The sequence below is a fragment of the Triticum aestivum genome, chromosome 7B (assembly GCF_018294505.1).
Source record: "Triticum aestivum cultivar Chinese Spring chromosome 7B, IWGSC CS RefSeq v2.1, whole genome shotgun sequence".
NCBI classification, from domain to species: Eukaryota; Viridiplantae; Streptophyta; class Magnoliopsida; order Poales; family Poaceae; genus Triticum; species Triticum aestivum.
Genome location: NC_057813.1, coordinates 637,776,210 through 637,920,388, shown reverse-complemented (window position 1 = coordinate 637,920,388; position 144,179 = coordinate 637,776,210). Strand labels below are relative to the sequence as shown.

Below are 144,179 nucleotides of genomic sequence, written 5' to 3'. Positions count from 1 at the left end.
GTTTATTGATCCAAGCGTTGAAACGCTTGTTCAGTGCCAAACGAGTACCGCACGGGTCAATTCAGCGCTAATTAAAAGCACTTACGCATGGCTTGATCGGTTTCATCTCATTCTCAACCCGCGTATAAAATCGGTTTAATCCCGTCTTGCAGCTCCACACACCCCCTACGTGGTCTCACGAAGGTCTGAGCCAACCAACCGAACGCGCGCAGCCTAGTACAAAGGCGTCGGTCGAAGAAAAATGGCGATGGCACGCGCCGTCCTGCTCGCCGCGCTCGTCCTCTGCGCCGCCGCCGCGCTGGCGCACGCCGGCCGCGTGATACAAGAGGAGGGGGAGCGGGGGTCCGGCCTCGAGGCGTCGTCGCCGTGGCTGCAGGCGCCGGCCGAGGCTCCGTCGCCGTATGCCGGTGGCGTAAAACTGAGCGCCGGAGGGTTCGGTGGCGGCTTCGTCGACTTGCTGTGGTACGTGTTCAAGTTGGCCAAGGACGCCATCGCCGCCGCTGTCGGATGGAAGGTCTAATGAAGCCGGCCGGCGTTCCTCCTCGCCGCATCGGGGTCGTGCTCTCCGGCAGCCTGGTGTGCCCCCTGGATAATAGTAACGGTGCACGCTTGTGCTGACCTCCTTGACTGATTGTTCGCTTGTGCACAATAAAGCACCCTCGTTCTAGTTTGCATGCTTTGTCTCTCCGGCGTCGTTGTCACTTGTTAGGGCCGATCATGAATAAGATGATTTTTCTTTTAACGTGCAAGAGAGAAAAAACAAAAACAAAATGACCCGCTTTAAAAGGAAAACTAGACCAAAAGTCACACACCGCACAATTGATTAGAGCAAAATCTCCACCACCATGATGACGTATGAATACAGATGCCTGATGAGAGAAAGTAGTTTGAGACATCTATGTTGGTTTTGTCTCCCTAACGCAAGCTACCACTACCGGGTCTCATCAAGTAATAGAAAATAGAGATTCTAGTACACATGCATCTCTACTATCCTACTCCAACTTTTTTATATTTCTACATCGAACCACATTTTTTCTACCCAAGCACTCGCCTCCTGTAGAGAATCCCGCTTCCCCATCTGAACCTATTTTCTCATGACATTCGATCCTACATGGCATCATCCTAGGACTATGCATTGGTCATTGCCCTAGGAGGATCATGTAACACTAGGCCACACTTTGTTCCCGAACTGGTTTCGCGTCAGCTCTGCTGCACTTTGTACGTTTTGAGCTTGAGATGTTGTTCCATCGTGTTGTTTCCTGAATTTCATTCTAGTAACCGAGACGTTACTTAGGTCAACTCTAACGCGGTCCACGAAAACTGATACGACCGAGTATATATCTGCGGACCGGAGTAGGGGCGGTCATTATCCTACCACATACACCAAATGCCCGTTTTTAGTTTTTTTTTCTAGAACCGAACTACTCAAAACAATCGAAGATAAAAAAACACAATTCTTAAGCAAATGAAAGGTAAATATTTTGATGCAAAAATGCTTAATAAAAATCTTACAACATAAACATAAAATACTTCAAGTTTGAATTCAACATAATCGGACACATGTTCTAGTTGTCCATATGAAACATCTAAAGATGCTCACGAGATCATTCTGCAACTGCTCATGAATTCCTTGAGGTCAAATTCGATGATGCATTTGGGTAAAATCCTCAAGTGTCGCCGAATTCTGCTATGGAAGTTGGATAGGACCACCCATGTTTTGAAAATCCAGACCATGACGAACTCCATCACCCTCGTCCTTCACAATCATGTTGTGCATGATCATACAAGTTGTCATCACCTTCTACAATGTCTCTGCATCCCATAGCTAGTTTAGCAGGTCCGCAAATAACTGTAAAGCAGACTTGAAGCACTCCAAATACGCTCTCCACATACTTTCTAGGTAGATTGTTCTTTTGGGGCAAAGTTACATTTTTTTGTTTACACTTAGGTCTTGGAGATGGTCTTGATGAAAGTTGTCCACGGAGGATAGATACTATCACAAAGATAGCACCCCATGTTGTACCCATGACCATTGATGGTATAGTTGCACTTAGGAGCTTTGCCCGCATATAACCTTGCAAATAATGAAAACCGCTGCAGCATGTTGATGTCATTGTGAGACCCATACACACCAAACAAAGTGTGTCAAATCCACCGGTCATCTGATGCAAATAGCTTCAAGAATGACAACAGACTCTTTGCAACGACCTTGGTATTCCCCTTGTTGAGCATATGTCTAGTTCTTCCATTTGTAGTGCATGCAATCCAGGGATCCAAGCATGGCCGCTTCTCCAATTGCCATGAGCATTGGTATGTCTACGGGGAGTTGGTTCTCTCAAGTACTCCGGTCTAGACACCTTCACAACCGCATTAGCAAATGTTACCATGGCTTCGAGCCATGTGCTTTCAGACACCTAGAGGTAATTGTCCCACAAATCTATGACTATGCGATAGACAAACATCCTAAATGCAGCAATGCACTTTTGGTAACCAAAGAATCAAATCGTTTCAAGCTTCCTTCTTGAGGGTGAAGTAATCATCATAGCCTGGACAACATGGTAGATGTGATCAAACACTTTCGCCGCATCCAAAAACGACGACAGAAATAGGAATCGAAGAGCGCATTTGGGGCAAAGTAGTCATCAACCAACAACAGATTCCCCACGCCCTATTTCGACTCAACACTCGATGTCCCTTTGTCGAACACTTGTAGTTGAGAACACGTTCCTCCACGGGCACAACGTCTGCAATAACCGCCCTCATCATCGCTATTTCATCCTCATATTCGCTCTCTTCATCCAAAAAAGATGACTCAATGAACTCGATGTAGAAGTACTCATCGTCTGAATCCGTCATGTTTGCTTCAAAGTAAAAAGAAAGAGATTATCAATTTTTTTGGCAATGGCATTTTGACCGAACACTTGTTGGGCATGGTGTACTCCATGGAGGGCGTCAACAAATAGTGAAGTATACCTGGGCATCTACCAGATCTGGGGTGGAATGGAAACATAGTCAAAGGCAGGAAGGCACTTGGGTGGAGATACGGAGGTCCGACACCCTAGGCGGCGGTTGGGGTGGATACAGCGGAGCTTGTTGGAAATATGCCCTAGAGGCAATAATAAAATGATTATTATTATATTTCCTTGTTCATGATAATTGTCTACTATTCATGCTATAATTGTATTGACCGGAAACCGTAATACATGTGTGAATACGTAGACCACAACATGTCCCTAGTGAGCCTCTAGTTGACTAGCTCGTTGATCAACGGCTGGTCATGGTTTCCTGACTATGGACATTGGATGTCATTGATAACGGGATCACATCATTAGGAGAATGATGTGATGGGCAAGACCCAATCCTAAGCATAGCACAAGATCGTGTAGTTCGTTTGCTAAATCTTTTCTAATGTCAAGTATCATTTCCTTAGACCATGAGATTGTGTAACTCCCGGATACCGTATGAGTGCTTTGGGTGTACCAAATGTCACAACGTAACTGGGTGACTATAAAGGTGCACTACAGGTATCTCCGAAAGTGTTTGTTGGGTTGGCACGAATTGAGACTGGGATTTGTCACTCCGTATGACGGAGAGGTATCTCTGGGCCCACTCGGTAATGCATCTTCATAATGAGCTCAATGTGACTAAGTAGTTAGTCATAGGATCATGCATTGCGCAACAAGTAAAGTGACTTGCCGGTAACGAGATTGAATGAGGTATTGGGATACCGATGATCGAATCTCGGGCAAGTAACGTACCGATTGACAAAGGGAATTGTATACGGGATTGCTTGAATCCTCGAAATCATGGTTCATCCGATGAGATCATCGTGGAACATGTGGGAGCCAACATGGGTATACAGATACCGCTGTTGGTTATTGGCCGGAGAGCTGTCTCGGTCATGTCTGCGTGATTCCCGAACCCATAGGGTCTACACACTTAAGGTTCGATGACACTATGGTTATAGGGAAGATTTGTATGTGATTACCTAATGTTGTTCGAAGTCCCGGATGAGATCCCGGACGTCACGAGGAGTTCAGGAATGGTCTGGAGGTGAAGATATATATATGGGAAGTCGTCATACGGTCAACAGAAGTATTCGGGGGTTTACCGGTATTGTACCGGGACCACCGGAGGGGTTCTGGGGGTCCACCGGGAGGGTCCACCTGCCCCGGAGGGCCTTATGGGCTGTATGTGGAAGGGAACCAGCCCCTAAGTGGGCTGGGCACCATCTCCCCCTAGGGCCCATGCGCCTAGGGTTGGGGAGGAACCCTAAGCCCCCTGTTGGTGTCAAAACCGGCGGATCTCGGGTAGGGGGTCCCGAACTGTGCGTCTAGGCGGATGGTAAAAGGAGACAAGGGACACGATGTTTTTACCCAGGTTCGGGCCCTCTCAATGGAGGTAAAACCCTACTCCTGCTTGATTAATATTGATGATATGGGTAGTACAAGAGTTGATCTACCACGAGATCAGAGAGGCTAAACCCTAGAAGCTAGCCTATGGTATGATTGTTATTCGTCCTACGGACTAAAACTCTCCGGTTTATATAGACACCGGAGAGGGCTAGGGTTACACAGAGTCGGTTATAATGGGAGGAGATCTTCATATCGAATCGCCAAGCTTGCCTTCCACGCCAAGGAAAGTCCTATCCAGACACGGGACGAAGTCTTCAATCTTGTATCTTCATAGTCCGGGAGTCCGGCCAAAGGTCATAGTCCGGCCATCCGGACACCCCCTAATCCAAGACTCCCTCAGTAGCCCCTGAACCAGGCTTCAATGACGACGAGTCCGGCGCGCAAATTGTCTTTGGCATTGCAAGGCGGGTTCCTCCTCCGAATACTTCATAGAAGATGTTGAACACAAGGATAGTGTCCGGCTCTGCAAAATAGTTTCCACATTCCACCGTAGAGAGAATAATATCGTACAAATCTAATCCGCTGACGTATTCCATAGTGTGACATCATGCCACAGCCAAGCCTTTATTCGAAGCGTTTTACTGTCCCACCTCAGTGTGTTTAGCGAGGCGATTTCCTTGGCACGTCTTGTCAAAGCAGAGATCGTGTCCCCTTATTCCGGGATTCTCATCAATACGGGTGTGGGTAACCCAACCACGCCATTAATCGCGGCGCTTGGGAGATAAGCGAGTTTTACTAGGCTGGTGGGGGCTCATAGTTTCGATCGCCCATATAAGGGGATAAGGATCCACCCTTTCCATTTACACCTTCTTCCTCCTTTGCTTATCCACTCCTGCGCACTCGAGCTCTAGCGCCCAAGTCCGCACTTCCTACCTCAACCTTCTCCAATCATGTCCGGAGCGGGAGGTAGATGGATGGCCTCCACTATCACGGAGGGGCACATCAAAAAGTTGAGGAAGGCCGGATACTTGTCTGACGACATCGCGCACCGGCTTCCAGATGAGGGGCAACTCATCCCCACCCCCGGGCCCCATGAGAGGGTCGTGTTCCTCCCCCATTTCCTCCATGGACTGGGCTTTCCTCTTCACCCGTTCGTCCGGGGGCTAATGTTCTACTATGGCCTGGACTTCCACGATCTGGCCCCGAACTTCATCCTCAACATCTCAGCGTTTATCGTCGTGTGTGAGGCCTTCCTCCGCATCCAGCCTCACTTTGGCCTATGGCTGAAGATCTTCAGCGTCAAGCCGAAGGTCGTGGGCGGCCGTCAAGCGGAGTGCGGGGGCGCCATGGTGGGCAAGATAGCCAACGTTACATGGCTCGAGGGCACCTTCGTAGAGACCATCAAAGGGTGGCAGTCGGGGTGGTTCTACATCACCAAGCCGCGTGACCCTGAATGGGCAGCGGCCCCCGAATTCCGATCTGGCATCCCCACATGGCTCACATCTTGGAAAGAGACGGGCCTGTTGTGGGGCAGTCTGGAAGAGGTGACCGGACTCCAAACCTGCGTCCGAGACCTGGTGAAGAAGAAGGTTAAACTTGTCAATGTAGTCCAGGTCATGCTCTTCCGCCGGATCCTCCCGTGTCAACAACGTGCTTTCAACTTGTGGGAGTTCGACCCGGCTCAGCACCAGACCTTGTCCAGGCTCTTTGACACCAAGCACAAGGACGCCTGGAAGGTGCTATTCAAGAGCTCCGAGGTCTCCCCTCCCGTCACCGAGGATCGTGGATTCTGCGCCAAGCGCCAAGCCACCGAAGTAAGCTTGCTTTTGGTCCTTCACGGGACACTTGATTTTCATAGTTTGAATTCATGTAGGATCTAAACTCCTGCTCCTTTGACAGGACTGGAAGAGGACGTCCGAACAGTTTGACTGTCCGGCCCCTTTGCCCGAAGGCCCAGCAGACGCCTACTTGACGAAGCTGCTGGTTCCGGCACCTCACGTGGTGCCGGAGAAGAAGGCCAAGAAGAAGGCCACGGGGACTCAAAAGAGTTCCCGACGCCTGGTGGTGTCGGATTCATCGCCCGACGACCCCGAAGCGCCCTCCGCCTCTGAAGACCAGGAGGAGGAATAAGAAGCCTCTCCCCCTCCAGCGGGGGGAGGAAAGAAAAGGAAGGCTGCCCCAACTGGGGAGGCGGGAGGGTCCAAGAAGGGGAAGACCCTTTTACCGGACTACGCCTCCGACGCCGAAGACGGCGGAGAGGAATGGCCATCCAAGGTCAATCCCCTGGCAAAATCGTAAGTATCCGGATACCAGAATAACTTATGGCGCTCCTCTATTGTACGGTACCTTCTGACGCCGAATTCAATCATGCAGTCCGCCCAAGGCTCAGCTCGGCGATTCGTCGAGCAGCTCCCTGGATTCGTCGGATGTGAATAGCGCTTCACTCCCGATGGCCTCCTCCCCTCACCCCACGGACGATGCCGAGGTGGAGTCCCAAAAGGGACTAAACCAGGAGGAGGTGGTCCTGGAGGCGCCGCAAGGCGACCTCCCGGACTCCAGGCCCAAAGGGGATGAAGCCCCAGAGGGATCTAAGTCCGGCCCTGGGCCAGACACCGCTCCGGAACCTTCAGTGGTTCCAGAGTCTGGCAGGCGGCACCTTCGCAAGAAGGGCAAGCCTACGACGCAGGCGGCCTCCGTCCAACCGGAGGCACCGGAAAATTTGCTGGAGGTGCTCAACAGCGCCTCCATCGATGAGGAGCACCGCACCGTTATGAGTGCGGTGATTCAGAAGGTTCAGTCCGCCAAGAGCGGGCTGACAGAAGCCTGTACCAGCCTGCTAACAGGCTTTGAGGTATGTTTTTAAAACATATAAAAATGTTACCGCATAGACAGTAGCCCCTGATGCTCAGTTTGGTGTTCGGAAAGAAAAGCCGGATTGGGGATCTAAAAAAGATATACGCAGGAGTCTAACATAAATATGTCAATATGGGAATGCAGGCTGCGCTGCTGACCTCTGCCGCACTGACTGCGGAGGTCAATGCATTGAAGCAGAGCCTCGAGCGATCCGAGAACGAGCTCGGCCGTGCCAAGAAGCAGCTCGAGGACAAGGAAGGTATGTAGTACCTTATGTAAATGTATATATAAATACCTGGTTGCAGATAATGACAGGACCGACGTGAATATTACAGGGGCCACAACTGAGGTGGCGACCCTGAAGGAAGAGCTGTCCAAGGCCGAAGACAATGCGGCCATGGAGCGTACCGAGCGAGAGAAACAAGAGGCGCGGGTGGCGGAAGTGCGGCAAGAGCTCGGTGCTCTCGTGAAGAAACATGAGAGTTTAGAGCGTGACTCGAAGACTCGAGAGTCCGAGCTTGCCTCGGCACTTGAAAGTGACAAGTCTGCCAAGGCCGAAGCCCAAAAAGCCCTCCAAGAGATTGAGGCGATGAAAAGGATTGCGACGGGTAAGGCATTCTTTATGCAAAGCAAGCACGTGAAAGTAAATTACCTGTTACTTACCCGCATCCGGAGCTCTCTAGGAGCGTTCGCAGATCTGCCCCGCAGTGTATCTGATGCCGCCGCATTCTACCGGGCCGAGGAAGGAAGCTCGACGGAGAAAGTGTTCTGGTCCCAGTATGCTGAGGCCGGACACCCGGTGCCCTTGAGCGACCAGCTGAAGCAGCTGGTCGAGCTTCATAAGGCAGCCGAACAGGCTATGAAGGGCCTGATAGGCCGGCTGTGGTCTGGTGAGGTCATGCCTTTGAGCTACTTTGGGCTGGTGCGGCGGCTGGTGGATGCCTGTCCATGGCTTGAAGTCATCAAGCGTTCCGTGTGTATCGAGGGCGCCCGTAGGGCTTTTGCCCGTGCTAAAGTGCACTGGGGCAAGCTGGATGCTGAGAAGCTGGTGAAGGATGGGCTACCGGAGGGGAAGGAGCATCGCAGGCCCGAGATGTATTATGAGGGCGTCCTGAAGGGTGCCCGTCTTGTAGCGAATGAATGTACCAGGGATGTAATTTTTGAGTAAACTCGCTCGTGTTTATCCTGTGCGCTGAAAACTTGTTCATATGCGCTAAGCAACGCTTTTTGAATTTAAAATATTACCTTCTGTGCGGCGTTTATGAAATCTGAGAGATGCAAGTCGTCGGCTTCTACCCCCATGCCACGAGTGCTGGGGTGTTCGGGATAAACCTGAGCGCTCTTGTTCCCATTCTTGGGTCCATCTAGGGAGGCGCTCAGCACAACGAACAAGGCCATCGGACTTATAATGCTTTATCACTCTCACTTAGCCATAGAATTCTATAATTTTAAATTTCGGCGAAGCCCCTAGTGTTCGGAAGACCAAGTTCGGGGCGCTATCCGCGCCTAGGCCGGATAAATCCGGCTCCTCGCTCTAAGCGGCATAAGTCTTTAGGGACTCGAAAAACCTCTCGAACAGCGACCGGTCTCTCGCACTATCATGACGGTCAGTTTTAGCTTTCTCTACTGAGGTGTTAACCCAGCTCAACTGGGGCACAATCGTAGTAGTTCTCCCAGCGCTACCTTAGCCGACATTGCGGAACGTAAGGTACCAAAACATGGGAGCCGGGCAAACCCAACTATTGACCCAAGACATGATTCGGAGCCGATGCATATAGTGCTATAAGTTTGGGGTGCCGCACTCATGAGAGTGTCCGGTCTTCCCACACCGTATTATGGGGTACTTAAGCCCCTGGTGTATTGGCCGTACCAAAGTGTACGGTTGCATAATGTCATGACTGAACATATTTGTATAAGAATAAATGAATACAATAACAGATAAGAGCTATGTATTGTTTATTAAAAAGGGGCTGCTATGAAAGCAGAACGATACAAATAGTGCGATAAGTAAGAGATGGGATTATTTGACATGTCCCCCTCCCGGGGCAAGCTGCGAAACTTTAAGTAAAACAGGTATTTAGCTCGTTATAGAGACCACCTGGACATTTGACGTGGCTTGTTGTCTCCCTGGCTGTTGCATTGTGTGTTCGGCGAGTGTATTGCCGGACAGGACTTCCGAATAGTTGGGTCCTAAAAGTATATAAAAAAAGAAACGAAAGAATAGGGAGCCCCTAGTGCGATTGAGCCGCATTCTGGGCGTGCCATGGTTGTGCCCCTCCCCTTATGCCCATCGTATTTCCAGAGCATAATTATGTACGCGTGGTACTGCTATTGCCATCTGGCAAGGGCTGGGGTTGGGGACGCACTGCTATGCTTGCTCGGAACGTGCCAGCCGATTTTGTTGTAGGTTACTTCGAGCGCGCTTGACGTTGTCCGGACGTTTAACAGCTGGATTGGAGAATTGCCTTGAGAGGCTACTTTGTACTTCCGCCGCCAGGGCCGCCGTGTGCTCCTCTATCCGGAGAGAGCGTTCGGTGTTTCCATTGACCGTCATGACTCCGCAAGGGCCTGACATCTTGAGCTTGAGATATGCGTAGTGCGGCACCGCATTGAATTTTGCGAATGCGGTTCGTCCGAGTAGGGCATGATAGCCACTGCGGAATGGGACTATGTCGAAGATTAACTCTTCGCTTCGGAAATTATCCGGGGATCCGAAGACCACTTCGAGTGTAACTGAGCCTGTACAGCTGGCCTTTACACCTGGTATGACGCCTTTAAAGGTCGTCTTTGTGGGTTTAATCCTTGAGGGATCTATACCCATTTTTCGCACTGTATCCTGATAAAGCAGGTTCAGGCTGCTGCCGCCGTCCATGAGGACTCTAGTGAGGTGAAATCCGTCAATGATTGGGTCTAGGACCAATGCGGCGAATCCGCCGTGACGAATGCTAGTGGGGTGGTCCCTTCGGTCAAAAGTGATCAGGCAGGAGGACCATGGGTTGAACTTTGGGGCGAATGGCTCCAACGCATAGACCTCCTTGAGAGCACGCTTCCGCTCCCTTTTGGGGATATGGGTTGCGTATATCATGTTCACCGTCCGCACTTGTGGGGGGAAGCCCTTCTGTCCTCTGTTGTTCGGCGGCCGGGGCTCCTCCTCGTCATCGCTATGCAGCCCCTTGTCTCTGTTTTCGGCACTTAACTTGCCTGCCTGCTTGAACACCCAACAATCCCTGTTGGTGTGATTGGCTGGTTGTTCGGGGGTGCCGTGTATCTGGCACAAGCAATCGAGTATCCGGTCTAAACTGGATGGGCCCGGAGGGTTTCTTTTGAATGGCTTCTTCCGCTAACCGGGTTTAGAGCCTCTGAATCCGGCATTAACTGCCGTATCCTCAGTATTATCACCGTTAATGCGGCGCTTGTGCTTGTTACGACGTAACTTGCCATTGTTGTCCTTGGTAACTGAGTTACTAGGGCTCTTGGTTATGTTATTGCTACGAGCTAGCGAGCTGTCTTCTCTCGCGCAAAAGCGGGTCATGAGTGTCGTGAGGGCTGCCATAGATTTCGGCTTTTCCTGTCCTAGGTGCCGGGCAAGCCATTCGTCTCGGATGTTGTGCCTGAAGGATGCAAGAGCCTCTGCGTCCGGACAGTCGACTATTTGATTTTTCTTGGTTAGGAACCGTGTCCAGAATTGTCTAGCCGATTCCTCTGGCTGCTGAATTATGTGGCTTAGGTCATCGACGTCTAGTGGTCGCACATAAGTGCCCTGGAAGTTGTCAAAGAATGCGGATTCCAGGTCCTCCCAGCAACTAATTGACTCTGCTGGCAGGCTGTTGAGCCAATGCCGAGCTGGTCCTTTAAGCTTGAGCGGGAGGTATTTGATGGCGTGTAGATCATTACCACGGGCCATGTGGATATGAAGGAGGTAATCCTCGATCCATACCGCAGGATCTGTTGTGCCATCGTATGATTCGATGTTTATGGGTTTAAAACCCTCGGGGATTTGACGATCCATTACTTCGTCTATGCAGCATAGTGGGTGTGCGGCGCCCCTGTACTTGGCTATATCGCGACGTAGCTCGGTCGAGCTTTGTCTGTTGTGTTCGGCCTAGCCGTATTTGTCATATCTGGTGTGACGGTTATCGTCACGTGACGTGGGGCGCCCACGCGATCCGTAGATCGATCTTGTTTGCCTTTCCTTATCCTCCAATATGTCTTGCATGTCTGGTATGTTTCCCCGTGCTCTTGTATTCTTTGAGCGGCGTCAGGGTGCGGCTTGAGTTGAGGGCTGTAAGGCCTCTTTGTCGCGGCCACGGGGTGGCCGATCGGCCGCATCATACGCTGGTGATGTAGGTTTAGTTGCTTCCTCCTCTAGTTGGGGTAGCAGCCTGCGCTTTGGGTAGCTCTTGGAGGGGCGTTCAAGTTTATACTCTTTAGCCGCCAGGACTTCAGTCCATCTGTCGGCTAGCAAATCTTGGTCAGCTCTAAGTTGTTGCTGTTTTTTCTTGAGGCTGCTTGCCATGGACATAAGCCTGCGTTTGAAATGCTCTTGTTCGACGGGATCCTCTGGCACGACAAATTCATCGTCGTCGAGGCTTGCCTCGTCTTCGGAGGGAGGCATATAATTGTCGTCCTCGACCTCCCTGTCTGTCGCTCTCTCATGAGGGATGGCTTCTCCGTCCTCCTGCGCTCAATCCTGCTGGAGGGGGCTGTCTTCGGCACTGTCCGTAGTGTTGTTGTCTCTAGTATCGGACTCGCCGTTTTTGCTTTGGCGGGATTTAGAGCGGCGCCGCTGACGTCGGCGCTTAGGTTGCTTCTTGGAGGGGTCACCCTCCATTTTTTCATTGCCATTCCCTGCTTTTGGGGTGTCCACCATGTATATGTCATATGACGAGGTGGCTTTCCAGTGCCGTATAGGTGCTGGTTCTTGGTCGTCTCCTTCATCGGCGTCCATACCGTCGATGTCTTCGGAGTCGAAGTCGAGCATGTCGGTTAAATCGTCGACAGTGGCTACGAAGTGGGTGGTGGGTGGGTTTCGAATTTCTTCGTCGTCCGCATCCCAACCATGCTGACCATAGTTTGGCCAGGGCTCTCCTGACAAAGAGAGAGACTTTAATGAATTCAGGATGTCGCCAAAGGGCGAGTGCTGAAAGACGTCCGCGGCAGTGAACTCCATGATTGGAGCCCAATTGGGTTCGATCGAAAGGGGTGCGGAAGATCCGGAGTCCGGGAAGGAGTCCGGCACCTTGGAGTCACATGCCTCACAAAGGACTAGGCTGGTATTCGGCTCGATCGCCGTAGAGATTGCGGCTCCAGGGGCGGTGTCCAACCGTCCGTCCCCTACTGGCGCGGTCGGCTCCGAGCTAAGGGTCGGAGCGGACACCTGAGCGGCGCTCTGGGCGCTGTCCGGCGGTAGAGCTAGATCATGCCCATCGTGACAGTGCGGTGTGCTCGGCCGTGGCTTGAATCTGTCGAAGATCAAGTCCCCGCGGATGTCCGCCGTGTAGTTTAAGCTTCCAAATCTGACCTGATGGCCAGGGGCGTATCTTTCGATCTTCTCTAGATGGCCAAGTGAATTGGCCCGTAGTGCGAAGCCGCCGAACAGGAAGATCTGTCCGGGGAGAAAAGTCTCACCCTGGACCGCGTCGTGGTTGATGATCGAAGAAGCCATCGGGCCTAAAGGTGACGACACAGAGGAACTCTCAATGAAAGCACCAATGTCGGTGTCAAAACCGGTGGATCTCGGGTAGGGGGTCCCGAACTGTGCGTCTAGACGGATGGTAACAGGAGACAAGGGACACGATGTTTTTACCCAGGTTCGGGCCCTCTCGATGGAGGTAAAACCCTACTCCTGCTTGATTAATATTGATGATATGGGTAGTACAAGAGTTGATCTACCGCGAGATCAGAGAGGCTAAACCCTAGAAGCTAGCCTATGGTATGATTGTTGTTCGTCCAACGGACTAAAACTCTCCGGTTTATATAGACACAGGAGAGGGCTAGGGTTACACAGAGTCGGTTACAATGGGAGGAGATCTTCATATCGAATTGCCAAGCTTGCCTTCCACGCCAAGGAAAGTCCTATCCGGACACGGGATGAAGTCTTCAATCTTGTATCTTCATAGTCCGGGAGTCTGGCCAAAGGTCATAGTCCGGCCATCCGGACACCCCCTAATCCAGGACTCCCTCACCCCCCTTTCTTGGGGGGCAAGCCCCCTCCCCCTTGGCCGCCGCCCCCCTCTAGATCTCATCTAGAGGGGCCGGCCCCCTTTCCCCTTCTCCCTATAAATAGAAGGGTGGAGGGAGGGCAGCAGCAGCACATCCAAGGCGCAGCCCTCCCCCTCCCCAACACCTCTCCTCCTCCGTGTGAGCTTGGCGAAGCCCTGTCGGAGAACTGCTGCTCCACCACCACGACGCTGTCGTGCTGCTACTGGAGCTATCTTCCTCAACCTCTCCCTCCTCCTTGCTGGATCAAGGCGCAGGAGACGTCACCGGGCTGCACGTGTGTTGAACGCGAAGGTGCCGTTGTTCGGCGCTTAGATCGAAATCCACCACGATCTGAATCGCTACGAGTACGACTCCTTCATCCGCGTTCTTGCAACGCTTCCGTTTCACGATCTTCAAGGGTATGAAGATGCACTCCCCTCTCTCTCGTTGCTAGTCTCTCCATAGATTGATCTTGGTGATGCGTAGATTTTTTTAATTTCTGCAACGATCCCCAACAGTGGCATCATGAGCTAGGTCTATGCGTAGTTTCTATGCACGAGTACAACACAAGTTGTTGTGGGCATCGATTTTGTCAATTTACTTGCCACTACTAGTCTTATCTTGATTCGGCGGCATCGTGGGATGAAGTGGCCCGGACCGACCTTACACGTATGCTTACGTGAGACAGGTTTCACCGACTGACATGCACTAGTTGCATAAGGTGGCTAGCCGGTGTCTATCTCTCCCACTTTAGTCGAATCAGATTCGATGAAAAGGGTCCTTATGAAGGGTAAATAGCATTTGGCATATCACGGTGTGGTTTTGGCGTAGGTAAGAAAGGTTGTTTCTAGAAACCTATAGCAGCCACGTGAAAAACTTGCAACAACAATTAGAGGACGTCTAACTTGTTTTTGCAGCATATGCCGTGTGATGTGATATGGCCAAAAAGGATGTGATGAATGAAATATATGGGATGTATGAGATTGATCATGTTTTTGTAATAGGAATCAAGACTTGCATGTCGATGAGTATGACAACCGGCAGGAGCCATAGGAGTTGTCTTAATTTATTGTATGACCTGTGTGTCATTGAATAACGCCATGTAATTACTTTACTTCATTGCTAAACCATTAGCCATAGCAGTAGAAGTAATAGTTGGCGAGACAACTTCATGGAGATCATTGATTGTTCCATGCTATTATATTACCTATTTTGGATGTCTATGGGCTTTATTTTACACATTTATATCATTTTTGGGACTAACCTACTAACCAGAGGCCCAGCCCGCATTGCTGTTTTTTTGCCTATTTCAGTATTTCGAAGAAAAGGAATATCAAACGGAGTCCAAACAGAATGAAACCTTCAGGAGCGTGATTTTTGTAACGAACGTGATCTTGAGGACTTGGAGTGCAAGCCAAGAAGCAGCCGAGGCGGCCACGAGATAGGAGGGCGCGCCCACCCCTCCTGGGCGTGCCCCCCTGTCTCGTGGGCCCCTCGGGCAGCCACCGACGTACTTCTTCCTCCTATATAAGCCTACATACCCCAAAAACATCCAGGGAGCCACCAAAGAAATATTTCCACCACCGTAACCTTCTGTATCCGCGAGATCCCATCCTGGAGCCGTCGCTAGCGTTTGGCCGGAGGGGGAATCCACCATGGAGGGCTTCTACATCAACACCATAGCCCCTCCAATGAGTTGTGAGTAGTTTACCATAGAGCTTCGGGTCCATAGTTACTAGCTAGATGGCTTCTTCTCTCTTTTTGGATCTCAATACAATGTTCTCCCCCTCTCTTGTGGAGATCTATTCGATGTAATCTCTTTTTGCGGTGTGTTTGTTGAGATCCGATGAATTGTGGGTTTATGATCAAGTTTATCTATGAATAATATTTGAATCTTCTCTGAATTCTTTTATGTATGATTGAGTTATCTTTGCAAGTCTCTTTGAATTATCGATTTGGTTTGGCCTACTAGATTGATCTTTCTTGCCATGGGAGAAGTGCTTAGCTTTGGGTTCAATCTTGCGGTGTCCTTACCCAGTGACAGAAAGGGTTGCAAGGCACGTATTGTATTGTTGTCATCGAGGATAAAAAGATGGGGTTTATATCATATTGCTTGAGTTTATCCCTCTGCATCATGTCATCTTTCTTAATGCGTTACTTTGTTCTTATGAACTTAATACTCTAGATGCATGCTGGATAGCGGTCGATGTGTGGAGTAATAGTAGTAGATGCAGGCAGGAGTCGGTCTACTTGTTACGAACGTGATGCCTATATACATGATCATGCCTAGATAATCTCATAATTATTCGCTTTTCTATCAATTGCTCGACAGTAATTTGTTCACCCATCGTAATACTTATGCTATCTTGAGAGAAGCCTCTAGTGAAACCTATGGCCCCCGGGTCTATCTTTTATCATATAAGTTTCCTATCTACTTTTATTTTCTGCATCTATATTATAAAATACCAAAAATATATTTATCTTATCATATTATCTCTATCAGATCTCACTTTCGCAAGTGGCCGTGAAGGGATTGACAACCCCTTTATCGCGTTGGTTGCGAGTTCTTTGTTTGTTTGTGTAGGTTCATGGGACTTGTGAGGAGCCTCCTACGGGATTGATACCTTGGTTCTCAAAAACTGAGGGAAATACTTACGTTACTGTGCTGCATCACCCTTTCCTCTTCAAGGAAAACCAACGCAAGCTCAAGACGTAGCAATCATGATGATGGAGATCATGGTGTCATGCCGGTGACGATGATGATCATGGCGCCCCGAAGATGGAGATCAAAAGGAGCAAAATGATATTGGCCATATCATGTCACTATTTGATTGCATGTGATGTTTATCAAGTTTTTGCATCTTATTTTCTTAGAACGATGGTAGCATAAATAAGATGATCCCTCATAAAATTTCAAGAAAGTGTTCCCCCTAACTGTGCACCGTTGCGAAAGTTCGTTGTTTCGAAGCACCACGTGATGATCGGGTGTGATAGATTCTAACATTCGCATACAACGGGTGTAAGCCAGATTTACACATGCAAAACACTTAGGTTGACTTGACGAGCCTAGCATGTATATACATGGCCTCGGAACACAAGAGACCAAAAGGTCGAACATGAGTCGTATAGAAGATACGATCAACATGAAGATGTTCACCGATGATGACTAGTTCATCTCACGTGATGATTAGACACGGCCTAGTTTACTCAGATCATGTATCACTTAGATGACTAGAGGGATGTCTATCTGAGTGGGAGTTCATTAGATAATTTGATTAGATGAACTTAATTATCATGAACTTAGCTAGTCTAATACCTTTGCAATATGTCTTGTAGATCAAATGGCCCACGCTAATGTGTCCCTCAACTTCAACGCGATCCTAGAGAAAACCAAGCTGAAAGACGATGGTGGCAACTAGACGGACTGGGTCCGGAACTTGAGGATCATCCTCATAGCTGCCAAGAGAGCATATGTCCTAGATGCACCGCTAGGTGAAGCACCCGTTTTCCCAGCAACTCAAGATGTTATGAATGCCTGGCAGTCGCGTAGTGATGATTACTCCCTGGTTCAGTGCGGCATGCTTTACAGCTTAGAACCGGGGCTCCAAAAGCGTTTTGAGTAGCACAGAGCATATGAGATGTTCCAAGAGCTGAAAATGGTTTTCCAAGCTCATGTCCGAGTCGAGAGATATGAAGTCTTCGAAAAGTTCTACAGTTGTAAGATGGAGGAGAATAGTTCTGTCAGCGAGCACATACTCAAAATGTCTGGGTTGCACAACCGCTTGTCTCAGCTGGGAGTTAATCTCCCGGATGACGCGGTCATTGACATAATCCTTCAGTTGCTCCCACCTAGCTATAAGAGCTTTGTGATGAATTACAATATGCAGGGGGTGGTGAAAACCATTCCTGAGGTATTTTCAATGCTGAAATCAGCGGAGGTGGAGATAAAAAAGAAACATCAAGCGTTGATGGTCAATAAAACCACTAGTTTCAAGAAAGGCAAGGGTAAGAAGAACTCCAAGAAGGACGGCAAGGGAGTTGCCACGCCTGGTAAGCCAGTTGCCGGGAAGAAGCCAAAGCATGGACCCAAACCTGAGACTGAGTGCTTTTATTGCAAGGGAAACGGTCACTGGAAGCGGAACTGCCCCAAATACTTAGCGGACAAGAAGGCCAGCAACACCAAAGGTATATGTGATATACACATGTTATTGATGTGTACCTTACCAGTACTCGTAGTAGCTCCTGGGTATTTGATACCGGTGCGGTTGTTCATATTTGTAACTCAAAACAGGAGCTGCGGAAAGCGGAGACTGGCGAAGGACGAGGTGACGATGCGCGTCGGGAATGGTTCCAAGGTCGATGTGACCGCCGTCGGCACGCTACCTCTACATTTACCTACGGGATTAGTTTTAAACCTCAATAATTGTTATTTAGTGCCAGCTTTGAGCATGAACATTGTATCTGGATCTTGTTTAATGCGAGATGGCTACTCATTTAAATCCGAGAATAATGGTTGTTCTATTTATATGAGAGATATGTTTTATGGTCATGCTCCGCTGGTCAATGGTTTATTCTTAATGAATCTTGAACGTGATGTTACACATATTCATAGTGTGAATACCAAAAGATGTAAGGTTGACAATGATAGTCCCACATACTTGTGGCACTGCCGCCTTGGTCACATTGGTGTCAAACGCATGAAGAAGCTCCTTGCAGATGGACATTTGGAGTCTCTTGATTACGAATCATTTTACACGTGCGAACCATGCCTCATGGGCAAAATGACCAAGACTCCGTTCTCCAGAACAATGGAGCGAGCAACCACCTTATTGGAAATCATACATACTGATGTGTGTGGTCCAATGAGCTTTGAGGCTCGCAGTGGCTATCATTATGTTCTCACCCGCACTGATGACTTTAGTAGATATGGGTATGTCTACTTAATGGAACACAAGTCTGAGACCTTTGAAAAGTTAAAAGAATTTCAGAGTGAGGTAGAGAATCAACGTGACAGAAAAATAAAATTCTTATGATCAGATCGTGGGGGAGAATATTTAAGTCACGAGTTTGGTACGCACTTAAGGAAATGTGGAATTGTTTCACAACTCACGCCGACTGGAACACCTCAGCGTAACAGTGTGTCCGAACGTCGTAATCGCACTCTATTGGATATGGTGCGATCTATGATGTCTCTTACCAATTTACCGCTATCATTTTGGGGATACGCTTTAGAGACAGCTACATTCACTTTAAATAGGGCACCGTATAAATCCGTTGAGATGACACCGTATGAATTATGGTTTGGGAAGAAACCTAAGCTGTCGTTTCTAAAAGTTTGGGGATGCGATGCTTATGTCAAGAAACTTCAACCTGAAAAGCTCGAACCCAAGTCGGAAAAATGTGTCTTCATAGGATACCCTAAGGAAACCATTGGGTATACCTTCTACCTCAAATCCGAAGGCAAGATCTTTGTTGCCAAGAACGGGTCCTTTCTAGAGAAAGAGTTTCTCTCGAAAGAAGTAAGTGGGAGGAAAGTAGAACTTGATGAAGTACTACCTCTTGAACCGGAAAGTTGCACAACTCAGGAAGATGTTCCTGTGGTGCCTGCACCAACTAGAGAGGAAGTTAATAATGATGATCAAGGTACTTCGGATCAAGTTGCTACTAAACTTTGTAGGTCCACAAGGACACGTTCCACACCAGAATGGTATGGCAACCCTGTCCTGGAAATCATGTTGTTAGACAACGGTGAACCTTCGAACTATGAAGAAGCAATGGCGGGCCCAGATTCCAACAAATGGCTTGAAGCCATGCAGTCCGAGATAGGATCCATGTATGAAAACAAAGTATGGACTTTGACAGACTTGCACGATGATCAGCGAGCGATAGAAAATAAATGGATCTTTAAGAAGAAGATGGACGCTAATGGTAATGTTACCATCTATAAAGCTCCGCTTGTTGCTAAGGGTTACCGACAAGTTCAAGGGGTTGACTACGACGAGACCTTCTCACCCGTAGCGAAGCTAAAGTCCGTCCGAATCATGTTAGCAATTGCCGCATTCTATGATTATGAGATATGCCAAATGGACGTCAAAACGACATTCCTTAACGGCTTTCTTAAGGAAGAATTGTATATGATGTAGCCGGAAGGTTTTATCGATCCTAAGAATGCTAACAAGGTATGCAAGCTCCAGCGCTCCATCTATGGGCTGGTGCAAGCATCTCGGAGTTGGAACATTCGCTTTGATGAAATGATCAAAGCATTTGGGTTTATGCAGACTTATGGAGAAGCCTGTGTTTACAAGAAAGTGAGTGCGAGCTCTGTAGCATTTCTCATATTATATGTGGATGACATACTATTGATGGGAAATGATATAGAACTTTTGGACAGCATAAAGGCCTACTTGAATAAGTGTTTTTCAATGAAGGACCTTGGAGAAGCTGCTTACATATTAGGCATCAAGATCTATAGAGATAGATCGAGACGCCTCATAGGTCTTCCACAAAGCACATACCTTGATAAGATATTGAAGAAGTTCAATATAGATTAGTCCAAGAAGGGGTTCTTGCCTGTATTGCAAGGTGTGAAATTGAGCTCGGCTCAATGCCCGATCACAGCAGAAGATAGAGAAAAGATGAGTGTCATCCCCTATGCCTCGGCCATAGGGTCTATTATGTATGCCATGCTGTGTATGAGACGTGATGTAAACCTTGCCATAAGTTTGGTAGCAAGGTACCAAAGTAATCCCGGCATGGAACACTGGACAACAGTCAAGAATATCCTGAAGTACCTGAAAAGGACTAAGGATATGTTTCTCATTTATGGAGGTGACGAAGAGCTCGTCGTGAAGGGTTACGTAGATGCTAGCTTAGACACAGATCTGGATGACTCCAAGTCACAAACTGGATTTGTGTATATTTTGAATGGTGGGGCAGTAAGCTGGTGCAGTAGCAAGCAAATCGTCATGGCGGGATCTACATGTGAAGCGGAGTACATGGTAGCCTCAGAGGCAGCACATGAAGCAATCTAGATGAAGGAGTTCATTACCGACCTAGGAGTTATTCCCAATGTGTCGGGCCCGATGACTCTCTTCTGTGATAACACTGGAGCTATTGCCCTTGCCAAGGAGCCCAAGTTTCACAACAAGACCAGGCACATCAAGCGTCGCTTCAACTCCATTCGTGAAAATGTTCAAGATGGAGACATAGATATTTGCAAAGTGCATACGGATCTGAATGTCGCAGATCCGTTGACAAAACCTCTTCCGTGAGAAAAACATGATCAACACCAGAACTCTATGGGTGTTCGATTCATCACAATGTAACTAGATTATTGACTCTAGTGCAAGTGGGAGACTGTTGGAAATATGCCCTAGAGGCAATAATAAAATGATTATTATTATATTTTCTTGTTCATGATAATCATCTACTATTCATGCTATAATTGTATTGACCAGAAACCGTAATACATGTGTGAATACGTAGACCACAACATGTCCCTAGTGAGCCTCCAGTTGACTAGCTCCTTGATCAACGGATGGTCATGGTTTCCTGACTATGGACATTGGATGTCATTGATAATGGGATCACATCATTTTGAGAATGATGTGATGGACAAGACCCAATCCTAAGCATATCACAAGATCGTGTAGTTCATTTGCTAAAGCTTTTCTAATGTCAAGTATCATTTCCTTAGACCATGAGATTGTGTAACTCCCGGATACCGTATGAGTGCTTTGGGTGTACCAAATGTCATAACGTAACTGGGTGACTATAAAGCTGCACTACATGTATCTCCGAAAGTGTTTGTTGGGTTGGCACGAATCGAGACTGGGATTTGTCACTCCGTATGACGGAGAGGTATCTCTGGGCCCACTAGGTAATGCATCATCATAATGAGCTCAATGTGACTAAGTAGTTAGTCATGGGATCATGCATTACGCAACGAGTAAAGTGACTTGCCGGTAACGAGATTGAATGAGGTATTGGGATACCGACGATCGAATCTCGGGCAAGTAACGTACCGATTGACAAAGGGAATTGTATACGGGATTGCTTGAATCCTCAACCACGTGGTTCATCCGATGAGATCATCGTGGAACATGTGGGAGCCAACATGGGTATCCAGATCCTGCTGTTGGTTGTTGGCCGGAGAGCTGTCTCGGTCATGTCTGCGTGATTCCCGAACCTGTAGGGTCTACAAACTTAAGGTTTGATGACGCTAGGGTTATAGGGAAGATTTGTATGTTATTACCGAATGTTGTTTGGAGTACTAGATGAGATCTCGGACATCACAAGGAGTTCCGAAATGGTCCAGAGGTGAAGATTTATATATGGGAAGTCGTCATACGGTCACCGGCAGTATTCGGGGGTTTACAGGTATTGTACTGGGACCACCGGAGGGGTTCCGGGGGTCCACCGGGAGGGTCCACCTGCCCCGGAGGGCCTTATGGGCTGTATGTTGAAGGGAACCAGCCCCTAAGTGGGCTGGGCACCATCCTCCTAGGGCCCATGCGCCTAGGGTTGGGGGGGAACCCTAAGGGAGGTGCCCCCTCCTTGCCTGGGGGGCAAGCCCCCTCCCCTTGGCCGCCCCCCCTCTAGATCTCATCTAGAGGGGCCGACCCCCTTTCCCCTTCTCCCTATAAATAGAGGGGTGGGGGTGGGCAGCAGCAACACATCCAAGGCACAGCCCTGGCCCTCCCCAACACCTCTCCTCCTCCGTGTGAGCTTTGCGAAGCCCTGCCGGAGAACTGCTGCTCCACCATCACCATGCCGTCGTGCTGCTGCTGGAGCTATCTTCCTCAACCTCTCCCTCCTCCTTACTGGATCAAGGCGCGGGAGACGTCACCGGGCTGCACGTGTGTTAAACGCGGAGGTGCCGTTGTTCGGCGCTTAGATTGGAATCCACCGCGATCTGAATTGCTACGAGTACGACTCCTTCATCCACGTTCTTGCAATGCTTTCGTTTCGCGATCTTCAAGGGTATGAAGATGCACTCCCCTCTCTCTCGTTGCTAGTCTCTCCATAGATTGATCTTGGTGATGCGTAGAATTTTTTTAATTTCTGCAACGATCCCCAACAGAGCTGTGGTCATCGACAAAGCGGATACACAACACAGTGGTCAGGGACGAAATGTGTCGTGGAATTGTCACGGTTGGGCGGAATTGAGAGACGCAACATAAGACATGGATTTAGATAGCTTCGAGCCCCGGGAAACATCATCCGGTAATAACCCTACATGCTGTTTGTGGCTAGGTCTCATTATGATCATGTGGGAGTCGCCGGTAAGCTGACTCTTTGTGTCTAGCACTATAGCTTGTTTCTTCTTCTTGCCTCTCCCTCTTGGGGTGCCCTGCCCCTCCTTATATAAGTTGAAGGGGCAGGTTACATGTAGAGTCCATCTCGAACTAAGACTTAAACTATTCTGACTTCTCATCACGGACTTCTCTCCATGGGCTTCTTTAACGTCTTGGGCTTCTTACAATCTGGCTTACAATCTGACTTACGGTCTGGCTTACGATCTGACTTACCATCTGGCTTACTGTCTGGCTTAGTATCTGACTTACCATCTGGCTTACCATCTGGCTTACCGTCTAGCTTAACATCTGTCGGCTTACATGACTGAGTCCGCCGGCTTACATGACTGTGTCCGCCGACTTATATGAATGTGTATGCCGGGTTACATGACTGTGTCTGCCGGGTTACATGACTGTGTCTGTCGGGTTACATGACTGTGTCTGCCGGCTTACATGACGTGTCTGCCAGCTTACACTGCTTAACTGTTCCCGCCGGCTTATAGTTTGCCGGGTCACCAATGAAACGTCAAATCCCAGCCGGGTCATATCTCCGGCCGGGTCACACCGCGGGGTACATCCCCGACAAAATGGGAAAAAGTGCTCTAGGTGGGGTATTTTGGGATGGACCGGGCGTGTCGAAATCCGATATGGTTGAGGTCCGAATGCCCGCAAACCTCCATATGTTTAGTGCCGGTTCATGGGATTTCAGACATTTGCATCGGTCCAGACATATTTGGTGAACGACGTTGGATGGCAAAAGATGTTTGGATAATCCGGTTTAGGCATTTATGAGCGGTTTGGTGGATTGCCTTGGAGCTGCCCTTAGACAACATGTTTGTTGACGATTATGCGATGAAAGAGCATATGTGCATTGCCGGTTTGGGCTCGCCAGAGCTATATCTCGCATGTAGTGGCTCTCCTCTCACGCCTGCACTGCTTCTTGATGGCCGACCCAGTAAGGGACGTGTTGTTGAGCGCCCCCCCCCCCCCTTCTTCCGGTTTCGTCGGTTGGTTTTCTTCCCCTTTTTATGTTTTTGTTTTCCTTCAATTTGCGTTGTTTCTTTCTTGGTTTTCTTTTGTTCTCTTTTTCTTCCTTTCTCAATTTTTCCCTTCTCTTTTTTCTTCTTCTTATATTAGTTTATAGAGGGAGTACATGTCTATTTTTTCATAGATATTGTATATTTCTTGTATATAGCAGGAACATTTTCTATATAGTTTAGCATCTTTTAAATACATGGGTAATACTTATCTTTTAAAATATATTTATTGATGTCTAATTTTTTTCTTTCACATTGTAAATTTTTCGTGTACACAACAAATAGTCGTTTATATATGTTTAACATTATTCAAGTACATGACTAATATTGTTTTTGAATATATTTATTAAAGTCGGATTTTTTTCTTACACATTGTATATTTTCCGTATAAACAAGGAATATTCTTTTTAGATATGTTTAAATTTTTTTAACTACAAGATAAAAAAATTGTTTCAAATATATGTTTGGTGTCTACTGCTTTTCATACATATTGTACATTTTTATACATATGAAACATGTTTTATACACATTTAATAATTTTCAAGTACATGTTTTTTTCTTTCTAAAACACATGTTTTTAATATTTTTTGAGTACATGCTAATTGTCTTTCAAATAAGTGTTGAAACATTTTTAAATGATACAAACATTTTTGTTAAACTATATGAACGTTTGAAATTCGTGAACTTTTTCAAGCTAAACTAACCCAAAAAAAACTGCTTTAACCTTTTCCTTAAATTCACAGGTCTTTACGCTGGTTTGAAATTTTGGAATGTATGAATTTTACAATATTTTCGAAAATATGGACAAAAGAAAAAACGAATGTAAAAAACAGAGAAGAAAACAAACTCACCTGGGCCGGCCCATAGCGATGGGGCGAGACATCCTTCCGGGTCTCGTTATAATAAGCTCAAACGGGCGCGGCTATATGGAAAGTCCACTCGGCGCTTGTAGACCCCTCGAGACGCTTCGAGAGACTGCGTGGTGGGGACAGACTCTGCAACCGCCTCTCCTACCCGCCGGTTCCGTCCCAACCTATAAATTTCTTCACAGGCGATCGATCTTGAAGTCTCGCGAACCTCCTCCTCCGTCAAGGTATGCGCACGCCACCGATTACCTCTCCCCCCCATCTCTGTCTGTTCATGTTGTGGGACTGATTTAGATGCATATGTGCGAGTGCGGTTGCCAAATCAGTCAACGCGATTAGATGACAGGCTCGTAGAAACAACATGGAAATATCAGTTGATCCGTGTGGATCGCTGTACCCATGTTCATGATTTTGTTTACATGCTGGTAGATTAAAGAAAAAAAACGAGTTTTGCTGGATTGCTGTCCCGTGATGGTTCATCTAGAGTTGTTGATTAGACTTTTACCGATTAGTGTTGGATCTGCCACTCTAGAATCTTGTTTTGGTTTTAAGTTGAGTCTCATTAGAGTGTTCATCCATCATTGGAGGGAATCTTGTTTTGGTTTTGCTCTTTCTGCTAATTTGGATTGACGTAGTACTGCATCTCTATGTTAGCCTTACAATAGATATGCTGTAGTCAAGCTGGCTTGTTTATTTGAACTGGAAATAGATCGTAACAGTTAGATTATTATCTTCCGATCCCCTTCGATGTACTTTCTCAGTTGCTCTGCTGATGTTATATCTGTCAACTCCAGATTTACTATTATTTGTAAGATTTAGATCATCTCACTTCACTGTTTCATCATTATGTTGATCTCTTCATATACTCCTCTATCAGGTTGGCTTATCTGCTTTGGAATTTCCAGCTATAAGAGCCTGCTTAACCTAAACTGGAATTATGTTAGTGCTTAATATATATGTATAAAACGGGGCGAAAGCCTATCTTAGCAAACTGGAATTAGGTCATATTATTGCCCCGCTGTTTGTCAGATTTACTACTCCCTCCAATCCATAATAAGTGTCGCAGCTTTGAACTAAGGTTGAACTAACCTTAGTTCAAAACTGCGACACCTATTTAGGATCGGAGGGAGTAGTAATCTATCAGAAATTTAGATGATCACGGTGTGTGTTTCTTTCTTTTGTTGATCTGGTCGTGTGTGCCTTCATCTTATCTGAAATTTACTGTCTCGTCACTTTGTTTATCTTGTTCATATACACCTATAACCAGGTTACTTATGTTTTTTTTGTTGCAATTTTGAACTACGCAGATGCAGATCTTTGTTAAGACCCTCACCGGCAAGACCATCACACTTGAGGTAGAGTCCTCTGACACGATCGACAATGTCAAGGCGAAGATCCAGGATAAGGAGGGTATCCCGCCGGACCAGCAGCGTCTCATCTTTGCTGGCAAGCAACTTGAGGACGGACGCACCCTTGCTGATTACAATATCCAGAAGGAATCCACCTTGCACCTGGTACTCCGTCTGCGTGGTGGCATGCAAATCTTTGTGAAGACCCTCACCGGCAAGACCATCACCCTGGAGGTGGAATCTTCGGACACCATTGACAACGTGAAGGCGAAGATCCAGGACAAGGAGGGCATCCCCCCGGACCAGCAGCGCCTGATCTTTGCCGGCAAGCAGCTTGAGGATGGTCGCACCCTTGCGGATTACAACATTCAGAAGGAGTCTACTCTCCACTTGGTGCTCCGCCTTCGTGGTGGCCAGTGAGTTCCTTGCGACCTTGGAAGTTTGATTCGCAAGTCTGTTATGCCTGGTGGCTTCTTCCCTTGTCTCTTCGGTTACTATGTGCAAGTCTATGTCATGTGTCGTTTGTGAAACTCTTTAGTCCTGTGCCTTATGGCAGTGTGATCTCTGTTATGAATTAAGTGAGACCTAAATCTTTTTAATACTAATCTGAATGCTCTTATATCCTGTTATAACACATTTTTGCTCACCGTGAATGTTCAGAACTTAGAACCTGTGGCGTTCCACTGCACTAGTCTGTTGTCTTGGTTGTTTGCTGGTCTTAGTCAAAACAATCTGATATTATACACTTGTGATTTCTTGTACTTTCATAGGTGCAGATTTTCCTGTTCCATCAATTCCAGCTATGTCAAAATCTGTCATTCTGTGATGTCGAAATCTGTCTAGATAACAGACTCTTCCTAAAAGAAGAAGAAAAACCTGCCGCTGCCCGCAGTGCAATATTGTGCACTTTTGCTGTCTAACTAACCAAACTGATCACATCGAAGGCGTACTCACCAGGTGTTTGTATACACTGCGAAGTGCTTGGGATCCAGTGTTCCACGGTAGTCAATCCTCTCGTTATACTGGTCCCTTCAATAGTTGATGAGATGAGAAAATGTTCCAGTGAGTTTTTTTTTGTTCACCATGATTGTTTTATCTCCTTCAATGATTGTTTTGCAGCAGTTTATAACCATGAGTATAGAACACATTAAAAGCTATGGCAACACCAGTTGTTTTTAGCAATGCAATTATTCAAAGTTCCAGTGTCACTACAAAACATGATGGTCAAGAAGCAGCAAAACATTATGGTCAAGAAGCAGCAAAACATTATATGCTGGCAACAAAAACACAATACTGATTAGGGGAAACATTGACAGCTTGATAACGATAGCTAGATGATACAAGTAGAACTTAATTTGGGACAATAATATTAGCTATTGCCACTGATTATTACTCCTCATTGCAATGCTTATACTTTATCATTGCAACGCTTATACTTCCATGGCAGCAGTTCAAGGTAGTGCGCACTTGATTGTCAGCCAGGAAGGAGTGTACCACAACGTTACTAGTTGCATGCGCCATTCTGGCAGCCGGTACCACAGTAATCCTTGCCAAGACCACAAGACCCATGGCTGCAACAATAGTTGTTGGTGCATGGTGCACCATTAGCCTTGTTGCCACACGGCTTGTCTGTGCTGCAAGCGCCGTTTTGGCAGCCAGCACCATAGAACTCCGGTCCTAGGCCACAGTAACCGTATTGGCTGCAGCAGAGGTTGTTGGGGCATAGCTTTGTCTAGGTGGCCACACTTGAGATCAGCCCAGCAAGGACCGCCCTGGCAGCCGTTGCTGCAGTATTCTCTGCCGTAGCCGCAACGACATCCGAGCCACAACAGTGGTTGTTAGGGCACAGTGTGCCATTGGCCTGCGAGCCGCAGATCTTGTTGTCATAGCAGGCGCCGCTCTGGCAGCCGGCGCCAGCGTTGCAGTAGTCGACGCCCAGGCCGCAGTACCCATCCTTGCTGCAGCAGAGGTTGTTGGGGCACTCCACGCCGTCGGCCTGCTTGCCGCAGTGCGTGGGGCAGGACTGCAGCTGGGCGTGGGTGGTCACTGCCGCAAAGGCAAGTGCGAGCGCGCACAGCAAGAGGCCCTTCATCGCTAGGATGTGTGCTTTACTGGATGTGTTGAGGAGGTGTTGATGGAAATGCCAAATGCAAGGCTCCTTTATATAGGAGTCCAAGTCGTTCGGTGGTGAACCAAACCTAGTTAGGCATTGATCCTAGTTTATTCAAATCTCACGATTGTTTTTGACTCATGACTTGGAAATAGGTTGGTATATACGGTGTCAGTGTGTGAACCGTCAAGACGGGCCATGGATTTAACACATGACGTGGAAATCAATTGGTAAATACGGTGTCAGTTTGTGAACGGTCAAGACGAGCCATGGATTAACTCATGACTTGGAAATCTGTTTGTACAACATGTAGGCACGTATGCTCCTACAAGCCGAGGTCCGGCTATCGCATGCATGCATCTGAGTGAGTGTACTAGCATAACATTTACTCTGGCAAGCCGATACGATGTGAAATATCAAGACGGACATCATTCCTGACCGTGAACAAAAACCGAGATGACGAGGACCTAACGGCTGAAGTCTGCACTGCATAAGCATATATTTTTTTTGAAGCGGAGGCAAAAGCTTTGTCTCATCCATTAAATAAGAGAGAATAGAGTCTCTTACAAGCAACCCGATTAGACGACATGGGAATTACTCTTGCAATATTATGGACCCTAGTTTTTTAGCACCGGCGATGATCCAGAGGCTAGCCTCGGTCGCGATGGAGGCAAGCAATATAGTCGGTGGTGCGCTCTTCTGCTTGAACGCACTTGCGTTTTGCTCGTTTCAAATAGTCCATGAGACAAGCATGGTGAGGGATGCCTTGGCTTGCCTAAATGGCGTGGCATTGTCTCAAGTACTTGCCCACCAAGTCTCAACCTAGTCGAACGAGGGCCATACGTTTGTGTCAAGCTCGAGAATGTGATATTTGTCAATGACCAAAGACCATAGCCTTCTGGTGGAGCAGCACTTGTAGAAGAAGTGAGTCCCCCATTCTTGCACCCTCTTGCAAAGAGATTTTTTTTTTGAAACTATGATGATTTTTATAGCAAATTCGGAAACTAGACACCCTACTACAGAAAAATCAAAAGTATCACCCAGTCGGCCTCCTGTTGGCCGAAGAGGGACTTTTCGGCCAACCGTAGGCCGAAAGAGGGACTTTTCGGCAACAGGACATTTCGGCCAACCGTTGGCCAAAAAGGACTTTTCGGTCAACACTTGCTCTACTGTTTTAGAAAATTCATATCAATTAGGATTTTTAGTGTTTTAATTTGATTCTTTTTGCATTAGATTAGTAATTTTATGAAGTTTCTGTAGATATCAAGTTTGACTAGATTTGAAAGTTTGAATTTGAATTTTCATGAATTTGCTCAAATTACTAGATTGCCTATAATTTGAGCTAGGAGTATTTTTTAGATGATTCTTTTTGCTACTGGTTCTTTGTGACTTTGTTTATCAGTAGTAATTAGTTGGCGAATTTTATAATTATTTAAAATTAGGTTTTTATGAAAACAGTTTTGTTTTAGTGTTTTATAGGTTTTATGCTATTTCTTTTAATTTTAATTGCTTTAAATTGTTTCCTTTAGTTTTTTGACATATTCTTTTTGTTTCTGTTAAGTTATCAGTAGCTATTTTATTTGTAGTATTTCTTTGTATTTTATTTATTTTATCCTACTAGAAAACTTGTTTTGAGCTTCATGGGAATTTATATTTAAAAGTGCCTTATAAATCCTGTACAACCATTGCCGTTTTATACACGAAAAAGAATACTTTTCCGCAATCTTTTTTCCTCCATTTTTTCCTCCATTTCCTTTCCCGCCATATTTAAAAGTGTCAGACGATGTTATCTACGGTCGTGGACACCATGATGCTCGTTTTATAAGTTGAGAAGTGAAGACGGCGAGAAAGAAGATGGCGAGAAAGAAGATGGTGGGAGAGAATGGCGGGAGAGAATGGCGGGAAACAAAATGGCGGGAGAGAGTGACAGGAAATAAAATGGTGGGAGAAAATGGAGGGAGACAATGGCGGCAAATAAAATGACGGGAAAGAAAATGGCAGGAGAAAATGGCGGCAAATAACGACGGGACAAATGGTGGGAGAAAATGGCAGCAAAGAATGGCGGGAGAAAATGGCGGCAAAGAAAATAGCGGGAGAAAATGGAGAGAAAGAAGGACGGGAAAGAAAATGGAGGATAAAAGAAATAAAATACAAAAAAAACTACAAATAAAATATCTACTACTAACTTAACAGAAACTAAAAGAATATGTCAAAAAAATAAAGAAAATAATTTAAAGCAATTAAAATTAAAATAAATAGCACAAAACCTATAAAACAGTAAAACATAACTGTTTTCATAAAACCCTAATTTTAAATAATCCTAAAATTCACCAATTAATTACTACTGATAAACAAAGTCACAAAGAACCAGTAGCAAAAAGAATCATCTAAAAAGAATACTCCTAGCTCAAATTATAGGCAATCTAGTGATTTGAGCAAATTCATGAAAATTCAAATTTAAACTTTCAAATCTAGTCAAACTTGATATCTTCAAAAACTTCATAAAATTACTAATCTAATGCAAAAAAATCAAATTAAAACACTAAAAATCCTAATTGATATGAATTTTCTAAAACAACAGAGCAGGTGTTGGCCGAAGAGGGACTCTTTGGCCAGCTGTTGGCCGAAATGTCCTTTTTGGCCAATGGTTGGCCGAAAAGTCCTTTTTGGCCAACGGTTGGCCGAAAAGTCCCTCTTCGGCCAATGGTAGTCTGAAAAGTTCCTCTTCGGCCAACAGGAGGCCGACGGGATGATACTTTTGATTTTTCTGCATTAGGATGTATAGTTTTCGAATTTGCTATAAAAATCATCACAGTTTCAAAAAAAGGGCAAAGATGACAATTTGGCCATCCATGCTTCACCAATCTATCAACAGTCCAAATTCTATCTTGTAGAGCCAACCAAGCAAAGAACTTGATTTTTGAAGGAGCCCAAGCCTTCCAAACCATTCCATCTATGGGTGAGAGAACCATTCATAGAAATTGCGCCTTGTATGCAGATGCCGCTGAGTATTGCCCACTAGCCGTGTGCTTCCATAGGATGCCATCCTCGGTGAGCTCACCAAGTTCAACCTCGTGCAAGAGCATCCAAAGAGTGGAAAACTACGAGATGTGCTCGGCGGAGATATTGTTTGTTGTCTTCTTCAAATGTTCATATCCAAGGCATAAATACCGGATGTTTGTATGCACTGCGAAAACACACATAGTGTGCTCGGGATCCAGTGTTCAACGATAGAAAAGAAAGATATTCCAGTTTGTTTTTGTTCACCATGATCGTTTCCTTCCCGTCATAGTTTTATTGCATTTCTTTCTATTTTTTTCAGCAGTTAATAACCATGAGTATAATAACACATTAATTATTCAATATTCCAGCGTCACACCAAAATATACCAGTCATGAAATAGCAAACTAAAACAAGTGGCAATATATAGTATCACCAGATCATACAATAACATTACACAATGTCAATAAAACATAATACTAGGACAAATGTCGATTATTAGGACAAATGTCGACAGCTTGACATACTTAGCTGGTACAAGTAAAACTTAATTCGGGACAATAATATTAGCTATTGCCACTGATTATTACTCCTCGTTGCGATGCTTATACTTCCTCGTTGCAACACTTATACTTCCATGGCAACAATTCAAGGGTAGCACGCACTTGAGTATGCAACCAGGAAGGAAGGAGTGTACCACATTAATACTAGTTGCATGCGCCGCTCTGGCAGCCGGTACCACAGTAATCCTTGCCAAGCCCACAAGAGCCATACAGGCTGCCACAATAGTTGTTGGTGCATGGTGCACCATTAGCCTTGTTGCCACACGGCTTGTCTGTGCTGCAAGCGCCGTTTTGGCAGCCAGTACCACAGAACTCCGGTCCTAGGCCACAGTAACCGTACTGGCTGCAGCAGAGGTTGTTGGGGCAGAGCTTACCATTGTCCAGATGACCACACTTGAGATCAGCCCAACAAGGACCGTTCTGGCAGCCGTTGCCGCAGTATTATCTGCCGTAGCCGCAGCGACCACCCGAGCCACAACAGTGGTTGTTAGGGCACAGTGTGCCATTGGCCTGCGCGCCGCAGATCTTGTTGTCGTAGCAGGCGCCGCTCTGGCAGCCGGCGCCAGCGCTGCAGTAGTTCACGCCCAGGCCGCAGTACCCATTCTTGCTGCAGCAGAGGTTGTTGGGGCACTCCATGCCGTCCGCCTGCTTGCCGCAGCGCGTAGGGCAGGACTGCAGCTGGGCGTGGGTGGTCCCCGCAGCCAAGGCAAGTGCGAGCGTGCACAGCAAGAGTCCCTTCATTGCGCTAGGATGTTTGCTTTACTGGATGATGTGTTGAGGAGGTGTTGATGGAAATGCCAAATGCAAGGCTCCTTTATATAGGAGTCCAAGTCGTTCGGCGCTGTTTTAAAACCAAATCTCACGATTTTTCTTAACTCGTGATCTGGAAATCAATGGTTAAATACGGTGTCAGTTTGTGAACGGTCGAGACGAGCCATGGATTAACTCGTGACTTGGGAATCTGCTTGTACAACATGTATGTACGTGCTCCTACTAGCCGAGGTCCAGTTATCGCATGCATACATCTGAGTGAGTGTACTAGCATAACATTTACTCTGGCAAACCGATACAATGTGTGAAAGATCAAGACGGACGGGCATTCCTGACCGTGAACAACTTACGAGATGGTGAGGATGTGACTCGCTGAAGTCTGCATTGCATAAGCATATATTCAATTTTAAAAAAAATCTTCATACTATAATGCAAATGGACTATCGTGTGTTGGAATTATTAGCACATTTTCGACTAATCTAATCCACGAGTAAATGATAAGCATGGCAAATACGGTATGCATCTCATATCGATACCTAAGTATGTGAGCACGTACAGTACATAGAACCGAAATATCTATGAACAACATATATACGGTCAACACATGAACGAGCAAATAGGGGATGAATGAGTCATATCCTCCGGTTGGCCAGTCCAACGTGGCGGTGGCAGCGGCAGCCTCGGCATCGACCGAGGCCTTCTTGGCGGCTTCGTCGTCAGCCATGGAGTCGATGCAGGGGAAGTAGTGAAAGCAGAGGCAGACGAAGATGGGGACAAATCGGGAGCAGTCGCATCGAGATGCTCCCCAAAAACCTTATTGTCATTCTCTCGGGCAGGATCTCGAACGACAGGGTTCCGGAGGCACCTGCACTCCCGACCAAACGTGCACGCGGTCGTCGGGATGGGATCGCCGGAAGCAGCACAGAGAGAGGAACAGTAGATGACGGCTAGGGTTGTGCGAGAGGGAGTGAGTGAACTGAGTTAGGGTTCACTCCACTGGTCAGCTCCTTCTTATATAGGTCGTCGGGTAGATGGGCTTGGGCTCAGGCCCATGACCGAGTCCACGAACAACCCATGGTCCAACGTCTCGGATAGTGGCACTTCCGCAAGCGACTCGTTAATTAATCCGAGATTAATTAACCATTCCTGTCCGACAAAAATAAGCTTCAGCTTGGCTCATTTCGGCAACCCGCGGCTCACGCGCGTGTCGTGACGAGGCGAGGCGAGGCGGACGGAGGAGGAGGAGGAGCGCGCGTGTACAACTCCTATTCCCTAGCTCCCAATAGCAAGTGATAGAGTAACCCTTATAAAGAAATCTCACTCTTCTTACTGTAGCAGTATGGTACTAAACTTCCCACACTTTCCACCACTTGCAGTGCATATTAACGGGCCTTAGAGATTAACCATGGATTATTGTCTTATATGGGCCTAAGCCCATCCATAATCCATCAACCCCCACCAGATCTCGAGGCACATAAGTTTGTCGACTATTCCAAACAATGCTTGATATACCAAAATTTTCAGTGGAGACTGTTAAGTTGAATTTCCACCTAGAGCAATGAGATTAGACTTCTTCACAACTGAACAATGGACTATGCCTTGAATTGTCAATTTAGCGTGCAGAAGTTTCGCCCATTGTCAGCTGATACATGACTGCCGAATGCTAAACCCCACGGGTGGAGCTTATTAGTCATACTCCTTACCTTCTCATGAGCTTCCTAGAGATCACCCAATCTCATAGACTGTGACTAGCAGTCTGGCTCACATAGATGTGTTCCTCCAAAGAATGCTCTGTAGGTTAGCATCTTGCTTACATAAGCTTTGGAACACATTTAGACAAAAGTCAGTCTGCCTTACATAATTGAGTGTATTATTGCATCTCCGATGGAGTGGGTTAATTAAGGATAATCTCCTTAGTTGACCGCCGGATTGTTTTCCAGGTCCTAATTCATGGGATCTCCGATTATACAGGTTGGGTTACCCACATGGCAACTTACATGGGTCTCATACCCACCCCCTCGATGCATTTTCTATCACAATCCATGATAGCCCTTTCGTAAAAAGGTCTGCCAATTTTTAGCCATCTGGATATAATCCAACACTATCACTCCGGAGTTTCTTGATTTTCTGACAGATTTTAATCTTCTTCTTATGTGCTTTTTGGATTTCATGATGTCCTTTGAAATCTTAGCCTTGGCAATCACTGTTTGATTGTCACAGTTCATAAGGACAGCCGAGACTAGTTTATCAACCACTTGCAAATCCATCACAAGCTTTCGAAGCCATTCTGCTTCGACGCATGATGTGTGCAATGCTCTAAGTTCTGCTTCCATAGTCGATCTCGTTAATATCGTTCGCTTGCAAGACTTCCAGGAAACAACACCACTACCAAGTGTGAAGACATATCCACTTGTGACTTTCATCTCATCAGCATCAGATATCCAATTAGAATCACTATACCCCTCAAGTACCGACGGGTACCCGGAATAGTGAATTTCATAGTTCATAGTACCTTGCAAATAACACATCACTCTCTCAACAGCATGGCAATGCACATCTCTCGGATTGGAAACAAACCAGCTCAGTTTAAAAACTGCAAATGAGATGTCAGGACGAGTAGCGCAAGCTTGGTACATGAGTGAACCAACCACTTGAGAATATCTCAATTTATCTACAGCCGTACCTTTGAACTTTCAAATCCGTATGCTAGATCATATGGTGTTGCAGAAGGGTGCAGTCCGAATATTCAAAACGGCTCAAAATCTTATCAACATAGTGGGATTGCAAAAGTGTAATTCCACCCTCGGTATTTCTCAGTAGCTTGATGTTCAAGATAACATCAGCCATGCCTAGGCCTTTCATCTCAAAGTTATGAGATAGAAAAACCTTGACCTCCCCAATGACTTTGAGGTGGGTCCCAAATATCAGTATGTCATCGACATACAGACATAGTATAACTCATTCGCCTCCACCATAGCGGTAGTATACACATTTGTCAGGTTCGTTAACAACAAAGGCAACAGACATCAGAGTAGTATTGAAGTTCTCATGGCATTGCTTAGGCGCTTGTTTCGGGCCGTACAAGGATTTCACTAGCTTCCACACCTTCTTTTCCTGACCATTTACTACAAAGCCATCTGGCTGTTACATGTAAATTTCCTCGTCTAGCTCTTTGTTAAGGAAAGTTGTCTTAATGTCCATCTGATGAATGAGAAGACCATGCGAGACAACCAAAGCGAGTAACACTCAAATGGTTGTCAGTCTAGCCACAGGTGAGTAAGTATCGAACAAATCCTCTTCTTCTCTTTGGTATAACCCTTGGCCACAAGGCTAGCCTTGTACTTCTCAACAGTACCATTGAGCCTAAGCTCCTTCTTGAACACCCATTTACATCCTAATGCTTGGCAACCATAAAGACGGTCAGTGATCTCCCATGTCCCGTTAGCCAAGATGGAATCGAACCGCATCCTTTTAGTAGTCAGCATCCGAAGATGCATAAGCTTCTGAAATGGAACTGGTGGTGTCATCATCCACGAGGTACACAAGGAATCATCACCAAAAGACTTTGTAGTCCTTTGTCTCTTGCTCCTAATAGGAGCTTCCTCGTCATCCTCCGTGGAACTATCATCACTTTTGTGTCCATAGTATTCCATCAGAATGGCAGGTTCAGAAGTCTCATCAGATTCCAGTCTAGAAGTGCTTTGCATATCTCTCACGGGCAAAATGTCCTCAAAGAATGTAGCATCCTTAGACTCTATAATTGTACCGACCTCCTAGTCAGGTACATCAGATATCACTACTAGAAATCCATAGCCAACATTATTCTTAGCGTAGCCCAAATTAAAGCAGTCCATGGTCTTTGGTCCAAGCTTACGCTTTTTGGGGATCGACACATTGACTTTCGCCAAACAACCCCAAGTGCGCAAGTAAGAGAGTGTAGTTCTTTTCTTTTCCCATTGCTCATAGGGAGTAGTCTAATTATCCTTCACGAGAACTTTATTCAGGACATGACATGATGCCAATACAGCCTCCCCCCACCATGCATTGGATAAAGCCGAGGTATCTAACATGGCCTTAACCAAAGAGTACGGTTTTCCGTTCGACAACCCCATTTGATTGGGGTGAATAGGGAGGCGTCCTCTCATGAATAATATAATGTTCTGCACATAATAAATCAAACTCATTAGAAAAATAATCTCCATCACAATCAAACCAGACTCGTTTTATTTTATTCTCAAGTTGGTTCTCAACTTCAGCCTTATAGATTTTAAAGTAGTGTAGAGCCTCATCCTTTGTATTTAACAGATACACATAACAGAATCTAGTGGAATCATCAATCAAAGTCATGAAGTATTTCATACGAAGAATGTGCAACAGAGAGGCGTGTGGTTGCTTTTTCCCCTAGGGTTTCCCCTAGGGTCTACCTCTTCCTTCGGCGGCGGCGCCGAAGTCCACCAAATATCCCACGTAAAAGACGGCCGGATTGCATAGCTCTTGCTGGTGATCGGTGCATCCTGAGGTAATCGTCCTGGTACGTCGGTAGCATGGAGGAAGTTGAGGTAGAACACGGAGCAGGAGGGTCGAAGGAAGCAACGGCGGAGGAGTTAGGGCGGAAGGCTATGGGGGGCGGAGTGGATCAAACCTCGTCAGCTTCGGCGGCAAGGATGGCCGTGGAAGGGGCGGATGAAGGGAGGGACATGGAGGAAAATCGGGTGGAAGGGGATGAGGAGGACAACTGGGATCATCACGGCCCAGATCCGAATTTGGAGGATGCGTTTGAAGGCCTAAACCTACATGGAGAGGAGAAGGAAGACCTAGATCTGTCCGGGGAGGTTGATGAGTTAATCAGGGATGTGAGATGGCTGGCTCTCTTTAGGGTTCATACCCTACGTCCGTTCAATCAAGCGGCCCTGTTAAACTCCATGAGGAATGCTTGGGCGTGTGCTCAAGGTGTCACGTTCAATATCAAGGGACCTAACTTGTTTCGGGCATAATGTCATTGCTTGGGAGATTGGAAGAGGGTGATGTAAGGAGGACCATGGCAGTTTAGAAGGGATCCTGTGGTTTTGGTTGAATATGATGGGTTCACTAATGTCTCAGACTAGTCATTGGACATGTACCCACTATGGGCAAGGATCAAGGGCTTCCCAGACGGGTTAACGAGGAAGAAAGAACTAGCGGAGAAGGTGGCGAAGAAGGTAGGAGAGCCTCCGTTTATAGTGATGGTCAATGAAGGAAAGATTAACCCCTCTAACCACCTGAGGGTTAAAGTGTTTGTTAATGTTAATAAACCTATGGTGAGATTTGTGTCGATCACCTTGAAGGAGAGGAAGAAATACCCCGTTTACTATGAAAAGTTGCCAGACTTTTGCTTTTTTTGTGGTTGCATGGGCCACGTGGTGGAGGAATGTGGCGATGGGATACACGATCTGTCGTCGGGTGAATGGGGTGACTATTTGCACTGGAGCAGAGAACCAATAAACAGTGGAGCAAGAGGAGGTCGAAGTGCTTGGTTTGATTCATGTAGAGGGGATAGTGCTTCGGGGGAGGGAGTTCGGGGTGGTAGAAGAGGAGGCGCAGGCAGAGGAGAAAGAGGAGGGAGAAGCTCTGGGGCTAGAGGTAGGGGTGTTGTAGTGCATCCGGTTCAAACTGAGAGAGGTGTTGTTGAGGTTGAGTAGCTCGGGCTGGGGGAGCAGGAGCATTCTGCTCGTAAAAGACTTGTCAGAGATGATGGTACAATTAACCTTAGAGGGCAGCCAGTCCCTCATCTGGTGGGGAAGGTGGCGGATACAATTCTTTTCATTGAGAATGGAGCGGGTGTTGGGAGCTCTGGCTCGGTTGTTGCTAGCTCCACACCGGGCAAAAACCTCATAGTGAAGAGGTTGCGTCACGTGATGAGTGGAGATGAGATGGTTGGTGAAGTGGACATGTGTACATCTTATGAGGCAGCCTCCGAATCGGAGGACCACCGGGCCCAATGAATTGCTTAAGTTGGAACTGTCGGGGAGGGGGGAGTTCCCGGACAGTTTGAGAGTTGACGACCGTGTGTCGGTCACATTCCCCCATGTTTGTGTTTTTGTGTGAAACAAGACAGAAGGAAGAGAAGATGAAGAGGTTGAGAGGCCGGTTGGGTCTGAAGGGTTTTTGTGGTGTTGATAGCTCTGGTATGAGTGGTGGCTTGGCCGTATACTGGCGTGAAAACTGTGTGGTAGAAGTTCTAGACAAAGATGATCGTCACGTCGATGTTCTAGTCCGTGTGTAGGAAGGTGCGGAGCAGTGGAGAATTACGTTTGTGTATGGTGAACTATGGGTGGAGAACCGACATCTCATGTGGACAAAACTACATAATTTAAAATCTGTAAATGATCTTCCGTGGTTGGTAATAGGGGATTTTAATGAAGCAATGTTGGATTTTGAACACTTCTTAGCCACACCAAGGCCGGAGTCGCAGATGATATCATTCAGGGATATGCTTGAAGTTTGCGGTATGATAGACTTGGGTTTTTCGGGGGTCCCTTTCACCTATGACAATAAGAGAAGTGGCGTGAATAATGTCAAGGTGAGGCTTGACAGAGCAGTTGCTACGAATGAGTGGAGAAATCTATTATCTTTTGCCTCCGTGCACCATATTCTTAGTCCTTGTTCGGACCATGTGGCAGTACTGCTCAAAGGCAAGGCGGACTCATGACCGGCTGGGCCTAAACACCGCCGGTATGATATTTTTTGGGAGAGGGACTCAGCGTTGCCAGAGGTCATCAAGAATGCATGGGAATCTGTTGGAAACGTCCAAACATTGGAGCAGCTGAGAGAGGCTCTAACCAAGACGATGGTGTCGCTAGGGTCTTGGTGCAGAAAGTTCGGAAATATAACAAAGGAATTGGCTAAGTCTCGATCGCAGCTCGAGGAGCTCATGCGTATGAAATGCGGATAGGCAAGAAATAAGAAAAGTGTCAGATAGGATGAATGAGCTTTTGTACCAGGAGGAGATGATCTGGCTCCAAAGATCGAGAATATCATGGCTTAAGGAGGGGGACCGTAACACAAAGTTCTTTCATAGTAAGGCGGTGTGGAGGGCGCGGAAAATTAAGATCAGGCAGTTAACTGATAGTATTGGGGTGGTTCATTCAGATTTGGCATCTATGGGTAAGTTAGCGAACGAGTATTTTCGCGATATTTTCACAGCGGATTCTAACCTCGATGCAGGCCACATGGTCGATCTCTTTGAGGTACTGGTCACAGAGGAGGATAATGTCAAGTTGTGTGCTCTGTTTAGTGACAAGGAAATCTCTGATGCACTCTTTCAGATAGGGCCATTGAAGGCGCCGGGGCCTGATGGATTTCCCGCCAGAATTTTTTAGAAGAATTGGGCGACTATCAAGGACAGCGTGATCGCGGCTGTTAAGGACTTCTTTTGTACAGGTGTGATGCCAAAGGGAGTTAACTCCACGACAATTGTCCTAATACCGAAAATTGCCAACCCAACAAAGCTGTCTGAGTATAGGCCAATTAGCTTATGCAATGTGATTTATAAGGTCAAATCTAAGTGTTTGGTTAACAGACTCCGCCCTCTTTTGGACAACCTAATCTCAGGTGAATAGAGTGCTTTCATCCCGGGGAGGATGATTACAGATAATGCGCTGATTGCTTTTGAGTGCTTACACTACATTAAGCAGGAAAAGGATCCCACAAAGAGTTTCTGTGCTTATAAAGTTGACCTTTCCAAAGCATATGATAGAGTGGACTAGGATTTCTTGAGGCAAGTGATGCAAAAGTTGGGGTTCTCTCATCGATGGATTGACTGGATAATGACTTGTGTCACATCGGTGAGATATTCTGTCAAATTAAACGAAACTCTCTTGGATTCATTTGCACCGTCACGTGGGCTTCGGCAAGGTGATCCCCTTTCACTATTCTTATTCCTGTTTGTTGTGGATGGGCTTTCTGCTATACTAAAAAATAGAGTGGCTAGTGGTTTTATCACACCAGTGAGAATTTGCAGGCGAGCACCAGGTATATACCACTTATTATTCGCTAATGATACCTTGTTGTTTTTTGAGGCAACTAGAGGTCAGGCAGAGAGTGTTATGGATGCATTAAACATGTATGGTGCGGCCACTGGGCAAAGTCTTAATTATGAAAAATGCTCCATGTTCTTTGGTGCTTCTTGTCCGAGCGCAGTTCAAGATGAGGTTCAGCAAGTGTTGCAAGTCCAAAGTCTGATTTTTGAGGAAAAGTATTTGGGCCTGCCTACTCCTGAGGGGCGCATGTCTAAAGGGAAGTTTCAAAATCTTCAGACAAGCCTGACAAAACGTCTTATTCAGTGGGGAGATGGACAACTTGCCCAGCCCAGGAGGGAGGTACTAGTGAAAGTTGTTGCACAGGCGCTGCCAACTTATATCGTGGGTGTTTTCAAATTACCATTTTCAGTCTGTGATGATCTTACAAGAATGGCCAAGAACTTTTATTGGGGTTCGGCTAAAGGAAAGAGGAAGGTCCACTTGAGAGGGTGGGACTATCTCATGCAACCAAAGGACAGAGGGGGAGCAGGCTTTCATGATTTTCGTCTGTTTAACCAAGCGCTATTGGCTCGGCAGGCGTGGAGATTGATATCTAGACCGGACAGTTTATGTGCGCAAGTTCTGAAAGCAAGGTACTACCCAGAGGGAAAGCTTGAGGATATGGTCTTCACGGGAAATGCGTCCTCTTCCTGGCAGGCAATCAGTCACGGTTTGGACCTGTTAAAAAAGGGATTGGTTTGGCGTGTGGACAATGGAAGAAGCATACGAGTTTTGTGTGACAACTGGACACCGAGGCCTCATTCATATAAGCCCATCTCATTGCAGGGGAGATGTTGCATCCAGTACGTTTCTGATCTCCTGAATGAGAATGGATCTTGGAAGGGACAACTATTGTCGCAGCACTTTCTTGCCGCGGACATTGACGAAATTCTAATATTTAGAGCTTCACCGTGGCAGGCCGAAGATGTTATTGCATGGGACCCAATAAGCTGGGTGTTTTTACAGTAAAGAGTGCTTATATGTTGGCGTTCGACGAAGCACACAGAGAGAGGGCGACTTCATCTAGGTCTTCTCCAGATGGAAGTAGATCCTGCTGGTCATATATATGGAAGAATGTGGCGCCCCCTACTGTCAAGAACTTTGCTTGGCGAGTAGCAATGGATGAACTTGATACGTCCATTTTGCATCATGCTTTTATATCAATATTTATTGCATTATGCGCTGTTATTACACGTTATGTCACAATACTTATGGCTATTCTCTCTTATTTTACAAGGTTTACCATGAAGAGGGGGAATGCGGCAGCTGGGATTCTGGCTGGAAAAGGAGCAAATATTGGAAACCTATTCTGCACAGCTCCAAAAGTCCCGCAACTCCACGAAAGTCATTTTTGGATTTAATAAGAATTTATGAGCAAAGAAAGTACCTGAGGGGGCCCACACCCTGGCCAAGAGGGTGGGGGCGCGCCCCCTGTCTCCTGGGCCCCCTGGTGGCCCTCCGGTGCCCATCTTCTGCTATGTGAGGTCTTTCGTCCTGGAAAAAATCAGAAGGAAGCTTATGGGACGAAACTCCACTGCCACGAGGCGGAACCTTGGCGGAACCAATCTAGAGCTCCGGCAGAGTTGTTCTGCCTGGGAAACTTCCCTCCGGGAGGGTGAAGTCATCACCATCGTCATCACCAATGATCCTCTCATCGGGAGGGGGTCAATCTCCATCAACACCTTCACCAGCACCAACTCCTCTCAAAACCCTAGTTCATCTGTTGTATCCAATCTTGTATCAAAACCACAAATTGGTACCTATGGGTTGCTAGTAGTGTTGATTACTCCTTATAGTTGATGCTAATTGGTTTACTTGGTGGAAGATCATATGTTTAGATCCTTAATGCATATTATTACTCCTCTTATTATGAACATGAGTATGCTTTGTGAGTAGTTACATTTGTTCCTGAGGACATGGGTGAAGTCTTGCTATTAGTAGTCATGTGAATTTGGTATTCGTTCGATATTTTGATGAGATGTATGTTGTCTTTCCTCTAGTGTTGTTATGTGAACATCGACTACATGACACTTCACCATTATTTGGGCCTAGAGGAAGTCATTGGGAAGTAATAAGTAGATGATGGGTTGCTAGAGTGACAGAAGCTTAAACCCTAGTTTATGCGTTGCTTCGTTAGGGGCTGATTTGGATCCATATGTCTAATGTTGTGGTTAGGTTTACCTTAATACTTCTTTTGTAGTTGCAGATGCTTGCAATAGGGGTTAATCATAAGTGGGTTGCTTGTCCAAGTAAGGGGAGTACCCAAGCACCGGTCCACCCATATATCAAATTATCAAAGTACCGAACGCGAATCATATGAGCGTGATGAAAACTAGCTTGACGATAATTCCCATGTGTCCTCGGGAGCTCTTTTCTCATTATAAGAAATTGTCCGGGCTTGTCCTTTGCTACAAAAAGGATTGGGCCACCTTGCTGCACTTTATTTACTTTCATTGCTTGTTACTCGTTACAATTTATCTTATCACAAAACTATCTGTTACCTACAATTTCAGTGCTTGCAGAGAAAACCTTACTGAAAACCGCTTGTCATTTCCTTCTGCTCCTCATTGGGTTCGACAATCTTACTTATCAAAAGGACTACGATAGATCCCCTACACTTGTGGGTCATCAAGACTCTTTTCTGGCGCCGTTGTCGGGGAGTGAAGCGCCTTTGGTGAGTGGAACTTGGTAAGGAAGCATTTATATTGTGTGCTGAAATTTTCTGTCACTTGTTACTATGGAAACTAATCCTTTGAGGGGCTTGTTCGGGGTATCTTCACCCCGACCAGAAGACCAAAGAGTTGCTCCTCAACCTACTGAACCTACTGAAAATATTTACTTTGAGATTCCTTCGGGTATGATAGAGAAACTGCTAGCTAATCCCTTTGTAGGAGATGGAACATTGCATCCCGGTTTACACCTTGTCTTTGTGGATGATGTTTGTGGAATATTTAAGCTTGTAGGTATTCCCGATGATGTTGTCAAAAGGAAGGTCTTCCCTTTATCTCTAAAGGGAGATGCATTGACATGGTATAGTCTATGTGATGATACAGGATCTTGGAATTATAAATGATTGAAGTTGGAATTTCACCAGAAGTTCTATCCTATGCATATTGTTCATCGTGATCGTAATTACATATATAATTTTTGTCCTCGCGAAGGAGAAAGCATCTCTCAAGCTTGGGGGAGGCTTAAGTCAATGTTATATTCATGCCCCAATCATGAGCTCTCAAGAGAAATGATTATTCAAAAAATTTATGCTCAGCTTTGTTCCAATGATCGCAACATGCTCGATACTTCCTGTGCTAGTTCTTATATGCTGAAGACTATTGAATTCAAATGGGACTTATTGGAAAGAATTAAATGCAACTCTGAAGATTGGGGTTCCGACGATGGTAAGGAGTCAGGTATGACACCTAAGTTTGATTGTGTTAAATCTTTTATGGATACCGATGCTTTTCGTGGATTTAGCGCTAAATATGGACTTGACTCTGAGATAGTAGCTTCTTTCTGTGAATCTTTTGCTACTCACGTTGATCTCCCCAAGGAAAAGTGGTTTAAATATAATCCTCCCATTGAAGTAAAAGTAGTTGCACCTATCACAGTTGAAGGAAATACTGTCACTTATAGTGATCCTATTGTTCCTACTACTTATGTTGAGAAACCTCCTTTTCCCGTTAGGATAAAGGATCATGCTAAAACTTCGACTATTGTTCGTATGAGTAATACTAGAACTTATACACCTCCTGAGCAAATTAAGGTTGAACCTAGTATTGCTATGGTTAAAGATCTCTTGGATGATAATATAGATGGGCATGTTATTTACTTCTGTGGTGAAACTGCTAATATTGTTAAACCAGATGCTAAAATACATAGACCTGTAGTAGGCATGCCTGTTATTTCTGTTAAAATAGGAGATCTTTGTTATCATGGCTTATGTGATATGGGTGCTAGTGCTAGTGCAATACCTTTTTCCTTATATCAAGAAATTATGCACGATATTACACTCACTGAGTTGGAAGATATTGATGTTACAATTAAGCTTGCCAATAGAGATACTATTAAGCCTTTTGGGATTGTTAGATATGTTGAAGTGTTGTGTGGGAAGGTCAAATACCCTGCTGATTTTCTTGTTCTTGGTTCCCCACAAGATGACTTTTGTCCTATCATATTTGGTAGACCCTTCTTGAACACTGTTAATTCTAAGATCGATTGCAAAAAGGTTGTTGTTACGATTGGCTTGGATGGTATGACTCATGAGTTTAATTTTGCTAAATTTCGTAGACAACCCCGTGATAAAGAATCACCTAGTAAGGATGAGATTATTGGTCTTGCTTCAATTGCCGTGCCTCCCGCTGATCCGTTAGGACAATATTTTCTAGACCATGAAAATGATATGTTTATGAAGGAAAGAAGGGAAATAGATGAAGTGTTCCTTCAACAGGAACCTATTCTAAAACACAACCTACCCGTTGAAATTCTAGGGGATCCCCCTCCACCCAAGGGTGATCCCGTGTTTGAACTCAAACCATTACCTGATAATCTTAAGTATGCCAACGCAAAATTAATTTGGAGGATGATGCCAAACCAGTTAGAGATCCTTAACGATGATTGAATCCTAAGATGAAAGAAGTGGTAAGAAAGGAGATACTAAAGCTCCTTGAGGCAGGTATAATTTATCCCATTGCTGATAGTGATTGGGTAAGCCCTGTCCATTGTGTTCCTAAAAAGGGAGGTATTACTGTCGTTCCTAATGATAAAGATGAATTGATCCCACAAAGTATTATTACAGGTTATAGGATGGTAATTGATTTCCATAAATTAAATAAAGCTACTAAGAAAGGTCATTACCCTTTACCTTTTATCGATCAAATGCTAGAAAGACTATCCAAACACACACATTTCTCCTTTCTAGATGGTTATTCTGGGTTCTCTCAAATACCTATGTCAGCGAAGGATCAATCAAAAACTACTTTCACTTGCCCTTTCGGTACTTTTGCTTATAGACATATGCCTTTTGGTTTATGTAATGCACCTGCTACCTTTGAAAGATGCATGATGGCTATATTCTCTGACTTTTGTGAAAAGATTTGTGAGGTATTCATGGATGATTTCTCCGTTTATGGATCCTCTTTTGATGATTGCTTGAGCAACCTTGATCGAGTTTTGCAGAGATGTGAAGACACTAGTCTCGTCCTGAATTGGGAAAAGTGTCACTTTATGGTTAATGAAGGCATTTTCTTGGGGCATAAAATTTCTAAAAGAGGTATTGAAGTTGACAAAGCTAAAGTTGATGCTATTGAAAAGATGCCATGTCCCAAGGACATAAAAGGTATAAGAAGTTTCCTTGGTCATGCCGGTTTTTATAGGAGGTTCATTAAGGACTTTCTGAAATCTCTAGGCCTCTGACTAATTTATTGCAAAAATATATTCCTTTTGTCTTTGATGATGATTGTGTAGAAGCCTTTGAAATACTTAAGAAAGCTTTGATTACTGCACCTATTGTTCAGCCACCTGATTGGAATTTACCTTTTGAAATTATGTGTGATGCTAGTGATTATGCTGTAGGTGCTGTTCTTGGGCAAAGAGTTGATAAGAAATTGAATGTTATCCAGTATGCTAGTAAGACTCTTGATACTGCCCAGAGAAATTATGCTACTACTGAAAAAGAATTCTTAGCAGTTGTATTTGCTTGTGATAAGTTCAGACCTTACATTGTTGATTCTAAAGTTACTATCCACACCGATCATGCTGCTATTAAATATCTTATGGAAAAGAAAGATGCTAAACCTAGACTTATTAGATGGGTTCTCTTGCTTCAAGAATTTGATTTGCATATTATCGATAGAATGGGAGCTGAGAACCCCGTTGCAGACAACTTGTCTAGGCTAGAGAATGTTCTTGATGACCCACTACCTATTGATGATAGCTTTCCTGATGAACAATTAGCGGTCATTAATGCTTCTCGTACTGCTCATTGGTATGATGATTATGCTAATTACATTGTTGCTAAATTTATACCACCTAGTTTCACATACCAGCAAAAGAAAAAGTTCTTTTATGATTTAAGACATTACTTCTGGGATGACCCACACCTTTATAAAGAAGGAGTAGATGGTGTTATTAGACGTTGTGTACCTGAGCATGAATAGGAACAAATCCTACGCAAGTGTCACTCTGAATCATATGGAGGACACCACGCCGGAGATAGAACTGCACATAAGGTACTGCAATCCGGTTTTTATTGGCCTACTCCCTTCAAAGATGCTCGTAAGTTTGTCTTGTCTTGTGATGAATGTCAAAGAATTGGTAATATTAGTAGACGTCAAGAAATTCCTATGAATTATTCTCTTGTTATTGAACCGTTTGATGTTTGGGTCTTTGATTATATGGGACCTTTTCCTGCCTCTAATGGTTACACACATATTTTACTTGCTGTTGATTACGTTACTAAATGGGTAGAAGCTATTCCAACTAGTAGTGCTGATCATAACACCTCTATTAAGATGCTTAAAGAAGTTATTTTTCCAAGGTTTGGAGTCCCTAGATATCTTATGACTGATGGTGGTTCACATTTTATTCATGGTGCTTTCCGTAAGATTCTTGCTAAGTATGATGTTAATCATAGAATAGCATCCCCTTATCACCCGCAGTCTAGTGGTCAAGTAGAGTTGAGCAATGGAGATCTCAAATTAATTTTGCAAAAGACTGCCGATAGATCTAGAAAGAACTGGTCCAAAAAACTTGACGATGCATTATGGGCCTATAGAACTGCATATAAAAATCCTATGGGTATGTCTCTATATAAGATGGTTTACGGAAAAGCATGTCACTTACCTCTTGAACTTGAACATAAAGCATATTGGGCTATTAAAGAGCTCAACTATGACTTCAAACTTGCCGGTGAGAAGAGGTTATTTGTTATTAGCTCACTTGATGAATGGAGAACCCAAGCCTATGAGAATGCCAAGCTATTCAAAGAAAAAGTCAAACGTTGGCATGACAAAAGGATACAAAAGCGTGAGTTTAACGTAGGTGATTATGTGTTAGTATTCAACTCTCGTTTAAGATTTTTTGCAAAAAACTTCTATCTAAATGGGAAGGTCCTTACGTTATCGAGGAGGTCTATTGTTCTGGTGCCATAAAAATCAACAACTTCTAAGGCACAAGTCTGAGGGTGGTGAACGGTCAAAGAATTAAACATTATATCTCAGGTAATCCTATCAATATTGAAACTAATATTATTGAAACCATAACCCCGGAGGAATACATAAGGGACACATTCCAGAATGTTTCAGACTTTGAAAAGGAATAGGTATGTGATACACTAAGTAAACCGACTCCAAAACAATTCTAATGGTAATTTTTATCCGTTTTGGAATATATAAGAATTTTGGAAAGAAAGAAGTAGTCCAGGAAGGACACGAGGGTGGAGGGCGCGCCCACCCTTCCTGGGCGCGCCCCCTTGTCTCGTGGCCACCTCGTGTGCCTCCCGGACTCCGTTTTCTTGCATGTTACGTATTTTGGTCGGTAAAAATTCATTATATAATCTCCCGAAAGTTTTGACCACAGTATCACGCAAAAATCCTTTGTTTTTGTTTCGAGCTGTTTTTTCTGACAGATCTAGAGCATCAGGACGTCACCCTCCTCCAACAATGAAGACAAGGATGCTTGGCTATTGAAGGTAGAGCTGAAAAGAGAAGAACCAGAGGAGATCAATAGTGATGAAGGGATCAAGAAGGTCATGGAGGATCAAGCTCCGATGACGAAATAAGAAGACATCCCTCAACCTCTTCCTAACCTCTTTACCCCTACTGAGATTGAAGCTTTCAAGATGATTGACTTAGCTCGCATACAAAACAAGTATCTCACACAGGAAAATATTTTGCTAAAGGATCATATCGCCGGACTCAAGGGCATTATCCGCAAGTTGGAGGATCTTTTATGCTCGATGTGCAATTATCCACCGTCATCATCACCACCTTCATCACCTCTGGAGACATAATCACATGGGTATGGGCACTCCCCTTGGCAACTGCCAAGCTTGGGGGAGGTGCCCCAGTATCGTATCACCATCACACTCCTATCTTTACCGCTTTACTTAGTTCGATCCTTTTAGTAGTATCTTGATCTAGTAGATTGAAGTTTTAGTATCAATTAGTTTTGAGTTTTGCTTTGTGATCTCTTTATGTAATCGAGTCTGTGAGTTATCTATAATAAAGATTAGTGTTGAGTCAAAGGGCTTTGCTATCTTGCTATGATCTTGAGAAAAATAGAAAGAATATAAAAGGAATAAAAGAGTTCATATTGATCTTGTGGATAGTGATGACTTCACAGATAGAAAGTATGAGGCTTAAAAATTGTTGAGAGTTGACAAGCATAGTTTTGGTCATCGTTGCAATTAATAGGAAGTAATAAGGAAAGAGAGGTTTTCACATATAAATACACTATCTTGGACATCTTTTATGATTGTGAGCACTCATTAAGTATGACATGCTAAAGAGTTGATGTTGGACAAGGAAGACAGCGTAATGGTTTATGTTTTCTCGCATCTCAGTTAAAGTATATTGTCATGGATCATTCAAACATGTTGAGCTTGCCTTTCCCCCTCATGCTAGCCAAATTCCTAGAACCAAGTAGATATACTACTTGTGCTTCCAAATATCCTTAAACCCAGTTTTGCCATGAGAGTCCACCATATCTACCTATGGATTGAGTAAGATCCTTCAAGTAAGTTGTCATTGGTGCAGCCAATAAAAATTGCTCTCTATTTTGCGAAAGGCCTATCTTCTACTTTATGTGTTTTACTTTATGCAAGAGTCAAGGTGATCTTCACCTTTTCCTTTTTCATTTTATCCTTTGGCAAGCACCTCGTGTTGGAAAGATCCTGATACATATATCCAATTGGATGTTCGTTAGCATGAACTATTATTGTTGACATTACCCTTAAGGTAAAACATTGGGAGGCAACATTATAAGCCCCTATCTTTCTCAGTGTCCGATTAAAACTTCATAACCATAAGTATTGCGTGAGTGTTAGCAATTGTAGAAGACTATATGATAGTTGAGTATGTGGACTTGCTGAAAAGCTCTATTCTTGACTCTTTCTGATGTTATGATAAATTGCAGTTGCTTCAGTACTGAGATTATAGTTTGTTAGTACCCAATGAAGTTTATGTTCCATACTTGACATTGTGAATAGATTGTTACTTGATCATAAGAAATCATATGACAAAATCTACACATGTTGTTGTTATAAGAATGATCATGATGCCCTCATGTCCGTATTTTATTTTTATCGACACCTCTATCTCTAAACACGTGGACATATTTTTCGATTTCGGCTTCCGCTTGAGGACAAGCGAGGTCTAAGCTTGGAGGAGTTGACACGTCCATTTTGCATCATGCTTTTATATCAATATTTATTGCATTATGGGCGGTTATTACACGTTATGTCACAATACTTATGGCTATTCTCTCTTATTTTACAAGGTTTACCATGAAGAGGGGGAATGCCGGCAGCTGGGATTCTGGCTGGAAAAGGAGCAAATATTGGAAACCTATTCTGTACAGCTCCAAAAGTCCCGCAACTCCACGAAAGTCATTTTTGGATTTAATAAGAATTTATGAGCAAAGAAAGTACCTAAGAGGGCCCACATCCTGGCCAAGAGGGTGGGGGCGCCCCCCTATTGGGCGCCCCCCTGTCTCCTGGGCCCCCTGGTGGCCCTCCGGTGCCCATCTTCTGCTATATGAGGTATTTCGTCCTGGAAAAAATCAGAAGGAAGCTTACGGGACGAAACTCCGCCGCCACGAGGCGGAACCAACCTAGAGCTCTGGCAGAGCTGTTCTGCCGGGGAAACTTCCCTCCGGGAGGGGGAAATCATCACCATAGTCATCACCAACGATCCTCTCATCAGGAGGGGGTCAATCTCCATCAACACCTTCACCAGCACCAACTCCTCTCAAAACCCTAGTTCATCTGTTGTATCCAATCTTGTATCAAAACCACAAATTGGTACCTATGGGTTGCTAGTAGTGTTGATTAATCCTTATAGTTGATGCTAATTGGTTTACCTCGTGGAAGATCATATGTTTAGATCCTTAATGCATATTATTACTCCTCTTATTATGAACATGAGTATGCTTTGTGAGTAGTTACGTTTGTTCCTGAGGACATGGGTGAAGTCTTGCTATTAGTAGTCATGTGAATTTGGTATTCGTTCGATATTTTGATGAGATGTATGTTGTCTTTCCTCTAGTGTTGTTATGTGAACATCGACTACATGACACTTCACCATTATTTGGGCCTAGAGGAAGGCATTGGGAAGTAATAAGTAGATTATGGGTTGCTAGAGTGACAGAAGCTTAAACCCTAGTTCATGCGTTGCTTCGTTAGGGGCTGATTTGGATCCATATGTCTAATGTTGTGGTTAGGTTTACCTTAATACTTCTTTTGTAGTTGCGGATGCTTGCAATAGGGGTTAATCATAAGTGGGTTGCTTTTCCAAGTAAGGGCAATACCCAAGCACCGGTCCACCCACATATCAAATTATCAAAGTACCAAACGCGAATCATATGAGCGTGATGAAAACTAGCTTGACGATAATTCCCATGTGTCCTCGGGAGCTCTTTTCTCATTATAAGAAATTGTCCAGGATTGTCCTTTGCTACAAAAAGGATTGGGCCACCTTGCTGCACTTTATTTACTTTCATTGCTTGTTACTCATTACAATTTATCTTATCACAAAACTATCTGTTACCTACAATTTCAGTGCTTGCAGAGAAAACCTTACTAAAAACCGCTTGTCATTTCCTTCTGCTTCTCGTTGGGTTCGACACTCTTACTTATCGAAAGGAATACGATAGATCCCCTACACTTGTGGGTCATTAGAACTCCTCACTTGGAGAAACAAGCACATGATTGGACTAGAAGTGTCCAGTATCTGCCCAGTTTGTGGGATTGAGGAGGAAGACAATTTTCATCCCTTTGTGTGTCAAGACCGGATTTTCGGGATATAACTTTCCCAGAAAATGGCCATTGTGCTCACCAGCCCCAGGATTACTGTTAGCTGATGAGACACCAACTTGATACAGAAACTCCAAGCAACATACAAAGTATGTAGTACAAGACCATTCTGGCCTATGAGTACAACAAATGGTTTCTAGTGGTTGATGGCGGAAGCGATTTGTGGTTCATCAGCATCTATGGGACTCCATTTCCCACAGGAACAGCTGACCAGGATAACTCCTATCTTCGTGAGGCTGCTATCACCATTGCGTAGGTTCTGGGGCTGTCATCGCAACGCTCCTCTTCGTGCAAGAAATCTGGCCAAGACAATAGCCAGGGACAAGCTAGTGAGTACTTTTGAATGTACTCGCAAACATTATGAACACAGGTATAATATAACGAATGATAATCATGCTCTTAATATTTCATGATCACAACGTCAGTCACAAGAATAAAATCCATGATGCACATAGGCAGGTTATTCATAACATGAATATACAATAATGGAGTAGAAATAGAATGCACCGATCGGGTGTCTGAAGCGACGCCTCTAAAGGATAATAATTTAAAGCATGCCACAGTCGGGCGTCTGAGTGACACCACATAAAGGGCTTATAAGTAATTTAAATGACAAGCATGCCACAGTCGGGCGTCTGAGAGACACCACATAAAGGGCTTATAAGTAATATAAATAACAAGCATGCCACAGTCGAGCGTCTAAGCGACACCACATAAAGGGCTTATAAGTAATATAAATAACAAGCATGCCATAGTCGGGCATCTGAGCGACACCACATAAAGGGCTTATAAGAGAATAATCACAGTAAATATCCAGGAGGTAGAACCATCCCAGGGATACTCAATAATTCAAATAATCTAAATGGTTAGTCCACAATAATAATAATCGTAATCATTGTATGTCATAGGTCATAATCAATGTTCTGGTTTAGCAGTTTTTCCTCCGAAGACCGACACTAAGACCGACACTTGACCCATCCCAAACTGTAGTCCTTACCCATGGACACGGCTATTCGAATAGATATAATCTTTGCAGAGGGTGTACTCTTTACCCACGAGTAACGGATTTCGTTAGTCCATCGGGACTAATTCCGTCTACGGTCTTTTAATTTAAAACACACCTGACCGCACACACCAGCCTGACTTACCGGTGTCTGGAATCACCCATGACACTCGTTAAGCAAAACTCTAAGTGGGGAGGCTACAACCTCGATTAGCATGGGATCACAAAATTTATAACGCGCGCAAACTAGGGGAGCTACCCCCCTCGGCTACAACCGAAAACACACATGCCCTCGGACCAGGTGGCATGCCTACCGGCTGCAGTCGGTATCTTCCACCATGGCCTCTCTGTATGGTGTGTGCTAGAAAGGGGTTGACAACTTACTGAACCATACCCTACCTATGGCAGGGACACGTGGTAGTACGAAACAAGTATGGGGGTTACTGGAACAAGACTCGATCTACGGCCAACTCAGGAGGTTTAAGTATTCCCTGCATGATTAGCATAACAAATATGTTTCAACCAACAGACAGAATCACCACTCATCATACCTCACTATGCCATACCAGACACAACCGTCTCAACGAAGACTGGAGACAAGCTCGTGTCTACCCAAGACAGAGGCTTTCCCGGATTCCTCCCGATAGGCATGAAAGGTATACGAGGGTGATTACCATCACAAGCATATCAAGTTCCAACAGCAAGGAACATTCATTATGCACTCATAAGTAGGATCATATCATCACATAAAATAACGAATACTTCGTGTTAAGGTGGTGTTGTAATCGTATCAAACAACACACAACAATATTATGCCAGGGTTCAGAATGCTTGCCTTCAAGTTGTGGAGAGGCATGGTGCATTCCAAAACTTTTTGAAAGTTTTCTCCTCTCTCCATAATCCTATTTTGAAAAATTTGAATTAACACATAGTTTCAAAACAGTACAAAAAAATTGTCTGGAAAATTTTCAAATAAATATGAAAATAAACTAGACCAAATTTGAGAAACAACAGAAAAAGAATCAAGTCATTTGGACTTATATTTAAAGAGTTATGGCTAGTCAAAGTTTAGTCAAATTCTGTTTTTTTAAATAAATAAAAGAAACAAAAAAACGGTTCGAGGGGGAAAGCGTACTCTGGGTTTACGTTTCCACTTATGCCAGCATGGACCGGTGCGTGGGTCACTGACAGTGGGTCCCTTGGGCCCACTGGTCAGGTTTGACCAGTCGCCCGCCTCCTTCCTCCTCTGTCCGAGTGGAGGCGGGGCTCCGGCGATCGCCGTCGACGAACGGCGGCTCCTAGCGGGGTTCTGAGGGCGGGGATGGATCCGCTGGTCCAGGGCGGTCCTCCCAGTGGTCGAGAGGGTGGTGGGGACGGAGGGAATCACCGGTGGTGAGCTCCGCGGTGGAGGTGGCTTCGGGAGGATTTGGGGCTTCGAGCTACGGTGGTTCCCCGTCGAAGCTGAGAGGTGGGGAGGCTCCGCAAGACCGAGGGGAAGGGGATGGTAGCACTGGATGGGTTGGGGAGGCTCTGTTTGCGATGCAAGGCACCGGAGGGTGGCGGCGGCCGAACTGGCCGAGACGAGGAAGAAGGCCTCTCCCCATCGATGGCTGGCTAGGGGAGCATCAGAGGGATGGCCTGAGGTTGCCTGGGGGTTTGGAGAGGCTTGGGGGTCACTTTTATAGGCGACCAAGGTCGGTTCCGACGGCGGCCGTGGATAAGAACGGCGAACCGCCGTTCTGTTGCTGCAGGGCGACGTGGCGGCGACGTGCGCTAGCGGACGGGCTCGTGGATGAGCTCGAGCTGTTCCAGAGGGCAGCTGGCGTGCTGGCGTGGCTCGGGCGGCACCGTCGATGGCAGAGGCCTCCTGCGGCCGTCGGCGGCTTGCGGTGGTGGCGCTGTGGGGCGCCAGGAGGGGCCAGGGCGGCTCTACGATGAGGGAGGAGTCAGGGCATGCTGGCTGTGCGAGGGGAGGGGCCAGAACGGGCATGGGGAGGCGGCAGCGAGATGCGGTGGCTCGGTGCGCTCGCGTGCAAAACATGCGCTCTGGGCGCGCCCAGAGCACGCACGCCAGGTGCTCGACGTAATGCCATCGTGTGCTAGAGGGCTTGAGCGAGGCTGGTAGTTAACAGGTCTGGGTTAGGGTTAGCTAGGGGCTTAGTGGACATGCTGATTTGGTCAGGGGATCAAGTTCACAATGCAAACATGAAACTATGCCAAATATGTTCATGCACTCAAGGTGTTCAACAGAATGCTATGGTCATCTAGGCATCTCTTGGGGTGGCCAAAAACTCCATATCCTAGTCTCTTTAGATCCAAGTGATGATGGTAAGGTTAGTTGGGCAAAACCAGAAACTAGTTAGTGCAAGTTTTTGAGAAAACCAAATCTAGGCAGAAACTAAAGGCTATAATTGCATGGGTTAAAATATTCCAATGGGTCCAATCTCCTGGACTTAAGGGTTTTGTAGGGTGGTTTATAAGCAAGAGAAAGATCATGGGCACTAGAGTAGAATAAAATAGAGTTGCAGTAGAAAACACCCAACTAGGCCAGAGAGCAAAAGAGGATGATTTGCTCAAATTTTTCAAAGAACACTCATGGGTTTTTGCATAAAGTTGAATTATATGCATCTACTGACATCCCGAAATTTTGGTGGAATTTTGAAAGGAGTATTTAAAAGAGTTGTAGTGCAAATGGGACCCTAAATCTTATAAAAATCATTTTTAAAAGAAATAGAGCTCAGGGAAAAAATAATCATATAGATAATTCCACTGATAAAAGAAATGTTTCTTGAGAGGGTATACAAGTCCAATATTTTTGGAAAGATTTCACTCGGGGTAAAAACTCCTCAACTCAGAAGAAAAGAGTGGTTCTGAATCAAAAGAAAATCCAGAAAATAAAAATTTAATTTACCAAGGCAAAATTTTAATTAATAAAATCATGGTTAAATTTTTGGGGTGTTACATTGTGCGGTGCCAATTTGGGCGAGATTTGTATCAGGAGATGGCCAAGGTATGGAGGTTACCTAGAATTGATAAGCTGGTTAATAGTGGAAAGGAGTGGCTGCTAAATGCCCTACCACAATTAAGTGAACTCGAGCGATGCATGATGATCATGACCTTCTAGCGTAGTTGGTTTGTCCGGAATGAGATAACACATCAAAAACCAGCCCCACCTTTGGGGGTTTCGCTTCGGTTCTTGCAAAGCTACTTGGAACCTGTGGTGGCAATCAAACTGAACTCGAACATGGACCCAAGTAAAGGCAAGTCCATTATGGTTTTTGGTTCTTCGTCTACGCCGGGCAGAGTTACACCTGCGGCGCTTAGATGGTCTAAACCAAACCCGGACTGGGTTAAACCCAATACAGATGGGTCCTATGTTTCTACTGGAGCAGCGGGTGCTGGAATGATCCTTCGGGATTCGAATGGTGACATTATATTTTCAGCCGACAGAGTTTTGTATTCTTGTAGAGATGCTTTGGAAGCGGAGTTATGTGAGTGCATGGAGGGGTTATCTACTTCCATTCAGAGGTCAAATCTCCCTATTGCTATTGAGATGGATTCTTCGGAGGCGGTGGCCATGATCACTTGTGCTGGCTAGGATCGATCTGTTTATGCCTCCTTATTAATGAGATTAGGTATCTTTTAAGTCTTCGATCTACTTGTATTACTCACGTTTCACGAGTACAAAATAAAGCTAGCGATTGTCTAGCAGCCTTCGGGAGAGTGGATGGTAGAACTCTGACCTGGATTCGATCCGGTCCTTCTGAGGTTTTGGAGATTGCTAAATATGATTGTAAAGACTTGATTATTGAGTAATACAAGTATTTCTCCCGCAAAAAGAAAGTCATGAAGTATTTCTTTCCACCTTTAGTCAACACTCCATTCATCTCACAGAGATCTAAATGTGTGAGCTCTAGTGGTGCCAGGTGTCTCTCCTTCGCAAGCTTGGGAGGATTACGAGGTTGCTTTGCTTGCACACATGCATGGCACTTAGAGCCTTTGGCTAAGGTGAAACTCGGGATTAAATCCATCTTAGCTAGCCGCATCATACAACCGAAATTCATGTGACAAAGACATGAATGCAAAACCTCAGATTCGTTCACATTAGAATGAATTTTATTCATGACTTTATTACACAAATCCTCCAGGGAAAGGCGGAACAAACCACCACAATCATATTTTTTTCAACAAATAGTCCATATACCGAGATACGACTACTTTGTTGGACTCAAATACTAACTTAAACCCTTCTTTACATAAAAGGGAGCCACTAACGAGATTCTTCTTGATGGAGGGGACATGATGCATGTTCTTCAGTTGCACGATCTTTCACAAAGTAAACTTCAGATCTACCGTGCCAACACCATGAACAGAAGCATGTGAGCCATTCCCCATCAGGACGGAACAATCTCGTGTGACTTGGTAAGAAGAAAACAAAGACATATCAGCAGACACATTAATATTGGCCCCAGTGTCAACCCACCAATCGGTGGACTGACAAACTGAAAGTATAGTAAACAGATTACCATACCTAGATGCCCCATCATTGTTGCTTAGAGTGACATTGACAGACTTGGAGTCATGTCCTGGCTTCCTGTACTTGTTTGGGCACTTGTTTGCCCAATGTTCCTCTGAACCACAAGTAAAGCAGCCATCTCTCCTTTTGTCTTTTTTCTTACCCTTCTTCTTAAAGGTAGTATTCTGCTGGACAGAATTCTTTCCCTTGAACTTGTGGGAATTCTTCTGCACCACATTGGAGCTAGAAGAACTCTCTGCCCCTTTCACATGTGAGTCCTTTGCTCTCGATTTCTGCTCAACACTTAGATGACCAATAAAATCCTGAACAGAGAATTCATGTCTCGAGTGCTCGAGAGAAGTAGCAAAGTTCCTCCATCCAGGAGGGAGTTTTGCAATAATGCAACCCGCAACAAACTTGTCCGGTAACTCACACTTCAGGAGCTCCAGCTCCTTAGCGATGCATTGTATCTCATGGGCCTGGTCCAATACAGAACGATCATCAATCATTTTGTAATCATGGAACTGCTCCATATCATACAACTCGCTTCCAGCATCGGTTGTGCCGAACTTAGCTTTGAGCGCATCCCACTAGTTTTTGGCAACATGCATATGGAGATATGTGTCTACCAGCTTGTCTCCGATTACAGTAAGAATGGCTCCCACAAAGATGGTGGTTGATGACAAAGATGGTGGTTACTGAGGGAGTCCTGGATTAAGGGGTCCTCGGACAGCCGGACTATATGCATATGCCGGACTGTTGGGCTATGAAGATACAAGATAGAAGACTTCGTCCCCTGTCCGGGTGGGACTATCCTTTGCGTGGAAGGCATGCTTGGCGATTCGGATATGAAGATTCCTTTCTCTGTAACTGACTCTATGTAACCCTAGCCCCCTCCGGTGTCTATATAAACCGGAGAGTTTAGTCCGTAGGACAAGAACAATCATAATCATAGGCTAGCTTCTAGGGTTTAGCCTCTATGATCTCGTGGTAGATCAAATCTTGTAATACTCATATCATCAAGATCAATAAAGTAGGAAGTAGGGTATTACCTCCATCGAGAGGGCCCGGACCTGGGTAAACATTGTGTCCCCCGCCTCCTGTTACCATTAGCCTTAGATGCACAGTTCGGGACCTCCTACCCGAGATCTGCCGGTTTTGACACAGACATTGGTGCTTTCATTGAGAGTTCCACTACATCGTCATCATAAGGCTTGATGGCTCCTTTAATCATCTACAATAACATAGTCCAGGGTGAGATTTTTCTCCCCGGACAGATTTTCATATTCGGCGGCTTCACACTGCGGGCCAACTCGCTTGGCTATCTAGAGCAGATCGACGGCTATGCCCCTGGCCATCACGTCAGGTTTGGAAGCTTGAACTACACCGCCGACATCCTTGGAGACTTGATCTTCAACGGATTTGAGACCATGACTGTCGCACCCTGACACCACGACGAACATGACCTAAATCTGTCATCAAACTATGTGCAGGAGATAGCGCCTATAACCGCCCTGGCCCTAGATCCAGAGCAGATTGCGCCATCCGAGGCTGGGAGGCTGGACCCTGCCACGGAAACCGCAGACTCAATGGCGCTAGAGCCAAACACAATTCCAACCTCTAGTGAGGCTTGTGTCATCGGAACCTTGGACTCGTCTCCGGCCATAGGCTCCGAACCGCGTGTATCCGCGCCCATAGAACCTAGCCGGGCGCCGATCTTGGAGTTCAGCTCCGCGGACATCTTCCAACACTCACCCTTAGGCGATGTGTTAAACTCGTTGAAATCCCTCTCCTTGGCACGAGATTCTTGGCCAAACTATGTCCGGTTCGAGTGGGAAGCGGACAACAAAGAACTTCGTTACCCACCCACCACCCACTTTATAGCCACTGCCGACGACTTGACCGACATGCTTGATTTCGACTCCGAAGACATCAACGGTATGGGTGACGATGCCGGAGAAGAACAGGAACCACCGCCCATAGGGCGCTGGACAGCCACCTCCTCATACGACATATACATGATGGATACACCCAAAGAATACAATGGCGATGACAAAAAGGATCCAGTTGAGGATAAACATCCTGAGAAGCAGCCAAAGCACCGACGTCAGCGGCGCTGCTCTAAACCACGCCATGGTAAAAATAGCAATACCGGCACAAGAGAAAATAGCACTCTGGACGATGCCGAAGACAACGAAGACCCCGCCACGCCAAGTTTCGAACAGGCTGAACGGGAAGACGGACGAGCCAGCCCTGATGAACAGGCCGTGAACGACGACTCAGAGGATAGCAATTACATGCCTCTCTCCGAGGACGAGGTGAGCCTCGGTGGCGAAGAATTTATTGTCCCGGAGGATCTCATCGAGCAGGAGCGTTTTAAGCGCTTGCTAATAGCCACTACAAAGAACCTGAAGAAGAGGCAGCAATAGCTTCAAGCTGACCAAGATTTGCTCACTAATAGATGGACTGAGGTCCTGGCAGCCGAGGAATATGGACTCGAACGCCCAACCAAAAGTTACCCAAAGCGTAAATTACTACCTCAATTCGATGACGAGGCGCTGGAGCCCGTACTACCAGCGCATAATGCGGCTGACCGACCATCGCGTGGCCGAGATAAAGCGGCAACTCAGCCCAAACACCAGTCGGCACCACATCACCGAACAAATAAAAACACAACAACTCGGGGATACACACATGACCTACGGTACGACTTGGAAAACAGAGCAGGACAAACCAGATCGATCTATGGATCGCAAGGGTGCGCCCCAATGCGCAACGACGGCCACCCAGCTGGATATAACAAATACAAACCTGTCCGAGCCGAATACCGCAGACCAGCTTCATCCGAGGTGCGTCGCAACGTAGCCCGACATAGAGGCGCCGCACACCCCCTATGCTTCACCGATGAAGTAATGGAACATGAATTCCCAGAAGGGTTCAAACCCGTAAACATTGAATCATATGATGGGACAATGATAACCCACAAATATAGGGGATCGCAATAGTTTTCGATAAGTAAGAGTGTCGAACCCAACGAGGAGCTAAAGGTAGAAGAAACATTCCCTAAAGTTCTATCGACCACCGATACAACTCTACGCACGCTTGACGTTCTCTTTATTGGAAACAAGTATGAAACTAGAAGTACTTTGTAGGTGTTGTTGGATAGGTTTGCAACATAATAAAGAGCACGTAAATAAAAGCTAGGGGTTGTTTAGATAAAGAAGCAACTAAAATAGTAAAAGTAAAGAGCTTATTGTCATGAGAAAGTTATTTGTCCCTAGGCAATCGATAACTAGACCGGTAATCATTATTGCAATTTTATTTGAGGGAGAGGCATAAGCTAACATACTTTCTCTACTTGGATCATATGCACTTATGATTGGAACTCTAGCAAGCATCCGCAACTACTAAATATTCATTAAGGTAAAACCCAACCATAGCATTGAAGTATCAAGTCCCCTTTTATCCCATACGCAAACAACCTACTTACTCGGGTTTGTGTTTCAGTCACTCACGCAACCCACCATAAGCAAATCATAAACATATTGCAAACCCTACAGCGGGAATCCCTCACTCTTTCGCGACACGGAGAGCACCATAGGACAGCACCAATAATAAAACATGCAACTCAAACCAATCACGATCATCAATTAACCCATAGGACAAAACGGATCTACTCAAACATCATAAGATAGCCATACATCATTGGGGAATAATATATAGCGTTGAGCATCATGTTTAAGTAGAGATTACAGCGGGTAAGAGAGAGGTTACACCGCTGCATAGAGGGAGTTAGAGTTGGTGGAGACGTTGGTGAAGATGGCGGCGGTGTTGGTGAAGATCGCGGTGATGATGATGGCCCCCGGCAGCGCTCCGGCGCCACCGGAAGCAAGGGGGAGAGGGCCCCCCTTCTTCTTCTTCTTCCTTGACCTCCTCCCTAGATGGGAGAAGGGTTTCCCCTCTGTTCCTTGGCTCCCATGGCGTGGGAGGGGCGAGAGCCCCTCCGAGATTCGATCTATCTCTCTGTTTCTGCGTTCTCTGATTCTACCCCTTCACCGTTTCCTAAATATCTGGAGATCCGTAACTCCGATTGGGATGAATCTTTCGCCCAGATCTTTCTCATAAAATTAGCTTTCTTGCTCCAAAAGAAGAGCATCAACCTCCTGACAGGAGGACCACGAGGGTCAGGGGCGCGCCGGGGGGGGGGGGGGGTAGGGCGCGCCCCCCTACCTCGTGACCACCCCGGACACCGTTTCGCATTGATTTCACTTCCCAAAAATCATAAATATTCCAAAAAAATCTCCGTCCGTTGTTATCCCGTTTGGACTCCGTTTGATATTGGGTTTCTGCGAAACAAAAAACATGCAACAGACAGGAATTGGCACTGGGCACTGGATCAATATGTTAGTCCCAAAAATAATATAAAAAGTTGCCAAAAAGTATATGGAAGTTGTAGAATATTGGCATGGAACAGTCAAAAATTATAGATACGACGGAGATGTATCAGCATCCCTAAGCTTAATTCCTGCTCATCCTCGAGTAGGTAAATGATAAAAAAGATAATTTTTAATGTGGAATGCTACCTAGCATAATCTTGATCATATGTCTAATCATGGCATGAATATTAAGACACGAGTGATTCAAGGCAATAGTCTATCATTTGACATAAAAACAATAATACTTCAAGCACACTAATAAAGCAATCATGCCTTTTCAAAACAACATGGCCAAAGAGAGTTATCCCTACAAAATCATATAGTCTGGCTGTTGCTCTATCTTCATCACACAAAGTATTTAATCATGCACAACCCCCCAAGCAATTGTTTCATACTTTAATAATCTCAAACTTTTTCAACTTTCACGCAATACATGAGCGTGAGCCATGGATATAGCACTATAGGTGGAATAGAATATAATGGTAGGGGTTATGTGGAGAAGACAAAAAAGGAGAAAGTCTCACATCGACTAGGCGTATCAACGGGCTATGGAGATGCCCAACAATAGATATCAATGTGAGTAAGTAGGGATTGCCATGCAACGGATGCACTAGAGCTATAAGTGTATGAAAGCTCAAACTGAAACTAAGTGAGTGTGCATCCAACTTGCTTGCTCATGAAGACCTCGGGCATTTGAGGAAGCCCATCATCGGAATATACAAGCCAAGTTCTATAATGAAAATTCCCACTAGTATATGAAAGTGAAAGCATATGAGGCTCTCTCTACGAAGAACATGGTGCTACTCTGAAGCACAAGTGTGGTAAAAGGATAGTAACATTGCCCCTTCTCTCTTTTTCTCTCATTTTTTTATTTTTGGTGAGCTTCTTTGGCCTCTTTTTTATATTTGGGCTTCTTTGACCTCTTTTATTTTTCATAAAGTCCGGAGTCTCATCCCGACTTGTGGGAGAATCATAGTCTCCATCATCCTTTCCTCACTGGGGCAATGCTCTAATAATGATGATCATCACACTTTTATTTACTTACAAATCAATATCTAGAACAAAGATATGACTGTATATGAATGCCTCCGGCGGTGTACCAGGATGTGCAATGATCTAGCATAGCAATGACATAAAAAAACAGACAAGCCATGAAAACATCATGCTAGCTATCTTACGATCATGCAAAGCAATATGACAATGAAAAGCTCAAGTCATGGATATGATGATGATGGAAGTTGCATGGCAATATATCTCGGAATGGCTATGGAAATGCCATGATAGGTAGGTATGGTGTTTGTTTTGAGGAAGATATAATGAGGCTTATGTGTGATAGAGCGTATCGTATCACGGGGTTTGGATGCACCGGCGAAGTTTGCACCAACGCTCGAGGTGAGATAGGGCAATGCACGGTACCGAAGAGGCTAGCAATGATGGAAGGGTGAGAGTGCGTATAATCCATGGACTCAACATTAGTCATAAAGAACTCATATACTTATTGCAAAAATCTCAAGCCATTGAAAACAAAGTACTACGCGCATGCTCCTAGGGGGATAGATTGGTAGGAAAAGACTATCGCTCGTCCTCGACCGCCACTCATAAGGAAGACAATCAATAAATAAAATGGTGCTCCAACTTCATCACAAAGCGGTTCACCATACGTGCATGCTACGGGAATCACAAACCTCAACACAAGTGTCTCTACAATCCACAACCACCCACTAGCATGACTCTAATATCACCATCTTTATATCGCAAAAACTATTGGAAGGAATCAAACATATCATATTCAGTGATCTACAAGTTTATGTAGGATTTTATGACTAACCATGTGAATGACCAATTCCTGTCATCTCTCTAAATTGATATAAGTGAAGCAAGAGAGTTTAAATTATTTCTACAAAAGATATACCCACACTCTAACAAATATAAGTGAAGCAAAAGAGCATTCTACAAATGGCGGTTGTCTATATGAAGAGAAACAGGCAATCTAAACTTCAAATGATATAAGTGAAGCACATGAAGCATTCTATAAAGCCATACTCAAAAGATTTAAGTGAAGTGCAATGAGCATTCTATAAATCAACCAAGGACTATCGCATACCAGGATGGTGCCGAAAAGAAAAATAAAAACCTAATTGCAAAAGACGCTCCAAGACTTGCACATAATGCATGAACGAAACGAATCCAAGACATACCGATACTTGTTGAAGAAAGAGGGGATGCCTCCCCAGCATCCCCAAGCTTAGATGCTTGACTCTCCTTGAATATTTACTTGGGGTTCCTCAGCCATCCCCAAGCTTGTGATCTTGCCTCTCTTCCTTCTTCTCAGATCGAAACATCCTCGATTAGACACTACATCCACACAAAACTTCAACAGAAAACTCGGTAAGATCCGTTAGTATAATAAAGCAAATCACCACTCTAAGTACTGTTGCAAACCAATTCATATTTTGTTTTTGCATTGTGTCTATTGTAATATAGCTTTTCCATGGCTTAATCCACTGATATAGGTTGATAGATTCATCAAAACAAGCAAACTATGCATCAAAAACAGAATCTTTAAAAAACAGAACAGTCTGTAGCAATCTGAACATCCACCATACTTCTGGTACCCCACAAATTCTACCAAAATTAGGAAAACTAAACAAGTTGTATAGCAAGACATTGCAAATGGAATCAGAACCAATTGACGTTTCAGTTAAAAATGTAAAATCGCACACTACAAACAAAGTTTCTGTCCAGCACCGTACAAACCAACAAGCATTGTAAACATCCTAAAGGCAAACCTTGGCACATTATTTTTATAATACAATGGAATTGTACAAGGGGATAATTATTTTTGTTGAAAAGTTTCTGAAATCAAGATTCACAAAGTTTCCGTGAGCATGAACAAAGTTCAAGGCTAGCTCCCACTTCAACAATGCTTGTCTTTCTCACTTTCACTTTCCTTTTTGAAAAGTTTTGAGGTTCCCCTCTTTATTTTTTTTGTTTTTAAACTATATAAAAGCACTCAACAGAAATAAATGACTCTCTAAAACTTCCGGGTTGTCTCCCTGGCAGCGCTTTCTTTAAAGCCATTAAGCTAGGCATTTAGTGCTCAAGTAATGGATCCACCCGGATCCCAAGGTATATCAAAGCCAATCTTAATTAACAATGATTCGTAATTTAGTAGTGAGCACAATGTAACATATCTCATGAAACAACGAAGTCTAACTCTCTTCCTATGCATCGGCATGTCATAAAAGAACAATTCATGCACAACAAGTAAAGGCCAATGCATAGTATAAACAGTTTCTTGCAATTCTATCGTGTTGGAAACATAGAGAGGTGGAGACATAGTTCCTTTCTCATAATAATTGCAAATAGGAGCAGCAAGCACATGCATATTATATCTATCAAAATCATCATGTGCAATGGTAAAAGGCAACCCATCAATGTAATCCTTAATAAGTGCAAACTTCTCCGATATAGTATAATCGGGAGAATTCAAAAAGATAATAGGACTCTCATGCGTGGGTGCAATAGCGACAATTTCATGTTTAACATAAGGAACTATAGCAAGTTCATCTCCATAAGCATCATTCATATTGGCATCTTGGCCACAAGCATAGCAAGCATCATCAAAAAGGGATATTTCAAGAGAATCAACGGGATCATAGCAATCATCATAGCAATCATCCTTCTGTAAGCACGAAGGGAAATTAAACAATGTATGAGTTGAAGAGTTACTCTCATTAGAAGGTGGGCACGGGTGATCAATCCGCTCTTCCTCCTTTTGTTCTTCGCTCTCCTCCTCATCTTTTTCATCCAATGAGCTCACAGTTTCATCAATTTCTTCTTCCATAGATTCCTACAAAATATTAATCTCTCATTGGACAGCGGAGACTTTCTTAATAAGTGCATTAATATAGGCATTATATTCATAATTCTCATAACAATATTTAAGGATAGCTAAATTTTCAGATCTATAACAAGCATAATCAAAATCCTCAAACCCTTTAAACATGGATTCAATTTCATAAGCACCCATAAAAGCAACAAATTCTTCTATTTGTTCCACATCATAGTAATCATATATACCTCAAGCATAAGAAGCCAAGGTTTCATTGTCATTAAATTTGCATGAAAAGGGGAGGTGTGGAGCATTCATCCTAGAGCAGCAAGTATAATCATATTCCGAGCATAGTTGTCTAGCATACCACTTCAACATATTAATTGGATCCCATAATAGTTTCCCTTTTTGTGTCGAGCGATAATCCCTAAAGTATTCACGTTGATCCAACGTTACTCCCATTATAAAGTTGAATGGGGTTTTCTCAGGATTATCAAAGTAGTACAAAATATTTTTCTCATGATGAGAATCGAGGGTTTTAGGAGTTACCCCATCCTCATGAGTAGCAAGTACACCTAATTTTTTTGGTATTTTGTGTTTCATATCCATAACTAAAGATAGAGAACAACTAAGAACAGCAAATAAAAATTACTTAGTGATAAAACAAACAAGCACACATGAGAACATTCACCCCACGCTATGGCTCCCCGGCAACGGCGCCACAAAAAGGTCTTGATAACGCACAAGTATAGGGGATCGCAATAGTTTTCGATAAGTAAGAGTGTCGAACCCAACGAGGAGCTAAAGGTAGAACAAACATTCCCTAAAGTTCTATCGACCACCGATACAACTCTACGCACGCTTGACATTCGCTTTACCGGAAACAAGTATGAAACTAGAAGTACTTTGTTGGTGTTGTTGGATAGGTTTGCAAGATAATAAAGAGCACGTAAATAAAAGCTAGGGGCTGTTTAGATAAAGAAGAAACTAAATTAGTAAAAGTAAAGAGCTTGTTATCACGAGAAAGTTATTTGTCCCTAAGCAATCGATAACTAGACCGGTAATCATTATTGCAATTTTATTTGAGGGTGAGGCATAAGCTAACATACTTTCTCTTCTTGGATCTTATGCACTTATGATTGGAACTCTAGCAAGAATCCGCAACTACTAAAGATTCATTAAGGTAAAACCCAACCATAGCATTAAAGTATCAAGTCCCCCTTTATCCCATACGCAAACAACCTACTTACTCGGGTTTGTGTTTCAGTCACTCACGCAACCCACCATAAGCAAATCATAAACATATTGCAAACCCTATAGTGGGAATCCCTCACGTTTGCGCGACATGGAGAGAACCATAGGACAGAACCAATAATAAAACATGCAACTCAAACCAATCACGATCATCAATTAACCCATAGGACAAAATGGATCTACTCAAACATCATAAGATAGCCATACATCATTGGGGAATAATATATAGCGTTGAGCACCATGTTTAAGTAGAGATTACAGTGGGTAAGAGAGAGGTTACACTACTGCATAGAGGGAGGAAGAGTTGGTGGAGATGTTGGTGAAGATGGTGGCGGTGTTGGTGAAGATCGCGGTGATGATGATGGCCCCCGGCAGCGCTCCGGCGCCACCGGAAGCAAGGGGGAGAGGGCCCCCCTTCTTCTTCTTCTTCCTTGAACTCCTTCCTAGATGGGAGAAGGGTTTCCCCTCTGTTCCTTGGCTCCCATGGCGTGGGAGGGGCGAGAGCCCCTCCGAGATTGGATCTATCTCTCTGTTTCTTCGTTCTCTGGTTCTACCCCTTCACTGTTTCTATTTTAATATAGCTTTTCCATGGCTTAATCCACTGATATAAATTGATAGATTTATCAAAACAAGCAAACTATGCATCAAAAACAGAATCTGTCAAAAACAGAACAGTCTGTAGCAATCTAAACATCCACCATACTTCTGGTACCCCACAAATTCTACCAAAATTATTAAGAATAAACAAGTTGTATAGAAAGACAGTGCAAAAGGAATCAGAACCAATCGACGTTTCAGTTAAAAATGTAAAATCGCGCACTACAGCCAAAGATTCTGTCCAGCACCGTACAAACCAACAAGCATTGTAAACATCCTAAAGGCAAACCTTGGCACATTATTTTTATAATACAATGGAATTGTACAAGGGGATAATTATTTTTGTTGAAAAGTTTCTGAAATGAAGATTCACAAAGTTTCCGTGAGCATGAACAAAGTTCAAGGCTAGCTCCCACTTCAACAATGCTTGTCTTTCTCACTTTCACTTTCCTTTTTGAAAAGTTTTGAGGTTCCCCTCTTTATTTTTTTTGTTTTTAAACTATATAAAAGCACTCAACAGAAATAAATGACTCTCTAAAACTTCCGGGTTGTCTCCCTGGTAGCGCTTTCTTTAAAGCCATTAAGCTAGGCATTTAGTGCTCAAGTAATGGATCCACCCGGATCCCAAGGTATATCAAAGCCAATCTTAATTAACAATGATTTGTAATTTAGTAGTGAGCACAAAGTAACATATATCATGCAACAACGAAGTCTAACTCTCTTCCTATGCATCGGCATGTCATAAAAGAACAATTCATGCACACCAAGTAAAGGCCAATGCATAGTATAAACAGTTTCTTGCAATTCTATCGTGTTGGAAACATAGAGAGGTGGAGACATAGTTCCTCTATCATAATAATTGCAAATAGGAGCAGCAAGCACATGCATATTATATCTATCAAAATCATCATGTGCAATGGTAAAAGGCAACCCATCAATGTAATCCTTAATAAGTGCAAACTTCTCCGATATAGTATAATCAGGAGAATTCAAAAAGATAATAGGACTATCATGCATGGGTGCAATAGCGACAATTTCATGTTTAACATAAGGAACTATAGCAAGTTCATCTCCATAAGCATCATTCATATTGGCATCTTGGCCACAAGCATAGCAAGCATCATCAAAAAGGGATATTTCAAGAGAATCAACGGGATCATAGCAATCATCATAATAATCATCCTTCGGTAAGCACGAAGGGAAATTAAACAATGTATGAGTTGAAGAGTTACTCTCATTAGAAGGTGGGCACGGGTGATCAATCCGCTCTTTCTCCTTTTGTTCTTCGCTCTCCTCCTCATCTTTTTCATCCAATGAGCTCACAGTTTCATCAATTTCTTCTTCCATAGATTCCTGCAAAATATTAATCTCTTCTTGGACAGCGGAGACTTTCTTAATAAGTGCATTAATATAGGCATTATATTCATAATTCTCATAACAATATTTAAGGATAGCTAAATTTTCAGATCTATAACAAGCATAATCAAAATCCTCAAACCCTTTAAACATGGATTCAATTTCATAAGCACCCATAAAAGCAACAAATTCTTCTATTTGTTCCACATCATAGTAATCATATATACCTCTAGCGTAAGAAGCCAAGGTTTCATTATCATTAAATTTGCATGAAAAGGGGAGGTGTGGAGCATTCATCCTAGAGCAACAAGTATAATCATATTCCGAGCATAGTTGTCTAGCATACCACTTCAACATATTAATTTGATCCCATAATAGTTTCCCTTTTTGTGTCGAGCGATAATCCCTAAAGTATTCACGTTGATCCAACGTTACTCCCATTATAAAGTTGAATGGGGTTTTCTCAGTATTATCAAAGTAGTACAAAATATTTTTCTCATGATGAGAATTGAGGGTTTTAGGATTTACCCTATCCTCATGAGTAGCAAGTACACCTAATTTTTTTTGGTATTTTGTGTTCCATATCCGTAACTAAAGATAGAGAACAGGTAAGAACAGCAAAAAAAATTACTTAGTGATAAAGCAAACAAGCACACACGATAACATTCACCCCACGCTATGACTCCCCGGCAACGGCGCCATAAAAAGGTCTTGATAACCCACAAGTATAGGGGATCGCAACAGTTTTCGATAAGTAAGAGTGTCGAACCCAACGAGGAGCTAAAGGTAGAACAAACATTCCCTAAACTTCTATCGACCACCGATACAACTCTACACATGCTTGACGTTCGCTTTACCGGAAACAAGTATGAAACTAGAAGTACTTTGTAGGTGTTGTTGGATAGGTTTGCAAGATAATAAAGAGCACGTAAATAAAAGCTAGGGGCTGTTTAGATAAAGAAGCAACTAAATTAGTAAAAGTAAAGAGCTTGTTGTCATGTGAAAGTTATTTGTCCCTAGGCAATCGATAACTAGACCGGTAATCATTATTGCAATTTTATTTGAGGGAGAGGCATAAGCTAACATACTGTCTCTACTTGGATCATATGCACTTATGATTGGAACTCTAGCAAGCATCCGCAACTACTAAAGATTCATTAAGGTAAAACCCAACCATAGCATTAAAGTATCAAGTCCCCTTTTATCCCATACGCAAACAACCTACTTACTCGGGTTTGTGTTTCAGTCACTCACGCAACCCACCATAAGCAAATCATAAACATATTGCAAACCCTACAGCGGGAATCCCTCACGCTTGCGCGACACAGAGAGCACCATAGGACAGAACCAATAATAAAACATGCAACTCAAACCAATCACGATCATCAATTAACCCATAGGACAAAACGGATCTACTCAAACATCATAAGATAGCCATACATCATTGGGGAATAATATATAGCGTTGAGCACCATGTTTATGTAGAGATTACAGCGAGTAAGAGAGAGGTTACACCGCTTCATAGAGGGAGGAAGAGTTGGTGGAGATGTTGGTGAAGATGGCGGCGGTGTTGGTGAAGATCGCGGTGATGATGATGGCCCCCGGCAGCGCTCCGGCGCCACCAGAAGCAAGGGGGAGAGGGCCCCCCTTCTTCTTCTTCTTCCTTGACCTCCTCCCTAGATGGGAGAAGGGTTTCCCCTCTGTTCCTTGGATCCCATGGCATGGGAGGGGTGAGAGCCCCTCCGAGATTGGATCTATCTCTCTGTTTCTGCGTTCTCGTATTCTACCCCTTCACCGTTTCTTAAATATCCGGAGATCCGTAACTCCGATTGGGGTGAATCTTTCGCCCAGATCTTTCTCATAAAATTAGCTTTCTTGCGCAAAAAGAAGAGTGTCAACCGCCTTACGGGTGGACCACGAGGGTCAGGGGCACACCTGGGGGGGGGGGGGTAGGGCGCGCCCCCTACCTCGTGACCACCCCGGACACCATTTCACGTTGATTTCACTTCCCAAAAATCATAAATATTCCAAAAAAAATCTCCGTCTGTTTTATCCCGTTTGGACTCCGTTTGATATTGGGTTTCTGCGAAACACAAAACATGCAACAGACAGGAACTGACACTGGGCACTGGATCAATATGTTAGTCCCAAAAATAATATAAAAAGTTGCCAAAAAGTATATGGAAGTTGTAGAATATTGGCATGGAACAGTCAAAAATTATAGATACGACGGAGATGTATCAGCATCCCCAAGCTTAATTCCTGCTCATCCTCGAAGGTAAATGATAAAAAAGATAATTTTTGATGTGGAATGCTACCTAACATAATCTTGATCATATGTCTAATCATGTCATGAATATTAAGACACGAGTGATTCAAGGCAATAGTCTATCATTTGACATAAAAACAAAAATACTTCAAGCACACTAATAAAGCAATCATGTCTTTTCAAAACAACATGGCCAAAGAGAGTTATCCCTACAAAATCATATAGTCTGGCTGTTGCTCTATCTTCATCACACAAAGTATTTAATCATGCAAACCCCGATGACAAGCCAAGCAATTTTTTCATACTTTAATAATCGCAAACTTTTTCAACTTTCATGCAATACATGAGCGTGAGCCATGGATATAGCACTATAGGTGGAATAGAATATAATGGTAGGGGTTATGTGGAGAAGACAAAAAAGGAGAAAGTCTCACATCGACTAGGCGTATCAACAGGCTATGGAGATGCCCAACAATAGATATCAATGTGAGTGAGTAGGGATTGCCATGCAACGGATGCACTAGAGCTATAAGTGTATGAAAGCTCAAACTGAAACTAAGTGGGTGTGCATCCAACTTGCCTGCTCATGAAGACCTCAGGCATTTGAGAAAGCCCATCATCGGAATATACAAGCCAAGTACTATAATGAAAATTCCCACTAGTATATGAAAGTGAAAGCATAGGAGGCTCTCTCTACGAAGAACATGGTGCTACTATGAAGCACAAGTGTGGTAAAAGGATAGTAACATTTCCCCTTCTCTCTTTTTCTCTCATTTTTTTAATTTTTGGTGGGCTTCTTTGGCCTCTTTTTTATGTTTGGGCTTCTTTGGCCTCTTTTATTTTTCATAAAGTCCGGAGTCTCATCCCGACTTGTGGGAGAATCATAGTCTCCATCATCCTTTCCTCACTGGGGCAATGCTCTAATAATGATGATCATGACACTTTTATTTACTTACAACTCAATATCTAGAACAAAGATATGACTCTATATGAATGCCTCCGACGGTGTACCAGGATGTGCAATGATCTAGCGTAGCAATGACATAAAAAAATGGACAAGCCATGAAAACATCATGCTAGCTATCTTACGATCATGCAAAGCAATATGACAATGAAAAGCTCAAGTCATGGATATGATGATGATGGAAGTTGCATGGCAATATATCTCGGAATGGCTATGGAAATGCCATGATAGGTAGGTATGGTGGCTGTTTTGAGGAAGATATAATGAGGCTTATGTGTGATAGAGCGTATCGTATCACGGGGTTTGGATGCACCGGCGAAGTTTGCACCAACTCTCGAGGTGAGATAGGGCAATGCACGGTACCGAAGAGGCTAGCAATGATGGAAGGGTGAGAGTGCGTATAATCCATGGACTCAACTAGTCATAAAGAACTCATACTTATTGCAAAAATCTACAAGCCATTGAAAACAAAGTACTACGCGCATGCTCCTAGGGGGGTAGATTGGTAGGAAAAGACCATCGCTCGTCCCCGACCGCCACTCATAAGGAAGACAATCAATAAATAAAATTGTGCTCCAACTTCATCACAAAGCGGTTCACCATACGTGCATGCTACGGGAATCACAAACCTCAACACAAGTGTCTCTACAATCCACAACCACCCACTAGCATGACTCTAATATCACCATCTATCTAAATTGATATAAGTGAAGCAAGAGAGCTGAAATTCTTTCTACAAAAGATATGCCCATGCTCTAACAAATATAAGTGAAACAAAAGAGCATTCTACAAATGGCGGTTGTCTATATGAAGAGAAACAGGCAATCCAAACTTCAAATGATATAAGTGAAGCACATGGAGCATTCTATAATGCCATACTCAAAAGATTTAAGTGAAATGCAATGAGCATTCTATAAATCAACCAAGGACTATCTCATACCAGAATGGTGCGTAAAATAAAAATAAAAACCTAATTGCAAAAGACGCTCCAAGACTTGCACATAATGCATGAACGAAACGAATCCGAAACATACCGATACTTGTTGAAGAAAGAGGGGATGCCTCCCCAGCATCCCCAATCTTAGACGCTTGAGTCTACTTGAATATTTACTTGGGGTGCCTCGGCCATCCTCAAGCTTTAGCTCTTTCCTCTCTTCCTTCTTCTCACATCTAAACATCCTCGATTAGACACTACATCCACACAAAACTTCAACAGTAAACTCGGTAAGATCCATTAGTATAATAAAGCAAATCACCACTCTAAGTACTGTTGCAAACCAATTCATATTTTGTTTTTGCATTGTGTCTATTTTAATATAGCTTTTCCATGGCTTAATCCACTGATATAAATTGATAGATTTATCAAAACAAGCAAACTATGCATCAAAAACAGAATCTGTCAAAAACAGAACAGTCTGTAGCAATCTAAACATCCACCATACTTCTGGTACCCCACAAATTCTACCAAAATTATTAAAAATAAAAAAGTTGTATAGAAATACAGTGCAAAAGGAATCAGAACCAATCGACGTTTCAGTTAAAAATGTAAAATCGCGCACTACAGCCAAAGTTTCTGTCCAGCACCGTACAAACCAACAAGCATTGTAAACATCCTAAAGGCAAACCTTGGCACATTATTTTTATAATACAATGGAATTGTACAAGGGGATAATTATTTTTGTTGAAAAGTTTCTGAAATTAAGATTCACAAAGTTTCCGTGAGCATGAACAAAGTTCAAGGCTAGCTCCCACTTCAACAATGCTTGTCTTTCTCACTTTCACTTTCCTTTTTGAAAAGTTTTGAGGTTCCCCTCTTTATTTTTTTGTTTTTAAACTATATAAAAGCACTCAACAGAAATAAATGACTCTCTAAAACTTCCGGGTTGTCTCCCTGGTAGCGCTTTCTTTAAAGCCATTAAGCTAGGCATTTAGTGCTCAAGTAATGGATCCACCCGGATCCCAAGGTATATCAAAGCCAATCTTAATTAACAATGATTTGTAATTTAGTAGTGAGCACAAAGTAACATATATCATGCAACAACGAAGTCTAACTCTCTTCCTATGCATCGGCATGTCATAAAAGAACAATTCATGCACACCAAGTAAAGGCCAATGCATAGTATAAACAGTTTCTTGCAATTCTATCGTGTTGGAAACATAGAGAGGTGGAGACATAGTTCCTTTCTCATAATAATTGCAAATAGGAGCAGCAAGCACATGCATATTATATCTATCAAAATCATCATGTGCAATGGTAAAAGGCAACCCATCAATGTAATCCTTAATAAGTGCAAACTTCTCCGATATAGTATAATCGGGAGAATTCAAAAAGATAATAGGACTATCATGCGTGGGTGCAATAGCGACAATTTCATGTTTAACATAAGGAACTATAGCAAGTTCATCTCCATAAGCATCATTCATATTGGCATCTTGGCCACAAGCATAGCAAGCATCATCAAAAAGGGATATTTCAAGAGAATCAACGGGATCATAGCAATCATCATAGCAATCATCCTTCGGTAAGCATGAAGGGAAATTAAACAATGTATGAGTTGAAGAGTTACTCTCATTAGAAGGTGGGCACGGGTGATCAATCCGCTCTTACTCCTTTTGTTCTTCGCTCTCCTCCTCATCTTTTTCATCCAATGAGCTCACAGTTTCACCAATTTCTTCTTCCATAGATTCCTACAAAATATTAGTCTCTTCTTGGACAGCGGAGACTTTCTTAATAAGTGCATTAATATAGGCATTATATTCATAATTCTCATAACAATATTTAAGGATAGCTAAATTTTCAGATCTATAACAAGCATAATCAAAATCCTCAAACTCTTTAAACATGGATTCAATTTCATAAGCACCCATAAAAGCAACAAATTCTTCTATTTGTTCCACATCATAGTAATCATATATACCTCTAGCATAAGAAGCCAAGGTTTCATTATCATTAAATTTGCATGAAAAGGGGAGGTGTGGAGCATTCATCCTAGAGCAACAAGTATAATCATATTCCGAGCATAGTTGTCTAGCATACCACTTCAACATATTAATTTGATCCCATAATAGTTTCCCTTTTTGTGTCGAGCGATAATCCCTAAAGTATTCACGTTGATCCAACGTTACTCCCATTATAAAGTTGAATGGGGTTTTCTCAGGATTATCAAAGTAGTACAAAATATTTTTCTCATGATGAGAATCGAGGGTTTTAGGAGTTACCCCATCCTCATGAGTAGCAAGTACACCTAATTTTTTTGGTATTTTGTGTTTCATATCCATAACTAAAGATAGAGAACAACTAAGAACAGCAAATAAAAATTACTTAGTGATAAAACAAACAAGCACACATGAGAACATTCACCCCACGCTATGGCTCCCCGGCAACGGCGCCACAAAAAGGTCTTGATCACGCACAAGTATAGAGGATCGCAATAGTTTTCGATAAGTAAGAGTGTCGAACCCAACGAGGAGCTAAAGGTAGAACAAACATTCCCTAAAGTTCTATCGACCACCGATACAACTCTACGCATGCTTGACGTTCGCTTTACCGGAAACAAGTATGAAACTAGAAGTACTTTGTTGGTGGTGTTGGATAGGTTTGCAAGATAATAAAGAGCACGTAAATAAAAGCTAGGGGCTGTTTAGATAAAGAAGAAACTAAATTAGTAAAAGTAAAGAGCTTGTTGTCACGAGAAAGTTATTTGTCCCTAGGCAATCGATAACTAGACCGGTAATCATTATTGCAATTTTATTTGAGGGTGAGGCATAAGCTAACATACTTTCTCTTCTTGGATCTTATGCACTTATGATTGGAACTCTAGCAAGAATCCGCAACTACTAAATATTCATTAAGGTAAAACCCAACCATAGCATTAAAGTATCAAGTCCCCCTTTATCCCATACGCAAACAACCTACTTACTCGGGTTTGTGTTTCAGTCACTCACGCAACCCACCATAAGCAAATCATAAACATATTGCAAACCCTATAGTGGGAATCCCTCACGTTTGCGCGACATGGAGAGCACCATAGGACAGAACCAATAATAAAACATGCAACTCAAACCAATCACGATCATCAATTAACCCATAGGACAAAATGGATCTACTCAAACATCATAAGATAGCCATACATCATTGGGGAATAATATATAGCGTTGAGCACCATGTTTAAGTAGAGATTATAGTGGGTAAGAGAGAGGTTACACTGCTGCATAGAGGGAGGAAGAGTTGGTGGAGATGTTGGTGAATATGGCGGCAGTGTTGGCGAAGATCGCGGTGATGATGATGGCCCCCGGCAGCGCTCCGGCGCCACCGGAAGCAAGGGGGAGAGGGCCCCCCTTCTTCTTCTTCTTCCTTGAACTTCTTCCTAGATGGGAGAAGGGTTTCCCCTCTGTTCCTTGGCTCCCATGGCGTGGGAGGGGCGAGAGCCCCTCCGAGATTGGATCTATCTCTCTGTTTCTATGTTCTCTGATTCTACCCCTTCATCGTTTCTTAAATATCTGGAGATCCGTAACTCCGACTGGGGTGAATCTTTCGCCCAGATCTTTCTCATAAAATTAGCTTTCTTGCGTCAAAAGAAGATCATCAACTACCTTACGGGTGAACAACGAGGGTCAGGGGCATGCCTGGGGGGGGGTAGGGCGCACCCCCTACCTCGTGACCACCCCGGACACCGTTTCGCGTTGATTTCACTTCCCAAAAATCATAAATATTCAAAAAAATCTCCGTCCGTTTTTATCCCGTTTGGACTCTGTTTGATATTGGGTTTCTGCGAAACAATAAACATGCAACAGACAGGAACTGACACCGGGCACTGGATCAATATGTTAGTCCCAAAAATAATATAAAAAGTTGCCAAAAAGTATATGGAAGTTGTAGAATATTGGCATGGAACAATCAAAAATTATAGATACGACGGAGACATATCAGACAACAGATCCCGCGGTATGGATCGAGGACTTCCTTCTCCATATTCATATGGCCCGCAGCGAGATCCTCCACGCCATCAAGTATCTCCCGCTAAAACTCAAAGGACCAGCTCGGCACTGGTTGAACAGTCTGCCCGAAAACTCTATTGGCAGTTCGGAGAACCGGGAAGATGCATTTCTTGACAACTTCCAAGGTATTTATGTCCGACCTCCGGATGCCGATGACTTAAGTCATATAATCCAACAGCCCAGAGAGTCAGCCAGGAAATTCTGGACTCGGTTCTTAACTAAAAAGAACCAGATCATCGACTGTCCGGATGTCGAAGCCCTAGCGGCCTTTAAGCATAACATCCGTGACGAGTGGCTTGCCTGACACCTCGGCCAAGAGAAGTCGAAGTCCATGGCAGCCCTTACGACGCTTATGACCCGCTTTTGTGCGGTGAAGATAGCTGGCTAGCTCGTAGCAACAGCACCTCAAGAAAATCTGGCACTTCTGAAGCCAGAGAGATAGCAACGGCAAGCCCCGACGCAGTAGACACAAGCGTCGAAACAATGGCGATAATGCCGAAGACACGGCTATCAACACCGGATTTAGTGGCTCCAAGTTCGATCAGCGGAAGAAGACATTTAAGGGAAACAATCCGGGCCCGTCCAGTTTGGACCGCATACTTGATCGTCCATGTCAAATCCACGGAACCCACGATAAACCAGCCAATCACACCAACAGGGAATGTTGGGTCTTCAAACATGCCGGCAAGTCAAACACCGAAAGCAAAGATAAGGGTTCGCAAAGTGATGACAATGACGAGGAGCCCCGGCCACCGAAGACAGGAGGACAAAAGAAGTTTCCTCCACAAGTCAAAACGATGAATGTGATATACGCCACCCATATCCCCAAGAGGGAGCAGAGGCGCGCACTCAGGGATGTCTACGCGATGGAGCCAGTCGCCCAAAAGTACAACCCATAGTCATCCTGTCCGATCACCTTTGATCGCAGGGACCATCCGACCAGTATTCGTCATGGCGGTTCAGCCGCACTGGTGCTCGACCCAATCACTGATGGATTCCACCTTACACGAGTCCTTATGGACGATGGAAGCAGCCTGAACCTGCTCTATCAGTATACAGTTCGAAAGATGGGTATCGATCCTTCAAGGATCAGGCCCACAAAAACCACCTTCAAAGGTGTCATACCAGATGTAGAGTCCTGTTGTATGGGCTCAGTCACACTGCAAGTGGTCTTCGGATCCCCGGATAACTTCCGAAGCGGAGAGCTAATAATCGATCTCGTCCCCTCCCGCAACGGCTATCATGCACTGCTCGGACGAACCGCATTTGCCAGATTCAATGCGGTGCCAGACTATGCTTATCTTAAGCTCAAGATGCCCGGTCCACGTGGTATCATAACAGTCAACGGAAACACGAAACGCTCCCTCCGTACTGAGGAGCACACCTCTGCCCTCGCTGCAGAAGCACAGAGTGACCTCTTCAGGTCGAACCTCAATTTGGCGGCCAAGCTCCCGGATACTGTCAAACGAGTCCAAACTACATAGCAGCAGGACAGTCTAGTTCGTCAAGAGCTTGACTAGCAATCCGGCCTCCGTCCCAACCTCGACCAAACAACGACTTCTGTACCGCGCGTACATAATTACGCACTCAAAATACCATGGGGATAGACGGAGGCACAGCTAGGTTGTGTTCCACAATGCGGCTCAACCGCCCCTGGACACGCATCATTTTATATTTTCTTTTTTTTTTCTTTTCCTTTCAGATCACTTTTTGTCTAGGACGTTACGGGCGGCCTGATTGTCGGACCTATCAAAGGACGGATATACCAAAGAGGGTAGTAGCTTGAACGGGCGAGGGAATCTCTGGATATTCTTTTCGAGGATCATTTGATCTGTCTCTGGATCGGCACGTAGCTCCCCCGTGGTCACAGCAGGTTTCAAAGTCATATTGTTTCTCACACTACTTGTCCTTATATGCTTTGACGTACTATTGAATTAGAATGAAAACAATCTGCGGTCCTCTCTATATGACATTCACTTGTTGTTTAATTTTTTGATATTTTTTTCAAGTAGCAGCCGTACACTTTGGTACGCCCTCATTCGCCATGGGCTTCATTGTACCCCATAACACGACAAGAAAGTCCGAACACCTTCACGATTGTTCGGCACCCCGAACTTATAGCATTATATGCATCGGCTCCGAATAATGTCTTGGGTCAATAGTTGGGTTGCCCGGCTCCTGTGCTTGCTACCCTACGTTCTTCTATATCGGCTAGGGTAGTAAAGGGATAACTACTGCGATTGTGTCCCGGTTCTTCCGGACGAGCACCTCAGTAGAGAAATCCAAAAACTGATTGTCATGATGCGGCGAGAGCTGGTCAGCTGTTCGAGAGGTCACAAAATCTTTAGCGATTTTTCCGCATTATGCGATAACTAATGCATCATGCGACGGATCGGTTTTTATCAGATCAGGTGTTTTAAAATACCCCAAGTTCGGTCTTCCGAACACTAGGGGTTGCGCCTACCTTTCTTTTGTCAAACTCCCATGGCTAAGTGAGGGTGATAAAGCCTTATAGTCCGATTGCCTGGTTCATTGCACTAAACACCTCCTTTAAGGACCAAAAATCTGGAGTAAAGAGTGTTTAGATTTATCCCGAACACCCACGTACTTCCTACATGGGGGCAGAAGTCGACGACTGGCCAACTCTCAGAATTAATTTAAAAACGGCCGCGTAGGAGGTAAAAATTCAAATAACAAGCATTATTTTACATAACGACCTTGTTTCATATTACAGCACGGGATAACATGCATATATTCATGGGAATATAATATCCTTGGCACATTGCTCCGCCACAAGGCGGGATCCCTCCAGGACACTGTCATAATAAACTCGGGCTTGCGGTGCTCTTTCCCTTCAGGCAGTCCTCCGATCATCAGCTTCACGGCATCCATCTTCGCCCAGTGCACCTTGACGTGGGCAAAGGCCATTCGCGCACCTTCGATGCAGACCGACCGCTTAATGGCGTCAAGCCGAGGGCAGGCACTAACCAGCCACTTCACGAGTCTGAAGTAGCTGCTGGGAATCACTTCGGCAGGCCATAGCCGGATAATGAAATTCTTTGGGGCTAGTTCAGTCGCCCTATGCAGCTCGACCAACTGCTTCAGCTGATTGTTAAAGGGTACTGGATATTCTGGCGCAAGATATTGCGACCAGAACAGCTTCTCCATAGAGCTCCCCTCTTCGGCTCGATAGAATTGTGTGGCGTCAGACACGCTGCGTGGCAAATCCGCAAACACCCCTGGAGAACTCCGAATCCGGGTCAGTAAACGAAATCTTTCCTTCACATATTTGCTCTGCATAATAAAGGCCTTACCCGCCACGATCTTTCTGGCCTTCTGGATTTCCTGGAAGGCGCCTTGGGCTTCATCCCGGGCATCGTGTGCGGATTGACGAGCCTTGGTGAGTTCTGACTCTTTATCCGCTATACTCTGCTCCAAGGTCTCGCACTTCTTTATGGCTTCTTGGAGGTCTTGTTGAACTTCAATGACCCGGGCCTCGTCGTTTTCACGAGCGGCCTGCTCCTTTGCCGCCTTCTTCTCGGCCTCGGCTACCACCTTCTTAAGAGCCTCGACTTCGGTCGCCGCTCCTAATACATATCATGACATTTTTTAGTTAAAATAAATTATTCATTTGTATTTGAGTACAAACAAAGTTATCCCATACCTTGGTTATCTTCCAATTGCTTTTTTACTTGGCCGAGATCCTTTTCGGCCCGCTCCAGACTCTGCTTCAGTCCGGAGACCTCCGCAGTATGAGAGGTTGCAGTCAATAATGACGCCTGCTCATGCACATATGTATTTCCTAGTTAGTCTCCTGCGAAATATATTTGATCCTCTATCCGACTTTCTTTTCGAACACCGAACAGTGTATCAAGGGCTACTATCTATATTGTGACATTCTTTTAACTTCATTACTTACCTCAAAGCCTGTTAGAAGGCTGGCACGGGCTTCGATCAGCCCGCTTTTGGCGGACTGGATCTTCTCAATCACCGCACCCATAAGGGTATGGTTCTCTTCAACGATGGAAGCGCTTTGTAGCGCCGCCAATAAAGTATCCAGCACCTCTGGGTGGACCGAGGTCACCGGTGGAATAGGCGCACCACCTTCTGTTGAAGGAGGTTGCTGGCCTGATTCTAGAGTCGTATTGGTCCCCGGAATTGTCTCTGGCTGAGGGCCGAATTCAGGACGGCCCTCACCGTTAGCATCCATGGGGGTCTGCTCCCCCATGTGTCCAGCTACCGAGGTTTGACCCTCCGGCGCCGCCTCGACGGTCTCCTGAGCTCTGCCCTGGCCTGGGCCCCTTTGGGATGACACCTCAGTGTTGTCCACGCCTTTGGGGGAGGAGGCCGTTGGGAGGGTCTCGCTGTCCATCGCATCCAGGTCCAGTGAATCTTCTGATGAAGATCGCTCGATGTTGGACCCGTCCGGACTGTAGAATGCGTGACTCAATACATTAATGCTATGCAAAAGTGAGACTAGATATATGAATGTGTCTGGGTTTCTTTGTACTCACGATTTGGCCAGGAGCTTGACCTTGGGTTCCCACTCCGGGCTGCTGTTGGTGGCTGCGGTGGATTCGTCTGGAAGGGAAGCTTTCCCCTTCTTAGATGTTTCTGCCTCCAAACGTATGGAGGCCGGCCTCTTCTTTCTCCCCCTCACAGGGGGGGACTGGCTTTCCTCTTCTTCCTCCTCCTCCCCCCCGTCTTCTTCGGTGGAGGAGTAGGCCTCGGTGTCTTTGGACACCACGTCTAAAGTACCCTTGCGGCGGAGCCTGCCCCTGGTCTCCTTGGCCTCCTTGGCCTTCTTCTTCGGCGCCTTATAAGGTGCCGGGACCAGCATCTTCATCAGAAGTAGGCCGGCTTGTTCTTCAGGCAGCGGGGCCGGACACTAGATCCGCTCTGCCTTATTCGTCCAGCCCTGGGAGAATCGTTAGGGAAATATTAGGTGTTTTCCCCAAGTATACAAATAAAGGATAGACCTTGAAAACATATAAAGACTTACCGAACTTGCGGGGCGGGACAATTTGTGCCCGCGATCCTCGGCGGTGTCCGGCAACGACCTGCCAGGCTTGAATAGCGCCTTCCAGATGTCTTCGTGCGTCGTGCCGAAGAACTCCAGCAAGGTTTGGTGCTTGGCCGGATCAAACTCCCATAGATTGCAAGCCAACATTGACATGAAAGGATCCGGCGAACTAGCATCACCTCGACCACATCGTCAAGTTTGATATTCTTGTCCTCCATGCTCTTGATACACGCTTGGAGCGTCATCAGCTTGTCTAAAGAAGACCAGTCTAGGCCCTTTTCGGGCCAGGACGTGAGCCGTAGTGGGGCTCCGGATCGGAATTCGGGGGCTGTTGTCCATTTGGTGTCGTGTGATTCGGTGACATAGAACCATTGTTGTTGCCAACCTTTGACGGACTCGTTGAATTTACCTGATGGCCATTTGACGTTGGGCATCTTGCTCACCATGGCGCCTCCGCACTCGGCGTGTTCGCCGCCTACCACCTTTGGCTTCACGTTGAAGATCTTTAGCCACAGTCCGAACTGTGGAGGGATGCGAAGGAAGGCCTCACACACGACGATGAATGTCGAGATATTGAGGAAGGAATTTGGGGATAGGTCATGGAAATCAATCTCGTAGTAATACATAAGGCCGCGAACAAATGGGTGGAGGGGAAACCCCAACCCGTGAACGAAGTGAGGGAGGAATACAACCCTCTAGTGGGGTTCCGGAGTAGGGACGATCTGTCCCGCCGTCGGGAGACGGTGCGCGATCTTCTTGGCCAGGTATCCAGCCTCCTGGAGTTTCTTGATATCCTTCTCCTTGATGGAGGAGGCCATCCACTTGCCTTGCACTCCGGATCCGAACATGGTTGGAGTGCTTTTTGGGCGGAAGAGGTGGGTGCTTGGGCGCTGGAGCTCGAGAATGAATGAGCAGAGGAAGAAGAAGGCGTGGGTGAAAGAAGGAATCCTTGTCCCTTTATAAAGGCAGTAAAAATCATGCGCCTCCCCACTTGCCCTAAAGCTCGCTTATTTTCCAAGCGCCGTGCGGATGGCACGGTTGGGTTACACGTACCCGCATTGATGAGAATCCCGTGATCAGGGGACACAGTCTCTGCTTTGACAAGACGTGCCAATGAAACCGCGCCTCGAAATACGGAGGGGGAGGATAAAAACGGTTCGAATAAAGACCGGGCCATGGCGTGATGTCACGCTATGAGTTGTCAACAGATTGGACTCGTGGGATATTATACTCTCTACAGTGGTATATGGAATTTGTTTTGCAGAGCCGGACACGACTCTTATGTTCAAGATCTACTTAGAAGTATTCGGAGAAGGAACCCACCTTGCAATGCCGAAGACGATCTGCGCGCCGGCCTCATCGTCATTGAAGGCTGGTTCAGGGGCTACTGAGGGAGTCCTGGATTAACGGGTCCTCGGACAGCCGGACTATATGCATATGCCGGACTGTTGGGCTATGAAGATACAAGATAGAATACTTCATCTCGTGTCCGGGTGGGACTCTCCTTTGCGTGGAATTCAAGCTTGGCGATTTGGATATGAAGATTCCTTTCTCTGTAACCAGCTCTGTGTAACCCTAGCCCCCTCCGATGTCTATATAAACCGGAGGGTTTAGTCCGTAGGACAAGAACAATCATAATCATAGGCTAGCTTCTAGGGTTTAGCCTCTACGATCTCGTGGTAGATCAACTCTTGTAATACTCATATCATCAAGATCAATCAAGCAGGAAGTAGGGTATTACCTCCATCGAGAGGGCCCGAACCTGGATAAACATTGTGTCCCCTGCCTCCTGTTACCATTAGCCTTAGACGCACAGTTCGGGACCCCCTACCCGAGATCCGCCGGTTTTGACACCGACAGTTACCGTGGGAGACAACCCGCTATGGAGCAACCATCATGGAACTGCTCCATAGCATACAACCCGCAACCCCCAGCGCGCGCGCATCGTGACGAGGCGAGGCGTCCGGCGAAGGAGGAGGAGCACATGTACATCTGCTATTCCCAAGCTCCCAATAGCAAGTGGTAGAGCAGCCCTTATAAAGAGGTCTCACTCTTTTTACTGTAGCAGTATGGTACTAAACTTCCCACACTTCCCGCCACTTGCCGTGAACATTAATGGGCCTTAGAGATTAACCAGGGATTATTGTTGTATATGGGCCTAAGCCCATCCATAATCCATCATCATGAACACAAGAATGAACAATTAGGAGCATGAACAAAAAGTATAATTCCCCCTCCCGATAGGGGCGCACAGGACGGAGAACCACTTTCCACCTTCAACCGCGGGCAGCCAGCCCATGGGATCTTCCTCCCTTTGTCTGTCGCTCCGTCGGCGAGAGGCATGGAGTGTTAGAATATATATAACCGTATTTGTTTTGTATATATATGTTTGTATATATGTAGTCCTTGTATAGGTGTCCGTATATTGTACGATACGAACTCTGCCCTGTAACCTCTATATATTGATCAATACAAGGCACCACAACGTGTGGTTTCCCTAATCTTACATGGTATAGAGCCTAAAACCCTAACCCTAGCCTGTGCCGCCCCCCTCTCCTTCCACTGCCACTGAAACCGTCGCCGTTGCCACGCCTCTCACCACCGCCGTGCCCACACCGCCGCCTCCATGTCGCAAGCCGACGCGGACACGACGAACCAGGCGCTGGCCGCATACAAAGCGCGCCAGGACGCCGAGGCAGAGGCCGCCAAGGCCAAGCTACCTCTCACGACCGACGCCGACGGATCCGGGACGAGCGCGGGGTCCTTCTCCTTGACCTCGCTCCACGCCCAAGCCGTTGGCCTGCACTCCATCAAGGGACACGTTCCCGTCGAGCTCGTGCTTGACACCGGCGTGCACCATCAGTGGCGCACCTTCTTCCACACCGCCTGTCGCAAGTATGCCCTCCTGGATCACCTCGACTTCGACGCCCCCAACACGCCGACCCCGGACTGGTCTCTCCTCGATGCCACCGGCGTCTCCTGGCTCTATGGGTCTGTCTCGCTCAGCATCCTCGACGCCCAATGACGATCCCCTCGTCGTCGATCTCTGGACAACATCAATGGACTCTTCAACGGCCACAAGATAAATTGTCAGCTCCACCTCATGGCCGAGCTCGGCGATGTCAAGATGGGAGAGATGAGCATGGCCGGCTATCTTCAGAAGGTCAAGTCCCTCTCCGATGGGCTTGCGGATCTTGGCGCCCCCGTTGATGATGCCGAGATTGTGGTCCACTGCCTCAATGGCCTTTCCGAGTAATATGAGACCGCCGCTGATCTGATCTCCCTCATGCCCGGCATGACCTTCGTGCGGTGCCTCTCGTTGCTCGCGCTCCAGGACATGAAGCGCAAAAATCGCCGCGCCCGCAACTCGGACACGGCCCTCTTCACCAACACCGCCGCTGGCAACCCTGGCAAAGCTTCTGGAAAAGGAAAGAAGACGAAGAAGGCTGCCGCTGGAGCCGCTAAGGAGACCATCCCGGCGCCCGCGACCCTGCTGGCTGCCACTCCTTCCTGGCCCTCGCCGCATCACCCTTGGAACGGTGCCATCCAGATGTGTCCTTATGGCCAAGGGGGCCTGCTCGGTCGTGCACCGCCCGGCTACGCCTCGGCTCCCGGCTATGCACCCCGGCACACCCCGTCGCCGCATGCGTTCTATGCTCAGAACTCGTACGGCATTGCCCCCTACGGTTACAGCTACGCCCCTGGACAACCCTCATATGGACTCACCGGCCCGGCTCCATCATCACTGGCATCAACAACAGCTTCGTGGGACCAGGCCGCGCTCATGCATTAGTTCCAGATCATGGGACTGCAAGCACCCACCAGGAAGTGGGTGGTGGACACCGGCGCCTCCTCCCACTTCGCGTCCGATCCCGATATGCTCACCTCCATGTCCCCCCTGCTCTCATCGTGCTGTCGTTGTCGGTAACGGTTCCACCCTTCCAATCACCGGTACCGGGCATGCACGTCTTCCTATCTCTACCACCTCTCGTCCTCTTTACCTTCGTAATGTCTTAGTGGTTCCTAACATAGTTAAAAACCTTTTGTCTGTTTGTTAGTTCACCATTGATAATCATGTATCCGTCAAATTTGACCCTCTTGGTTTTTCTATGAAGGATCTTCTAACCAAGACCGAGATTCTCAGATGCAATAGCTTCGACGCTCTCTACTCCATCCGTCCTTCCTCCACCAGTCAGCCACACGGCTTCCTCGTCGTCAAGGCAGCACTCTGGCACCGTCGGGTTGGACATCCTGGGCGACCCGTCATGGAGTCATTAGCTCGTTCTTCGATCATCCCTAGGGAAAAGAATAAAAGCAGCTTGTGTCATGCTTGTCAGTTAGGTCGTCATGTGCGTCTTCCTTTTTCTTCCACTAATCATGTAACCACTACTCTGCGTCAAATAATTCACTGTGATTTGTGGACGTCTCCAGTTGAGAGTATTTCTGGCTGTAAGTATTATCTCGTCTGTCTCAATGATTTTACTCAGTATGCATGGGTTTATCCTCTTCGGTCTAAGTCAGAAGCTTTCTCACACCTATCATCCCTTCATGCTTTAGCGCTCACCCAGTTTAGTGCATGCTTGCAGGCTATTCAGTGTGATAATGGTCGTGAGTTCGATAATTCACTCCTCCATTCCTTTGCCCAACACCATGGAATTGCACTCCGCTTTTCATGTCCATATACTTCACAACAGAATGGTAAAGCCGAACGTATTATTCGTACTCTTAATGACATTACTCGTACACTCCTTATCCAAGCTAGCATGCCACCTCGTTTCTGGGTCAAAGCTCTTCACACTTGGGACCTCGTTGATCCACCTCCCAATGCTAACATTGTTACTGGTAAGTGGATCTATCGTCACAAGATGTAGTCTGATGGTTCTTTGGATCGCTACAAAGCTCGTTGGGTGCTCCATGGATTTACTCAGCGCGAAGGTATTGATTTTGATGAAACTTTCAGCCCTGTCGTCAAGCCAGCCACTATTCGCACAGTGCTCTCTCTTGCTCTCTCTAGTGACTGGTCGATTCATCAGCTTGACGTCAAGAATGCGTTCCTCAACGGCACTCTCACAGAGACTATTTATGCTCGTCAGCCTTCTGGGTTCACTGATCCTCGTTTCTCTGATAAGGTTTGCCGCCTCAAAAAATCACTCTATGGTTTGAAACAGGCGCCTCGAGCATGGTTTCAATGGTTTGCTTCGTTCATTGCATCAATTGGTTTCATTGGCTCCAAGTCTGACAGTTCATTGTTCGTCTATCGGCGTGGCGCTAACATGGCCTACCTCCTGCTCTATGTGGATGACATCATCCTGTCTGCGTCTTCCTCGACATTGTTGCACATTTTGATTGCCTCTCTTCGTACCGAGTTCAGTATGACAGATATGGGTGATCTTCATTATTTTCTGGGCATCTCTGTCACACGCAGCAAGGACAATATGTTCCTCTCACAGGAGAAGTATGCATTGGATCTTCTTGACCGAGCTGGCATGTTTCAGTGCAAACCTATCTCTACTCCTGTTGATACTTCCTCCAAACTTTCAGCCAAGTCCAGTGATCCAGTTGCAGATCCCGTCGAGTATCGCAGTATTGCAGGCGGTCTTCAGTACCGCACATTCACTCGGCCAGACATCTCTTATGTTGTGCAGCAGATTTGTCTTCATATGCACGATCCTCGGGCTAATCATTTGCTCCTTGTGAAGCGTGTGCTTCGCTACATCCGCGACACCACCGGCCATGGCCTCACTTTGTTTTGACGCAGCTCCAACAAATTGATGGCCTACTCTGACGCTGACTGGGCAAGTTGCCCTGACACTCGCCGGTCTACATCTGGTTATTGTGTCTTCCTCGGCACTAACCTCGTCTCATGGTCTGCTAAGCGGCAACACACGGTCTCTCGCTCCAGCGCTGAGGCCGAATACAGGGCAGTTGCAAATGTAGTGGCTGAAACATGTTGGTTACGGCAACTTCTTCAGGAGCTTCATCGACCGGTGACTAGTGCCACTATGGTGTTTTGTGACAATGTGAGCGCTGTTTACATGACACAGAACCCCGTTCATCATCAGCGCACCAAGCATGTGGAGATCGATCTACACTTCGTACGAGACCGTGTCACCACAGGCAAGGTCCGGGTTCTTCACGTTCTGAGTTCTTCACAATTTGCGGGCATCTTCACCAAAGGATTTCCATCCCCTCTCTTTTTGGATTTTCGGGACAATCTTAACATTCGCGGACGCCCGTTTACGACGGAGGGAGGGTGTTAGAATATATAACCGTATTTGTTTTGTATATATATGGTTGTATATATGTAGTCCTTGTATAGGTGTTCGTATATTGTACGATATGAACTCTGGCTTGTAACCTCTATATATTGATCAATACAAGGCACCACAACGTGTGGTTTCTCTAATCTTACATGGAGAACTCCGATGCTTGGGCACCAACTTGTAGATAGGTTAGGATTAGTTTTTGGACGCCGATATGCACCCGATGTTCGGTCTAGCAGACAAGGGGAGCCCCAAAAGCATGTTTGTGGCGTCTCCAACGGTGATGATGGTGAAATGATCAAGATCCTCTTCATTTGCATTATGATGACTGCGCATATGACGACTTTGCTAGTGTTAGTTTTAGCTTAACTTGCCAGCTCCCTGTGCCGGTTGTGTGCTGTTGGAAATGTCGCTAGTGGACATGCTCTGTGTCGATATGTGTACCATTTCAGTTTCTAGCTCTCCTCGTCTTGCGAACGTAATGCAGCCTAGCTAGGAATCGGGAGGCTGCCTTTGGCTGGAATCCTGGAACTGTATCACGCTGGTTTCGTTTCGATACATGGAAACGGGGAGGCTGCCACCGTATTCATTGTCTGAGAAAAAGGGAGGTGAAACAAAACCGATCACAAAGTTTTTTCCTAGCTCGAGCTTCACGGTCCCTTCTATCTAGACGGTTGGTTTTGTTTTGGGATATGTGCAGCTCAGAGTGTCACGAGACATGCATCTGCTCACTTCACGGGCCAGGAAAGAGCTGTCCTGCGACTAATGAGCGAGGACACATGACATATCATGTCATCAACAGTACCACAAGCCACTGTTTATTGATTGAGATAGCACACCTTTTCTGACACGGCAGACCAAGAATCTCACATGCGGTCCTCAACCCATGACCACTGGTTCCTCACCCCGAATTGTTTCTACCTCCCATGTGAAGAAGGTAGAGAGAGGAGAGGGAGTATTTTTTTTCAGTTTTGCTAGAACTCATCTAGATGAGATATAATTTGGTCTCATTCACCTTTTATAGTCATTGGATGTGATGCTATAAGATGCGTGTGTGCTGACGTGGGTTGTATTTGTTCTTGTTTTCAAAGTGAATGAGACCAAATTATATCTCATCTAGATAAGTTCTAGGTACTCCCTATTTTTTTTTCTAATCCCATGTGTGTGAGAGAGAGGGCAAATGGCAGGATGAGAGAGAACATATTCATCACGTTGTAAAAAAGGCTGTGAGAGAAGAGAGAGTAAATAATGGTGTATTCCATGAGAGAGAGAGCAGTGGTTAAAGTCTTGGGAGGAGAGAGAGCGGCTGTGAGAGAGCCGATCGAATGAAAGAGATTCACGTGCCCGGTCCCTTTAGCAGGACTGCAGGACTTGACATGCCTATGTGAATAGTAGCCTAGGAGGCATATGACTCCGCAGGCGGTGTATTAGGCATTGATCCACCTGACATGCAGCTGCAGCTGTCAAAACAATGCGGATATCTCGATGTACCTGAGTCAAGTTTGAGCGGCCACGATACAGGGTACCATGGAGCTCGGCCTATAAAAATCTGCAAAACCGATGTATGAATGCTTATATATGTTTATTCGAGCGTTGAATCCACTGTTCAATGCGGAGCCATGAACGCACGCACGCACGCAGTAATCCTTTCGGCAGTTTCGGTCGTTCGTCGATCGGGTCGAGGCCAATGTATATAAACCGGTCGAGCTAGTCGCGTTGTGCATCTACGTACGCGTCTCCGTCTCAGTCAGTGTGATCTCGAGCTTTCGACTGACCACCGACAGTTTCCAGGCGCCGGTCGGAGGGGAAACAGATGGCTCGCGCCGTCCTGGTCGCCGCGCTCGTCCTCTGCGCCGCCGCCGCCCTGGCCCACGCCGGCCGCGTCATACCAGAGGAGGAGCAGGAGCCCCGCGTCCTCGATGCTGCGTCGTGGCTGCAGCCGCCGGCCGAGGCTCCGTCGCCGTACGCCGGTGGCGCGAAACTGAGAGACAGCGGTAGCACCGGACGGTACGTCGTCGACGTGCTGTGGTTCGTGATCAAGTGGGCCAAAGACGCCTACGCCGCCGCCGGCAGACGCAAGCTCCAATGAAGTCGGCGGCCGGCGTTCGTCCTAGCTGCGTCCGTCGTGCTCTCTGGTCGCCTCCTCTGACCCTAGAACGGAGAACGGAGTAAGAACGTAATAACGTTGCACGCATCTATGCGTCCATGTCATTTGTCAGTGAAGATTCAACAATAAAAGGATATACTTGCCACTTTTGTTCCCGCTCTGGTTTACATACACATGCTAGCTTGCTCAGGAAGTGCTGCACTTTGTAGTACGTTGTGTGAGATGTTGTTCGTGCAGTCTTCTGAAATTTCACCCCGCTTACACAATAGAGCTTCTCTCTGTTCCTCCTGTTCTGCGATGCAATGCAAGTTACAGATGCTGCTTAGGTTGGGCTGCCCCATTGCACAGCAGGGCGGGAGCAATGGGCTTTATGTCCGGCCTAATGGGCCACCATAGATGAAGCCCACCTCGCAGCTGCAGTTCTCTCGTCGGAGACCCCGTCGAGACGTTTCGAGTTCGAGAGCTCTTCGTGGCAGGGACGGACTCCGCAACCGGTACGTTCAGGTCGGGTATCCTTTCTCACATCTATAAATTCACCACACGCATCGACCCCCTTGCAACCAATCCACTCGCCCGCTGATTCCGATCGAGAAAATCCGCCGCGGCAACACAGCGATCGATCTTTAGCTCCCGCGATCCGTCGCCTCCCCTCCCTCAAGGTATGCGCGCGCCAACGATTCCATGTTCGTTCATGCTGTGAGATTGATTTAGGTGTTCTTGTTGATGCGGTCAACGCAATTAGATCATTTTTAAGGAAAACGGTAACTGATAGCTGCTTGGTTGGCTTGGGAGTAGCAATTAATCGGTGAATCAGCCTATTAACTGGATTAATTGGCTGATCATTAATCGGTAAATTAAATAGTAATCTTCCAACATATATCAAATTTTTTTAAGGTATTATACCATACTCTCATGATCTCAACTATGTATTATAACGAATATGTTACGGTTTGGTCAAACTCTAGCTATTAAAGAGCGAGAGGGGAATGGGAAGGGTTAGGGGCCAAAATTTGGGCTTTGTATGCCCCTAAGTTAATGGGCCAGCAGCGATTAATCGGCCTGACAAGCTAAATAGGCGCTATTCGATTTGGCCATCCTAATAGTGGCGATTAACTGCCCGTTAATTAATTAATCGGATGAATTCTTGAACAGTGAATTAGATAATGAGATTCGTGCCGATTGCTACCGTGTCGACCTAAGATTTTGTTTCTATGCTGATAGATTGAAAGACAATCAAGTTTTTGTTGAGGACGAGCGAGTTTATCTCGATCAATTCTACTAGTATAGATTTCAATCGAATGCCCGTGGGGGCTCATCTAGGGTTGATCAATAGGTTTTGACCGGTTAGTTCTGGGCCTGCCTTTTCACATCCTTGTTTATTGCTGCATCAGGTACTGATCCACAGTCTGGCTTAGTGGCTTTTATAATGGATGTTGCACAAATCTGCTTAATTTAAACCGGAAATAGATCCTAACATAGATTATTGCCTTTTCATTTTTTCTATGCGGTTGTTATTCGTTTTTTTGTTAATTCTGAACTGCGGATTTACTATCTGTTACTCCCTTGAACTATAACCACAACATTTATTTTGGATTATTGGGAGTATTAGATTTGGATTATCTCAGTCTTTCTTGTATTTTGTTAATTTTAACTGCAGAATAACTATTTGTAGATTTGTAATAAGATATAATTTATCTTAGTCTTTGCTCTATGATTGTTGATTAACTTGGTCAACTAAAAATGCTCTGTTTGCAATTTTCAGTTATGCATACCTACCACATCATTTAGATTAGTGCCCTTTGACTCATGGCTTTGCTAATCGATTTATCTATTCATGTAAGCTTCTTCCTTGGAGATTTATCCTGCTTTGTTGTAATTTCCAATTATGCAGATGCAGATCTTCGTGAAGACACTCACCGGCAAGATCATCACGCTTGAGGTCGAGTCCTCTGACACAGTCAACAATGTGAAGGCGATGTTCCAGGATAAGGAGGGTATCCCGGTGGACCAGCAGCGCCTCATCTTTGCTCGCAAGCAGCTTGAGGATGACCGGACACCTTGATTACAATATACAGAAGGAGTCCACCCTCCACCTGGTGCTCAGGCTCAGGGATATCCAGATCTTTTTGATGACAATCACTGGCAAGATCATCATGTTTGAGCTTGAGTCCTCCGACACAATGGATAATGCAAGGCGAAGATCCAGGATAAGGAGGGTATCCCGCCGGACCAGCAGGGCCTCATCTTTGCTGGCAAGCAACTGGAAGATGGCCGGACCCTGGGCGAATATAACATCCAGAAGGAGTCGACACTCCACCTTGTGTTGAGGCTTATGCAAATCTTCATTAAGAGTTTAAGACCCTCACTAGCAAGACAATCACCCTTGAGGTCGAGTCTTTTGACACGATTGACAATGTCAAAGCAAAGATCAGGGACAAGGAGTGCATCCCTCCAGACCAGCAGTGGTTGATATTTGCCTGCAAGCAACTTGAGGACCATCACCTTGGAGGTTGAATCATCGGGCACCATTGACAACGTGAAGGCGAATATCCAAGACAAGGAAGGCATCACCCGGACAGCTCGACGACGGATGCACCCTTGCCGATTACAACATTCAGAAGGAGTCTATACTCTACTTGGTGCTCTGTCTTCGTGGTGGCCAGTGAATTTCTTTGGGCTCCCGGAAGTTTGGTTCGCATGTCTGTTGAGCCTGGTGGCCTCTTCGTTCGTCGACGTCGTCTTTTGGTTACGTGAAGTTTGTGTCATGTGTCGTTTCTGCACCGCTTTATCCGTGTGCAATTTGTGAGAACATCTGATGCTGCCTTTGAGCAGCTGCTTGGTCTATGTTATGAATAAGTTGACCTCAGTCCTCTTGATATTTGAAGACCTGTGTTGTGTTGGTCCTGTGGTCTTTTTTGCTACTCCCTCCATCAAGTCTTGCACGTGTATCTAGATCATCAATTTAACTTATAAAATAAATTGTTTAACATAAAAAATTTATCATTAGAAAATAGAATATTTAACGTTTCTAATGATATGTTTGTTGTAATGTATGCCTCTTATTAAGTTGGTCAAATTAACGACCTAAGTACACGTGCAAGACTTGTAAACTGAGATGGAGGGGGTATCAAAGATCGTAACTTCAGATTTGGTGTTTCCATTTTTACTGGTCAGTTCCAAACATCTAATTTATGAAATAGGCATACCCTGAATTCTTCTTGATACGGGAACATCATCATAGATGTTCAGGTCGTGGCGTTTCCAGTCTGCCACTGAACTTGCGTGTGTTGTTGTTTGCAGGTCTAGCGATGCACACCGGCATGATTTCGTCTGAAATTAAATAAGTTGGGTGATTGTTGTATTGCCGATGTTCAGATCGTCTATATAAAGCCGCTGTTCAGCGAAATCTGCAGATTGCAGGTTTCCTTTTCCTGCTAATAACATGTTGCAGGTTTCCTTTTCCCGCACTAGGGCATCTTCAACACTGTCCATCAAAACGAACACCCATAAAATTTGCAGGTTTCCAGTTTGCCCCGCTTTATATATAATGCAAACATCATAGTACACGGCCGAACGTTACAAGATAATTTGGAGACCCTCTTACAAAGCAGATCTTTGTGAAGACACTCACTGGCAAGACCATCACTATCGAGGTTGAGTCTTCCAACACAATCGACAATGTCAAAGCGAGGATCCAGGATAAGGGGGGCATACCACCGGACCATCAGCGCCTAATCTTTGCAGGCAAGCAGTTTGAGGATGGACGCACCCTTGATGATTACAACATTCGCACCTGGTACTTCACCTCTGTGGAGGCATGCGGATCTTTGTGAAGACCTTGACCGGCAAGATCATTACCCTAGATGTTGTGTCTTCTGACACCATTGACAATATTAAGGCCAGGATCTAGGATAAGGAGGGTATCCCTCGGATCAGCAGCGTCTGATCTTCGCCTGCAAGCAGCTAAGGATGGTTGCACTCTGACGGATTACAACATTCAGAAGGAGTCTACTCTCCACCTGGTGCTCCGCCTTCGTGGTGGCCAGTGAGTTCTTTGAGCCCCTAGAAGTTTGGTTCGCAACTCTCTCCTTGATGACCTGTGAATAGTTTGAATTGAAACTATAGTTTCAGTCAGTTTTTCTGTTGGACTGCTTTTGGATTGGATAAAATAGGCTAATCCCTTGAATTAATTTAGTTTGGTCTGGGTTTGTACCTATTATTGGATTGGTTCGATTTAGTCTGGACAGAGACCCATCAGTCTCAAACGGTTTCAATCCGTAATCCATAGACAGCAACCAAATTGTCGAACCAGACATGCATCGCGTGAGAGATGCTACACCTACATAATGTTTCTTATGTACCTTACGTATGGTCTGATTTGGCAGATTTTTATTGGGTTTTAGTTGAGCACACGGGCCCGCCCTTGAAATAGGGGGGGGGGGAGGGGGGGGAGGGGCAGTTTAATTAGTGGAGAAAGGAATTACATACGCCCGCTCAACGTGATGCCAAAAATGCTACACCTACGTAATCCCTTTCCCCTCTAATCAAAATTTCAATCAGACGCTGGCCAGGCATGTAGCACCTGTCAGTCAGGTGTTGCACAGTGTAGTGTGGCGCCTTCGTGTCGGGCGCCACTCAAAAAGGTCAGCTGAGTGAAATTTTTTTAGAAGCAATTTATTTTGTGAAATGATTTTATTCATAGGTCAAAATTGTCAAATTTGCCCATAATGTGCCAAAGCAGCAGCATAAGCGCATGTTGACCTCCAGTGCTACGGTCAAGCGCATCCCGGCCGCGCACGACGCCGATGCCAAGCGTCAATGCGACCACGACGACAATGTCCATGGCAGCCCGGCCCTACGGCGTGCTTCGACGCTCCGACGAGGTGCTCGTGCCAGCCCGGCGTGCCTCCATGCGCCCCTCACACGCCAACCCTCCGCCGCCGGCCCGTACGACGCGGATTACTATAGCGCTCGCCACGCCGGCCGGTACGGGCCATGATTTGTGTGCAGATATGCATGTGTCCATAGTTTGAAATTTGGACTCAAACCGTGTTTGAGGAATGGATTGGATGGGTTTGACTTGAAAACACAAACAATTTGGTTTGGTTTGGATTCTAGCACTAATAGTTTGTATTCGTTTGGTTTGGCTGGTGGATTTGTGAACGTATGGGTTGGACTGGGTTTGGATTGGATTACACACTATTCCCAGGTTGAAAATCTTTATTCATGTGCCACCTGTGAGAACATATGCTATCTTAGCTGCCTTTGAGCAGCTTGGTCTATGTCATTAATAAGTGAACCTGAATCTTAATTCTTGTTAACACGAAATGTTCTTATCCTGTGATTACGTTTGTGCTGGTCCTGTGGTAGTTTTTGCTCATCATAGATATTTAGAACATCAGATTATAGTGTCTGTGCGCCCTGGCGTTCCACTCAACCTTGCTATTCTCTTCTTGTTTGCCGGTCTGGTCCCAAACGTCTGATGCATTCATTTTTGTTTGTTTTGTCATGTTAAGAAGGTAGATTCAGAGCAGCTGTTTAGTGGATAGTGTAGGTTTCCACCTGCAGACTGCAGTATAGGCTTGACAAGACTTTTTGTTTTCCTGCAGATATACATTTGTATTACATTTTTGTCTCTCCAGGTTAACAGGTGCTCAGGGACACATGCTGCCGCTGATTTGCAGCCGCTTTTTCTCTCGGTTCCTCCTTTTCTGCCACGCAAGTATTTTTTTTCCCTCTTGTTCCGAGTCATTTTTTTCCAAGTGTTTTTCTTATAATCTTTCTGAGTCTGTTATGCGGTGCCTCTTAAAAGCGGTTAAACCCGTAAAAAATAAGGCATTTACAATTTCAGTCGAAAGAACGGTCCCTAGCAGACCCCGTAATGTTTTTAAGGGGCACCAAGACTCCATCCGTGAGATCCTCATATGTACAAATTGAAAGGCAGTATACAGTTCAACCCGTAAACAATCAAACCTCGTTGGAGAAGATGCGCCGCCGCGGAACTGGCCAAATCAAAACGAAACTCGCCGGAATCCGTCGCTGCACATCGGAAAAAGTCGCCGCATGCCGGAATTTGTTGTTGCCGGTCCAAATTGTGGCCGGCTCGACCTTCACCTCCAAGGCGAGGCCGGCCACGGGCGGGGTGGAGCAGGCCGTTGGCGGCCCGACTCAAGGTGGGGCGTCGTCAGAGAAGGTTGAGAGAGGCGTAGCCGGGACGGGGGAGGCGCGGCAGGGGAGGGCATGGCCGGGGTGGAGTGCGGCGGCGGCGGGCGTGGCCGGGGCGCGGTCGGGCCAGGGCGTGCATGGCCGCTGCTAGACGGGCAGGGGCGAGTGGCGTCCGGGGGCGGGCACGGTCGAGGCGCCGTGCAGCGGGGGGAGCACGGACGGAGCGGGATGGGTTTGGCCAGAGCGGGACGATTGCTTGTTGTATTGTTCCAGATACAATTCGTAATATGGTATCTGTTCTTTTTCGGCCAAGTTTTGCACCGTAAAAACGGTATAAAGGGCCATTTAAACGTGTTTCTAAGGGTTGGCTTTTAAGGGATCTACTAAATGCTCTTAGGTTGGGCTCCCGTATGGTGATTCCTATACGACGCTTTGGTCGATGGCTATCGATATAGCACGCTCCCCCCCCCCCCCCCCCCCCAAACGCTTTGGTCGATGGAATTTCTATGGGCCGGCCCATTAAATTCGGGATTACCCCCCAACCGGTTTTGGGAAGGTTCTAGGACCTTCCCTGAGCCGGCTTTTTGTGTTTTTTTCTTTTATTTTTTTATTTTTTTTATTTTTCTGTATTCCATTAGTTTTTTCTTTTCTTTTCTTTTTTATTTTCTGTTTTTATTTTTCTTTTTCATCTTTACTTTTTCACCCTTTTTCGTGAACTTTATTTTCAAATCCACAGACATATTTTTTGTTCATCGTATTCAAAAAAATGTTCCTCGAACTTAAATTTTGTTCATCGGTATTTAATTTTTTCCATCAAAATCCTAAATTTATTCCCCTTATTCAAATTTTATTCATCATTTAAAAGCATGTTCATAAAATTCGAAATTTTTTCGTTGATTTCAAAACAAATTCATCAAATTCAAAATTTGTTCATCCATGTTTAGTCAAAAAAAAATCATCTGACTAAAAATGTTAATCATATTCAAAATTTGTTCGCGATAATTTTTAAAATTCTTCATCAAAATCCAAATTCACTTGCATTATTTTTGAAATAACAAACATGCTCGAGCATTTTTTTAAATGCATGAACATTATTCCAATTCAGGGACATATTTTGGCTCCACGAATTTTTTTAAATTTGCATCAATTTTTGAATTTGGAAAAGTATTTGAAATCCCGAATTACATAAACACCAAAAAACAGAAACGAAACAAGACAAATAGGGGGCTTCCCGCTGCCACTCATGGGTCAGCCCAAAGTGGGCACGCGGGGGCAGCGGGTGCGCGCGAGTCCGCTCCCTGGCGCGGGGAGGTCCTATGTGTCAAAAAAGAGCGCCCCCGTGGGGGATCAAACTCGCCACCTCTGGCTACTGAATGCATCTCGCTAGCCACTCGAGCTGACAGATCGTTAGTAATTGCTATACACCACGGAATTCTAAAATCACAACGGACGGGGCAGCTCAAAGATGTACTGTAGCGACCGGGCTGTGTACTGTAATGACATGAACAAGCCAAGGTAGAGTTTCTTTTCGAAGCTCCAAATCTTTATTTTTAAAACGTCAACATTTTTTAAAACACAAATAAAATTTCGAATTTCAAAAAAAATTCGAAATGGATAAACAAAATTTAGAAACTACAAAAGTATTTTGAATTTGTGATTTTTTTTGAAAAAGCAAACATTTTTTAAATTCCGAACAACTTTGAAAGCCTGAACATTATTTATAGCTCCCCGAACAACTTTTTAATTTGTGAACAAATTTTGAAAATGAGAACATTTTTTGAAATTGTCAACAAAATTTGAAACCACAAACATTTTTTGAATTTGTGAACAAATTACAAAATGAGAACATTTTTGAAATTCTAAACGATATTTGAAATTTGCAAAAAAGATCGACAAGAAAAATAAACTTGAAAAGGAAAAAGAGACAAATTAAAAAGAAAACAAACACCAAAAATATTTAAAAATACATTGCGAACAAATTTTTGAACATATTTTTAAAAATACATTTCCGAAAAACACATTTTTTTAGAAAACCATCAAGATTTCTTGAAACAGGAACATTTTTCCAAATTCGAAAACAAAGTTTGGAGATGCGAACATATTTTGAAACTCCTGAACAATATTTGAAAATATGAACATTTTTAAAACTTGTGAAAATTTTATGAAACATTAGAAAAATTTTGAAACTCTGAAAATGATAAAAACATGAAAAGTTCCAAAACAAAATTCGGAGACGTAACACATTCCAAATTTCTGAACAATTTTTTTAAAAAATGAACATTGTTGGAAAAAAGAAAAAAATAGAAAACATGAAGATTTCTTGAAACGGGAACATTTTTCCAAATTTGAAACAAAATTTGGACATGCGAACATATTTTGAAACTATTGAACAAAATTTGAAAATATGAACATTTTTTAAAACTTGTGAACAATTTATGAAATTGAGACATTTTTTTAAAATTCCGAAAAAAAATAAAACGTGAACATTTTTTGCTATTTGCGAACAAATTTTGAAAATGGGAAAAACAATTAACAGCCCAACATTTTTTGGGAAGTGGTGATAATTTTGAAGAAAAACATTAGCAACAATTTTGGAAAATGAGAACAATTTTTGAAAATCTCAAACATTTTTTGAATTTATGAATAATTTTAAAAGGACCATTTGTTGAAATTTCAAATGTATTTTAAAAGTAAGAACAATTTTCGAACATGATTTTTTTTAAAAGATAAAATAACCTTGAAAAAGAAAAAAAGAAACAGTAAACGAAAAAAATAAAATAAAAAAGAAAGAAGAAAAAGAAACAGAAACAGAAACCGAAAATTAAAAAAAAGAAATAGAAAAACTGATAAAAACCGGTTCAGGGAACCTTCTGGAAGGTTCCCAAAACCGGCTGAAGTAGGTGCACTGTCTACGCAAAAGTGGGCTGGCCCATCTCGTCGCTGCTGGGTCGCTCGCCTGTGCGAAGCGCCGGCAGTTTGACGCAGAGAGCGTCAAATAGGAAATTCCCCTGGCGCGGGAGCTCCTAATCCGCGCGTTCGGCGCCGGGAAAGTCAACCGGCGCCTGCAGCAACGCCAGGTGGGCCGGCCCAGAAATGCACCTGCGCAGAAGCTGCTTCGTGAAAAAAGTTTCGCAAAAACATGCTAGTACAAGGACTCAAACTCACGTGCCTGCGTTGATCAATTGTTCAGCTAACCACCACAACCTCTAGACGACCATGACTAAGACCAACGCGAATGCTTTAAGAACTATCGTAACCGCATTATTTATTACGCAGCACAGCTAACAAAAAAAATTATGAAAAAAAGTTCATCAAATTTTGGAAGAAGTCCACGAATTGAAAAAGATCATCGTTTCTGAAAAAGGTTCATCCAGTTCGATAAGAAAAGTTCAGAAAATGTGAAGTTTATCGATTTCAGAAAAAAAAGTTCATCGTATTTTAGAAAAAGATCATCAAATTTTAAAAAAGTTCACCAAATTTGAAAAAAGTTCATCGAATGTGAAAGATATAATCACCGAATGTGAAAAAAGTTCAAAAAGGATGTGCTGTGCTGTGCTGCTGGTTTAGGAAAAAAGACTGGCCTCCGTTTTTCATAATTTTGAATATGTTTGTGAAAAAAAGTTCATCTATTACTAAAAAAGTTCATTGATTATGAACAAAAAAGTTCACAAATCTGAAGAAAGTTCATCAATTTTCAAAAAAGTTCATCGGATTTGAAAGAAGTTCATCGGATTAAAAAAAGTTCATTGAATTAAAAATAGTTCATTGGATTTGAAAAAATAAGTTCATCAAATCGAAAAAAGGTCATTGGATTTTTAAAATAGTTCATTGGATTAGAAAAAAATTCATCGAATCAAAAAAAGTTCATTGGATTTGAAGAAAGCAGTTCATTAAATCGAAAAAAGTTCATCAGATTTTAGAAAAGTACATTGATTTTTAGAATAAGTTCATCAAAATGATAAAAAGTTCATTCATTTTTGAAAAAAAATTACTGAGCTTAAAAAAAGTTCAATGAAATTAAAAAAAGTTCATCGAAATAGAAAAAAACAATGTCTATTTGTAAATATTTTATGCATATAAGTAAAAAAGAAAACCGGAAACAGAAAAAGAAAGTGGAAAAAACACAGAAAACATAGATGGTGTTTCGTGTGTGTATAAAAAGACGGAAAGCAGGTTGTGTTCACCAGTCAGGTGGGTGGCGTAGTGGTTCGTGGAGCTGGCTAATAACGGATAGATCGCTTTGCATATTTGCCTGGGTCTCATTTTTTAAATTTCAAAACAGGGGGGAATATGATAGTTGGGCCAAGCCCAGTACGCGCCGCTGCAGGCGCCGGTTTGCGAAAACAACTATAACCGGCGCCTGCAGCGCCAAATGGGAAATGCCCCGTGGCGCGCGCTGCGCCATATAGGAGGGGTAGTTCCTATTAGCCGCTTGTGGCAAGTACTCGGGACAACGCACGCACAGGGGCAGATCGACGACAGTTCGGATGGGCCGACCCGTTCAAATGTTTGCGCGATTCCGGTTTTGGAATATTCTAGGCGGTTCCCAGCCGTTTTTTGTTGTTTTGGGATCATTATAAGAGGTGCCTGAACTGTTTTTTCTATTTCCCCTTCTATGCCTTTTTGTTTCTTTTTGTTTTTCGTTTTAATTTTTTCTTTTAATTTTGAGGAATTTCAAAAAAAAATCTCATTTTCAAATTTTTCGCAGTTGCAAAAAATGTTCCTGTTTTAAAAAGTCTTTCAGGAATTTTAAAAAATATTCTTATTTTCAAATTTTGTTCCCAATTTCAGAAAATGTTCGTGTTTGAAAAAATGTTCATCAATTAAAAAAAGTTGTCATTTTCAAATTTTGTTAGTTTCATGTTTTAAAAAGTTTTAGGAATTTCAAAAAATGTTCTCCTTTTCAAAAATCTTTTTTGTAAGTCACTCATAAAATGTTTATATTTTAGAAAATGCCAGCAATTTAGAAATATGTTCTCATTTCGAAATGTGTTCACAATTTCAGAAAAATGTTTGTGTTTAAAAAATGTTTCTTGTTTTTAGGAAAATCACAATGTCATAAAATTTTCATGTTTTCCAAAATTGTTAGGTTTTGCAAAAAATGGTGGTTTTTTTTCTAAATTTGGATTACAAAAATTGTTCACATTTTTTCAGAAAAAAGCTTGGGATATCAAAAAATATATGCGGCATTTCAAATTGTTTGAAATTATCAAGAAATGCTTCTAAAATGGTTTTTTCCCAAAATCTCAACCCTGTTGTATGTTGTTATAGAGTTTAATGTTAAGAAGCAACTTTGTGGTGGACTGGCTAAGTGATCGCGGTCTGCGTTCTGGTGTGGGCAAGATCTTGTTACGAATCCTAGTGTCGCCTATTTGTTTTTCAGGTTTTTTAGGTCGCGTGATACAAGAAAATCAAGCTGCTTTTGCGTCGGTGGGCCAGCCCAGTCGTGCTTCGCCCGTGTGTGTCGAGCTTCTATTCTGCGGCAAATACACGCCCTGTCGTACAGGGTGCATTTGGTGGGGCTAGCCCATTGCGGCGCACCACGAACGCGATGGTCAGAAAATCGCAAAAAGTTAAGTCGCGCAGCTGGGATTCGAACATGCGACTAGCAATTAACGTGCGGTCGCTGCTAGCCTCTATGACCGAATATATCATGTGACAAATTTACATTGCAAAAGTTAAAAACCAATAGCGGTAGCAGACTTAACAATGTTTTGAAGAATCCCGAACAATATTCCAAAATTTGAATTATTTCTAAACTTACAAACAATTCTATGAAATGGAAAACACATTTTGAAATTACCGATCTTTTTTCGTAAACATGAACATTTTTCAAATTTGTGAACACAATTTCAAAATGGAGAGAATATTTAAAATCATGAACATATTTTGAATTTTTAGAACTAACTTTGAAATGGATACCAATTATCAAAATCCCAAAAGAATTTGAACCGCGAACAATTCTTGAATACCTGATTTTTTTTAAACAAGAACATTTTTTGAAATTTGAACAGTTTTTCTAAAACAGGAACAATTTTTGAAATCCTAGTCATTATTTGAAAAGTTCTGATAAATGTGCACAAAAACATTTCGAACATTTTTTAAAATGCAAACAATTTTTGAATTTATGTACAATTTCTAAAAACATGACCCTTTAAAAAATGAAAGTTTTTCAAAAGCACAAATGATTTTTTTTAAAGTTTCCAAATAATTTTCATCATATGATTTTAAAAAATAAAAATAAACTTTAAAAAAAAGAGAGGGAAAATAAAATAAAAAGAAAGAAGAAAAATAAAGAGAAAAAGGAAACAAAGAAAAAAAAGGAAAACCCATGAAAAACCAAGAAGAAACAGAAAAGCTGGTTCAAGGAATCTTCTAGAAGGTTCCCATGTCCAGAAAAAACCAGCTGGTAAACTCTTGAAGTTCCCCAAAACCAGAAACGTTGTTTTTCAACACGTTAATGGGCTGGCCTAAGTCAGCGCTCGATCTCCAACTCGATGTGAAACGGCGCCTGTTCGATGCAAAATGTGTCAAATAGCATATATCTATTTGGATCCCTTGCCAGTTTACCTCGCTAGGCAATTTGGCTCGCTCGCTCTCGAGAAGAAAAAGTTGGAAACCGCTGGTAACAAGGCAAGCTAAGCAAGCGCTTCCCACCGTGGTCACCCCTGAGATCAATGCCCGTCTCATCAGGCCTTATTCAGGAGAGGAAGTGAAAAAAAACTCTAGAGTCAATTGGAGACTTGAAAGCACCGGGACTGGATGGTATGCCTGCTGTGTTTTATAAGAAGTTCTGTGAGCTGGTGGGAATGAAGGTGCAAGAAGAGGTGTTGGGGGTGCTTAATGGTAATCCTATGCCCGAGTCATGGAATGAAACCACCATCGTCTTTATACCAAAGAATAATAATCCTCAGAGGGTAACGAAGTTCAGGTCGATTAGCTTTTGCAACGTTCTGTACAAGATGATCTCCAAGGTCTTAGCAAATAGATTAAAGGAAATGCTCCCAAAGATTATCTCATCGACCCAATCAGCCTTTATCCCGGGAAGGTTGATTACCGATAATGTGTTGTTGGCTTATGAGATCAACCACTTGATGCATAAGAGGAAGGGGGGTCGTGATGGACTTGTGGCGGTCAAGCTTTACATGAGCAAAGCATATGACCGTGTTGAGTGGGAATTCTTGGAGTGCATGATGCGCAAGATGGGGTTCGGAGAGGTGTGAATTGGCACTATTATGAAGTGCGTTAGATCGGTAAAATATAGAGTGAAAGTGAATAGAAATCTTGAAAGGGCATGTAGCCCCTAAGTGTGGTTTTGGTGACTAATGACAATCTCTATGGACGAATGTTTTCACTGAGATATATTTGAAGGTATTGTCCATAGATGGTGCATCAAGGATATTAGATGGAATCAACGATGAAGTCCATATATATGAAGATATATTTGCTCTAAGCTTTGGAATTCATGGACAATTCCTATGGAGCATCAAGTGCATTGAATCCTATATGAAGAAATGTTGCATAGTGATGCATGAAGCATGTTGGATTTATGTGGGAAGAATGCCATCGAAACATTCAAAGAAGTCCTCATGGTATCCCTCTCTGTATACCTCGTGCACGGGCCTCCTGATCCCCCGTGCAGACGGGGTCGAGTATCAACTCTCTAGATACCCCGTGCGCACGGGGTCCCTGACCCCCGTGCCCACGGGGCCTAGGTTTTGGCACTCGAGGTCCCATATCCAGTGATGTTTCAAGTTGGTCTTTGGGGATTTATGTTGAAGCCATCAAGATTGATTTTTAATGTCTAACCAAATACATTCAAGGTGGAGTTCGTTAGAGGATCTCAAAGATTGACATATGTGGGCTTTTAAGGATCAAGAGCTTGAGAGTATAAACAAATAGAAGAATTCAAGTTATGGTTTCAAGACAAGATCATGGCAAGCTCATGTGTTGGGTTTTCGGTTGATCAAGTCTTGAAGCAAGCAACTAGAGTGAAGAATTCATTATGCCTCTCAAGAGATTACGATGGAGTTTTAGAAGAGCATGTGGTGACCAAGATGGTATTATAGTTGAACTTGATATGGTCATGAAAGAGTCTTTGGTGATACAGTCTTGGAGCAATGAAGGGAAATGAAGAGTTCATTGTGGCTTTCAAGAAACCAAGATGAGACATGAAGTAAAGATGTTGGTTGACCAAGATGAAGCTCGAAGATAATCTAGATGGTCAACTCTCAAAGCGCAATCTTTGTACCATGTGGGATCAAGTGATCTAGTGGTATGGTAAGTAAATGTGAATTGTGCTTTGCTACCTAACCCATGCTATGTGTTTGGTATGTCTATGTGGGTTAGGTGGTTCTCATGGGCTTGCATCAAAAGGAAAGATTTCAAGTAGCCTATGTGTGGATGACATCAAGTGGTGATGGTCATCGGGTTCGAGGAGTCCAAGTGCAAGATGAGAAGCCGGAGGTTATATGCTTTCAAGCTTGTGGTCCTAATCATGATAGTGTGCATGTGAAGATGGGCTTAACTTAAGGCTTCCCTCATTGCAATATGAGGAAGCATTTCGAGTATCTTCACCAAGTGATTGTGGACAAGAAAAGGATTCCAAATTGAGGCAAGCATTAAAGTCATCATCAAGCTCAAGTGGAATATGCAAGGCAAAGGTATACCTTAGCTATGTTTTCCTAATTTTGTCGGTCTCATGGTGCTTGGAGGGAGACCGGGTTATAGGTTTGATATCCGTACTATCAAGAGAGTCTTTCGGGCAAGTTGCTTGATCACGTTGCATGTAGAGAGCTCAAATATTTGCATAATTTTCATTGTTCTTTCTTGTTGATCTTGGGTGGTTCTCTATGTGAGGACCTTGATCTTTTCCATAGCTTTAAAACGAGCCCAAGACCATTGAATTCGGAGTTCGTATGTCAAAGTTGTGCATGTTTTAGTGGGTTGCTGCATGATGTTTTTGGGTACCCCGTGGACACGGGATTTGAGGCCATGGGCACGGGGCTCCGTGCGCACGAGGCTTGTACCATGGGCACAGGGTCCCCAAGAAGTGTCCGTTGGAGCCTCAACGACTAGTTTTGGAAGTTGGCTATATAAGAGCCCTTCAACCCCACCGGTTTGGAGTTGGTTCACATAGATTCTAAACATGATTTTGATCCACTTACCACCTCTCCCAAAGCCCTATCTCCCCTCTAAGTGAAGGGGGGGGGGGTTGTGGATGGATCTTGGAGTCCTTTGTTGATTTCCTCCATTGCATCCCCTCTCTTGAATCTCCCACTTTCTTGAGTTGCATCTTGTGAGATTGAAAGAGTGAGTTGAGCATTTATTACTTGACCTTGCATTGCATTTGTTGCATTGGTTTGAGCTCCCCGCATTGATTTATTCGAGTGAGAGCCCGTGAGTTGATTACTCATGGAGGCTTCGCCTCCTAGACGGTTTGGTGATATCTTTGAGAAGTTTGTGAAGAGGCCTAGGTGGACAAGGTTCCTCCGGAAGCTTCCTTTTGTGGTGTGCTCCGGGGAAGGGTGTGAAGTGGCCTAGGTGGTCAAGTTTCTCCGGAAGCTTCCGTGGTTGTGGGGTGCTCCGGAGAAGATTGTAAAGGTGTGGTGGCCACGAGTGAACCGAGGCTCATCTGTTGGGGGTGACTCGGAAGGGAGAATATGGTGAGTCACTTGGTGATGCCCCGGAACTTTGGCTTCGGCACCGCTCTAACAGAGATTAACACTCTCACAAGTGTGAACTTCGGGATAAATCCGCGTCCCCGACTCAATTGTGGTTATCTCATACCCACACCCTTTACTTTCCGCAATTCATACTTGCTAATATTGATATATCTTGTGCTAGTTGAATTGCTTAGTTGTTCCTACATTTCCATATCTTGTGATATAGTTTGTGCTTGCTAGTTTCCTTAAAGTGCCTATCTTGTTTAGCATAGGTTGTTGCTGCACTTATTTGAGCCTAGCATATTTAGGATTTGTGCTTGAAAAGTATCCGTTTAGTTTATTCCGCATTAGGATAAATCCAAATCCATAAAAGTTTAGAAAGCCTATTCACCCCCTCTAGTTTTTGTCTAGATCCTTTCAAACCTCATCGATCTATTCGTGCCCGAGCGAGGGCTGCACAAGGGGATCCTCTGTCCCCATATATGTTCATCATGTGTGCTGAAGGCTTCTCAACCCTGCTGCGACTAGCGGAGGAAGATGATATTATTCAGGGCATCCAAATCTGTAATGGGGCGCCCAAGATAAACCATCTCTTCTTTGTGGATGACTCCCTTATAGTGATGAAGGCAACTTCTCAAGGTGCAGATAGACTGCAGCCTATCTTGGCTTTATATGAGTCCCAGTCAGGTCAAATGATAAACAAGAATAAGTCATTGGCAACCTTCATCAAGGGCACAACAACAGCGGTTAAAAGTGAGGTCCTACATATCCTCGGTATCCCTCATGAGTCTCGTTGTAAAAGATATTTGTGGTTACCAGTTCATGCTGGTGTTGCCCCAAGTAGGGAATTTGAGTACATCAAGCAAATGATATGGTAGAGAATGCAGGGCTGAATCGAGAGGTTACTATCCAAACCGGGCAAAGAAACCTTAGTAAAATCGTTAGCCTAGGCGATTGTGGGAGTCCTGGACTAGGGGGTCTTCGGGCGTTCGATCTATTGGATGTGGGCCGGACTGATGGGCCGTCGAGATACAAGAAAGAAGATCACCTCTCATGTCCGGTAGAGACTCCCGTATGCGTGGATGACAAGTATAGGTGTCCGGATATGTTATTCCTTTCTGTAAAACCGACTTTGTACAACCCTAAGCCCCTCTGGTGTCTCTATATACCGGATGGTAGATTGGAGGCAGGATCACAACATTGCTAGGCTAGCCAATCTAGGGTTAGCCAATTCGATCTCGTGGTAGATCAACTCTTGTAACCCCTATACCCTCGAATATAATCAAGTAGGAGTAGGTTTTTACCTCCATTAAGAGGGCCTGAACCTCGGTAAACATTGTGTTCTTAGTCCATAGTTACCTTCGGTCCTCAGACATACAGCTTGGGCCCCCCTACCCAAGATCTGCCGGTTTTGACACCGACATTGGTGCTTTCATTAAGAGCTCCATTGTATCATCGATAGAAGGATCGATGGCTCACCTCTTCATCAGCAATGATGCTGCGTCCAGGGAAACCTTTCTCCCTAGACATGTCTTTGTGTTTGGTGGCTTCGTGCTTCGTGCCAACTCGATCGGCCGCCTTGAGCAAGTCGATAGTTATGCCCCCGGCCACCAGATCAGGTTTGGAAACCTGAACTATGTTGCTGACATCCGAGGAGACCTAGTCTTCGACGGGTTCGCGGCCTCGGCCGCTACTCTATGTCCCCGCCAAGAGGAATCTTCGGATCCCCTGTCAGATCCTGTCCAGGGGTCAACACTCATACCCATCTCGGCCTTAGATCCGGGGCGGGTCTCTTTGTCCGAAGACGGGAGCGTGAGCCATGCCGGACTTCTTCCCCTTGTGGAACTCCCGACCAAAGACCCAGATGCAATCTTAGACTTGGCTCTGGGCAACCATCCCGAACTGCCAAGGTCTGCACTCAATGGATCCGATCAGGTGTACCATGCCGAAGTCAGCCCAGCAGATTTGCAGTTTCCGGTCCCGTTTCCGCTCCTAGATGAAACGTTGGGACTGATGTAGACTCCCGCCATCACCGGGGCTCTTACTCCAAATTGTACCCAGCTCGGGCTGGAGGCTGAGAGCGGGGAATTTTATGCCCCACCCACCACCCACTTAGTAGCCATTGTCAAGGATTTAACCGACATGCTGGACTACGCGTCCAAAGACATCGACGGTATGGACCATGATGCAGACGTCGGGCCGCAACAAGTCCCACCCATCACGTGGCTTTGGATGGCCACTTCAACCTATGATGTATACATGGTGGACACTCCTGGTAAAAAGGATGACGAGGATAATCAGAACCCTAACAAAGACAAACCCGTCGATAAACCACCAAAGTGCCAACGTCAGCGGCGCCGCTCACGATCGCGTCGGGCGAAGGATAGTAACACCGGCACCTGAGACAATGAGACTCCAGATGATGCCGAAGATCCCTAATACCCCGTCGATCCCATGTTCGAGCAAGACGAGAGGGAAGAGGGTGAACATAGTCCTGAACACGCTGATCACGAAGATTCGGAGGACATCAACTATATGCGAGAATCCGAAGAGGAGGTCAGCCTCGGTGACAAAGATTTTATCATCCCAGAGGAACCCCTCGATCAAGAACGCTTCAAGCGACAGCTCATTGCTACAGCCCGGAGCCTGAAAAATAAGCAGTAGAAGCTCAAAGCCGAACAAGATACGCTTAACGAAAGGTGGACTAAGGTCCTAGCCGCTGAGGAATACGACCACGAGCGACCTGTTAAAAGTTACCCTAAGCGCAAGTTGCTAACGCAGTTCGATGACAAAACCCTTGAGCCAATACTGTCGAAGTACAATCAGGCAGACCAACCAGACTGGTCACCACGTGGACGGGATAAAGCGGCATATCAAGCAGAACACCAACCCACACCTCCTCGCCGAAGAGGCAGGAAGACAGCAGCTGCGGGATAGACATATGACTTGCAACGTGACCTAGCCAATAAAGTTGGTCAGACTAGACCAATCTACGGATCAAGGGGCCGTACCCCGGTGCGAGATAATGTCTATGAAGCCCGGCGTGACGACTACTACCATAATCGGGATCAGAACCAAACTCATATGTCAACCGATCTCTGCCGCGCTATTGCACGATATAGAGGGGCCGTGCTATTGCATGATTCACCGATGAGGTCATGGGACACCAATTCCAGAAGGGTTTAAACCCGTAAACATCGAACAGTATGACGGAATGACGGATCCGGCCATCTGGATCAAAGATTTTCTTCTCCACATCCACATGGCTCGAGGAGATGACCTTCATGCCATTAAATATCTTCCTCTAAAGTTGAAAGGACCAGCAAGGCACTGGCTAAACAGCCTCCCAGAAAACTCCATTAGAACCTGGGAAGACTTGGAAGATGCTTTCTGGCAAACTTTCAGGGCACTTATGTCTGGCCACAGGATGCTGACGACTTGAGTCACATAAGTTAGCAGTCAAGCGAATCAACCCGCAAACTTTGGAATCGGTTCTTAACTAAAAAGAACCAGATCATAGACTGTCCAGACGCTGAAGCCTTAACAGCCTTTAAACACAACGTTCGTGACGAATGGCTCGCCCGACACCTCGGGCAGGAAAAGCCGAAGACCATGGCAGCCTTAACAACACTCATGACCCGCTTTTGCGCGGGCAAAGACAGCTGGTTGGCTCGTAGAACCAACAGCTCGGGTGACGCCGGCACTTCCGAGGTGCGGTACGGCAATGGTAAACCTTGCCGCAATAAAAACAAACGTCGGAACAACAACAACGACGACGCATATGATACGGTAGTCAATGCCGGATTCATCGGTCCTAAATCCGGTCAGCGGAAGAAACCTTTCAAAGGCAACAAGGATGGGCCATCCAGCTTGGATAAAATCCTCGAGAGGCCCTTTCAGATTCATGGCACACCCGATAAGCCTGCAAACCACACCAACAGGAATTGTTGGGTTTTCAAACAGGACGGTAAAATAAATACTGAACACAAGGGAAAAGGACCTCCAAGCAAAGACGATGACGAGCCCCGCCAGCCAAACACCGGGGGTCAAAAGCTGTTTCCCCCCGAGGTGAAGACAGTGAACATGATATATGTCACTCATATCCCCAAAGGGAGCACAAACGCGCACTATGGGACATTTATGTTGTAGAGCATGTCGCCCCCAAGTTTAACCCATGGTCAGCCTGCCTGATCACCTTTGATCGCAAGGATCACCCAACGAGTATCTGTCACGGGGTTTCGGATGCCCTGGTACTTGATCCAATTATTGTTGGATACCACCTCACTAGAGTCCTCATGGACAGAGGTAGCAGTCTCAGCTTGATTTATCAAGACACTATCCGTAAGATGGGCATTGACCCATCACGAATCAAGCCTAGTAACACTACCTTTAAAGGTGTGATACGAGGGGTGGAAGCCCGTTGTACGGGCTCACTTACACTGGAGGTAGTCTTTGGCTCCCCAGATAACTTACGCAGTGAAGAGTTAATCTTCGATATCGTCCCTTTCCGCAGTGGCTATCATGCACTACTCGGACGAACTGCTTTCGCCCGCTTCAACATAGTCCCGCACTATGCTTACTTGAAGCTTAAAATGCCCGGACCTCGTGGCACTATTACAGTCAATGGTAATATGGAACGCTCACTCCATACCGAAGAGCATACCGCGACCCTTGCAACAGAAGTATATGGCGGCCTTATCAAGCCGAACAGTTCATCGGCCAATAAAGCCAACGACGTATCCAAACGAGTCTAGTCTGTGCCTAATAGCGATAAATCAACGAATCCGGACCTTGACTAGCAGTTCGGCCTCCGCCGATCGCCCTACCAGGTGGCGGCTTGTGTACTGCGCGTACATAACTACGCACTAAAAATACCTTGGGCGGCACCGGAGGCACACTGCCAAAAAGGTCCATTGTACGGCTCGACCCTATTTGGACCGCATATATCTTTTTCCTCTTATTGCAGGTTCATCAAGATCCCTACTCACAAGATGGTTGTTGTAGAAGATCCCTTTAAGGCTAGCGCTTCCCAATCATCAAATACTCCTCTCAAAGGACTTTTTACTAAGGAGAAAAGGCGCAGACATTCGGCAGGGCATCACAGGAGTTTCTTTTTCGAACTATGATCTTTAGGCCCTGTGTTAGACTTTCCCATATGTAAAACCTTCTCCTTTTTATCTAGGCATGTAATGTGACCTTAATATCATACGACATTGTCTGTCGTCGACGTATCAATAAAGATATAAAGGAAGCAGATGATTATCACCTTAAAGGTTGGGTCCTATTATTACCTTGTCATCTGTGTTTCTCCCTTACGTTCGACTGACATACATGGTTTGCCACGACCTTCGTACCAGGGGCTATATTCGGCCCCGCAAAATTCTTAAGTCTGAACACCTCTAGGGATCTCTTCGGCGCCCCGGATATTGCATTATATGCATCAGCTCCGAATCATGTCTTTGGTCTACAGTTGGGTTGCCCGGCTCCTGTGTTTGCCACCTTACGTTCTGCAAGTTCGGCTAAGGTAGTAAAGGGAGAACTAGTGTGATTGTATTTCTGGTTCGTCCGGTTAAGTACCTCAGTAGAGAAAGCCAAAAACTGACTATCATGATAGGTGAGTGCAGGTCAGCGATCCGGTGACTTAGTGTTGTACTACAAATCGTTCGCGATTTATGCCGTGTTATATGAGGGGCTGAGCTTTCGATCAGCCACGTTGCAAAGGCGCCGCACTCCGGATTGTCGTTCATGCAACAAGGGGCTAGTACTTAGCACCACCAATGGACTCTTATGGCTAAGTGAAAGTACTAAAGCCGCATAGTTTGATTGCCTAGTTCACCTTGCAAGACGCCTCCTACATCGGACCAAGACGTTTGCGTTCCTGAACACCCTTGTAATATTTACGTGGGGGCTGAAGCCGACGACGGGCAAACTTTCAGACATATAAACGGCCAAATAGGAGGATAGACTAATCATAAAGCATAAGCATAGCTATTTTACACAATGAGTTCATTACATGACTCTTACAGACTGGGCTCAACTACTCAAATATGACGTCCTTTGAGCACTGGCCCTTTACAATGCGAGCTCCCTCGAGGACCTCGTCAAAGCACTTCTCCGACCATCGGTGCTCCTTGCCTTCAGGTGGCCCTGTGGTGGCAATTTCGGTGGCCTTCATCTTCGCCCATTGAACTTTGACGCGGGCGAAGGCCATCCGAGCACCTTCTATGTAGGACGATCGCTTGAGGGCATCGATCCGGGGAAGAGCATCCACCAGCCACTTCACAAGGTCGAAGTGACTGCTAAGTATGGGCTCGGCCGGCCATAGACGGACAATCACATCCTTCATGTCCAGTCCAGCTACCCTATGCAGCTCGGACAGCTGCTTCAGCTGGTGACTAAGGGGTACTGGGAGTTCTTGCGCAAGGTACTGCGACCAGAATAGCTTCTCCATCGAGCTCCCCTCTTTGGCTTGGAAGAATGTGGCGGCATCCACAATACTCCTCGGCAGATATGCAAAGGCGCCGGGAGAACTCCAAACTCGGGTCAGCAAAATATATCTCTTACTAGTAAATCTACTCTGCATGATAAAGGCCTTACCAGCCGCAATCTGCCTCGCCTCTTGGATCTCCTGGCGTGCGCCCTGGGCATCAACCCAGGCTTCCTTCATGCTCTCAAGAGCTTTGGTGAGCTCGGAGGTCTACTCCGAACTCTTCTGCTCCAAGGACTTGCACCTAGTGATGGCGTCCTTGAGCTCTTGTTCAACCTCCCCCACCCACGCCTCATGTCTTCGGCGGGTGGTTTGCTCCTCCTCTAACTCCTTGTCCGCTTTGTCCGCGGCCGCCTTGCTCACCTCCGCCTCCTTCTTGGCTTCGGTGAGGGCGCTCTTGAGGGACTCGACCTCGGTTGTGCCAACTGCGAGTATTTTATAACATTTTTAGTCAGTGTACATGACTAAATACAAATATCACTTTGGGATATGGAACACTTTCACATACCTTGGGTTTCATTAAACCGCTTGTTGATGCGGTCGAGTTCCTCGTCGGATAGCCAAAACTTCTGATTGAGCTTCACTATCTCTGCGGCTTGGGCAGTAGCCGTCAACATCAAAGCCTGTCCACAAATATATACGACACGTTATCAACCTGTTTTGATCCTCTGTCCAGATTGTCCTAATCTGGACATAGTCTCAGGGGCTACTGTCTACACGTGGGTTTCGCCTAACACATATATGTGTATACAAAATAAAGCTAGTAAAGAATATTACATCGCTTACCTCAAAGCCCGTCAATACACTGTTGAAGGCTTCGGCCAGTCCGCTCTTCGCAGACCGAACCTTTTCCATAACCGCAGCCAGCAGGGTGCGGTGTTCCTCCACGATGGAGGCACATTATAGTGCCTCCTACATAGTGTCAGCGGCCTCCGGATTGACAAAGGCCGCCCATGGAGCTCCTGCTCCTCCCCCCTCTTTTGAAGGGGGATGTTGGTCCGAACCTGGAGCCATGCTGCTCTCTGGGATGGTGTTCGGCAAGGGCCCAGACTGTTGAAGCCCCCCACCCTTGATGGACGTGGAGGCCGCCGTGCCCTGCTCTACAGCGTCCGAGGTGTTGTCCTCGGGCGCCTTCCGGATGGTCTTATCCACTCCTCCTACGCCCGGAGATGCCCTTTGGGAGGACACCTCGGTGTGCTCCATGGTAGGGGGGAGAAAGTGCGCGAGGGCCCGTCACTCTCCGCCTCTCCAGGGGCTAGAGAGTTCCCCTCCGAAGAAGAGGGGATTGGGATCTCGCGTAGAGGGCTGAAAAGCATAAAAGGACTGGGCATGACACAGGCAGATTCAAGTGATAATTGAACGAGTAAGTTTCTGACACTTATGTTTCAGCCAGGGGCTTCTCCCTTTGTACCCTCTCCGGGTTGTGTTCGGACTCCGAGTCCAAACTATCCGAGAGGACCATCCTCCCCGTCTTCGGTGTCGCCCCCTCCAGGTTCTCGGAGGCTGTCCTCTTTCCCTCCTCGTCTTGAGGGGGTGAAAGTGCAACTAATCCCTGGGTGGGTTTGGTAATTCTTAACAACATATATTTCATTGAACTAATGCTATTTCAAGATGATCATTTCAGAAAGTTCATGATTGGCATGTCATGGACTAGAGATGTGGACCCCTCAAAATACAAAGGACATATATTGGCAACAAGCTCAAGACTGTACATTTCCATTTTAGTGATCCAAGATCACAATGAATCCATAGGAAAGCCAATACTATTAAAAGGGGATGATGTGTTGCTTAATGACTTATTTGCTCAAAATGCTTAGTGATATGCTCTAAAACCCTCAACCACTTTCTCATTTTTAGATATGTCCTATACCTAAAGCCAAATTCGGTCCCACCGATTTGATCTATCCGGCACCACCGAGTTTAATTTGACATAGCCATTGCCACAAACCCTAGTTACTTCGATCTCACCGATAGGGATCTCGGTCTCACCGAGACGGGATTGCAAACTCTTTCTTTGCTTTTTGTAACATTTCGGTCTCACCAAAATGAGCAAATTAGTCCCACCGAGTCTACATTGCAAACTCCCTGTTTCCTTTTCGTAACACTTCGGTCCCACCGAGTTTGCTTAACCAACCCTCTATGTACCTATCACTGAAATCGATCCCACCGAGTTTATGTGATCGGTCACACCGAGATTACGTTATGCCCTAACCCTAGCATATCGGTCCCATCGAGATGACTGTATTGTTCCCACCGAAAATCCTAACATCAACATTTTTACCTGGATCGGTCTGACTGAGTTTGCTGATTTGATCCCACCGAGTTTGGGAATCTGTGTGTAACGGTTAGATTTTGTGTGGAGTCTATATATAGCTCTCCACCCACTCTTCATTTGGGGAGAGAGCAATCAGAACAAACCTACACTTCCACTACTCATTTTCTGAGAGATAACCACCTACTCATGTGTTGAGGCCAAGGTATTCCAATCCTACCATATGAATCTTGATCTCTAGCCTTCCCCAAGTTGCTTTCCACTCAAATCATCTTTCCACCATAGCCAAATCTGTGAGAGAGAGTTGAGTGTTGGGGAGAATATCATTTGAAGCACAAGAGCAAGGAGTTCATCAGCAACACACCCTCTATTACCTTTTGGAGAGTGGTGTCTCCTAGATTGGTTAGGTGTCACTTGGGAGCCTCCGTCAAGATTGTGGAGTTGAAACAAGGAGTTTGTAAGGGCAAGGAGATCGCCTACTTTGTGAAGATCTACCCTAGTGAGGCAAGTCCTTCGTGGGCGATGGCCATGATGGGATAGACAAGGTTGCTTCTTCGTGGGTGGAGCCCTCCATGGACTCGCGCAACCATTACCCTCCGTGGGTTGAAGTCTCCATCAACGTGGGTGTACGATAGCACCACCTATCGGAACCACGCTAAAAATCTCCATGTCAACATTGCGTTTGCTCCCTCCAAACTCCCCCCATTTACTTTCTTGCAAGTTGAATGCTTTACTTTCCGCTGCCCATATACTCTTTGCATGCTTGCTTGAATTATATTGAGATTGCTTGACTTGTGCTAAGTTGCTAAAATCTTCCAAGAACCAAAATTGGGAAAAGGTTAAGTTTTTATTTGGTCAAGTAGTCTAATCACCCCCCCTCTAGACATACTTTCGATCCCACATGTGGTATCAGAGCTTTGGTCTCCATTTGCCTTGATTTCCATAGCTTTGGTGATCATAGCCTTGGTTTCACAACCTAGGAGAGTATGGCATCTAGCGAGGGAAATTACCACCGTAGACGTCCTTACTTTGACGGTACTAATTTTGCTAGTTGGAAATATAAGATGAAAATGCATATTCTTGGACATAACCCCCGCCGTTTGGGCTATTGTGTGTATTGGCTTGCAAGGTGAATTCTTTGATGGGAGAGAACCAAACCATGAAGCTACCGCGGAAGAAATGAAGATGTTGCAATACAATCCTCAAGCTTGTGATATCCTCTTCAATGGATTGTGCCCTGAAGAATTCAACAAAATCAGCCATCTTGAGAATGCAAAGGAAATTTGGGATACTTTGATTGATATGCACGAAGGTACCGACTCCATCAAGGAATCAAATTTGGATGTGCTTCAAAGTTAACTTGATAAGTTCAAAATGAAGGGTGGTGAAGGTGTCGCCGAAATGTACTCTAGGCTTGCTCTCATCACAAATGAGATTGCCGACTTAGGAAGTGAAGAGATGACCGAAAAATTCATCATCAAGAAGATCTCGAGAGCCTTGGATGGAAAATATGATAATGTGTGCACATTGATCCAAATGATGCCAAATTACAAAGATCTCAAACCAACCGAAGTCATTGGAAGAATTGTTGCTCATGAGATGTCACTCAAGGACAAAGAAGAGCTTCACAACAAGTCTAGTGGTGCTTACAAAGCCTCATGTGATGCTCCTACATCATCAAGTGAGAAACAAGCCTTCAATGAAGAATTGAGCTTAATGGTGAAGAACTTCAACAAATTCTACAAGAGTAGAAGCAAGGAAAGAAGTTCCAAGTCAAGGTCCTACAATGACAAAAGATCTTCTAGTCATGAGCAAAACTACTACAATTGTGGAAGACCCGGACACTACTCCAATGAGTGTACGGCTACCTAAAAAAGAAGAGAAGACTCACCTAAAAGAAGGAGCAAAAGGGAAGAATCACCTCCCAGAGAGAGGAGTAGAGATGATCGCTATGAACAAAGAACCTCTCGAAGAAGTAAGGATTCAGAAAGGAAGGACAAGTCATCAAGGAGCTACACAAAATGAAGACATCAAGCTCATGTTGGTGCATGGGTATCCGGCTCCGACTCCCACCACCACTCCGAGAGAAGTTATCACTCTGACCCCGAATATACTCAAGATGAAGGTGTTGCCGGTCTAGCACTTGTGTCAACCAACTCCTATGACATATTTGATTCACTAAATGAAGGAATTGGGAGATGCTTCATGGCTAAAGGCCCCAAGGTAACACACCCCGAGTATGTTGATTTCAATAGTGATGAAGATGACTTGCCAGGTGATGATGATTTACTTGTTGACAACTCTAGTGATGAATACTATGATGAAACATCAATTAATCATGCTAATCAAGATAAAATGAATGAAAATGATAAGAAGGAGATTGAGCATCTAACTAAAGAACTAAACACTCTTAAGTTAGCTCATGAAACTACTTTAGAAGATCATCGAGAACTTTTAAAAACTCATGAGAAGTTATGCTTCAAAAAGCTCAATCTTCAGCGAGAGCATGAGTTCTTAAAGGCCATCAATGATGATCTTCGGAAGAAAAGTTCTTCTTACATTGCCAAGCGTTTACTCTTCTACTTACATGCCACAAGTAAAATCTAGCAACAAGAACAAGAAAGATTATTCTTCTAGTAGTAACAATAATCATGCTAAATCCCGTATTGTTGCTTCTAGTAGTTCTCTTGATTACACTAATGATTCTCTTAGCCAAGTTACACTTGAGCAAGAAAATAGCTTATTGAAGGGAATTACAGATAAATGTGTTTACAAAAGCCTTGGCGGAAGTAAGCAATTTGAGGAAATTGTACACAAGCAAGGAAGGCACCGGAAGAATCAAGGTGTTTGTTTTGAACGAAAGTTCAATGCCAATGGAGTTGAGTGGGAAGAATATCAATACCTCAAGACGAAATTTGTTCCTCAGCAAGAGAAGTATGACCCTACTTCCTTCAAGCGGACACAAGATCAAGATGATCTTCCACCACAAGACCACAAGCTAAAAGGCAAGGATAATCTTCAAGAAGAGATTGGTGCATTTGAAGATGCTCTGAAGGCCTTGGATAAGTGGGTTCCCAAGACTACATCAAGTTCTACTTCATCAAGTACATCTACAACTCCAAGGATTCCTATCAAGATGATGTGGATCCTGAAGAAGAAGAACTAGAGAGTTCTCGAGGGTGACTCCGCCAACATACTTCACTCATATTTATTTTGGCAAGGACAAGTACAAAAAACTTCCACATATTGCACTAGTTCAAGGAGTCACAAACCCTCTTGTTGGTAAGACAAGGGACAAGGTAACTGAATGCTTTCATGGACATCATCATGTGTGTGCTTCACTCTATGTCTATGGATATCCTTGTTTGTTCCTTGTGGTACTAACCCATGTAGGTATTGAAAGTGCAACTCACTCCAATGGATTGCTTCAAATGATCTACATCAACAATGAGCATCCACATCTTCGATATCTACATGAAGTCATCATCGACAAAAACAAAGGTTAGTTGATCCCTCTTAGGGGAGATATCACATCTATGGGGAGCTTTACTCTAAGAATTGAGTTAAAGCAACTCTAATGGTGTGAACACAACAATGCTTTATGTAAAAGTGGTAACCCCACTTATGCTTAAACGATGAGTATGACCTATGATCAAATGTTCTCATTTGACTCCTAAGTCAATATACTCATATATAGATGACCTAGTCATTGTCTATTGCTTGATAGATGCTAGAGTGATTGTGCATGCTTTGCCACATATTTCATTTGCTATTTTATTGTGTGAGCATGTTGGTTGCATATTTTTCTCATTCGACAACATCCATTTGTTGCTTTGATTGTTTGGAGTTTCTTCTTTTTGCCAAATGGATGGAAAAGAATGCCTAATAACTCCCTCTAGCTATCTATGCTTTCCTCTTCTCAAATTCTATTCATGCTACATCACAAAGTTTGATAAGTCAAATTCAAACCCTTTGTATGAGGAGCTCTCGGAGTTCCGTTTCGTCATAGACTTAAAACTTCCAAAACCTCTCCGTGTATTTCGGTCTGACCGACTCCTCCATTTTGGTCACACCGATTTTAGTGGGTTGATCAAGTTTCAATCTCGGTGCAACCGATTAGAACACTTCGGTCTCACAGAGTTGCAGTAACCGCTTGCGATTCTGCGTCTCGGTGCCACCGAGTTGTTCCACTCGGTCACACCGACAGAGTCAGGATATATATACTGATGGGCCAGATTTTGGAAATCACTTCAAAACTAGGGGGAGAAAGAAGAGAATGGCCTTGATGACTCACAAGTGTAGGGGATCTATCGTAGTCCTTTCGATAAGTAAGAGTGTCGAATCCAACGAGGAGCATAAGGAAATGACAAGCGGTTTTCAGCAAGGTATTCTCTGCAAGCACTGAAATTATCGGTAACAGATAGTTTTGTGATAAAGTAATTCATAATGGGTAACAAGTAATGAAAGTAAATAATGTGTAGCAAGATGGCCCAATCCTTTTTGTAGCAAAGGACAAGCCTGGACAAACTCTTATATAGAGAAAAGCGCTCCCGAGGACACATGGGAATTATCCTCAAGCTAGTTTTCATCACGCTCATATGATTCGCGTTCGTTACTTTGATAATTTGGTATGTGGGTGGACTGGTACTTGGGTACTGCCATTTCTTGGACAAGCATCCCGCTTATGATTAACCCCTATTGCAAGACTCCGCAACTACAAAAGAAGTATTAAGGTAAACCTAGCCATAGCATGAAACATATGGATCCAAATCAACCCCTTACGAAGCCACTCATAAACTAGGGTTTAAGCTTCTATCACTCTAGCAACCCATCATCTACTTATTACTTCCCAATTCCTTCCTCTAGGCCCAAACAATGGTGAAGTTTCATGTAGTCGACATTCACATAACACCACTAGAGGAAAGACAACATACATCTCATCAAAATATCGAACGAATACCAAATTCACATGACTACTTATAGAAAGACTTCTCCCATGTCCTCAGGAACAAACATAACTACTCACAAATCATATTCATGTTCATAATCAAAGGGGTATTAATATGCATATAGGATCTAAACATATGATCTTCCACCAAATAAACCAACTAGCATCAACTACAAGGAGTAATCAACACTACTAGCAACCCACAGGTACCAATCTGAGGTTTTGGGACAAAGATTGGATACAAGAGATGAACTAGGGTTTGAGAGGAGATGGTGCTGGTGAAGATGTTGATGGAGATTGACCCCCTCCCGATGAGAGGATCGAAGGTGATGATGATGGTGATGATTTCCCCTCCCGGAGGGATGTTTCCCCGGCAGAACAACTCTGCCAGAGCCCTAGATTGGTTCCGCCAAGGTTCCGCCTCGTGGTGGAGGTGTCTCGTCCCGAAAGCTTGCTTATCATTTTTTCAGGGTGAAAGACTTCATATAGCAAAAGATGGGCATCGGAGGACTGCTAGGTGGCCCACGAGGCAGGGGGCGCGCCCAGGGGTAGGGCGCGCCCCCCACCCTCGTGGACGGTGGGTGGCCCCCCTCTGGTATTTTCTTCGCTCAGTATTTTTTATTAATTCCAAAAATAACTTTCGTGGATTTTTAGGACTTTTGGAGTTGTGTAGAATAGGTCTCTAATATTTGCTCCTTTTCCAGCCCAGAATTCTAGCTGCCGGCATTCTCCCTCTTCGTGTAAACCTTGCAAAATAAGAGAGAATAAGCATAAGTATTGTGACATAACATGTAGTAACAGCCCATAATGCGATAAATATCGATATAAAAGCATGATGCAAAATGGACGTATCAGGCCTCCACGCATTTGGAGGCTGAAGCATCCAAGAAGGGAAAACTTCCCTTCCAGACAGCTCCACCGCAGCCACTGGCAGCAGCTCGGAGTGGCAACCCAGGGATAAACCCCTGGCCAAACCATGAGTATCCGGACACATTTGTATATCCGACCTTTCAATTTTATTGTTTTGTCATGTTTGAATCATATATTTGTAGTCCGGCTCGGTCCAACCTCGATCGGTCCTTATCTTCGGAGGACTCGCTGTAGCTGGCCGCGATGGACAGCGGGACCATTCCCTCGGCCTCCTCTCCCCAGGACACGGGTGACGCCGAGGCATCGTCCCGAAGGATCCCAGGTCCGAGAGAGAACCCGGAGGCCGTCAAGGAGGCACCGGAGGGTGAGGCCTCGGCTGCCGGACACATGGGGGAGCAAGCCCCCATTGAGACTGACAGTGGAGGCCATATCCAATTCGGCCCCCAATCGAATACTATTCCGGAGACCCATACGGCTTCGGAATAAAGCAAGTATCCCTTCTCGAAGGAAGGGGGCGTGCCTATTCCGCCGGTGACCTCTTCCATCCAGAGGCACCGGATACTTTGCTGGAAGCGCTTCCATTGTAGAAGCACACCGTACCCTTATGGGTACGTTGATTGAGAGGATCCAGTCCGCGAATAGCAGACTAACCAAAGCCTGCACTAGCCTTCTAACAGGCTTCGAGGTAAGCAATGTAATTGTGTAAAAATAATGTCACAGTATAGACAGTAGCCTGATACTCTCCAACGTATCTATAATTTATGAAGCATTCATGCTATTTTATTATCTGTTTTGAATGATTACGGGCTTTATTATACACTTTAACATTACTTTTGGGACTAACCTACTAACCGGAGGCCCAACCCATATTGCTGTTTTATTGCCTGTTTCAGTATTTCGAAGAAAAGGAATATCAAACGGAGTCCAAACGGAATGAAACCTTCGGCAGCATGATTTTTGGGAAGAATATGATCCGGGAGACTTGGAGTTCGCGTCAGAAGTTCCTCGAGGAGGCCAGGAGATAGCTGGGCGCCCCCCTGGGCGCACCACCCTATCTTGTGGGCCCCTCGAGCTCCCCCCGATCGACTTCTTTCGCCTATATAGTCCCACGTACCCTAAAACATCAACGGAGAAGATAGATCGGGAGTTCCGCCGCCACAAGCCTCTGTAGCTACCAAAAGTCAATCGAGACCCTGTTCCGGCACACTGCCGGAGGGGGGATCCCTCACCGGTGGCCATCTTCATCATCATCCCGGCGATCTCCATGACGAGGAGGGAGTAGTTCACCCTCGGGGCTGAGGGTATGTAGCAGTAGCTATGTGTTTGATCTCTCTCTCTCTCTCTCGTGTTCTCTCTCGTGTTCCCTCTATGGCACGATCTTGATGTATCGTGAGCTTTGCTATTATAGTTGGATCTTATGATGTTTCTCCCCCTCTACTCTCTTGTGATGAATTGACTTTTCCTCTTGAAGTTATCTTATCGGATTGAGTCTTTGATGATTTGAGAACACTTGATGTATGTCTTGCCGTGCTTATCTGTGGTGACAATGGGATATCATGTGCCACTTGATGTATGTTTTGGTGACCAACTTGCAGGTTCCGCCCATGAACCTATGCATAGGGGTTGGCACATGTTTTCGTCTTGACTCTCCGGTAGAAACTTTTGGGCACTCTTTGAAGTACTTTGTGTTGGTTGAATAGATGAATCTGAGATTGTGTGATGCATATCGTATAATCATGCCCACGGATACTTGAGGTGACAATGGAGTATCTAGGTGACATTAGGGTTTTGGTTGATTTGTGTCTTAAGGTGTTATTCTAGTACGAACTCTTGAATAGATTGATCCGAAAGAATAACTTTGAGGTGGTTTCGTACCCTACCATAATCTCTTTGTTTATTCTCTGCTATTAGTGGCTTTGGAGTGACTCTTTGTTGCATGTTGAGGGATTTTTATATGATCTATCTATGTTATTATTGTTGAGAGAACTTGCACTAGTGAAAGTATGAACCCTATGCCTTGTTTCCTACCATTGCAATACCGTTTACGCTCACTTTTATCATTAGTTACCTTGCTGTTTTTATAATTTCAGATTACAAATACCTTTATCTACCATCCATATTGCACTTGTATCACCATCTCTTCGCCGAACTAGTGCACCTATACAATTTACCATGTATTGGGTGTGTTGGGGACACAAGAGACTCTTTGTTATTTGGTTGCAGGGTTGTTTGAGGGAGACCATCTTCATCCTACGCCTCCCACAGATTGATAAACCTTAGGTCATCCACTTGAGGGAAATTTGCTACTGTCCTACAAACCTGTGCACTTGCAGGCCCAACAACGTCTACAAGAAGAAGGTTGTGTAGTAGACATCAAACTCTTTTCTGGCGCCGTTGCCGGGGAGGTGAGTGCTTGAAGGTATATCTTTAGATCTTGCAATCGAGTCTTTTAGTTTCTTGTTTTATCACTAGTTTAGTCTATAAAATAAAATTACAAAAAAAATGGAATTGAGTTAATGGAATTGAGTTTGTCTCATACGCTTCATCTTTTTAATATCTTTCGTGAGAATGATGGTAAGGAAAATTGTGCTCAAGTGCTAGAAGAAGAAATCTATAAAATGTTTGTCACTAAATCTTTGAATGATGAGCATGATTGCAATGTTATTTGTATGAATCTTTAAATACTCATGATGCTAATGATATGCAAAGCCACAAGCTTGGGGATGCTATGTTTGATGAATATGATATTTTTTGTCCCCCAAGTTTTGATGAGAATATTTATTATGATGAAAGCATGCCTCCTATTTATGATGATTATATTGATGAAAGTGGGTTTGGAAGAGTGTCAACTTTAGGTAATATTGATCCCACTATTTTGGAGGATGTTGAATCTGATTGTGATGAATATGAAAGTGGATTTGGAAGAGTGTCAACTTTATTTAGTGATGATTCCACTATCTTGGAAGAGGTTTCAATCGATTATGATGAGAACAAAGTTGCTACTTATGATGATTATTGTGATGAAACTTATGCTATAAAAAGTAGTGATGATTATATTTATAAAACTTGTCATGATTATGATTACCCTTTTTCTGAACATTATTCTTTTAATGTGGAAACAATTTATAGTATTCAAGTCTTTTATGATACTCCCATTATTCCGAATGAGAAGAATTTTGATTATGTGGAGAGTAATAAAAATTATATGCTTGTAGATCATGAAAATAATGCTTTAGGTGCTGGTTATATTGTTGAATTCATTCAAGATGCTACTGAAAATTATTATGAGGGAGGAATATATTCTTGTAGGAATTGCAATAATATCAAGTTTCCTCTCTATGTGCTTAAAATCTTGAAGTTATGATTGTTTTGCCTTCCTATGCTAGTTGATTATCGTTCCCATAAATTGTTTGCTCACAGAATCCCTATGCATAGGAAGTGGGTTAGGCTTAAATGTGCTAGTCATATTCTTCATGATGCTCTCTTTATGTTTCAATTCTTATCTTTTATGTGAGCATCATTGTCATCATCATGCCTGGCTAAAAAGGCATTAAAGAAAAGTGCTTGTTGGGAGACAACCCAACATTTACCATTACTGTTTTCATGTGTTCACATGATTATGCTACTGTAGTAATCATGTTTTATAGCTTTTGTTTCAATAAAGTGCCAAGTAGAACCTTTCGGAAGACTTGGGTGAAGTCTTTGTGATCTTGCTGTAAAAACAGAAACTTTAGCGCTCACGGGATTAGCTTCCATTTTTTACCAGAGAGTGATTTTAGGTTGATTCTTTTTGCATATGATTAGTAGACAAATTCCTCAGGTCCACCAATTTATTTCATAATTTTTGGATTTCCATAAGTATACGTTTGATACAGATTACTACAGACTGTTCTGTTTTTGACAGATTCTATTTTCATTGTGTTGCTTGCTTATTTTGATGAATCTATGAGTAATATCTGAGAGTATGAACCATAGAGAAGTTGGAATACAGTAGGTTTAACACCAATATAAATAAATAATGAGTTCATTACAGTACCTAAGTGGTGATTTATTTTCTTATAGTAACGGAGCTTACGAGTTTTGTTTTGAGTTTCATGTTGTGAAGTTTTCAAGTTTTGGGTAAAGATTCGATGGACTATGGAATAAGGAGTGGCAAGAGCCTAAGATTGGGGATGCCCAAGGCACCCCAAGGTAATATTCAAGTACAACCAAGAGCCTAAGCTTGGGGATGCCCCGGAAGGCATCCCCTCTTTAGTCTTCGTTCATCGGTAACTTTACTTGGAGCTATATTTTTATTTGCCACATGATATGTGTTTTGCTTGGAGCGTCATTTTATTTTGTTAGTATTTGCTTTCTGTTATTTAGAATAATGTTTTGCATCTTTATTTTCAATAAAAATGTCAACGATAGCCTTTACCATGCTTATTTTGCAAGTATACATGTTGCTGTTTCAAAACAGAAAGTTTACTGCTGTTGCAAAAATTCCCTAGAAAAGTCAGAGAGTGTTATATTGTTGAATCTTTTTGCATAATGAGATCTGATAAATCTTTTACAGCATAGTATTTTTCTTAATTTTTGGAGTTAGGGAAGTATGATGAATCTTGCATTCTTTACAGACTATACTGTTTTGGCAGATTGCTGTTATGTTTGCATTGTTTGCATATGTTTGCTTGTTTAATGATTCTATTTGAGGATAGGAGTATTAAATATGATGAGACATTTAGTATGCAATGTTGAATAATAATCTTATTAATTTTTACAGTAGAAAATTATAAGGTTTTGCATTGTTTTATACTAACTTATCTCACGAGTTCTTGTTGAGTTTTGTGTGGATGAAGCTTTTGATAAAAAGAGAAACCATGATATGAGAGGAATTAAGGAGACACAAAAGTTCAAGCTTGGGGATGCCCAAAGCACCCCAATATAATATTTCAAGAATTCTCAAGCATCTAAGCTTGGGGATGCCTCGTTAGGAATCCCACCTTTCTTCTTCAACAACTATCGGTTAGTATCGATTGAACCTAAGTTTTTGCTTCTTCACATGAGTTGTGCTATCCTTGCATGCCATTTTGTTTTGCTTTGCTTGCTGTTTAAATAAAATACCAAGATCTTAAATTCTTAAATGAGAGAGAGTCTTCACATAGTTACATAATTATTTAACTACTCATTGATCTTCACTTATATCTTTTTGGAGTAGTTTGTCATTTACTCGTGTGCTTCACTTATATCCTATGAGTAAATGGTTGAATGAGTTGAATGTTATAAATCTGAAATTATATTTGTCTCATTTTCTTATACCATAGGGAGTAATGACTTCACATATACGAAGTAGAGGTTGTAAATTTATTGAAGGTTAGCAAGCATTGTATTGGTCATTTGAACAATTCATGAAAGAATATTGAAGGAAGAGAGATTTCACATATAAATATATTATCATGGACATCTTATATAATTGTGAGCACTCATTAAGTATGACATGCTAAAGAGTTGATGTTGGACAAGGAAGATAACATAATGGGTTATGTTTTCTCACATCTCAGTTAAAGTATATTGTCATGGATCATTCAAACATGTTGAGCTTGCCTTCCCCCCTCATGCTAGCCTAAATATCTGTACTAAGCGGGAATACTGCTTTTGCCATGAGTGTCCACCATACCTACCTATATGCGGTATTTACTTGCCGTTCCAAGTAAATTTGCATGTGCCAAACTCTAAACCTTCAAACAATAATCTGTTTTGTATGCACGAATTGCTCATGTAGCAACCAGGGGCTGTCAGTGTCTTCCATGCTAGGTGGGTTATTCTCAAGATGAGTGGACTCCGCTCATCATTCACGAGAAAAATGGCTGGTATTCAGGATTCCCAGTCCCATGATCAAAAGATCAAAATCAAATCAAAAATAATTGCAAACAAAACTCCCCCAGGTTTGATGTTAGTTGGAGGCACCCGTTGTTTCGGGAAAGCCATGGATTGGTGATTGTTGGTGGAGGGGGAGTAAAAACTTTTACCATTCTGTTTGGGAACCTCCTATAATGTATGTAGTATGGAAGATATTGGGAACTCTTGGTTGTTATGTTGACAATGAGATCATACCTCCCAAAATTATTTATCTCTATTTTAAAATCGAGCTTTGGCACCTCTGCAAATCCCTGCTTCCCTCTCTGAAGGGCCTATCTTTTTACTTTATGTATTTTACTTTATGCAAGAGTCAAGGTGATCTTCACCTTTCCTTTTTTTATTGTATCCTTTGGCAAGTACTTTGTGTTGGGGTGATCCTGATATATATATCCAATTGAATGTAAGTTAGCATGAACTATTATTGTTGACATCACCCAAAGGTGAATACGTTTGGAGGCAACACTATAAGCCCCTATCTTTCTCAGTGTCCGATTAAAACTTCATAACCACAAGTATTGCGTGAGTGTTAGCAATTGTAGAAGACTATATGATAGTTGAGTATGTGGAGTTTGCTAAATCAAAGCTCTGACATAGACCCTTCCTGAAAATAAGATGAATTGCAATTGTTTGATGACTAAGAATGAAGTTTGCTAGTTTTCAAGAAAGTTTATGGTCTATGCCTTCACATGTGAATAGCTTGTTACTTTATCATGAAAGTTTTATGAGATGAACTACTGTTATGACATATAAACATGCTAGAAAAGGTGATTGAAATTATCATTGATAAAACTTGTGCACCTGCTAGCATTCACACTTCATAAATTCTTTCTTTTATCATTTACCTACTCAAGGACGAGTAGGAGTTAAGCTTGGGGATGCTGATACGTCTCCAACGTATCTATAATTTATGAAGCATTCATGCTATTTTATTATCTATTTTGAATGATTACGGGCTTTATTATACACTTATATATTACTTTTGGGACTAACCTACTAACCGGAGGCCCAGCCCATATTGCTGTTTTATTGCCTGTTTCAGTATTTCAAAGAAAAGGAATATCAAATGGAGTCCAAACGGAATGAAACCTTTGGCGGCGTGATTTTTTTGAAGAATATGATCCGGGAGACTTGGAGTTCACGTCGGAAGATCCTCGAGGACGCCGGGAGATAGCTGGGCGCGCCCACCCCCTGGGCGTGCCCCCCTATCTCGTGGGCCCCTCGACCACCCCCCGACCGTCTTCTTTCGCCTATATAGTCCCACGTACCCTAAAAACATCAACGGAGAAGATAGATCGGGAGTTCCGCCGCCGCAAGCCTCTGAAGCCACCAAAAGTCAGTCGGGACCCTGTTCCGGCACCCTGCCGGAGGGGGATCCCTCACCGGTGGCCATCTTCATCATCATCCCGGCGATCTCCATGATGAGGAGGGAGTAGTTCACCCTCGGGGCTGAGGGTATGTACCAGTAGCTATGTGTTTGATCTCTCTCTCTCTCTCTCTCTCTCTCTCTCTCTCGTGTTCTCTCTCGTGTTCCCTCTATGGCACGATCTTGATGTATCGCGAGCTTTGCTATTATAGTTGGATCTTATGATGTTTCTCCCCCTCTACTCTCTTGTGATGAATTGACTTTCCTCTTGAAGTTATCTTATCAGATTGAGTCTTTTATGATTTGAGAACACTTGATGTATGTCTTGCCGTGCTTATCTGTGGTGACAATGGGATATCATGTGCCACTTGATGTATGTTTTGGTGACCAATTTGCGGGTTTCGCCCACGAACCTATGCATAGGGGTTGGCACACATTTTCGTCTTGACTCTCCGGTAGAAACTTTGGGGCACTCTTTGAAGTACTTTGTGTTGGTTGAATAGATGAATTTGAGATTGTGTGATGCATATCGTATAATCATGCCCACGGATACTTGAGGTGACAATGGAGTATCTAGGTGACATTAGGGTTTTGGTTGATTTGTGTCTTAAGGTGTTATTCTAGTACGAACTCTTGAATAGATTGATCCGAAAGAATAACTTTGAGGTGGTTTAGTACCCTACCATAATATCTTTGTTTATTCTCTGCTATTAGTGGCTTTGGAGTGACTCTTTGTTGCATGTTGAGGGGTTTTTATATGATCTATCTATGTTATTATTGTTGAGAGAACTTGCACTAGTGAAAGTATGAACCCTATGCCTTGTTTCCTACCATTACAATACCGTTTACGCTCACTTTTATCATTAGTTACCTTGCTGTTTTTATAATTTTAGATTACAAATACCTTTATCTACCACCCATATTGCACTTGTATCACCATCTCTTCGCCGAACTAGTGCACCTATACAATTTACCATTGTATTGGGTGTGTTGGGGACACAAGAGACTCTTTGTTATTTGGTTGCAGGGTTGTTTGAGAGAGACCATCTTCATCCTACGCCTCCCACGGATTGATAAACCTTAGGTCATCCACTTGAGGGTAATTTGCTACTGTCCTACAAACATGTGCACTTGCATGCCCAACAACATTTACAAGAAGAAGGTTGTGTTGTAGACATCGTAGCCCCTGAGACATTGTTCGGTGTTTGAAAAGACAAACCGGGCAGAGGATCAAATAATTTTCGCAGGAGATTAATCTAAAATGTCTATGTGAATAAGCAGGCATCACTGCTGGCTGTGACCTCTCACACTGCGGAAGTCTCCAAACAGAAGTAGAGTCTAGAGTGGGCCGAGGAAGAGCTCGGTCGTGTGAAGAAGCAGCTGGAGGAAAATAAAGGTATGCAATAACCTTGTATATATTCATGAATGATGAAGGATGTGTGCTGACTAAGATGCCATTATATTTATTAGGGGCAGCAACCGAAGTAGAGGCCCTCAAGAAGGCACTGGACGAGGCCGAGGATAGAGCGGCCAAAGAATGAGCCGCACGCGAAAAGTATGAGGCTAGGGTCAGTGAGGTCCAACAAGAGCTTCAGGACACCGTGAAGAAGTGTACGGACCAAGAGTCCAAGCTTGCCAAGGCCCGCCAGAGTGCACACGATGCCCGGGCTGAAGCCCAGGGTGCCCTCCAGGAAATCCAGGCGGCCAAGAAAATCGCGGCGGATAAGGATTTTATAATGCAGAGCAAATATGTGAAGGAAAGTTCCTCTTACTGACCCGAATTTGGAGTTCTCCAGGGGCGTTTGCAGATCTGCCGCGCAGTGTGTCAAACGCTGCGGAATTCTACCGAGACGGAGAGGGGAGCTCTACAGAGAAGCTGTTCTGGTCGCAATACCTTGCACCAGAACATCCGGTGCCCTTTAGCGATCAGCTGAAGCAACTGGTCGAGCTGCATACGGCGGCCGAACTAGCCATGAAGGATTTGGTAATCCGGCTATGGTCTGCCGAAGCCATTCCTAGTAGCTACTTCCGACTTGTGAAGCGGGTGGTCAGTGCATGCCCTCAGCTTGACGCCATCAAGCGGTCGGTCTGCATTGAAGGTGCACGGATGGCCTTCGTCGCACTAAGATGCACTGGGCGAAGATGTACGCCACGAAGCTGATGACCAAAGGACCGCCCGTGGGCAAGGAGCACCGCACACCCAAACTGTATTTTGACAGTGTTTTGGAGGGATCCCGCCTTGTGGCGGAGCAATGTGCTAAGGATATCATATTTCCATGAATACACTCATGTTATCATGTACTATGAAACAGATGCATTATGTAATATAATGTCTGTTATTTATAATTTTACCTCCTGTGCGGCCGTTTTATTAAATCTGAGAGTTGGCCAGTCGTCGGCTTCTGCCCCCACGTAGGTAGTACGGGGGTGTTCAGGATAAACCTAAACACTCTTTATCCAAGGTTTTGGTCCTTAAGTAGGTGTTTAGCACAACAAACCAGGCAATCGGACTATGCGGCTTTACTACTCTCACTTAGCCATAAGAGTTGACAAGAAAAAATTTAGGCATAGCCCCTGGTATTCGGAAGGCGGACTTGGGGCGCTATACACACCTTGATCCAATAAAAACCAATTCATCGCGTGAAGCGGAAAAATCACTAAAGATTTGTAACCTCTCAAATAGCTGAGCGGCACTCCCGGCATCATGACAATCAGTTTTCGGCTTTCTCTACTGAGGTGCTCATCTGGAAGAACTAGGACACAATCGCAGTAGTTCTCCCTTTACTACCCTAGCCGATATAGCGGAACGTAGGGTAGCAAGCATAGGAGTCGGGCAACCCAACTATTGACCCAAGACATGATTCGGAGCCGATGCATATAATGCTACAATTCAGGGTGCCGAACTACCGCAAAAGTGTTCGGACTTTCTTGCCATATTATGGGGCATAATGAAGCCCCTGGCAAATTAAAGCGTACCAGGTTGTACGTGTGCAATTGATTAGAATATCAAGAAAAGGAAACATTAAGCATTAAACTGTTGTCACAAGAATTGAGCCGCGAACTATGTTCCATTATAATATGATTAATATGTCGAAGCATATTTGTACAAGCAGTGCAATAAGCAATAGGGCTATTATACATGCCATGACCAAGGGCAAGCTGCGTGCGGGTTTTAAAACAGGTATAACGATCGTTAGCATAGACCACCTGGGAGTTCCCTTGTATGTCAAAGCTTCTTGCCTTCTTGGTGTATACGTCCCTTGATAGGTCTGATGATCAGGTTATCAGGAAAAAGGCCTGGGGGAAGAAAGAAACCTGAAAAAGAAAAAGAAATAGTGAAAGTATGCGGGTCCATGAGCGGTTGAGTCGTATTGTGGACCATGGTCTAGATGTGCCTCCGTCTACGCCCATGGTATTTTGAGTGCATACTTATGTACGCGTGGTGCAAATGTCGTTGTTTGGTCGGGACTGGGACGGAGGCCGAATTGCTAGTCAAGCTTTTGACAAATTGCACCGTCCTGCTATGGAGTAGTTCAGACTCTTTTGACAGTTTTCGGGAGCTTGGCCGCTGGATTGCGGTTATGCGTGAGAAGGCCGCTCTGTACTTCTGCTGCAAGGGTCGCGGTGTGTTCCTCGGTGCGGAGGGAGCGTTCTGTGTTTCCATTGACTGTTATAACACCGCGCGGTCCGGGAATCTTGAGATTGAGGTAAGTGTAGTGCGGCACCGCATTGAATCAAGCAAATGTGGTTCGTTCGAGCAGTGCGTGATAGCCACTGCGGAAGGGGGCGATATCGAAGATCAATTCTTTGCTTTGGAAATTATCCGGGGATCCGAAGACCACTTCTATTGTGATTTAGTCCGTACAATAGACCTCTACACCTGGTATGACACCTTTAAGGTGGTTTTTGTGGGCTTGATCCCTGAGGGATCGATACCCATTTTGCACATTGTATCCTGATAGAGCAGGTTCAGGCTGCTTCCACCGTCCATGACGACTCGTGTAAGGTGGAATACATCAATGATTGGGTTGAGCACCAGTGCAGCTGAACCGCCATGATGGATACTGGTCGGATGGTCCCTGCGATCAAAAGTGATCGGACAGGACGACCATGGCTTGAACTTTGGGGCGACTGGCTCCATCGCGTAGACGTCCCTGAGTGCACGCTTGCGCTCCCTCTTGGGGATATGAGTAGCGTATATCATATTCACCGTTTTAACTTGAGGGGGAAACTTCTTCTGTCCCCCTGTGTTCGGTGGCCGGGGATCCTCATCATCGTCATTGCTTTGCGACCCCTTCTCCTTGTTTTTGGCAATTAGCTTGCCGGCCTGTTTGAAGACCCAACACTCTCTGTTGGTATGGTTGGCTGGTTTATCAGGAGTGTCGTGGATTTGACATGGACGATCGAGTATGCGGTCCAAACTGGACGGGCCTAGATTGTTTCTCTTAAATGGCTTCTTCCGCTGACCGGACTTAGAGCCACTGAATCCGGCGTTGACCGTCGTGTCTTCGGCGTTGTCGCCATTGTTTCGACACTTGTGTATGTTGCATCGGGGCTTGCCGTTGCTGTTTCTGGCTTCAGAAGTGCCAGGTTCGCCTATGTTGTTATTGCTATGGGCTAGCCAAGTATCTTCGCCCGCACAAAAGCGGGTCATGAGTGTCGTAAGGGCCGCCATGGACTTCGGTTTATTTGGCCGAGGTGTCGGGTGAGCCATTCGTCATGGATGCTAAGTTTAAAGGCCACTAAGGCTTCAGCATCCGGATAGTCAACGATCTAGTTCTTTTTAGTTAAGAACCTAGTCCAGAATTTCCTGGCTGACTCTCCGGGCTGTTGAATTATGTAACTTAAGTCGTTGGCATCTGGAGGTCGGACGTATGTGCCTTGAAAGTTGTCGAGGAAGGCATCCTCCAAGTCCTCCCAGCTGCCGATGGAGTTTTTGGGCAGACTGTTCAACCAGTACCTGGCTGGTCCCTTGAGTTTGAGCGGGAGGTATTTGATGGCGTGAAGATCATCACCATGGGCCATGTGAATATGGAGAAGGAAATCCTCAATCCATACCGCGCGGTCTGTTGAGCCATCATATGATTCGATGTTCACAGGTTTAAACCCTTCTGGGAATTCATGTCCCATTACTTTGTCAGTGAAGCAAAGGGGGTGTGCGGGCCTCTATATCGGGCCAAGTCGTGACACAGCTGAGATGCAGTTGGTCTGCGGTTTTGGCCCGGACGTGGTTATGTTTCTCATGTCTGGCCTGGTGGCCATCATCGCGTGCCGAGGCACGCCCCCATGATCCGTAGATCGATCAGGTCTGGCCTGCTTTGTTTTCCAAGTCCTGTCGCAGGTCATATGTATATCCCCGAGCTTTTGTATTCCCGTTTTTACGATGAGGTAACGCAGGCTGGTGTTCGGCTCGAGGTGCCGCTTTGTCCCGGCCTCGTGGTGGTCGGTCAGCCGCATTATACGCTGGTAGGACAGGCTCCAGCGCCTCGTCATCAAACTGGGGTAATAATTTGCGTTTCGGGTAACTTTTGGTTGGGCGCTCAAGTCCGTATTCCTCGGCTGCCAGGACATCAGTCCATCTTTCAATGAGCAGATCCTGGTCAGCTGGAAGCTGCAACTACTTCTTTTTTAGGCTCCTTGCAATGGCTATTAGCCGGCGCTTGAAGCGCTCCTGCTCGGAAGGCTCCTCAGGCACGATGAAGTCTTCATCGCCGAGGCTCACTTAATATTCGTAGAGCGGAAGGTAGTTACTGTCTTCCGAGTCTTCTTTCATGGCTTGTTCATCGGGTCTGACTCGCCCATCCTCCCGTTCCTCCTGTTCGGAGGTTGGCTCAACGGGGTCTTCATTGTCTTCGACATCATCCGGAGTGTTATTTTGTCTAGTGATGATGTTGCTATTTTTACCATGGCGTGGTTTAGAGCGGCGCAGCTGACACCGGCGCTTTTGCTGTATTTCAGGAGGTTTATCCTCAACTGGATTTTCCTTGTCACCGTTGTTCTCTTTGGGTGTATCCACCATGTATATGTCGTATTAGGAGGTGGCAGTCCAGTGCCCTATAGGCGGTGGTTCCTGCTCCTCTCCGGCATCGTCGTCGGTATCGTCGATGTCTTCGGAGTCGTAGTCAAGCATGTCGGTTAAGTCATCGACAATGGCTATAAAGTGGGTGGTGGGTGGGAAACGAAGTTCTTCGTCATCTACGTCAAATTCGAGCCGGACATACTTCGGCCGAGAATCCGTCGACAAAGAGAGGGATTTTAATGATTTTAACACATCGCCTAGAGGTGAGTGCTGGAAGATGTCCGCGGAGTCGAACTCCAAGATCGGCACCCAATCAGGTTCGATGGACGCGGATGCACGCGGTCCGGAACCTATAGCCGGAGACGAATCCGAGGTTCCGTAACACAAGCCCAGTGTTGGGTCTGTGTGCGGCTCGAACGCCGCTGAGTCTGCGGCTTCCGTGGAGGGGTTGAGCTTCCCGTCCTTGGACGGTGCGTTCTGCTCCGTATCTAGGGCCAGAGCGGTTACGGGTGTTGTCTCCTGAACGCGGTCTGATGACAGATTTAGGTCATGCTCATCATGGTGGCAGGGGATAGCCGTCATGGGCTCGAATCTGTCAAAGATCAAGTCTCCCCAGATATCGGCCATGAAATTCAGGCTTCCAAATCTGACCTGATTGCCAGGGGCGTTGCTATCCATCTGCTCTAGATGGCCAAGTGAATTGGCCCGTAGTGCGAAGCCGCCAAATACGAAGATGTGTCCGGGGAGGAAGATCTCCCCCTAGACTGCGTTGTTGTAGATGATTGATGGAGCCATCAAGCCTTCTAGTGACGATGTAGTGGAACTCTCAATGAAAACGCCAATGTCGGTGTCAAAACCGGCGGATCTCGGGTAGGGGGTCCCGAACTGTGCGTCTAAGGCTAATGGTAATAGGAGGCAGGTCACACAATGTTTACCCAGGTTCGGGCCCTCTCTATGGAGGTAATACCCTACTTCTTGCTTGATTGATCTTGATGAATATGAGTATTACAAGAGTTGATCTACCACGAGATCGTAATGGCTAAACCCTAGAGGCTAGCCTATGGTTATGATTGTTGTTCTCTCTACGAACTAAACCCTCCGGTTTATATAGACACGGGAGGGGGCTAGGGTTTACACAAAGTCGGTTACAGAGAAAGGAATCTACATATCTGAATCACTAGGCTTGCCATCCACGCAAAGGAGAGTCCCATCCGGACACGGGAAGAAGTGTTCGATCTTGTATCTTCATAGTTCAACAGTCCGACCCATGTTAATAGTCCGGCTGTCCGAGGACCCCTTAGTCCATGACTCCCTCACCCGCACGTGTCCTGCTCTGCCTCTCGGGTCTCCGGATCGTCACCTCATCGCCAGTGAGCTCCCGCCACTGGTCTCCGCCGCCGTCAAAAGATTTCAACGCCACCGTTGCCGCCGTAGCGAACTCACCGCCGAACTAGGGTATGAGTTCGACCCCTTGTGCGCTCTTTTTTACTTCCGATTCTAAGCACAAGGTCAATGCCATGTTCTTTACCACATATGAGATCGATCCATCCATAGGGAATCTCCTTTAGACTAGATTTGAATCGAAAATTTAGTGTTAGGTTTCCGTTGGACTCATCTCAGACCGACCGAGTTGTAGGAATCAGTTCCACCAATTTGGCTTAGGCCAAAGCAAAAGTGATTTTCGGTCTGACCGAAAGTTGTAAATTGGTGTGACCGATACCAGGACTTAGTGGAACCCTAGAAAACTCGAAGTCACCAAACTGTGTCTCGGTCTGACTGATTCCACATGTTTAGACTCCAAAGTTGCTTTGGTGTCACCGAGTTTTACAAATCGGTAGCTTCGTAATGCTTCATGTAGAAAACTAAAACTAAGTTTTTGACTCATTCCTTTTGCAAAAACTCTGCACTTTGTGATGCTCATCTACTCTACCTCATCTATATCTATTCACAGGGTCTGCTGTCAGTTTGCTTTGCCGGAATGTTTGACTAGAGTGATAGCCAAAACAAATCAGAAGAGCAAGTGCACATGAGTGAGGGCACTAGTCCCTCTAGCAGCTCTGATGATGGCAGCAGGAGCACTCCAAGTAATTTGCCCAAGGAAGCTACATGGACAAGGAAGAAGAGAACCTCGGATTAAGAGGATGAGGACTATGTGGCTATTGAGGAGGAAGTAAGCTCCAAAAAGAAAAGTGCTGAAAAAGGAGTATGGAACTGTTGCTGCAACAAAACCTGGTATGCACAAGAAGGCACGTACCAGGAGAGTTCCCATGTCTAAGGCCGGAACTTCCTCTCAGGAAACTATGATCTTCACGCTTGAGCCAAGAGCAGGTGAAGAAGGGAAGAAGAGGGTCAGTAAAACTACAACTAGAGTGGTTTGAAACCCATCCATGAGGAAGGATTCTGCAAGTGAGGTGGAAGAGGAAGAAGAGGTTGTTGCTCAAGCACCTCATGCTAAGGCACAGAAGCTGATGGGGGATGCCATCAAGTCTGGGGCAGCTCCTTCAAAGCCCAAGACCGCCCCAAAGCTCCAGCTCAAGCTCCAAAGAGAAGCACCAGAAACATACCTGCAACAGAGAAGAACAAGGCCCCAGTGCGTGAAGCTACAAAAGAAGCTGAAGCCCAAGTGCTTAGGAAGCTCAAGCCCAAGATTCCAGACCACAATGACAGTCACCCAGTGGCTGAAAACATGAAAGAAAGAAAGGATGCTGGTCTCAGGAAATGGAGACAAGATCCATATGTTGTGAGGAGGAGGACTACAGTGGACTACAGGTTCCACACAAAAGAGCAACATGATTTCTATGAGACAGTGTGCTGGACAAGAAACCCATAGTCAGTGATATGAGATGGGTGGACTGGAAATTCATTGATGCTAATGCTGATCATTTCCCAGGTGTTCATGAAAGCTACAAAGTAAATGGTGTTGATGACTTTGTTGGTCAGAAGCTCACCAAGTGGAATGATGAGCTCATAATGCAATTCTACTCAACAGCTCACTACTATCCAGATGGAAGAATTGTGTGGATGATAGAAGGGTAGAGGCACCAATCAATTGTTGATGAGTGGGCTAGGCTCATAAATGCCCCTGAAGAAGAAGAAAATGACAAAGATGTGTATGCTAAGAAGAAGAAAGATCACAACACCATGGCTAGTATGTATTAGGAGATACCAGATAAGGCCTTGGAGACACATAAATTTGGGCCAGTCTACTATTTGTTGTCCGGTTTCTCCACCATAAACACTATCTTGCACTTTGTTACCCAAATTTGGAGATCACAAGATGATCAGAGGCCATTCCATCAACTTGCTGCAATTGTTTGATGTTGTGCCACAGAAGTTCAAGGTCATGAGCTTGATTGTTGAGACAACCAAAAGGACAACAACTGACCAGAAAAGCTCTTGTGGATATGCTCCACACATCCAATAGCTAATCAATTCCATGATGAAGCAAGGAGTGTATATTTTGGACAAAGAACATCTTCCTTTGCTGCCTGAATTTGAGGATAACACAGTTGTCATGGATGCTGAAGATCCATCCTTAGTTGCAGCTCATGAGAAGAAGGAGAAGGCCAGAGCAGAAAAAGCAGCAAAGATGCCAAGTGCAGCAGAGGCTTCAGAAGTCTTTCTCAAGTCAAAACAAGACCAGCTTGGATTTCTAATTCAAGCAACCCTAAGGATAGAGAAAGGACTAGCTACCCCGACTCAGAACTAGGAGAGCTTGGAGAGAATAATAGAGACAAAATTTTATGATCTGGACTTGAAGGTGACTGAGATTCAGACAACTGTTGAAGAACTCCACGAAGAAGCTCAGGAGAGGAAGGGCAAAGCTACTACATAGGTTTTCCACAGAATGCCTAGGGCACAGAGGTCTGCAACAGTGCCAGTGTTAGATACTAGAGCTACAACTTCAGCACCTGCAGCCACAGCTCCCACAGCTCTTGTTGCCCCTCCAGTGGCAACCCCTCCAGCTCCAACTTCATCTATAGATGCATTCGTCCTTGGAGTCATCTCAACACCACCTCCCGAAGATCAAGCCTAGAGAGACGCATAGCACTATGCATTTTCAATCTTTTTGGTAACTTGTTGCCAAAGGGGGAGAAATGTATAGATCATAGGCTTCAAAGAGAGAGAGAGAGAGAGAGAGATGTCTATTTTTGCTACTTATTTTCTTTGCTTTCCTGGTTGAGATACATTATGTCTGTGTGTGTGAGATACTTTGTATGATCATGTGCTTGATCATATCACTCTTTATGCTTATGCTTAAATGATGACATTATCTATCTCTTGTATGATCATTCACTTTGCCTTGGTGATGAGTGCTTGTTCTTATTTACTATGATTTTGAGCGCTCCACCAAGACATATGTGACATGGAAGAGTAACCCATGATCCTAACAGATTGTGCATTTGCAGTCCAGAGCAAATTTAAAATAATGCACAAATTTAGGGGGAGCTCTTGCTTATCACATACTTCTCAAAGCGACAATGTACTTCATTCTTATTATCATTTGTCGAAGCTTTGATCTATATGTTGTCATCAATTAGCAAAAAGGGGGAGATTTAAAGTGTAACTAATCCCTGGGTGGTTTTGGTAATTCTTAACAACATATATTTCATTGAACCAATGCTATTTCAAGATGATCATTTCAGAAAGTTCAATGATTGGCATGGCATGGACTAGAGATTTGGACCCCTCAAAATACAAAGGAAATATATTGTCAACAAGCTCAAGACACTACATTTCCATTTTAGTGATCCAAGATCACATTGAGTCCATAGGAAAGCCAATACTATTAAAAGGGGATGAGGTGTTGCTTAATGACTTATTTTCTCAAAATTCTTAGTGATATGCTCCAAAACCCTCAACCACTTTCTCATTTCCGCATATGTCCTATACCTAAAGTCAAATTCGGTCCCACCGATTTGATCTATCCAGCGCCACCGAGTTTCACTTGACATAGCCACTGCCACAAACCCTAGTTACTTCGGTCTCACCGATAGGGATCTCGGTCTCATCGAGATGGGATTGCAAACTCTCTGTTTCCTTTTTTGTAACATTTCGGTCTCACCAAAATGAGCAAATCGGTCCCACCGAGTCTGCATTGCAAACTCCCCGTTTCCTTTTCGTAACACTTGGTGCCACCGAAGTGAGTGAATTGGTCCCACCGAGTTTGCATGACCAACCCTCAGTGTACCTATTGCTGAAATCGGTCCCACCGAGTTTATGCGATCGGTCACACCGATATTACGTTATGCCCTAACCCAGCATATCGGTCCCACCGAGATGACTGTATCGGTCCCACCAAAAATCCTAACGTTCACATTTTTACCTGGATCGGTTTGACCGAGTTTGCTGATTCAGTCCCACTTAGTTTGGGAATCTGTGTGTAATGGTTAGATTTTGTGTGGAGGCTATATATACCCCTCCACCCACTCTTCATTCGGGGAGAGAGCAAACAGAACAAACCTACACTTCCACTACTCATTTTCTGAGAGAGAACCACCTACTCATGTGTTGAGGCCAAGATATTCCAATCCTACCATATGAATCTTGATCTCTAGCCTTCCCCAAGTTGCTTTCCACTCAAATCATCTTTCCACAATAGCCAAATCTATGAGAGAGAGTTGAGTGTTGGGGAGACTATCATTTGAAGCACAAGAGAAAGGAGTTCATCAACAACACACCATCTATTACGTTTTGGAGAGTGGTGTCGCCTAGATTGGTTAGGTGTCACTTGGGAGCCTCCGTCAAGATTGTGGAGTTGAACCAAGGAGTTTGTAAGGGCAAGGAGATCGCCTACTTCGTGAAGATCTACCCTAGTGAGGCAAGTCCTTCGTGGGCGATGGTCGTGATGGGATAGACAAGGTTACTTCTTCGTGGACCCTTCGTGGGTGGAGCCCTCCCTGGACTCGCGCAACCATTACCCTCCATGGGTTGAAGTCTCTGTCAACGTGGGTGTATGATAGCAGCACCTATTGGAACCACGCCAAAAATCTCCATGTCAACATTGCGTTTGCTCCCTCCAAACTCCCCCCATTTACTTTCTTGCAAGTTGCATGCTTTACTTTCCGCTACCCATATACTCCATGCATGCTTGCTTGAATTGTATTGAGATTTCTTGACTTGTGCTAAGTTGCTACAATCTGCCAAGAACTAAAATTGGGAAAAGGTTAAGTTTTTATTTGGTCAAGTAGTCTAATCACCCCCCCTCTAGACATACTTTCGATCCTACAGGGGGGAGTCACTCTCCACCTCCTCTTCCTCCTCCTCCTCCTCCTCCTCCTCCTCCTCTTCGTCCTCGTCCTCCTCGTGGGAGGAGACAGGCTCGGTCTCTTTGGACACAGCTTCTGGAGGCCCTTTGTGGTGGGGCCCGTCCTTGGGCCCCTTGCCCTTCTTCTTGGCCTTCTTCTCCGGCACCTTGTAAGATGCCGGGACCAGCATCTCCTCCAGCGCAGGAGTGACTGGGTCTTCAGGTAATGGAGCCAAACTCTTGATCCGCTCTGACTTCTTGCTCCAGCCCTATAACAAAAAGATGGGCTGATGAGTTCAGTATAGATCAAATTTATATATGTATGAACTAGGTATGTCTTCAGAAATATCGAGTACTTACTGGAGAGGCCGGTTTCGTGGCATTGAGGCTGACATCTTCGGTCTCCATGGGCCAGCTCTTCTGTGCCTTGAAGAGCAGCTTCCACATTCCCTCGTGCGTGGTGCTGAGGAAATGATGTAGAGTCCACGACTCCTCCGGCTTGAATTCCCCCGACGCTGGCATGGGAGAATGCGGGGGAAGAGCATAATTTGGACCATGTTGGTTAGACCAACATTCTTTCCCAGGACGTTGGTGATGCACATTGGTAGCGCCTGCACCTCCTTTGGGACCCCCAGTTGTGGCCCTTCATGTTCCAGGAGACGAGCCTCATGGGGGGTCCGGATCTGAACTCCGGAATAGCTGCCCACTTAGTGTGGCACGGCTCAGTGATGTAGAACCACCCATATTGCCAGATCTTCACGGTCTCCATGAAGGCCCCCTTGGGCCATGTTGTGTTCGGCAGCTTGCTAATCATAGCTTCCCCGCAGTCCGCGTGCTGCCCGTCGACCACCTTCGAATTCACATTGAAGACCTTGAGCCATAGGCTGAAGTGTGGTGGACGCGGAGGAGAGCCTCACACACGACGATGAACGCCGAGATGTGGAGGAAAGAGTTCGGGGCTAGATCGTGGAAATCTAGCCCGTAGTAGTACATGAGTCCATGGACGAACGGGTGGAGTGGAAAACCTAACCCCCTAAGGAAGTGGGGAAGAAAGACGACCCATTCGCCGGGCTCCGGAGTAGGAATGACTTGACCTTCGGGGGGAAGCCTATGCTTGATGTTGGCCGCGAGGTACCCCGCACTCTAGAGATTCTTGATCATCTCCTCCGTGACGGAGGAGGCCTCCCACTTGCCTTTAGAGCCAGATCCGGCCATGGTCGAAGGAGGTGGTGGTGGTGGTGAGACAGACGGAAACTTTCCGGGCACAGAGAGCTTGGGAGATTGGAAGGCTGAGGAGATGTGAAGGCGTGGGGGAGAAAGTAAAGATCCATTGCCCTCTTATAGGCAGTAAAAATGCCAACCTCCCCCCACTCGTGCCTTGAATCTCGCCTATTCCCAATGAAGGCGTGCGCCGCAAAAGGTTGGATTACCCAAATATCATTGATGTGCAATCCCGTATTAAGTGGGCACGATCTCTGTTTTGACAGGACGTGCCAATGAGCCGTGGCCTTGAAACACGGAACCGGGATGGAAAAACGGTTCAAAATGACGAAGGGTCAAGTCTGACACTTCACCGAAAAAGTTGTCAGTAAAAGACATTGTTCTCATTTTTATATATATCCTGCCTTCGTGGCTAAGGGTTGTGTTTATTATCAAAATCCGGATACAATTCTTTTACAGAGGAAAGCCAATGTGTATTCTTCAAGGAACCCGCCTTGCAATGCCGAAGACAATCTGAATGCTGAATATATAATCATTGAAAACTGGTTCAGGGGCTACTGTGGGAGTCCTGGACTAGGAGGTCCTCGGGCGTCAGGACTAATGGGTCATCGAGATACAAGACAAAAGATCACCTCTTGTGTCCGGAAGAGACTCCCGTATGCATGGATGGCAAATATAGGTGTCCAGATATGTTATTCCTTTCTGTAAAACTAACTTTGTACAACCCTAAGCCCCTCCAGTGTCTATATAAACTAGAGGGTAGATCGGAGGCAGGATCACAACATTGCTAGGCTAGCCAATCTAGTGTTAGCCAATTCGATCTCGTGGTAGATCAACTCGTGTAACCCCTATACCCTCGAATATAATCAAGAAGGAGTAGGGTTTTACCTCCATTAAGAGGGTCCGAACCTGGGTAAACACTGTGTTCTTAGTCCATAGTTACCTTCGGTCCTCAGACATACAGCTTGGGCCCCCCTACCCGAGATCTACTGGTATTGACACCGACAACAATCCCTACTTTCGCAATGCCATGCTTTGATCTAACAAATAAGTTGCACGAGGAAATTGGTACCCTAATTAATCGATATTGGTGGAGCCAGCAAGACAAGATGGACAAGTGCCATTGGATAGGTTGGGATAAACTTACAAAATCCAAGAAGAAGGGTGGCTTGGGCTTCCGAGAGTTGCACATCTTTAACCTCGCTGTCGGAGTAATGGGCCACGGGTAGCCTCAACCGAGTCCCTAGACATAACAAAACTTTCGACCAGCTTTGCCCCGCGGTGACCCAAGCTGAAGCTCCATACTCCGGGGGCCGGCTGCCCCAGCAGCCAGCCACCGGAGGACGCTAAACCACCAGCAGACGACACCAAGATGGGCCGGCTCTAGTCGGCCGGCTTCTAGAGAGGGTGGCATCATGCAGGCGGCCACTTAGCGCCCTCAGAGTCTGTGCCCCCATCAAGAGGACGAGATAGAGCGTGGCTACAGTGAAGCCTCTCACGCCCGAATCTCGGTTGGGCATGGCCACAGTGCCTTGTACAGGCGGAGATCTCTGCACGATGTGGCACGGTTGCTACTCCCTCCTGATGTCACTCCGGACAGGCGGAGCCCTGTTCCCCACGATGACCTGCCGGTACGGCCCGCAGGCTGCGAGCCCTATCGGGCAGCGACGCCACAGAAGACGGTGGATGCCGAACCAGTTGGACCTGGGGAAGGCCGGCCTCCATCAGGCGGCCGTCCTTTCCCCCGAAGCAAGTGCACCATTAACCTGATAGGACCAGGTGTGGCTACAGCGATCTCCTGCCACGCGGCGGGACTGTAGCCACACCGAGTTGTCCAAGCCCGCTTCATTAGCGGCACGGCTACATTGAGCAGCCATCGACCAAACCCGCCTGCAGCGGGAGCAGCCTATCGGCTCCGTACCAGACCAGCCGGTGGGCCCACTAGGCGGCGGGCCCCACTAGTCGGGGCGAGGCCGGAGGCCGGATTCACTGACAGTCGGGCCCAGCACCCGGTCGGATTACTATTGTACCCCTCGGGGGTAGGACTATATAAACCCCCCCAGGGCGCCCATGCAAAGGGTTCCCACTTCCTTAGATCTAGCCATTCCCCTAGGGCAGGAGAGAGCTAGCCTTAACTTCTCCTACCTCTAGCATACAGATCAAGGAGCACCTTTGTATCACTAGTGCCTTAGTGATCATGCAGAGACCCCGCAGAGCAGGAGTAGGGGTATTATCTCCACGGAGAGCCCCCAACCTGTGTAAAGTCCGCTGACATTCGTGTCTACGCCTCATCCCACTTCCAGGCACCGGCGACGTTCTACTCGCTCCCACCATGACAAGCCATCCATTGGCATATGTCGCACCCAACCCCCGACATTTGGCGCCCACCGTGGGGCGAGGTGCACCATCTCCCGGAGACCTGCTTTGGACGGGAACCCTATTCCTTCCTGGCGAGCAAAGCCAGCCCAGCACGCCTGACGGCGTCAGCCTCGACGCGCTGCATGGCGCAGAGATCGCCTGCGCGGCGAGCTGCCTCGCCGACCTTGTTGGCGAGATCCACCTCTCCGATGAGCCGGCCTCCGACGCGGGCACTGGCTGCCCCGAGAGCCACCTCGTCAGCCTCCTCGACCAGCTCCACATCACCAGCGAGCCCGCTGTGGACCTGGAGTCTATTGGCTCCACTGACCCAATGATCGTCGACTCCGACACAGCGTCATTTGACGCGTTCCCCACCAACGTGGTAGTCTACGACGAGCCGCCTCCTCGCGAGCACAGCGGTGGGAGCACCGTCACAGAGGTGCTTGTCATCAACAGCGGTGAGCACTCGGACGAACATGCTCGAGACCCGCTCGGCGCGGCTCTGCGAGACCTGTCGGCGCCCATCCCAGAGGGCGCAGATGCTGAGGCGCTGGAGGCACG

General features: G+C 45.1%; 3 pseudogenes; 1 reads left to right on the top strand and 2 right to left on the bottom strand.

Moving 5' to 3' along the window:
* Positions 1-24,689: 24,689 nt before the first annotated feature.
* Positions 24,690-94,154, top strand: LOC123158320 (polyubiquitin-like; annotated as a pseudogene).
* Positions 27,189-28,076, bottom strand: LOC123162357 (agglutinin isolectin 3-like; annotated as a pseudogene).
* Positions 31,469-32,397, bottom strand: LOC123162356 (agglutinin isolectin 3-like; annotated as a pseudogene).
* Positions 94,155-144,179: the final 50,025 nt, after the last annotated feature.